At 41.8% G+C, this 144179-nt stretch overlaps 2 protein-coding genes and 1 pseudogene across 2 annotated transcripts; 1 reads left to right on the top strand and 2 right to left on the bottom strand.

The window, feature by feature from the left end:
• Positions 1-22954: 22954 nt before the first annotated feature.
• LOC103219136 (keratin, type II cytoskeletal 8 pseudogene) lies at positions 22955-102993 on the bottom strand (annotated as a pseudogene).
• Positions 102994-103112: 119 nt separating this feature from the next.
• SEC61B (SEC61 translocon subunit beta) lies at positions 103113-111339 on the bottom strand. The gene is made up of 4 exons (XM_007968599.3): positions 111219-111339; positions 110941-111038; positions 105591-105692; positions 103113-103390 (listed from the first exon to the last, which is right to left on the bottom strand). Exons 1-4 carry the CDS (start codon positions 111219-111221, stop codon positions 103303-103305), a joined length of 291 nt encoding a protein of 96 aa, XP_007966790.1. The 5' UTR covers positions 111222-111339; the 3' UTR covers positions 103113-103302.
• Positions 111340-111610: 271 nt separating this feature from the next.
• On the top strand, positions 111611-116561 carry ALG2 (ALG2 alpha-1,3/1,6-mannosyltransferase). Its single transcript, XM_007968600.3, has 2 exons — positions 111611-112035; positions 115070-116561. Exons 1-2 carry the CDS (start codon positions 111688-111690, stop codon positions 115970-115972), a joined length of 1251 nt encoding a protein of 416 aa, XP_007966791.2. The 5' UTR covers positions 111611-111687; the 3' UTR covers positions 115973-116561.
• The last annotated feature ends 27618 nt before the right edge of the window (positions 116562-144179 follow it).

The following is a 144179-nucleotide window of genomic DNA, read 5'->3' as shown; positions in this document are numbered from 1 at the left end:
TTCACTCTGTTAATAGTGTATGTGATGACAGAAATTTGGTTTTGGTTTTTTGGTTTTTTGTTTGGTTTTGTTTTGTTTTGAGACAGAGTTTTGCTCTTGTTGCCCAGGCTGGAGTGCAGTGGCATGATCTTGGCTCACCATAACCTCTGTCTCCCAGGTTCAAGCGATTCTCCCGCCTCAGCCTCCCGAGTAGCTGGGATTACAGGCCCCTGCCACCACACTCAGCTAATTTTGGATTTTTTAGTAGAGATGGGGTTTCTCCTTGTTGGTCACTCTGGTCTCGAACTCCCAACCTCAGATGACCCGCCTGCCTCGGCCTCCCAAAGTGCTGGGATTACAGGCGTGAGCCACCGTGCCCAGCCTCGACAGAAGTTTTTAGTTTTAATATAGTCCAACATCCTACTATTCTCCTTTCTGTTCAGTGCTACTTCCACCCTAATGTTGAAGAGCTCTCAGTCTACCCCAAAGTCATCACTCTATTCTCGTGTGTTATCCTCTAGAAGCTTTATAATTTTAACTGTCACATTTATAGCTATAATCCACTTGGAGTTGATTTTGCATAAGGTGTGAAGTAGATGACAAGTTTCATATTTTTTCCATATGGATACCCAGTTGACCCAGAATCATTTATTAAAAAGACCAATCTTTTCTCACTACATTGCAATGTCCCCTTTGTCATAAATAAGGTGACTGTACATGTATAAGAGTCTATCTCTGGCCTTTCTCTTCTATCCCACTGGGTTGTCTGTCTCTCTCTGTACCAATACGATGCTCTTATAATTACTGCAGCTTTATCTGGTAGTGTAAGTCTTCCAATTTTGTTCTTAAAGATTGCATTAGGAATCTGGGCCCTCTGTGTCTCCAAATAATTTTTGGAAGCAGCTTATTAATTTCCCTACACACAGACACAAATCTACTAAAATTTTGATTAGGCTTATAATAATCTATAAATTAATTTGAAAGAAGTGATAATATGGAGTCTTCTAATCCATGAAAGTGGAATAGGCCTCCATTTGTTTAGTTTATCTTATGAAGCAGTAAATGCTTCAAGAGGAAAATCTATGCAGAACGCTAGGCTCATCTCAGTGGATTTCCCTTCTTTCCATGATCTTGACCCTTCAATCAGTAGTTTATCAATGCCTTCAAATAGGTATTTTTTTCCCTAGTTTAGGGGTATTTCTTTTTGGAAGGAAATTGTTCTGACACAAGTGGAGGTGAGTATAAGATGAAAAGTAGGAGTAGAGTAAGTTAGGACTCTGGTACTCAACAGAGGTGAGCTCAGATCCAAGTTTTGCTATTTACTGTATCTGTGACCTTAGCAGGCCTCAATTTCCTTTAAAAACACCAGATTAAAGGCACAGAGGTGGCCGGGCATGGTGGCTTATGCCTGTAATCATGGCACTTTGGGAGGCTGAGGCGGGCGGATCACAAGGTCAGGAGTTTGAGACCTGCCTGGTAAACATAGTGAAACTCTGTCACTACTAAAAAAATACAAAAAATTAGCCGGGCGTGGTGACGGGCACCTATAATCCCAGCTACTCAGGAGGCTGAGGCAGGAGACTCACTTGAACCTGGGAGGCAGAGGTTGCAGTGAGCCGAGATCGCGCCACTGCACTCCAGCCCAGGCAACAGTGTGAGACTAAGACTCCATTTAAAAAAAAAAAAAAAAAAAAAAAAAAGCACAGAGGTGGCTAGGCACAGTGGCTTGTGCCTGTAATCCTAGCACTTTGGGAGGCCAAGGCAGGTGAACTTTTTGAGGCCAGGAGTTCGAGACCAGCCTGGGTAACGTAGCAAAACCCGGTCTCTACTAAAAATATAAAAATTAGCCAGGTTTGGTGGTGTTCTGTAGTCCCAGCTACTTGGGAGGCTGAGGCATGAGAACCACTTGAACCCGGGAGGCAGAGGCTGCAGTGAACCAAGATTGCAGCACTGCACTCCAGCCTGGACGACAGAGCAAGACTCTATTTTTTCAAAAAATTTAAAGAAAAGCACAGAGGTGGAAGATAATGGGGTGTATTCAGGAATAGCTGTTTGAGCAAAGAATAATGGGAGAGAAAATGAGAAATTCAAGAAGTCCACATAATAGTGACAATTGGTTGTATGTTCACTGGGCACCAGGCAGATTGCTATGAGACACTGGTGTCCTCACTCCACAGGTGAAGAATCTAAGATTTAAAGAGTAACATCCCAGGTTTCAGGTAATACCAAAAAGTGATGCAGGCAGGATTTCAATCCAGGCAGCCTGATTTAGGATATTTGCTTCTAGCCAGAGACTTCAGCAGTGGACTATGAAGTTTAAACTTTGTTTTACATTCACTAGAGACCTATCAGATTTCTTTAAGGTTGGAATAATATATGAATTAGGACGGTAACACTGACCATGCTTGAAAGGTGAATCAATCTCTCAACATAGTTTTTGTATTTAGGTTTCTATGTCCTCGTCCAGTATTGCTTAAACAAAATAGAATCTTTAAAACTTCTACAATAGTAAGTTATGTATCTAAAGAGACCCAAACGTTATCCATTTTCTTGGTTTTATTTTTCTGTCTTGAATTCTGGGTTCGTAATTTTTACCAAAAAAAAACCCTGCTGCTTCTTGAGAAATGGATATGTGTGACATATCTTCTATGTATATTTATGTTCCTTTCTGACCTATTTCCACGTTTGAGATTGCTAATTAGCTATCTTGATTTCATGTTTATTATTATTATTACTTTTTAATTGTTGAAAAAAAGTCTCTCAATAGCATGATCTTGTCAATACTTCTGTGTCTGTCTTCTGGCATGGGGGATTTTAGGTGCTACAGATTTTTTTTTTTTTTGAGATGGAGTCTTGCTCAGTTGCCAAGGTTGGAGTGCAATGGTGTGATCTCGGCTCACTGCATCTGCCTCCCAGGTTCAAGCAATTTTACTGTCTCAGCCTCCCAAATAGCTGGGATTACAGGCACCTGCCATTGTGCCGGGCTAATTATTGTATTTTCAGTAGAGACGGGAGTTCGCCATGTTGGCCAGGTTGGTCTTGAACTCCTGACCTCAGGTGATCTGACCACCTCGGCCTCCCAAAGTGCTGGGATTATAGGCATGAGCCACCGTGGCTGCCCCAGATATTTTTAATGAATTATTTTCATTTCTCTGGTTGTGAAAATAGTATGCATTTTTAGCTTATTTTATGTGAACATCATCTTTTGGTGATTAATTCTTAATCTATTATTAGCTTTTTCTTTTTCTTTGTTGTTGTCCCATTTGTTCTTTTCATTAAAACCTCATTGTTGTCTGCCTTTTGGCAGAGACATTTTAGCTTTGCATATTCTAAGTAGGTGATATTATCTAATGTTATTTCTTACATACTTATATACTGCATACATTTATTACCTCTAAACAATTGGACCAATATTGTTGTCTTTTTTATTTTTTTCTTTTCATTCCTATTGTCTTAGGCTTGATGTTGAAACCCTCTGTTAACTTATAATGCTAGTTTCACTGTTTGCTACTTAATTTGCTTGCTTCTCAGAATATTTGCCTGGCTTGTGAATTTAATGGATTAGTTGCCTCTTGGGTCTATTATTAAAGTGATTTTTTAATCGGTTGATGATGAGGATTTTCAACATGATTTTATACGCTTTACAATAATAATGATAACAATAATAGCAACAATAATAAATCTGAGTGTTTATTATGGTTCTGGCTCTGTGCTAAATGCCCTGCAGACATCACCTCAATTAATCTTCCTAAAATAAGTATTATTAGTCCATTTACCATATGACAATACTAAACCAGCCACTAACTGGCAGAGTGCGATTCAAACCCAGGTCTTTCCAACTCCAAAGCCTGTGTCTGCTATATTTCACATTAGCCTCATGTGATACAGTGGCTTTTCAATAACACTGAAAATTTGGCTGAGCCCATCCTCTCTGGTCTTTGATTTCATTTTTAGTGACTTCCTCTGTATTCAGTTTTGCCATGTAAAACCCAACATTTGCTGGGCATGGTGGTTCATGCCTGTAATCCCAGCACTTTGGGAGGCTGAGGCAGGAGGATCACTTGAGCCCAGGAGTTCAAGAGCACCGTGGGCAACATAGTGAGACCCCTTCTCTAAAAAAAGAAAAAATAAAAATAAAAAAAGAATAAAACCCAACATTTCCTTCAAACCAATAAAATAAAAAGCCTAGTAGAAATCTTATTGCAAGAATTAAAATGAAAATTCAGATTTTCCCGTTATACTTGGGCTATATTTTAAAATCCACACAATATATTGACTTCCTTGGTTTTAAAATTATTTCTGAAATTTCTTAGCATACATACTTGGCTTTCCTTTGAATGTTTCTCTGTGCTGTTTGGTATGTAGGTGCCTGTAGATTAAGTTAACCATGAAGAGAGTTGCTATTTGTTATTGTTTGGATGGAAGCTCTTATTCTGCCTTCTGGAAGCAAAGGAGAATGGGACAAGAACCTGATGTAACACGTGTCCCAACCCCTGGTCTTGCGCCACACACGCCCCCAAATAAAAAAGCGGTATTCTCAGAGGACCATCTGGAAAACGTGGCCCTGCTCACCTGGGGCCTCAGTCTCCTGGGAGAGGCCACCCACATCTGCATCCACATGTTGACTGCTCCTTTGCACCTGTGCAGTCTGCTGCTAGCCAGAGCCTGGATTTCTGTAGAGAAAGCCTCTTCCTTGTCTTCTTGGTCAACAGAGAGGTTCCTCATGGCTGAGCATTGGGCTGTTAGCATGGCTAAATTTCATCCTCTTGGTTTAGGTCAGTTGTCCCTGTCCAATGGTTTAGCCATGACTCTTTCTTTTGTCTCATCTTTGAAACTCTAAAACATACTTTTTTACCTCTTCACCTACACCTTATTTATAATGATTAACAGGTCCAAAGATGGAGTTTGGAGTCATAGAAAAATTTTCCCTACAGGTTTACCCTGAGTAATGAACAGGTTACGGATTCATTTGTGCTTTAGAAAAAGCATCCAGCTCTTAAAAAGAATTATCCAGATGACTTGCTGATGCCAACATATACAGATTTGGCAGCTCCTCTCTGCCAGTCCACAAAAACAAAAAGAAACAGTATTTTTTTGCTAAGGCTTAGTAGAACCAGCTGATCCAGGAATCACAAGTGTGGATTCGTATAGATCATCATGCCTGGTAACCTGTGGTAGAAGTTTTTCGGGATTGCTCGCTTGTCTTTTAGAGAGGTGACATGGTATAGTGGAGCCACCAGAGAGAGTTTTAATTGTATTTAACTATGTCTCCACATCAACATATGTGGGTTTAATTCCTAGATCCTCACCAACTGTCATAAAGTTTTTTATAAACCTAAGCTTCCGCTATTACAAAGTGTGGAAAATATGACTTACCTCCTAGGGTTCTTATGCACCAGATAGCTTAACCCATGGAAAGTTTGCAGTGCCAGTTTCCTGGAGCTGACCCTTCATCACTTTTCATTTTTTAATTTCTTACTTCCTTTTTTATACTGTCAAAACTTCATGTTCTTTCACTTTTCAGATGTACATGATCTTTTATAGTGTGTAGTCTTTCAGGGAGATTTGACTCTCCAATGACTCAGAATCACTGAGCCCACCTCCCCGCACTTTTCTAGTACACTAAGGTGAAATGTAATTAGGCTGGGAGACTTGGATCCACTCCTATCTCTTCTTTGGTCTCAGGTTTCCAATCCCTTCTAATTACATTTGCCCGATCCTTCCCAGTTGACATCTGCTTCTCAAAGGAGAGACTGGACACAGAATGGAAAGGAGTAGTTTTGTTTTGGTCTCTTTTACTTAGAGTTGTGGACCATCTGACCTTTATCCCAATTCCAGCAGCTAGGTGGACATCATGGTAGGATTTCCCACGCAGCCTGCTAATCTCCTTCCCCAAGAAAGGCAGCACATACCCTAGTCAACCTTAGTCTTGGCTGTTAGGCCCCTGGGTTTATGGGAATGGAGGCCTCTAAAGGAACAGGTACACTCAAACTCTCCACCCCTTTACAGCCCTCTCCTTGCTTTTCTCCAAGAGAAGTGGATTCTGAGCTGCAAGCTCAGATTCCAGGGCCCTGACTGGGCCATGTGTACCTGTGGGAAAGGCCCCTGAGTAATTCACCATCACGCCTATTGGAGTGTGGCTCACCCCTTCTATTTGTTCTTTTTCATGAACTTGGTGACGAGAGCACCAGAGTCTTCTTCATGGGAGGATATATGATCCTGCAGTTCACTCTCTCTTTCTGATGAGTGTTCTTTGACCTTTGCCATGGTCTGAATGTTTCTGTGATCTGAATTCATGTGTTGAAATCCTAACTCCCAAGGCGATGGTATTAGGAAGTGGGGTCTTTGAAAGGTGATTAGGTCGTGGGAGTAGAGTCCTCATGAATGAGATTAGTGTCTTATAAAAGAGGTCCTGGGAAGACCCTCACTCCTTCTAGCACATAAAGACACAGTAAGAAGGCACAATCTATGAACCAGGAAACAGGTCATCACTAGACATGAAATCTACTGGCACCTTGTGCCTCTTAGCCTCCAGAACGGCGAGATACAAATTTCTATTGTTGATAAACCACCCAGTTTATAGCATTTGGTTATAGCAGCCTGATGAGGCTAAGACAGCCTCTGATCTTCTGAGACTGGCACAGACTGGTCATATGACTTGAGTTTAGGCTTCATCACTGAGAGAAGCCCCCCTTAAACTTTGGGCCTCACTCACACTCTCAGCCAAGTTTACCAGAGCTTTTCTTTATAGTTTGGGCACAAGCTCAGTAAGAACATGCTGCTTTGGTATGCCATAGTCCCTCAGATACCTCTTTGGGGACCTCTTAAGATGGAGTGGTGAGCAATATTCAGGCATTTCTGGGTCTTCTAGACATGAGACACGCCAGCACCCATTCTGGCATTTAGCTGAAGACAGCCTTTGTGGTTTTTTTCTGTTCATTTTAGCAAATCTCAGATTCAGTAGAGTTGTATCCTCTATGGCATGACCTTCTAAATCTCTGCTGTTGTCTTATTTTTGGCTGTTTCAGTTTCTGCTTCCATCTGTGTTCAAAAGCCTTGTAAAATATGTGTCTGTCAGAAAGACCTCAGGGCCGCTATACTAATATTAGAGGCTACTAGTATTAGAAGAGTTCAAGCGGAAAGGATCACCATCCACTATTAACCTTTAACTTTCTTGGTATCTCTTCCCTCTGTATGTATCTCTCAGTATGTCTATGTATCCCTACATCTGTTACTCTCTCCCATCCAACAATTCTGCCTGGACCATTTTTACCACCATTGCTGCTAGTCCTCCTAGCTCTTCCATTTGAAAGGTAAACATTTTCTCTTTCCCTGTAATTCATATAAGACATCAGTCTTCTCATGACTCCTTCAACTCAACAAGCTCCTTCCTGCCTCAGGACCTTTGCACATGCTCCTCCTCATCTGGAACCTCTCTGCCCTCTGCCTCCATCAGCAACATCATTTCCCCAGGGCAGCCTGACTCTTCCTCCAGCTTCTCTCTCCTCCCATCCTTCAGGTCTCAGCTTGCATATCATTTTCTTAAAAGGGCTTTTCTGACCAGATCTCCCCACCCCTAGTCCAAGCTATATCCTCCATGACCTTCTCAATCAAATCACTTATTTTCCTCTGTACCGTCAATCACAATTCTAAGCATATATATGTCTGTTGCAATACGCATTTAATTTAATGGATAAATTAACGATCAAATGCTGAACACTTTAGGATCATTTTCCCTAGAAAAAAGAAAAATAATAATAAATTTTAAAATGCAGCACCTGAAGAGTTTCAAGGATTTGAAACATACATATTTACTAACAATTGAGCCCAATTAGCTTGACTGTGTTGTCACAAAAGGGAAACCAGCACTAGGGTGTCAACCATCTCAGTTTGGGAGTGTCACAGTTTTACCACTGAAAGTCCTGCATCCCTGGAAACCCGCAACCCCTGGCAAACCAGGATGGCTGGTCATCTTATATAACACAGCCCTGGTCTGGTCATCTCACATAACACAGCCCTGGTTATATATCGTATATAACACAGCCCACCTGGGATGAGAGGATAAGAAATGTTTCTGACCTCTGAAGGTGTTCTTGCAGCACCAAGACTGATTAATTTTTGTGGATCTTGTAGCTGTGTAAAATTCTTGTCTTCCCTTTCCAGGCAAAGGTGGAAACAAAACCTGGGGCTGGGCTCTTATTTTGGTTGATGTATTAGACTCAGGAACCATGAACTGCATTTTTTTCTTGGGGTGGCCGCCACTAAATATGGTACTATTTGTATTATATTGACACATACAGGATAGAATTTTTATTTTTCCATATGTTTAAGTCTTTTATTTACACAGGGACTTCAAGAATTTTTGGCCACTAATTATCCCGGTGCAACTTTATTTAGGTTTCTCTTTGCAGGTGTTCCTGGGCTGTTTCTATGATAGCTATTCAGGAAACTTATTGTAAGAATTTTCCTTTGTTTTCTTCCTCTTTTCCTCCTATTTTCCTTTTCGCTTCCTTCAGATTTACCTATAGCTTGGAGAACGTCTGTCCTCTGCCCATCCTCAAGGCTGTCTCTTGTTTCAAAGCCCAACTTATGGAATTTCTTGGCTTTGCTTGTCCTTACCCTCTCATCTGCAAGACTTTTCTCTTGCTTCCTGTTGGCTGGTAATGATTTCCAGTTTGCCAATTATTGTTTCTAACGTCCTTTTTATAATTCCTTGAAGCTTATGATTATAAGAAGGGGCTGAGTCAAAATCTCCCTGTTTCTGAATTTCTGAGAAATGCTTTGTGAACCATGTCTTTTCTCTATTTGTCTTGTCTGCTTTAATTTTATTCCATTTTATAATGGTAATTACTAATAATACCACTCAAGAGTGTCTTTTTTCATTTTGTCACCCTTTTTTTCCATTCTCAAATTAATGTATTAGCTGGTCTACTATCTTCTTTCTTTAGAGGTTTGCCTGCCTTGTAACCCTATTCTTACGGGGGAAAATCCCCACAAATTTAAATGCAAAGGCTCGCAGTTCATTCTAACCATATCTTTTCATTTTTGCCATTTAGAGTTGGGTATTGAGGCAGAGTCCACAGCAACACTATTCCCTGTGTGGCATCTTCTCTGAATTTTAGACAGAGGCATTTAGGAGCATCTTTATCCTGACCTGAACTCAGAGCAATAAAGTGATATGATGGGTTACAATGTCTGGTCAGGACTTGGGAGAAAAAAATCACTGGGTAGTTATCTGAAATAGGAGCTGTGTGAGATAAGGTACCGAGTACTTGGCTACCACAAGGACTGTTTCCAGCGCATGAATAATCAAATCAATATGAAAATCTTAATAATCAAAATAACCTGCAGACAGAAACTCAGAGGTTTGATGATATCTCATGATTTTTCTTTGAAACATGCCAAACACTATTTTTATTGATTTCAAGAAACAGATACACATCCAAAAAGCCTTCAGTAGTAGGAAATTTATTGAAAGTTGTGAACCAATACTTGCCTAGCTCTTCCTCTCTCTCACTCTCTCTCCCACCTCCACCCCACCCTCTCTCGGGGTTTCTGCTATGTCTTGATCTCTCCCGTTCAACTGCCCTAAGCAAAGTCTCATAGGGCCAGATGATTGGCACCAGGTAGGAGTCTATTAGTCAGCCTTTAGCTCCAGCTGGTCAAATCAAGACAGCAGAATTTGTCCTACTCAAAGCATAAGGCTTTATATGTCATTAAAAAAAATTGCTAAGAGGCTACTTTTCTTGGAAAAGAGCTGCATAACTGGTACCTTCAAGGCTGTGTAAGGAAAAAAAAATCAGAAAATGAACAGCTGATAAAGCAAACAAACTACAAGTTCAAGCTTAGAAAAGGGGGGAAAGTGACTTTCTGAATTTTTCCTGCAACATTTATTGCTGTCATATGCCTCCATGCATTTTGCTTTGATGTATGAGGTTGAATTAAAAAATAAATATTTGATCATTTTCCCTTATAAAAATGGCTATTTCACCAGTTTAGATCTACTATCTCTGACTTGAAATACTATTGGTTTCCTCTGCCTGCTTTTTGTATCCAATTCCTACCTATCCTTTCATGCCCAATTCAAATGCTAATCCACAATGAAACCTCCCTTGAGTTGCCCAGAAGGAACCATACTTCCCTCCCAAGTCTCTGCAAATCGTCTGTTAATTTATTGTGAGCCTAACCACTGTCTCCATGGTGTTGTAGGCATTCTCTTCCAGAGCTGATCTCAATATCTAACCATGAACTTCATCTTTGTACCCATCTCCCCACTTCCCCAGCATCTCCTAGCACTACATCTGGCACAGAGGAAGAGCTGGGAGTAGGCAGAATGATGATTAATATGTTACTTCACGTGGCAAAAGGGAATTAAAATATCAGATGCAATTAAGGTGGTTAATCAACTGACCTCAAAATAAGGAGATTAACCCAGTGAGCCCAATCTAATCATATGAGTCCTTAAAAGTGGAAGAAGAGGCAGAAGAGAGGGGCAAAGTGATGCAATGAGAGAAGGACTCAACCCACCATTGCTGGCTTTGAAGATGGAGGAAGGGGCCATGAGCCAAGAAATGCAGGTGACCACTAGAAATTGGAAAAGGGGGGAAAAATGGATTCTCTAAAGCCTCCAGAAAGAATACAGCCCTGTCAACACCTTGACCTTAGCCCAGTGAGACCTGTGTCTGACTTCTAACCTACAGAACCATCAGATAATACATTTGTGTTGTTTTAAGCCACCCTGTTTATGGAAATTATTACAGCAACAATGGAAAGAAACACAAAGATCAATAAATATTTGTTTAATTAATCTATTATAGTTATTTTTAACCATTTTATTTCTAAAACAGGTATTATATCAATACAAGTCTCACAGAGAGTCGTATTTAGAAACCTTTTGCTTATGGAGATAAGAATAAATATAAATTTTCTTTATTTTCATTCATATATACATTCAAACAATTTTTTTAAAGCTTAAGGAAGGAGAAAAGGTCATCTGCAACTTCACTGAGATCTAACTACTTTCATTTTTTCTTCTTTTCCATCCCTGATCATAGGTGCAAATAATTTTACTATTAAAGTCATAGCAGAAATATAGTTGAATATTCTTTTATATTTAATATTGCATCATACATATTTTCCATAATTTTGTTTTCATAATTGTCATTATAATTATTGCTTTATATTATTCCATTCGGTGGGGGCACCAGAATTTACCTGTTCCTATTCCATGGATCAGTTGAGTTGTTTCAAGCATTTTTCCTTATACTTTAAGAAAATATTAGGCCGGGCACTGTAGCTCACACCTGTAATCCCAGCACTTTGGGGATGCATTGCTTGAGGTCAGGAGTTCGAGACCAGCCCGGCTAATATGGTGAAATCCTGTCTCTACTAAAACTACAAAAATTAGCCAGGTGTGGAGGCACACACTGGTAATCCCAGCTACTCAGGAAGCTAAGGCATGAGAATCCCTTGAACCCAGGAGGCAGAGGTTGCAAACAGCTGAGATCGCACCACTGTACTCCAGCCTGGGTGACAGAGTGAGACTCCATCTCAAATTAATTTTTTCTTCATTTAACCTTTTATTTCTGCTGAATTATCTGCAAAGCAGATTTCCATAATTAGAATAACTAAAAGAAAGAATTAGAGGGGCAGCTCTGGCTCTTGAAGCTCACTAAGGTAATTCCAAGAAGACTGGAGAGGAGTTTTCTAGTTTCACAACTATTTTTGTCAGCATTTGGGGTCTAGAATAGTTGTTTATATTGTATTGCATTGATTATACTGTGAAATGTATAAACGCATTTATACATTTGTTATTTTATTAATTTTTTTTAAAATATGCTTATAGCTTTTGTTCATTTACCTATTAGAGACTTGATTATTTTCTTATAAATAACTTTTTAAATACTCTTTAAAAAATGTAAATCTCAACTTTCTGTTCAATTTATATACATGTTTTGTCATCTAGTTTGCTTTTTAATTTCAGCTACATAGGTTTGCATTTGTAGTTTGTTTGCTTGTGTCATTTTTTTAGGAAAAATAAATCAAACCAAAATATCAAAAACAAAATGAAAATTTATATGTTATCTGAACTCTATGTAGTGGATTAGGCAATTCAGAATAAATCTAAAAGTTTGACATTGAATATTATATGAATAACCTGTATGGCAGCTTTAAATTTTAGTCTGATAACACATTATATAATTTATAACTAAATATAAATTTATTATTTGTTACAGAACCTCTGTAGCTCATTTAATTTTTGTATGTCTTGACATAGCTATAATTCAAAAATGAGCAAAATCTATTTTTAAATTAAATTAATTCAGTAACCTCTACTTTTTTCTTAACATGTTTTTCTAATTCCAAAAGTAGTATGTGTTTATTGTACAAAAATTAAAAATGACAGAAAAGAATTTAAACGTAAATAAATTTCAACCCTGTGCTCATCATACAGAAATACCTCCTGTTAACACTGAGGTGTATTCTTGCAATCTTTTTGCCAACTGTGTGTGTATAAAAATATTAATTAAATTTTGATTCAGCTATTTTGTATCTTTTTTTTAACCTAATATTTTTGATGACAGTTTTTCCGTTTTATTAAATATGTTTGAACCAATTGGATAATGAACTTTTAAAGGAAGGCTTCTCATTTATTAGCAGAAGAGCAAGTCCATTTTTTTTGCCCTGGATTCTGAGACCAAGTTCATTGAGACTCCCAGCAATAACCAACCACAGAAAGAGATGCCTGTTGTGGAGAACCAAAGCTTTCCCTATGGCAGCTCTATGTCAAACACCCCACCAACTCTGTCCACCTCCCAGAAGTCCATGCACATTGTGTTCTGAGGTGCTACTTATTTTTAAGGTAATGTTTTGCTCCTGCTTCTGCAGCTGTTTTTAATCACAAGCTTTGGGCACTACATCCTAAAGAAACTCTGGCAGAGACAAAAGTGAAAAGAAGGAAGGAGAAGGACATATCCAAACATCTTGAACATGATATTGACAGAAAGGGAACTTATCCCCATAGAATTTCACATTTATTACTGTGCCGTGATAGAAGTAGTAGAGGTTGCAAGACCAGACAAGCCTTGGTTGGAGTCTGCATTCTCCCTGTTAATTGCCAGTTGAGTGACCTTGGAGAAGTCACTTAACTGAATTCCAATCTTCTCCATATAACAGTAAATACGCCAAGTTGTAAGGGTTCAATGACTATGTAAAACTGCCTTTTAAACTCTAATAACCATTCCTGTACCTTTAGTAGAGAGGAAGAGGGAGTTTCTGAGGCATCCTTCTTATGTTCCTGCTATTTATTAGTTATAGTTTTACTAGTTTACCAACAACAAAATGAACAAGGCAATGCTACAGCTATAAGGTAATGCTAGCAGCTATAACAAATTCCCAAACTCCAGTGGTTCAATACAATAAAAGATTTTTCATTCAGGTGAACTTCCAACACAGATATTGACGGTTGATGGGCCACCTTCTGGGGACCCAAACTCTTTCCATCTTGTGGCTCTGTTCTTGTCTCCTAGGGCTTCAGGGTCCTCTTCATTCTCTCAGCAGATGAGGAAAATGAAAGAAGACAGAAGACACACCCTTACTTCTTAACCACCACAGCTAGAAAGTGACATTCATCAATTCCACTCATATTCCCCTGGAAAGAATCCGTTTCATGGCACACCTTACTTTAAAAGAAGCTGGGAAACACAGCTCTAAGTTTGGTGAGCAGCTAGCCAGCCTGCCACATACACAAACATAATTAATAGAAGAAAACACAGCTAAGTCTTCTCTTAATGTCGTCTATAGGTTCTTGGAAACTGTGACTTTAAGCAAAATGACATACTGTGTGCTGTAGGAATTGAACTCTTGTTTATATCAATTAGCCTATGGTAAAATTGGTTCTATCACACTGAACATCATCTTGCTTAAAGCTGAAGTTTCCAAGAACCTATCAACGACATTAAGTGAGGATTTACTGCATATGCCAAGAATAGATGCTAAGATTGAGCATTACCCATGGTTTGGTCTAAAAGTGAATCCAGTGTTTGTCTTTGTGACCTTTCCAGCATATTCTGGTAGGCTTATTCACAGGGGTCTTCAGAAGAAGACTACATTTGTTGATGCACTTCTTCGTTGATTATTCATTCATTTGTAAAAGAATTTGTCAACCACATTCTCTGAGTAAATAACCTCTACCCAAGAAAAGTGACAGATTGGGGGCTGAGAGCTCTCCCTTTGCTGTGGGGAGGATGTCAAGACTCCTTGCTTCCTCTCTCAGACATGCTGCAAGTTGCCGAGAAGAAAGCCGCTGTACCCACATGCCTCTGCTCCATTCTAACACAGAACACAGATTCTGACGTCTAGCTGCTGGCTCAGCTCTAGCCTCTGCCTCTGATTAGCTGTGTGGCCTTGGGCAAGTTATCTATCCTCTCTGGGCCTCTGCTTTCTCATCTGTAAGACGAGAATGAATGAGGGCAAGTTTGTAAAGCTCTTGGCACAGTGAATGGCATACGGCGAGGATCCTATGCATTAACTCTACGACCACTGTCACTGCCTCCTGCAATCCACCCATACTGCACACAGATCTCTAACAACCCCCACTTGAATGTGCAGGTTGGAGAGTTGGGCAAAGAATTTGTTATTCAAATAAATAACTTTTCCTGAATCCACTAACTGTGAAATCTGCCAGTGAAGATGTGCGAAGTGTGATTATTTTGATGATGGAAAATTGGAAAGAGAATGCTCTAAATCATGGCTTGCCAATTCACTTCATAGACAAATATAATATTAATAGATATTTATTAAATGATCATTAAGCCCACTCTTGTGAAAAGTGCTAAACTGAGTTTTTTACATGTTCGCTTTCATTTAATTCCCACAGTAACCCTGTGAAATGGGCATGATTCCCTATTTTACAGAGGTGAGTAGCAATAACAACCAATATGAGGATCAAAGGGGCTTAAAATTTGCTCAGAGTCACACAGCTGGTCAATAGTCAAGTCAGGATTTGAGGCCAGGGCTGTCCAGCTCCGAGTTTTTCCCTGCTCACTGGGTGCGCTGCCTCACAGGTTCCTTTAGTGAGGCTCTGTCTTGGATACAGCAGAAAAGAGTCACAGTGTTCACATAACACTCTATCATTTTCAAATGCCATGGTTATGTTAAATCCTTACAGCACCATGTGGAATAAGGGAGCCAGGATTGCTGACCACATTTGAGAATGGGGAGAAACTGAGACACAGGGAGGCCCTTCAGGTGTTTCGTGAGGGAGTGGTCAATAACAGTAACAGCAACATTTACTGAATGCTAACTACATGCCTGGCATAGCAATAAGTGCTTTATATACATTTCACATTTAATGCCATTAAAATCTCCATGAGACAGGTGCCTTTATTATCTCCATTTTACATATGCAGAGGCTGCCACTTATATATTGGAATTATATGCCAATCAGCTAGCATACAATGAAGGAGACAAAAAAATAAAAACATTTTTCAAACCTAAAGCAACTGAGAAATTTTGTCTTCCATGCACCTTATCTGTGGTGGGGTGGGAAGCATTTATGAATACATATTTCCTGAGCATCTACTTTGTGATCTACATGCAGCAGTGCCCAGGCAGACAACTCCCCTGAGCATGGAGTGACAGCTTACTAGGAAAACACAGATAATAACAAGGAAACAAATTGGTCAGTAACATACTTTCTGTAGGAAACAGTACCACAGAGGACATAAAGCAGGCCAAAGGAGCAGAGAATGACAGCAGGTGGCTAGTTTAGATAAAGTGGCGATAAATTCAGGTGCCTGCGTATTAAAAAGCATCCAGTCACATAAACACCTAGGGAAGAAATTCCAGGCAAAGGATATAGTAAACGTATTGGCTTTGAAGTGTGACAAAGCTTGACACGTTTGGGGAAGAGTAAGATGCCTAAGGTGACCACAGATTATAGTTAACAATGAAATGACATTAGAGATGAGAACAAGGAAAATAAGAATCATCAGAGAGTAGTGGCCAATTGTCACTTGCAAACACAGAGGCAAACATCCTAAATTATAAATATTAGCAAATAAAATCCAAGAGTATATTAAAGAATACATTTTTTTCCAAAGAGAGCTTACCCCAGGGACAAAAGACATTTCAACATTAGAGAAATTCATCCTGCAATTCAGCATAGAGATTAAGGAACATTAATTACCTCAATAAATACAAAAAGCATTCAATAAAGTTCAACACTCAGAATTAATTTCTTAGAATATCAGTAAGTCAGAAATAGAATGCAAGTTCCTCAACATAAAAAATGGTTATCAGAAACCCTCAGCAGTTAAATACTTAATTGGGAATTCTTAGAAGCATTCCCACGAAAGATAAGTGCAGGACAGAATTGACTGCTGTCATAGGTACCAGTCATTAGTGTTCTGGGGGATCAAAAGATAAGAAAATTAGAGATATAAAGATTGGAAAGAAAAAAAAAAAAACTTTTACTCTGTGCAGATGATTGCCCACTTAAGAAAAATTCAAGCCGGGCACGGTGGCTCATGACTGTAATCCCAGCACTTTGGGAGGGTGAGGCTGGTGGATCACGAGGTCAGGAGATCGAGACCATCCCAGCTAACACGGTGAAACCCCGTCTCTACTAAAAATACAAAAAATTAGCTAGGCGTGGTGGCGGGCACCTGTAGTCCCAGCTACTCGGGAGGCTGAGGCAGGAGAATGGCGTGAACCCAGGAGGCGGAGCTTGCAGTGAACCGAGATCATGCCACTGCACTCCAGCCTGAGCAACAGAGTGAGATTCCGCCTCAAAAAAAAAAAAAATTTCAGGAGAAGCAACTGAAAGCTATTACAATAAAAAAATTCAAAAAACTGTGGGTAAATACATCAATACAATTCATTCAATAGGCTTCCTATATGCCGCTACTAATTAATCTAATAATAATTTTTAAAGGATTCCATTTACAACAAAAAAATCTAGAAAATAAATATAATTTTTAAAATGTACAAGACCTATTTAAAGATAACTTAAAAATGTACTTAATGATGTGAACCTAAATACATGAAGTAATAAACCATATTCCTGATTGGGTATTTCAAGGCTTAATATTGAAAATATACTGATTTTTCCCACATATATCCAGCAATGCAATTTTGATCTAAATTCAATAGCATTTTTAATTCGGGTCTTATCCTACCAGATCCTACAAGGTGTCAAAACACATTGTATGCTATAGTAATTAAAATGGTCTATTATTGGTACAGACATTGATAAACTGATCAATGGAACAGAATTAAAAACCTAGAAACCAACTCATGTATATATGAAAATTAAGTATACAACGAAGATGGTAGTTGAAATTAATGGAGAAACAAAGACAAATTCACAAGTGGAAGTAAACCGAATAGCTATTCATTTGGGAAGAAATTGTATTAGATTCCTAATTCACACCATCCATCCCCAGGAAACAACTTTTAGATGAATTAAAGAGCAAAAACATAAAAATATTAGAAGAAAACATCAGTGAAGAAAACTGGTAAATTTTTTTTAACTTAGGGTGGCAAGGTCTTCCTAAGCAAGGGACAAAATCCAGGAACTGTAAAATAAATGTTTCCCAGCCAGGCGCAGTGGTTCATGCCTGTAATCCCAGCACTTTGGGAGGCCAAGGTGGGAGGATCACTTGAGGTCAGGAGTTCGAGACGAGCTTGGCTAACATGGGGAAACCCTGACTCCATTAAAAATACAGAAATCAGCTGGGCATGGTGGTGTGTGTCTGTAGTCCTAGCTAATTGGGAGGCTGAGGCAGGAGAATTGCTTGCACCTGGGAGGTGGAAGTTGCAGTGAGTTGAGATCGTGCCACTGCACTCTAGCCTGGGTGACAGAGCAAGACTCTGTCAAAAACAAAGAAGAAACAAAGAGAGAGAGAGAGAAAGACAGAAAGAGAGAAAGAGAGAGAGAGAGGAGGGAGGGAGAGAGGGAGGGAGGGAGGGAGGGAGAGAGGGAGGGAGGGAGGGAGGGAGAAAGGAAGGAAGGAAGGAAGGAAGGAAGGAAGGAAGGAAGGAAGGAAGGAAGGAAGGAAGGAAGGAAGGAAGGAGGGAGGGAGGGAGGGAAAGAGGGAGGGAAGGAAGGAGAGGAGGGTGGGCAGGTGAGAAGGAGGGAGGGAGGGAAAAAGAAAGAAAGAGAAAGAAAGACAGAAAAAGAGAGAGAGAGGAAGGAAGGAAGGAAAGAAGGTTGGTTTCCCAAATTTAACCTCATAAAAATTGTAAAAATCTTTGAGTTAAAATACACCATAAGGCAGGTTTAAAAGTCTGGGAAACAATACTCGCAACATACTTAACAGGTAAATGATTAATATATGGAGCATATAAAGAGTTTCTAGGCTGGGCGCAGTGGCTCACACCTGTAATCCCAGCACTTTGGGAGGCCAATGCGGGTGGACCACGAAGTCAGGAGTTCAAGACCAGTCTGGCCAAGATGGTGAAACCCCGTCTCTACTAAAAAACTACAAAAATTAGCCAGGTGCGGTGGCAGGTGCCTGTAATCCCAGCTACTCTGGAGGCTGAGGTGGGAGAGTCGCTGGATCCTAGGCAGTGGAGGTTGCAGTAAGCCGAGATCATGTCACTGCACTCCAGCCTGGGGGACAGAGAGAGACTCCATCTCAAAAAAAAAAAAAAAAAGTTTCTAACAGAGGAAAAAGATAAATCCTCAGAAAAAAATGGAAAAGGAAATAAACAGGCAACACACAGAAAATATATACACAACAAGCATGTAAAGCTGCATATCACAATTAGTGAGAGAAAAGATAATTATTTGGTAAAAAGTAAAAAGATAGATGTCAAGTGTTGGTGAAAATGTGAAGAAAGAGACGTTCTCAAGGCCCATTTTATGTGTAAACTCGTGAAGTTAACCAGTGAAGGCCACTTGAAAATGCCCATCAAATTTTAAAATGCACATATCAATTGACATGACCCTTCTACTTCTAGGACTTTTTCCAAAAGAAATACTTGTTTGTGTGCCCCACACAACATCTTGTACATGTATACAAGAATTTCATCACAGTATTGTGTGTAGTAGTAAAAAAATTAAAATCTTCTCGCTTACTGTCAGTAAGGAAGGCAACAGTTAATTATGGTATATTGATTCTATCCCAGGCATCTCTGATTCATCATTCTTGCAAAAGACTTCAAGATTCTCTCCTATCTTTTAGGACATTGGCATGCACACTTCCTCTTTATAGACAAGTCAATGAAATAAAACAAACAAGGTCTGAGGTGTCTGGGCGGGCTTTCTGAAGGCATGTCTTCCTTACATACTTTGCCTGGCTTACCACCCCTCCACTGACCACCCCCCACCACTCAACCCTCCTGTAGCCTAGATGGAAAAAGAATTTAACTTGTAATACAACCTCAATACATGGCAGTCTATTCGTCATTCCTTAAATAATTACACGCCTATAGGAATCAACACTTAAGACCCTAAAATAAAATTCAGAATTGCAATATCACTATTTCCAGTATTATTAAAATAACTAGCATACACAATCTTTTGAAGTTATCAAATACTTCCAATCTAGTATTTAAAAAATTTTTACAACATCCCTGTGAGTTGTACAAGACAAATTGTTATCCCATTTCATAAGTAAGGAAACTAAGGTCCAGAAAAGGAATGTGATTGACCCAAATCCCATAGCTAATAATAGGCAGAGCCAAGATTGAGTGTGGGCTTTCTGACTGTGAAACATCTGTTCTTTATACATAAATCCAGCTCATGCCAAAATAATTAGTAATATTCCATTTATCCAGATTCTAACCTGGTAAATTTGATGCTCAGGAACATTTACCCTAACCCAGAAATGCCCCTAATGCCCCAGTAGCAGCCCCCAGACGAGCTCTCTCAAAGTCTCCCCCTGGAGCCAATTCCTTTTTTCAGGAGGCCCTGACTCAGAGGCTTTTGCGTCTAGTCCAGGAAATTGTTCCTAATCAGACTCCTGGGTTTCCCTGCCCCTGAAAGATCAGAAATAGAGAATTTGAGTGGGTGGGAGTGGGGGCAGGAGGAGCCTTTAAGAAGCAAGCTGTGCTATTCTCACTGTTTTTACTCAAACATGAATCTTTGTTCTCCGATGCAAATTTTGAGAAGTTGGTGCCAATCTGCTCTGAACAAAAGAATTCTGGTCTGAACAAACAAAATTTGGGATGGGAAGTCTGGCTTTCCTAGTTGCGCTTTTGACCATCTGCCTCTACCCACCACCCGCCACACTGGATCTCTCCCAAAGGTAGCGGTAAGCTTTGAGGAAAACTTCCCAGCTTACTTACCAGTAATGGATGTCAAAGAAGCCCAAGGGTATCAAATGTCAAGGTTGCTGAAATAACATCCTTACAACGCTCAGGAGGTTGAACCAGCTGACCCTAAGAGCCTTCCCTCCACACCTCAAAGACCTTAGTTAGGGTCCTGTGAAAGAGGGATGCCTTGATTTCAATGAATATTTATCAAAGGCCTAATCCTCTACTTCCTCTAAATAAAATTTTCTATTGGCTTTGTGTATATAATATTGTATTAATGGTATTATCTTAAATATATATTTTCATTAGGCAAATAATTGTTTAACAAAAGTGTACCTTTTCCTTGTTCTCATCTCTCAGCCATATACCAAAAAAACTGTAAATGGATTAATTTTTTTTTCCGCAACACTACATTGAATGTTATAAGCATTTTTTCCAATTGACAGAGATTTTTAAAATAATCTTAGTAGCTGCATATTTCATTCCATAGTTATACCTCAGTTTAACAGGCTATTATTGGATATCAAATTTTTTCATAATTTTAGCAAAGCTATAAATAATGCCTCTATGAGGATCTTTGTGAATAGGCCTTTATTTTCTATTGAATGATTTACTTACTCTAAAATTCTAGGAAGAAAAGTATTGGATTGAAGGATATATGAGTATCATTGTAGTTCTTCCTAGTTTGGGCAAACATTTAAAATGAAAGTCAGTCCACCAACCTCAGTATTGGACATTGACTTCAATTTTGCTGCTGTTAATCACAACTATATTTGTGAGGTTTTTTGTAGTTTAATATTTTCTTCCTCTATCCTTTGTTTAGTTGTAGCTACCTTAAAACAGCTTCACTTATCTTTCTCACAATCATAAGGACAGGGGCATTGTAAAACGTGTGTGTGTGTGTGTGTGTTTGTGTGTGTATCTCACATTTATGTTCAGTTGAAAAAAATACGACCTAGCAGCTCATATGGTAAATATGAAATAAAGAAGTCAGTCAGCCTGTATCTGCCACTTTCAATAATGGATTTTTCTCTGGAGTCAAAGGAATGAGCCTTTGTATCTAAATGCCTTCTTCACTGATTCCATATGCCCATATGCCTGAACGGAGTAAGCACGGCTATTAAAATAAAAATCCAACCCCATCTCAGTCCCATTGAATCAAAATATCCAGGAGGGACATGAGCATCTGTTTGTGTAAGTTGGAGTTGGGCTGGATTCTAAGTAAGCATCCTAGGTGATATTTGTCAGCAGGGACGTTTGGAAACACCTGGTCTAAACCTTGGGACATTGGGAGAAGATCACAGGGAGTCAGATTTCTAGTTACCTGAGAGAATTCCAAACAGTCAGACCTACCTAATGGTAGGGGAGGCAACTTATTCCAGGGAGGTGACTTATTCCTGGGAGGCAACTTATTCCTGTCAATGACGTTTTGTTTGGAGACCAGATTACCACAATCATCTCTCAGGAGGACTCCTTTGAGTTTGGGAGGCTTCTCTGACCACGGCACCAAAACTCTACAGAGCATCTCCTACAAGCAGGCAGAACTAGAGGCCTTTAAGTGTCTTTTCCACCCTAGCACTGCTTGATTCTGCGATTTCAAATAATAAAACAAATAGTTCACTCATGTAGCTTCAGTATTTTCCTATTTATCTCTCCAAGAAGACATAATATGATCTTTTGATTCGTAATAGAAGTGGAAAGCAAAACTATCTTTGACTCATAATACTGAGGATATTCTAGGTCTTTTAGCTACATTCCCCTTTGATGTTGAAATCCCTGTTATGATACCACAGTAAGTGACCCTCCAGCCTCCAGTGAAGACTTGGTGACTTAGCGCTCCCTAACTCCATAACAATCCTTTTGTAGGACCATGAAAATAATCATCTTTACCAACAATGTACACAAAATCCCATCAATTGCATAAGGGGAGGGAAAACTGAGTCACTGGCATAACTGAGGCCTCTTGATTTCTAAGTACCTTTCTGCGGGTTCAAATGGTTATATCTGTTTGGGGTGTAAAGGAGGTCAAATCTGGGAACCTGTTCTCTAAAGAAGTAACCACCACAGTGCTGTGTGTTGAGCCCAAACATGTATAGATTTCAACCTCCTTGAAACTCCTCTTACTTAATAATCATTGCACGAAATGTCCAGTGAACTGTGAAGATGTGTGAAACATGCGGGGAGGGGGGTTAATAGCAGGGAGGGGGTCACAGCCTGTACCCACCCTCTTCAAAGCACCGTCTGCACCAGCAGCAGCAGCAGCATCCCCTGGGATGTTTGAAATGCAGAACCCCAGGCCCCCAGCCATACAGAACCAGAGCCTGCATTTTGACAAGGCCCCCAGGTGACTTGCAGGCACAGCACACTAACATTATATGACTCATAGAGATAAAGAACGTTATTTAATATTTTTTTCTGACTATAACAGCGGTAAAAACTCATACTAGAAAATTTGGAAAGCATCCCCTCATCCCCATTCGGATCCTTGAGGGAAGAGGAAGGCAGCTTGCATGTGGGCATAAGCAATCAGGCTCTTACACTTCGTGATTACAAAGCCTCTCCCAGGTCTTTCTGTAATTAAGAGAGCAGTTACGTTAAGTCCAATATGACTGGCCTGGGGTAAGGGTCTCCTGTACCCTGTGCTCCCCTGGACAGCGGCTTCCCTCCCGGGCTCTGGGGCAGCCAGGAGAGGCAGGCTGGGAGGGGCTGCCGCAGCTGTTCACTTGGGCAGGATGTCAGAGGACTGGGACTCCGGCTTCCCATCACTGTTCTCAATCTTCCTCACAACCACGGCCCCGGTGGAGCTGGTGCGGCTGAAGCAGCTGGAACCCGCGCCAGAGCCAAAGCTGGAGCCCAGGCCGTAGCTGAGGCCGGAGCTTGTGAGGCCGCCATAGGCCGTGCTCAGCCCACCAGCATAGCCACTGGCGCTCTTCATATGGATACTCACGTTCTGTATCCCAGACTCCAGCCGTCTCTCCTCGCCCTCCAGCAGCTTCCTGTAGGTGGCGATCTCTACGTCCAGGGCCAGCTTGACATTCGTTAGCTCCTGGTACTCATGCACCTGCAGCGCCACATCCTGCTTAGCCCGCTGCAGGGCGGCCTCCAGCTCGGACAACTTGGCGTTGGCATCCTTAAGGGCGCTGCTCGGCATCTGCGATGGTGGCCTCCAGGAAAGCCCTCTGGCCTTTTTGAGGCCCTCAATCTCAGCCTGGAGCTGGCTGATGTTCCGGTTCATCTCGGAGATCTCAGTCTTCCTGCGCCGCAGGTCATCCCCGTGCTTCCCAGCCAGGGTCTGCAGCTCCTCATACTTGATCTGGTACATGCTCTCAGTCTCAGCCCAGCTGCGGTTGGCAATCTCCTCGTACTGCGCCTTGACCTCAGCGATGATGCTGTCCACGTCCAGAGAGCCGCTGTTGTCCATGGACAGCACCACAGACACGTTGGAGATCTGGGACTGCAGCTCCCGGATCTCCTCTTCATACAGCTGCCTGAGGAAGTTGATCTCGTCAGTCAGCCCTTCCAGGAGAGACTCACCTGTACCTTGTTCATGTAAGCTTCATCAACCTCCTTCTTGATGAGGACAAATTCATTCTCCATCTCTGTATGCTTACTGATACCATCCTCCTACTTGTTCTTGAAGTCCTCCACCAGCCCCTGCATGTTGCCAAGCTCTGCCTCCAGCTTCAACTCCTCCTGGCCCAGAGTCTCTAGCTGCTGCCTAAGGTTGTTGACATAGCTCTCGAACTTGTTGTCCATGTTGCTCTGAGTCATCTTCTGCTGCTGCAGGAGGCTCCACTTGGCCTCCAGCATCTTGTTCTGCTGCTCCAGGAACCTTACCCTCTAGATGAAGGAGGCAAACTTGTTGTTGAGGGTCTTGATCTGCTCCTTCTCCTCAGTGCACATGGCCTGAATGTTGGGGTCCACCTCCTGGTTAAGAAGGCTCAGCAGGCTCTGGCTGACTATGACAGCAGTGATGCCTCTCATGCCACTGGCCCCACCATAGCCTCCACCCAGGCCACCCCGAAGGTTGCTGCTGCCCACTCAGGAGAAACTCAAGGAGCTGAGATGGACACCACGCCCACTCATGTAAGAGTGGCTGCTGAAGGCCGGGGGGCCAGAGGTAGACACCTTGTAGGATTTCTGGGTCACTCTGATGGACGTGGTGGAGGCAGAAGTCGAGGCAGGTGGACTGAGCCAGGTGGAGATTCCAGAAGGAGTGGAGATGGGGCTTTTTTTATGAGGTGGGGTCTCACTATGTTACCCAGGCTGGTCTTGAACTCTGGGTCTCAAGCAATCCTCCACCTTGGCCTTCCAAAATGCTGGGTTTACAGGTGTGAGCCACCATGCCTGGCCTAGATTTTGCATCTGGTTCCTTTGCTCAACATTGTCTGTAAGATTCATCCGTGATGTTTTTCTTGTAGCAATAATTCATTTTCATTGCTGTATATTATTCCATTGTGTGAATACACACAACTTTCCTTTTGTGTTTTGTTCAGTGTTTCTAGCTCTTAGCAGGAGCATTAGGCTACTACAGCCTGCTCAACCACAGCCAGAAGCAGAAGTCCACTTATTTATTTTTGTTAAATTCTAAGAAGTAGAATTCCTGGGCATAAAGAAACAAATATTTTTTAGGCCATTGATGCACACCGTTCATTGTTTTCCATAAAAGCTGTGACAATTTACACTCAAGAAAAATCATGAAGTTCTTCTGAGGGATGAGCATCAAGAGTCATCCTAATAATAACAAAAAGTTTTAAATCTTACTAATAGTATTTAATATTGTCAATCTTGTATTAAAGCTGTTTCATATATAAATTATAAATATTAAAATGCTGGTATCATATTTAATAAAGGTTTTTGTGCCAATTTATTACTTAATTCTCACAAAACTCTGAGAGGTAAATGTTATTGCTGTCTCATTTTAAAGATGAAGGAACTATGGCTCAGAAAAACTGAAGTGTCCCATCTATGTTACCTGGCTAACAGCCAACATAGTCTTCCTTACCCATGCCAGGCTACACCTTGCCTAAATTGCTGAAGAAGCATCCCATATTCTTCAGGGTAAAATAGGTACCAGGGAGAAGGACATGTCACCCTTTTGTATGGAAATGAGCATCCTTCAAAGCCCAGTTCAAATGACAACCCCTTTCCCAAGGGACTCTTCCCTCCCTACCCACCCTATTGGAAGTAACACAACCACAGCTTTCTTCTGGAAGCCACACCCCTATACTAGAAAGGGGCCCTTGCTGATCCTGGAATGTCACCACTGAGATCATTTGTTCCAGGGATTACAAACAGGGAGCACACACCAGTGAGGCTCCCCGCTTCCTTGCCAATGGCAGACATAACAAATCAATCACCATCTAGCCGCAGTCTCCCACACTGAGTCCATCTGAGATCATCTCACCCTCAACTGCCACGCTGGCTTTGTCTCTGTTCCTTGTGCATGCCAAGTTCCATCCCACCTTGTGATGCACACATTGGCTGCAGCCAGATTTCCTCATGACTGAGTTGTTCTTGTCCTCTCAAGTCTCAGCTCAAATATCACCTCCTGCTGATCCCCACAAATCTAAGGTAGCATCACCTTCCCTGAGTTGTCTTCTGTTATGATCATTTTTAAATTTAATTTATTTAGCTGTCTGTTTTTATGGTTGTTGTATCCTGAGAACTGAGCCTCTTCTAAGTTGTTCACCTATTCCCCAGTGCCTGGAAGAGTCCCTGGTACTCAGCAGTTGCTCAATTAGTAGTTGCTGAATGAGTGAGTCAATCAAGATGCAATTTTCTGCTGAGTTCAGGTATGACCTGAAAAGCCTTCCCATCACAGTGTTACAGCCATTCGCTACCAGGAATCAGAAGTAAAATGTGGGATAAAATCTTTTTGCCATGCCTAACTTCCTTAATTCCACATTTTACAGATGGGAAAACGGAGGCCCAGAATAAGAGACATGCCTTTCCCAAAACTACAGAATGAGGGAGGGATGGAGCTAGGACTGACACCAGCTCTTCCCACACCCCCATCCTCCCTGCTCCTCCCCAGCACAGGGAAGCGCCTGAAGAGCTGTCGTAATGGCTCAGTCACAAAGCAGAGGATCCTGGCCTCCGAGCTCCGGAGCTTGCCTATGAATTACGCACCTAATTACCAGCTGCCTTTTTTTTTTCTATTCTGTGGGTAAAAGTCTGATCACATAGAAGATTCTCTCTGTGTTTCCGTGGATACCAAGCAATCTAATTTCAAACTCCCTTGCAAATGGCAAGTGAGTGAACTTAATTTTAATAAAAACAAGGAAAATCATACGTGTGAGCTTAATAAAATCTAATTTGGGCAATTTAGAGCTCAGAAAATAAAGCCTTTATATAAAAACTAGCAATTAGCTTTATGAAACAATACAGTGATCCTTGGCATAGGGGAGAGTTGGGAGCTGGAGGACTCTGAGGATAAGGAAATGTGGCAATAATACAAGAAAGCTAAAGGGGCAGGGAGCCTGGTTCCTGGGGTCAGAGGGTTCAAGGTCAAGTACACAATGACCACTTCTTAGATCTGTGACCTTGGGAGAGTCGCTTTTCCTCTCTAGACCCTATTGTCTAAACCCTAGTGTCCTTGTTTATAAAATGAGGTTAATAAAACCTCCTTGACCTAGTAGAATGGTTGTACAGACAATAAGAAAACAAATAGACAAGAGCTTTGTAAAAGTGTCCAGCAATTATTATCTCATCATTTGTCCCATTTAACATTCTTCCCAGCAAAGAGAGAAGAGAAGGCTAGTGGAGACTATCACCTGGATCGGGGATGTAGGAATGGAGTGGTGTTACTGGAGAGGGGTCCTGATCCAGACCCCAACAGAGGGTTCTTGGACCTCACACAAGAAAAAATTGGGGGCAAGTTTAAAAAGTAAAGTGAAAGCAAGTTTTAAAAAAGTAAAGGAATAAAAGAATGGCTACTCCATAGGCAGAGCAGCGGTGTGGGCTGTTCGATTGATTATACTTATCGTTATTTCTTGATTATATGCTAAATAAGGGGTGGGTTATTCATGAGTTTTCCAGGAAAGGTGTGGGCGATTCCCGGATCTGAGGGTTCTTCCCCTTTTAGACCATATAGGGTAACTTCCTGACATTTGTGAACTGTCATGGCACTGGTAGGAGTGTCTTTTAGCATGCTAATACATTGTAATTAGTGTATAATGAGGAGTGAGGATGACCAGAGGTCACTTTCATCGCCATCTTGGTTTTGGTGGGTTTTGGCCAGCTTCTTTACCTCAACCTATTTTATCAGCAAGGTCTTGTGACCTGTATCTTCTGCTGACCTTCTATCTCATCTTGTGACTAAGAATGCCTAACCTCCTGGGAATGCAGCCCAGCAGGTCTCAGCCTTATTTTACCCAGTCCCTGTTCAAGATGGAGTTGCTCTGGTTCAAGATGGAGTTGCTCTGGTTCAAGATGGAGTTGCTCTGGTTCAAATGTCTCTGACAGTGGGGGTAGAGGGCAGGTATGCAACCTTCCACGTTCACCTTGCATTTAGATGTCGCAGACCTATGGCACACTGCCAGAGGTGACTCCCAGCAGTGGTTTACAGGACCCAGAAGCAAATCTCCAAGTCAGAGTGAGCCTGGGGGAAGACCTGAGGCTCTTGACATGTAATCGCTACAGCCCAGCACATCTGCACCGCTGACAGGTCCCCTTTACATAGAGATCTCCACAGGCAGGTTGTATTATTCCCATTCTACAGAGGAGGAAAATGAACCACTGGGAGGTGCAGCAGCTAAACTCAGGTCACACAACTAGTTGACCCAGCCAAGACTCAAGCCAGGTTTCCTGACTCCATCCTCCAGCCCGCTTACCAGCACCTCCCGTGGTTACAAAAGCAAGTGACTGAGGCTGAGAACCTGCTATATCTGTTGTGTCGCTTCTTCCCTAAGGGCATGTGCAGGTTCTATCAGAGCTGCTAGGAGCCACATCCGCAAAGAGCATGGTCTTCATCACACATCATTCCAGAAGCAGTGGCTTTTCCACTCCAGGCAGAAAGCAATTTTTTCCTAGTGCCTTCCCAGAAGCAAAGTGGGTAATTAATTGCACTGAATAACGCATTAAATGTACTAATAATTGGGTAGTCACAGCAAAATGATTACTTTGAAGAAATATTACCAATTCCCTGTTGTACTTAACATTTCTCCTTATTTATCATTACCATTTTAATCAATAATAGTCACAATACTAATAAATCCATCTTAATTTTAATTGTTTTCAATTTGATGTACCAGTACTTGAGTATTCTGAGCATACTTCATTATTTATAATAATTTAAGATCACTTAAAGGCAAATTACGTAGTTTGTACTTTCAAGTAGGTAGGTAATTATGACAAAGTTTCTCTAGATTCAACATTTCCATGCACTGAGCAGTGTGAGGTGTCAGGTGTCTGCCCTTTTCTGTTAGGCTCAAGGGTCAGGGATGGAGAGGATAAAGGAAGATTCTCAAAGCCTCCACTTGAATTAGCATATTCTGGCCTTTTAAAAGAGGCTTGGGTCCCTGAAAATATGATTAATAGCTCAATGGCTTTGCCTTTACTTATGTTGTCTAGCCATAAATGCAGTATTCATCCATTCATTCACCAATGCCCAGGGCCAAATACTGCACTAACACCAGAGACAGGGAGACAGAGCGAGAAACTTAGAAAGTGTGAGAAAGGCTGACTGTAGTCAACAACCAGAAAAGGTAAATAACATGTAACTGAAGGAATCAAGGAGTACTTCTGGGAGGCAGAGGCATTTTCCTTGGTCTGGAAGGGTGGGTAACATTTGTTAGGGAAGTGAGGGAGGGAATGGACTCCAGCTTTGGCAGAAAGTCAGTTAGGAGGATCTGGCAGAATGGGGGCTTTTCAAGGCAACAGTGGAGATAACGAGAGAGAAAGTTCAGAAGGAAGAACCACAGCCTGTGTAAAATTGACCCTCGGATGTGGCTTAGAGTGGATGATTGCGAGTTAGTGATGCCAGAATGGAGAAAGAGGGAAGCCAGGAGGAAGAAGCCAGGTGGAAGAGAAAAGATGGGTTTCTTAGCAAATCACTAAGCTCTGAGGGCCATAGAGTAGCCAGGGGAGAAATCTAGCAGGTAAAGTGGGGAAGCTGGCTAAAGCCCAGAGGAGTAGACAGCACTGGAGAGAGGGTCTGGAAACCCTCTGGTAGAGAGTCCCATGGGAGAGAAGGGTGACAGTCACAGCTCCAACCTCTGTGGCCTTCACTTCACAGGTACGTACTAAACTGGCCACAGCCTCACAGTCTTCAAGCCCCCTTGGAAGGCCCAGCCAAGAAAATTTCTTCTCCCCTTCTCTGTCCAGGGCCAGCATAAAGGGCATATCTTTTTGAATCAAATTGTACTGAATTGAAATTGCACAACTGTGTTGTCAATGGCCCTGTTTTGTGAGGACATACTGCTGCCTGAAGGGGAGGGTGCAGGAGTTAACAAGACTCAGAGAAGTCATGCTGATAATGTGGAGATTAACAGCAATGGGTGGGTCTATGTCTCCACTCTGCATGGCTGGGGTATCAAGGTCCTGGCACCAGCAATTATTTGCTAGGGTGTTGCAACTGGTGCTAATGATTTCTAGAAACCTAGAAGTTATAGGAGAGGAATTTAATGGGAAAGAGGCTCCACCTCCTGGTAATACTCAAAACCAACATTTCTTCAGCGCTTTACAGTTTATAAGCTTCTGTCAGCTTTTAAAATCTCATTTAACTGTCTATCTAGATCTGGGTGGTGGTTAGCAGCTGCACATGTATGTAAAAAATAATCATTGAGCTTATAGTTAAGATTCATGCCCTTGAGTCTATGTTAGTTATACTGCCATTTAAATTGTGTAAATAAATATATGGATAAATAAATAACCTCTCATTTAATTCTTCTAACCATCCTATGAAGTTAGCAACTTTGTTATCCACAAGTGAAGAAACCTGAAGCTGAATGATTAACCCTGGATCCTGGGCTGATGAGTGAAATGACTAAGAAGCCAGAATGGGCTGGCATGGATTCCTCTGGTGCAATTTGAATAACAGGGATTATAACATCAACAGGGCTTGGAAGGACTGAAGAGGGAGCAATCATGGAGCCAAAGGGCCCTTTGAGGTCTTTGGGGATGAGATCTGCCGTCTCCATCTGGCCCTTCCTTTCGCTGGGACACAGGTTTGACTTGGGAAGATATCTTTCTAAGTGCACATTTTCAATTGAACCACAACTCAGGGACAGGGAAAGTTCCAGGAGTCTGCATCTCAGGAGTCCTCCAAGTTATTCCCCATCAGTCCCTCAAAGTCCCCTTGGAAATTTGCCCAAAATAAATAATACAAAGTAAAACCATCCTGGCATTGTCAACAGGTTAGACATCATACCTTCTTGTTCTTTCAAAAAGGAGCTGCTAACAAGCACCAGAAGCTACCTGGCCCTTGGACCTCTGGAAGGGAATAGGAAGCCTGTCCTCCTTTCCGCCTGTGGGAAACAGACTTCTAAAACAAACTAACAAAACGAAGACAATAGCACGTGACAAGCAGAAGAATGTGCAAAGTGGGAATCCCAAGCAGAATGTAACCAGCTCAGCTGGGAGTGTCCAAGGAAGGCTTCACACACACATAAAAGGGGTGTGACTCGATGTATGCTTCTAAGCATAAACAAAAGTTTGGTGAGCAGAAAAGAGGAATATGTATTCCAGGCACCAGAAACAGCATAAGCAAATACCCAGAGGCAAAAGCATTTCAGATGAGGTTGGGGAGAAATCATGGGTAGTCAGAAGGGCCCAGGTATCTGGTTCCTTTCTTTACATACGAGAACTCCATTAAGGATACCCTTGTACCTCACCGATTAGACAAGAGTTGCAGTAGAAGTACCTCTGGTCTCAGTGGACCTTTACAAAGCTTTGCGATTCAAATGTGGCAGGCTTCTGTTCTTGTCCTTATGTCCATGAACTCTAAAGGACTCAGAAATTCTTAAGTTCAACACCACAAAATGTTAACGATTTAGCTTTCTCTTGGTTAATCCAGTCTGCATCCTCCCCATATGCCTCTGCTTAGCAAAGCCCATCCTTAGGAACCTGACCTCCTCCAGGTTTCCAGCCCATTCTCAACTTAAAAGGAGGCAGAGTTTGGATATAGTATTTTCCCTGTGCCAAATAGCATAGTAAATTCATGCTTGACAAATTTGTGTGCAACACGCATTTGAAGAATCTTCCAGAATCATGTTCTGGAAATAAGAGACTGCCAATAGCCAGGCCCTGATTTGCCACGCCCTGAAGTGGAGCTTTCTAGTAGAGTCATTCATGCAGTTTCTGGTCCTACCTTTGATATTCGGGAAGTTTTTTCTCTGGTACCTGAGAAAATTAAACCACTCCATTTCTCTCCAAGTTTCCAGCATCAAGATGGGATTGAATCTCTGTCAGGTATCAGCTTTCAATGTGATGAATGGGCTCTTCACTTCTGCCTTCACGTCTGGAAGGTCCAGATCCCCAACTGGGATCACTGATCCACCTGGGGAAACGGCATTTGACAGACCCGCAGCTTCCTGGGGCCACTGGGGATCAGGTTGTAGACAGGGCTCGGGACAGGAAAAAAAAATTAACATCTTTTTGCTCAATCTAGATGTCATTTGAAACAATACTCTTCAAGCTCTCTACCCTGGGGATTTATTAAGTTATCCGCAAGCAACTCTGAAATAAACCACACTCGTGGTTTTATGTTCTTTCCCTGTCCCACCCCAACCCAGACTTCTCCCCCACTCAACCTGATACATTCCAGGTAGGAAAGAGGGAGGACAGGACCTGTGGTCTGAAGATCAGAGTTCAAATCTCCTCTCAACCAAGTTTATTATTATGTGGTTTCAGGCAAAACTCTCTGAAGAGCCTGTTTTCTCACCTGCAAAATGAATGTGAAAGCACTTCCCAGGGTTGATTGATTGATTGATTCATGTATTATTCCTCTAATTCACTGTATGCTTCTGTGCCAGACCCAGTTCTAGAGGCTGGGAGTACAGAGATGACTCTCACCTGTCCCTGCTCTCTGGAGGTCAGATAAGAGAATGAATGCAGCCATTGCTTTGTAAATCACACGACACCACGCATCTTAATTATCCGCCCTACTACAGTGGTCTGACACTCAAAATGCTTGTAATAGGAAATCACAGTGATTAAGAGTGAAGGCTTTGGCACAAGACTTGGGTCACTTACTAGCCCTGTGACTAGCATAAAATCCTTAAGCTCTCTAGCCTTGGTTTTTTCATCTACAAAATGGGAATAATAACAGTTCTTTCTTCAGAGGGCGGTTTGAAGGAGCACATGGAACAACGCACCTGAAATCATTTAGAGAACTGGCTGGCACAACTGTTAGCTATCATTGTCATACTCATTCTCATTAGGATGATAATGATGTTCATTATTTTAAGAGCAGACAATCGAGCACAGCAGTCCAAAACCACTTTCCTCGCCCCCGGAAGGAGATGAGAGTGAACGAGCTGCTGCATTGAGGCGCGCCTGGGGTGCCACGTGGTGACATGGGTTTCTCCTGTTTATCCCTCGAGGCTTCCTTTCAGCGTCTTCTTCCCCAGCAGCTGCTCTGTCAACAGTCCATATGCTGCCTCGGCTACGGAGCAGCTTTCAAGAGGGGGCTGCCAACCCCGTAGGAGAACTTTGAAGACAAGTTCAGGGGCACGCGTGCTGGGGCGGCAGTCACCCAGCCCCCGTGAGCCTTGGGCCCTCCCCTCCAGCCCGGCCTCCCCGCGCCCCTTCTGGTGGCGGAAGTGGAAGGGAGGGGGGCGCAGGCAGCCGGGCCTGGTTCCGGAGAGGGTGTGCGCGTGGCAAGGAGGCCAGCTGGAGGAACAGGAGGGGACAGATGCCATGGGGGCCCGGATTTGTTCCTGCAGGAAGAGTGCAAGGAGCTAATTGTTTAATTACCCAGAAGCGGCTTCTCCGTGGCCCTGCCACGCCGTGTGGAAAGAACTCCAGTTTGTGCCTGTCAAACAGTCGGTGGGCGGCTCTGGGAAGGAAAGGGAAAGCGGTCCTGAGTCTGGATTTCTTCCAGCCTTGTGCTGCAGAGTCACTTCTAGCTCTGGACCCTGAAGCCTTACAAATACTGCTTTGAAAAATTCAAGCATAGGCGCTACATCCCTTCAGCTTAGCTGGCTGTTGGAGAAAATTATACCCGGTGCTTTTCTCTCCCCCCACATCACCCTCAACATAAACACACACACACACCCCTTATACCCTGCCATTGGTCATTTCCTAGTTTCCAATCCATTATTTAAAATATGGAAGTCCTTGGGTCCTGGCTTGGTTCTTTCCTACGCGGGTTCCCAGCATTTTCCTACTGTCAGGACTTTGCTGTGCTGGGCACGCCATCTATGTGCCCTTTTTACGTAGCCCTTTGTAACCAGGGCCTTCTGCATCATCCTTCAGGAGGCAGTTTTGCACCCTGTAGTCCCAGCTATTTGGGAGGCTGAGGAGGGAGGATCACTTGAGCCCAGGAGTTTAAGGCTGCAGTGAGCTGTGATTGTGCCTCTGCGCTCCAGCCTGGGCGACAGAGTGAGGCCCCATCTCTAAATTAAAAGGAAAACATCCACCTTTCCTTAGGCTGTCATTATATATGATATGATATGTACATACATATTATGTTTCCTGTCTGTCTTTAATTTCAGACTATTTCGTATGAAAAGAAAAGTAATTGGCCCCTGTGCAGCACCTTCCTTTGTACAAGAGACTTCTACTCACACTCTTCCATCTCTACCTCCTAAGTGACAACCTTGTGAAGTAGGCAGTGTCCACTTCACAATGCAATCCGGTGGTAGATAAGAGTATTTACAAATCACCCCAACATGCTGTGTACCTTGGGGTAGCCCTTGAAACATGGGAGACTAGACCTTATTTAGCCCTTGCAGACACATTTCTCAAGTCGTAGCAGTTGGCCACTGCTGGAATCACCCTTTCCAGGCTCCTACCACCACTTCAGAGAATTCTGGCCTCATAATCTTACACCCAATACATGTGAGGGTAACAGTAGGAACTGCATGGGTTGTATGTAAAAAAGGTACAGTTACCATGTGTTTAACCACATCTGTAGGTGCTTATTTTTTCTCCCATAACAATTCTAGATTGCCACCTCATAGTTGCAAGATAACCGCTCACTTCTAGCTGCATACTCATATTCTCTAAGGAAAGGGAGAAAAAAGGAAGCAACAAGATGGAAGAGGCAGCCACCCTATCAGGAAAGCAAAGTCCCCAAAATAACCAGCAGGTTTCCAGTTACATCTCTCTGACCAGAACGTGTCATATGGCTACCCTCAACTGCAAGGGAATCTGGGAAATGTAGTTGTTTAGTTGGGCATCTTGTCAACCCAAACAATATCAGTGTTCTATAAATAAAAATAAAAGGGAGAAGGACACAAATGTGTGGTGATCTTAAGGTGTGCCTTCCTCACAAGAGAATAGGCTCTAGGAGGTCAAGGAACATATCTGTTTATGCTCATGATTTGTGTCCCAGAGCCAAGCCCAGTGCCTGGCACACAGTGGGTGCTCTATAATATGTTTGAAATGGGGGAATGAGCCTGGGCAACATGGGGAAACCCCATCTCTACTAAAAATACAAAAATCAGCCAGGCGTGATGGTGCATGCCTGTAGCCTTAGCTACTCAGGAGACTGTGGCAGGAGGATCACTTAAGCCCTGGAGGTCGAAGCTGCAGTAAGCTGTGATTGAGCATTCCAGCCTTGGTGACAAAGCAAGGCCCTGTCTCAAAAAGAAAATAAAAATAATAAATGGGGGAATGAATGAATCAATGAAATGACTGCTAAAGTCGTCATTATTAAGGTATTTTAATCTCTAAATGGGCTTAAATCTCAGGCCCCTAAAACCCTTTCACACATCTGGTATTTGCCAAAGTTAAAACGCATCCGACACTCGAGCTTCTTCCTGTGTCCTCTGTGTTCTCTGTGTGTCACTTGGATAACCCCTAACACCCATTATCAGGTCACAATAAATCAAATCTGCAGCATTTCATTCTGGGTTACCTGGAATATAGCTCTCATATTCATAAATTAATAGCCAATTATGGAGCGTGAGATAAATAATCCCCAGCATCAATACATATCATCCATAATTACAAAGACAGGATCAGGTGTATCCATGCATAACACTTGGCTGGAATTCCCATTTTTAATGCAGGTATTTATTGCCACATACATATCATTTTGAGGAAAGGATAATTTTATACCTTTTGATAGAAAAGACACCTACATAGATAAAGCCCTTTCATAAAATGCTGTAAATTTGATAAATGAATAAAAGCATAAAATTTAGCCAGAAGTTTTCTCTTGGATGAATGGGTTTTAAAATACTTACAGTGTGTTTTTAAATAACAGAAAAAAATAGGACACCCCAATCAGATCTGGAAAGCCTCAAAAAGAGATCGCATTTTAGGTGAACTGTTTAGAGAAAAAGCTGGCTTTCATTAACTTAAACCTCCAGGAATTGGTTCTGTGGGCTCTGGGAGGCAAAGATAGTCCCAGGCCATTCCAGAAGAGGTCAGGGGTTTGATGACCTCTTCTTTCTCTAATAGACAGCAGTGTCTCAGCGTGAGAGCTGGGGGTACAGGGTCAGAGCTGGGCGTTTTCTGTGTTCTTAATGGTGCCCAGCAATGGTGTTGACTAATCCATTAACTTAATCCACTAACCGTACTTCATTACAATACATTCAGAATTTCACTGAAAGACACATGGATTCTTCAGGAAATTCTTACTCCTTGAACCTCAGTTTCTTCATCTTTTCTATAAAAAGAATAAAAGTAGCCATTCTGTGTGCCTTTCCAGTATGGTTGTGAGGATCACATAAAGAGAACATGAAGCAAACTATCATACCCATCATCTCACATCATTACCCATTTGTGTGTGTGTGTGTGTGTGTGTGTGTGTGTGTCAAGAGCAGCTAAAATCTACCCATTTAGCAAGAATCCCATACGTGAAAACATGGTGTAGATGGTAACACGCTATACCAGTGAGAGAGGTTTTTAGGATGGGTAATGATTTTCACAGGAAGTATCTTAGTGGGATTGTCTGGGTTGGGGATCGTACATCCCCAGCACTAAACAGCACTAAACATGGCATATCTGTTGGATAGCAATGGGATGCAGGGTTGTACTCACTCACACTCGAATAAGGAAGGACCATTGTCCCATAAATAGGGGCTGTGCGATGCCCAGGAGTCTGGATGTGTGAGCTCTCCTTCTGCACCTGCCACTCTCTTATCCTGTATGTTTGAGCTAGTTATTTTCATGCTGTGAATCTGTCTTCTCATCTGAAAAAATGGAGGTGTCAAACTAACAAATCTCTGGGGAGCTGTTCTGGCTGTAACATAGTAATTCTGATGCTACGGAATCCAGGATCCCAGTGTGTGGTGGGATCAGGGACCTGTTCAGATGGAAATCCACCCTGAGGCCATCTGAGACCCTTTATGGCTGCCCCTGCCCTGCTCATTCAATGTCTCTCAGAAGATCTTCTCTAGCCTCTTGAGGGTCCTCCCCGACCAGCTCAGGAACCTCGACAGCCTCTGAGACCAGCCAAGTTAAGGGTCTTAGGACAGGGCTGAAACACCACCTCTGTCTCAAGCTTGGTGTTGTCTACCAAGAGCCTGACTGGGGGACATCAAGGCAACCTTCCCTGAATTCATCAAACAGTTCCAAAAGCCTGCAAACAGGTGCTGGCTTTTTAAGAGAAATAATTTCTGTGGCTCTCCACTCTAGCCACATTAGTCATTCAAGTGTTAAGGGACAATATAAATTCCTGTCATCCTAGTTTATGTGACCACTAAGATTTATTCCAAACGACAGGTCATTAATGTTTCTTCTCTTATTTTTTTTCTCAGATTCACTGAAAATTCATATTTCTGCTTCGTTATAGACTGCTAACAGCTATGTTTTTGGTCAGAAAGTCAGCAATAAATCTGAATTTAATAAACTGACAAAAGATCACTATCCCAGAGACGGTCTGAGCCCACATTCCTCCTTTCCTTCCATACAAATGCTTTTATACTGATGTATCTTCCACATAAAAGCTACATTCACCATCTTAATAGTCACCTTCCCGCCACCCGCTTCGATGTTTTGCCGTTTCAAGGCTGACTATATAATTATGGATTGTCAGAGCCTGAAGGCCCCACAACAGTCGCAGTGGGTGGGGAAAAACCTGAACTCCAGGCTCAGCCATTCCCCTGCCATGCGACCTTGGACACGTGCTGAGCCTCAGTTTCTTTATCCATAGAATGGAAATCATAGTCCTCATCCCATCTGCCTCTCAGGGGACCATGAGGATTAGATTCAAATGACAGCAGGGTGGAAACCATGAAGCTCTATGCAACTGGGGGTCAGGGATTGTGACTGCTTTTTAGTTGCAAATGTTCAGCATGTTAGAGCCAACACACATGTTAGAGATTCTTCACTTTACAAAAGAACACTGAGGTAGCAGCAAGTGGACCTCTCCGCTCAGGGAACCAGATTCTCCTTTCAGGTGTTTTTTCTATTACACATTAGTCTCCCCCAAATCCCACCTACTTGCTGTTGAAAAAGGGTTTAGAGGAGGAGTTCTCTGAAGTTTCCTGGAACGCCTCACCCCACTACAGATTGCTTGGATAAGGAGGCTCTAAGAACTTTCTGGCTGGGACCAGAGTCATGATCATATCTTTGTTCACCTCCAATCAGTTGTGAGTACCTTGAGGGAAATTCTTGTATAGAGTAGGCATTAGGAAATGACTATTTGAACGAATTCTGAATTAATCCAAGGGGGCTAATGTTCTGGCTAAACTCCCGATAGCATTATGGGTTATTGGGAGGCACCTATCCTAAGATCTGATCATCCCTTCCAGAAGGCAGCAAAACTATCTCTTGGAAAATGGAAAGCCTAACCCCTTCCTTTCGAGGACTTTCAGATGCACGCTAAGAATTCCAACTACTGCACTCCCCAAAACTGTGGACCAGAATGAGGACTTTTAGGAGACTGGCATGCAGACAAATACATCAAGCCTTCTATAAACTTCTACCTTCAAACTCTCTATAAACTTCTGTCTAGCTTTGTAAATAACAACCATATAAGAATGTTCCCAACAAACACTGGAAGCAGAAATGAATAGACATTTCCGAGGACCTGTTTCTGACTAGTTGAGCAAAGCTTAAAAAAGTTATGCTGTGTGCTCCGTCACCCTTTTTACTATTTCATAACGTCATCCATAAACCCAGAATAATTCTTATTTACCAACTCTCTCTCTGCATGATTTTGCAGTCTCCAGCCAAAACTTGATGCAAATGGTGAAAAAATTAATCCTGTTGACTAAAATTAGAAAGCTCTAAAATTAGGGTGGTTTAAAAAAAAAGAGAATGGGCTGCCCTGAGTAATAGTGAGTCTCCCATAACTGGAAGTATGTAAGCAGAGACTAGAAGACTATCTGCAAAATGGTCTAAAAGAGGAATTCCTAAAATTGAGTGGGCAATTGGCTTAGACTACCTCCAAGTCTTTGCAAATCAGAAGTTCTGGGAATTGAAGATGTTGGTTCCCCCCAAAGCTTTTCTGCAGGCCTAGTGTCTGCCAGGCTCTGTGCTGGGAACGGATGAAGTAGACCCAGCTCCTAGTGATGCTAAGTGAAACCCCAGTGTGATGGTTAACACTGAGTGTCAACATGATTGGCTTGAAGGATGCAAAGTATTAAGCTTGGGTATGTCTGTGAGGGTGTTGCCAAAGGAGATTAACATCTGAGTCAGTGGGCTGGGAAAGGCAGACCCACTCTTAATCTGGGTGGGCATCATCTAATCAGCTGCCAGCACAGCTAGAATATAAAGCAGGTAGAAAAACGTGAAAAAGCTAGACTGGCCTAGCCTCCCAGCCTACATCTTTCTCCCATGCTGGATACTTCCTGCCTTTAAACATGGGACTCCAAGTTCTACAGTTTTGGGACTTGGATTGGATCTCTCCTTGCTCCTCAACTTGCACACGGCCTGTTTTGGGACCTTGTGATCACGTGATCGCCCATATATATAGGGGAGTTTATTAAGTATTAATAGGATTATATATATCCTATTAGTTCTGTCCCTCTAGAGAACCCTAATACAGCCAGCTTAGTGAGAAGGCAGATAAGCCAGCAGCTAACTCCAGTGCAAGGCAGAATGGTGTCCATGTTGGAAAGAGGTGACCAACAGCCAGCTATGAGTTTGAGGGATAGTTGTGATGAAGAACCACCCAGAACTGGAGGAAGTCCCCATGGCCTGCTTCCTTGAGTTAGAGGGCTCTGGTTATGGGGAAACTGTCTATATATAATAATACATTTTATTGAGCATTTATTAGGTGCCAGACACTTAGTCTACTTGTCAGTTAATAGACATAACAGTCCAAGGTAGGTACTACTGCTTTCCCCTATTTTACATGTGAAGAAATCAAGGATAGAGAGGGCAAGTAATGTGCCCAAGGTCACATACCCTAGTACAAGGTCAGGCCCTGATGTAAAGGTAGGCAGTCTACTTCCAGCCATTGCTCCTAATGAGGCTGCTTTCTCAATGCCTCTGGAAGAAAAATGAAAGGTTTGGACCAGGCTGTCTATAATGTCTGGCCTCCCAAAACACCAGGAATGTCCAGTACTACACCTCCAGGATGGGGCTGAGAGGAAAGCAGGATTTCCTGAACCAGGTGAATGCAGCATCCATATTAACTTCATTCTCCCAAGTATGGATTCCTGAGCCTTGAACTCCACAGTATCTCTGAGAAGCCTTCTCACACACAGCTGCAGCTTCCTAAAGCTCCCCATGAATTCAGAACAGAAGAGGAAAGCCTCGTTCTAGGATGCCCACATCCACATAGATTATTCCATAAACTCCTTCGACCTTCAGCTGGAGTTAGATCTGGTTTCTGAAATCCATACCATGAAGGGGTGGGGCGAAGTTCTGGGAGGGCCAAGCTGGAAATGTCTGGTACACACAGAGAAGGTGCTTCCTTTGACCTGGACAGGCACTGGGACAAAGTAAGAAGACAGGTGAGCTACAAGGCCATCAGGTAGCCCACAGTCTAGAGTAAATGACAAGACTGCAGCCTCACAGGATGTGGGGACGTTACAATGTCAATTTAGTGAAGCCGGAGTTGTGTTTCTTAGAATTCCCTTCTCTGGGTCATGCCAGGTCAACTTGGGCCACAAGTACATTTTGCAAGAGATTCAGAACAAAGAAAGGCAGCAGCAGCTGCATTCTTGTTATGCTCAGAGGCCAGGACAGGGCACAAGCCCTCACAGACATTGTCACATATCTTCTGGGTGGTATGGGCCAGCATTGGGACCTGCGGCTTCCCCCAAGCCCACCAGCTCCTGCAAATGCTCTCATTTTAGCTCCCCCGGGAGCTAAATCCCCAGGGATTTAGATCCCTGGGCCAGTTTAGCATTTTGCTTTTGCTCCATGAGAAAATGCACAATTTCTGTAAATCATCCCCCTCATCAAAGTTGGGGTCTTGGGCGAAGTGAGACACCAGTGTGGATTCCACCACATTCCCTGAGTTCCAGCCCATCCAGTTTATCCTCAGTTACCCACTTCCTGTCCATCGTTTCTTCCCCACTTCTGTATCTGATGCTGATTTCAGGCCTCAGCACTAGACACAGAAATAACAGCCTTGCATAGACCAGTCCCTGCAATTATATAAGGTGAAATGTCTATAGCCAACCCCTTACTATGTCTATCTCACCAAGTGGTTCTGCTTCTCGGACTGAACCCCAAGTGATATGAAGAGGAAAACAAGGCCAATCCTGGCAGAATAGAAGGAGGGATAGGCTCGATGCCAATTCACAGCAGAAGTCAGTTTGTCTGGTGCAGGACCTGATGAAGCTCTTGAGCTTCTGAATGTGGGCTAATTAGCTGTCTTGTGAAAGTATTGATCTCAGAACCTAAAGACCCAACCAGTCAAGGAGCAAATGGTTTCAGTTAATGGAAGGCTGGAATTAGCTGGAGTCACATCAGAACTGTTGTATGACTTAGATACACCACTATAGCTGCTACAGACACCACACACACACACACACACACACACACACAGAGAGAGAGAGAGAGAGAGAGACAGAGAGACAGACATAGCATCTATAGTCTTCCCTAGTCAAGCAGTACTTTGGGTGGCTTTCTTTTAATCCTTTCTCCCTCCTTCCGTTTTCCTTTGAGTTGATGCTTGAAGTTTCAATGACTTTCTTAAATCCTAAAAAATAATATCTGTTCAAGTAGTGGACAGCTTGTGCCCCTGGAGGAGGCCACTCATGTGTGGTTCTGGGAGGGCCAGCCAGACTCTTCTGGCCTCAGAGAACCTACAGAGGAACAGGAGTAAGGTAACTACTCTTAGTCCCTGATGTGACACGAAGCTGCTCCTTGGACCTGTGGGCAGAAGCTTGCTCCCTCTGCTCAGAAGCAGAGTGACCATGGCCGTTTTGTTCACCACTGTCCCTTAAGGCTAGAATTGCCTAGGCCCCATAGGCACTGGAAAGATCCCAGTGATTTTACCGAACAGTTGACCTGACAAAATCATGAGCAGGTTAAGGAAAAGAACATCTCTTTCAGCCAACACTCAATAACCAGAACAAAGGAGACACAGCAGAGTTCAACAAGCAGGGGACCCACTGGAGCACGATGTCAGAAGACTCAGGTGAGAATATTAAACAGCAATCTAAGAGAAGCTCTCGAGGAGATCCAACTGAAGAATAAAAATCACTTTCTAGGCTGGGTGCAGTGGCCTGTAATCCCAGTGCTTTGGGAGGCCGAGGAGGCTGGATCACTTGAGGCCAGGAGTTCAAGACTAGCCTGGCCAACATGGTAAAACCCCGTCTCTACTAAAAATACAAAATTTAACTGGCATAGTGGCTCATGCCTGTAGTCACAGTTATTGGGGAGGCTGAGGTGGGAGGGTCACTTGAGCCTGGGAGGTGGAGGTTACAGTGAGCCATGCCACTGCACTCCAGCCTGGCCAACAGAGCAAGACTCTGTCTCAAAAATCAGTAAGTAAATAAATAAATAAAATAAAGAGCATTTTTTAGGTACAAATGATACAACATTCTCATCGAAACTTTTAATACGTAAGCTGAAATAGAAGATAGTCATTTCTGAAAAAGGACTTAGTAGCCTGTACAACACAGCGACAAATGTAAAAAGACGAAAATCGTGAAGGGAGAAGATGCAAAACACTTAAAGACCTAAGTTGCAAGTAACAAGCATTTCAGAAGAAGAGAAGGAAACAGATGAAATGATCACAAAAACTAAACAAATAATAAAGGATTTTTTATCTGAAGAAAGATTAATTTCAATATTAAGAGAGCTTTTTTAGTCCCAGAATGGACTAACTAAAGAGAGAACTAGAAACCTTGACATAGCCTAATTTTTCGAAAAGTCCCAAATTCCAATTTCACCACTGTTTAATCACTGTTTTTTCCCTGACAATCAACAGGAAGAAGAAATTAGTTAAAAAGAAAACAGAAACAGAAACAGATGAGCGCCCAACTTTCCAATTGCAATACAGCAAGCTAGAATAATTTGCAGATATACAAGGATTCTTAGTGTGTGTCACCCATCTACCCTTGCTGAGGAACATACTTGAGAAAGTACACTAACCAAAAAAGCCATTCAAGAAGGAAGATTAAGTAAATTAAGCAAAACACTGGGAAGCGGCACTGACAAGAATGCTTAGTCACAGCGGGCGTTTATTCTGATCTGATAGATGAGTTCCTGTACATGCTGGCTGTTAAATGTTCCTAATATTATATATATATAAAACATATATATTATGTTATATATATGCATACATTTATGCATATATGAATAATATAAATGGGGATTTTTATTTAAAGTTTTAAATAAGAGGTTTTAGAATAGGGAAAAAGTAAAAGCTAACCCTAGTAATAGCTGTGATGGTTAATTTTTAGGTATCAATGTGATTGGATTAAAGGATGCCTGGATGGCTGCTGGTAGGGCGTTGTTTCTGGGGGTGTCTGTGGGGGTGTTTTGGGCATGTGAGTCACTGAAAGGAAGACCCGCCCTGTGGGCCCAGTTGTAACAAGAAGATGGAAGAAGGAGGACTCTCTTTCTCTCTCTCTCTCTGTCCCCCACTCCCCCCACCCCCACAACCTCCCTTCTGGAGCTGGAGCAAACATCTTTCTCCTCTTGCCCTTGGGCATTAGACTCCAGGTTCTTTGGCTTTGGGACTCCGGGACTTGAACCAGTAGCCTCCTTGGTTCCTCATACTGGGTGCTTCCCTGGTTCTAAGGCTTCTGGAATTGGACTGAGTCAGGCTATGTGCCTCTCTGGTTCTCCAACTTGTAGACAGCCTATTGGGAGACTTCTCTACTTCTGTGATCATGTGAGCCAATTCCGCTAATAAATTCCATTTCATAGATTCTCTTGGTTCTGTATCTCTGGACAACCCTGACTAATACAATAGCCTAAACTAAATGTTTTAAACTATTTGAGCAAGACCTGGAAAAGAAAATTAAAAGAAAGTTTAAGAGTAAAGAAATAAAGCATTTCTAATGGTTTCCTTTCATTTTGCTCTTAGTAGAGAGGGATAGGTAAATAAACAATTTGTTGGGAGCAAGTTGATAATTGCTGTCATAATCAGACATAAGAGATAATATATGTTCAATGATGATTCTTGGGGAAAAAAGTAACCACTTGTAGAATTGAAAAGCAGAGAAATACTTCAAAATTAGTAAGAGGAAAAAAGAAAGGATTAAATGACAATTTACTCAAGCTAGCAAATTAATTAATTAAGGGAAAAAAGGAAGTAATAACAAAGTAAAATACAGAGAAACATAAAATTACATGGAAGGATATTTACTATCCTAAATGCAAATGGTCTGAATTCCTTTATTGAAGTACAATATATTGAATTAAAAAATAAGAAATACACTCTAAAAGATTAGAAAAGAGTTAAAATAAAGGGATTCCAAGCAAATTCAAACAAAATGAAAGAAAAGTTGCAATAATATATCACATAAAATGCATTTAAGATCAGAACATTACAAAGGATAAAGAAAATGAAAAGTCATGAAACTTTCTTCCCCCTAAAAAGTCACAGCTACATATAAGACAAAAACTCATAGAAATACAAGGAGAATTTGATTTTAAAATACAACTCCCATGGGAGATTTTAATGTGCTCTTTTCAGAAGGTGATAGACCTAAGAGTAAACAAAATATAACAAGAAAGGCAAGGACCCATACGACATAACCACAATTAACAATATACATCAGGCCAGGCACGGTGGCTCACGCCTTTAATCCCAGCACTTTGAGAGGCAAAGGAGGGTGATCATGAGGTCAGGAGTTCGAGACCAGCCTGACCAACAAGGTGAAGCCCCGACTCTACTAAAAATACAAAAATTTGCTGGGTGCAGTTTGTGCACCTGTAATCCTAGCTACTCAGGAGGCTGAGGCGGGAGAATTGCTTGAACCTGGGAGGCAGAGGTTGCAGTGAGCCGAGATCACGCCACTGCACTCCAGTCTGGGTGACAGAGCAAGACTCTGTCTCAAAATATATATATACACACATAAATATGTGTGTGTGTATATATATATACATACATCAACAACTCACATTAATACATAGAAAATTTACAGTTCTACAGATATAAAAAAACACATTTGCCTTTTGAGCACTGAAGTATTTATAAAAATCAGTCAGAAGTTGGAGTCTGTCTAACGGTCCCTCAAGATTAGGTTTCACATTCTCAGTCCGAGTACTACATAAAAGATACTTCTGAGTGTATTCTATCTGGAGGCACATGTTGTTTTTCTGTCCTTCGTTGGTGGCATTAATTTTGATCACTGATGAAAGTGCTGTCTACACATACTTCTCACTACATTTAATATCCGTTGATGATTCTTGCCTGAACCAGTATTACTATGATTTTTGCAAAACGATGATTTAACTCCAGTACTCTCTCCACATTATTAGTTAATATTAGAAAATGTCTTCATTTTTTCAGAGCTTGTTTGGAGGTTCTATCAGGGAGTGCAGCTACTCATACGCCCTTGATTGAAGACCAGCCCTCCTCTATTGGGGATGGTCATCCTCTTCGACCAAGGATGCGGCTTCCAGAGGAAGGCACATGGAACAGTGAGGGAGGAAGGGGACACCTGCGTAGCCAGCCAGATCAGTCGAACAATCCTGGCCATTAATGGGGCAACAGATGTCACAGCCAGGTCACCCTCACATCTGGAAAATGGCTTCTTTTAAAAAAAAGAAAAAAGAAGACTTAAAATGAGTAAGTATTTATCTTAAGAAACTAAAAAAAGGGAAAACAAAATAGTAAAAAAGTTTGAGGAATGAATTGATAAAGATAAAAATGAAAAATAATGAATAGAATAAAAGAGTATAAAGCATAAATAAATTCAAAATCTGGGTTTTTTTAACTACTATATGAGGCATTTTTCTTTTTAAAAAGTATATTTTGTATTTTTCAGTTCAGGAATTTCCATTTGGCTCTTTCTTAAAATAATTTCAACTTCTGTTTTAGATTCAAAGGGTGCATGTGCATGTTTGCTACCTGGGTATAATGCATAATGCTGAGGTTTGGGGTATGATTGATCCTGTCACCCAGGTACTGAGCACGGTACCCAATAGTTGGTTTTTCAACCCTTGACCCCTTCCTCCTGTAGTTCTATTGTTGCCATCTTTATGTCCATGAGTAAAAATCTGTATTTTTAAAAGACACCAACAGATCAACTACTCACTAGCTTGATTCAGAAAAATAAAAACAGGGCGGTTCCAAGATGGCTGAATAGGAACAGCTCCAGTCTACAGCTCCCAGCATGAGCGACGCAGAAGACAGGTGACTTCTGCCTTTCCAACTGAGGTACCAGGTTCATCTCACTGCGGCATGCCTGACAGTGGGTGCAGGACAGTGGGTGCAGCCCACCGAGCGAGAGCCGAAGCAGGGCAAGGCATTGCCTCACCCGGGAAGTGCAAGGGGTCACGGAATTCCCTTTCCTAGCCAAGGGAAGCTGTGACAGATAGCACCAGGAAAATCGGGTCACTCCCACTCTAATACTGCGCTTTTCCAACGGTCTTAGCAAACGGCACACCAGGAGATTATATCCTACACCTGGCTCAGAAGGTCCCTTGCCCATGGAGCCTCGCTCATTGCTGGCACAGCAGTCTGAGATTGAACTGCAAGGTGGCAGCGAGGCTGGAGGAAGGGCACCCACCATTACGGAGACTTGAGTAGGTAAATGAAGCAGCCGGGAAGCTCAAACTGGGTGAAGCCCACAGCAGCTCAAGGAGGCCTGCCTGCCTCTGTAGATGCCACCTCTGGGGGCAGGTCATAGCAGCAAAAACTGCAGATTTAAATGTCCCTGTCTGACAGCTTTGAAGAGAGTAGTGGTTCTTCCAGTATGGAGTTTGAGATCTGAGAACAGACAGACTGCCTCCTCAAGTGGGTCCCTGACCTCCAAGTAGCCTAACTGGGAGGCACCCCCTAGTAGGGGAAGACCGACACCTCACACGGCTGGGTCCTCTGAGACGAAGCTTCCAGAGAGGCAGCAACATTTGCTGTTCAGCAATATTCGCTGTTCTGCAGCCTCCGCTGCTGATACCCAGGCAAACAGGGTCTGGAATGGACCTCCAGCAAACTCCAACAAACCTGCAGCTGAGGGTCCTGACTGTTAGAAGAAAAACTAACAAACAGAAAGGACATCCACACCAAAACCCCATCTGTATGTTGCCATCATCAAAGACCAAAGGTAGATAAAGCCACAAAGATGGGGGAAAAACAGAGCAGAAAAGCTGAAAATTCTAAAAATCAGAGCACCTCTCCCCCTCCAAAGGAATGCAGCTCCTCACCAGCGATGGAACAAAGCTGGACGGAGAATGACTTTGACGAGTTGAGAGAAGAAGGCTTCAGATGATCAAACTTCTCTGAGCTAAAGGAGGAAGTTCGAATCCATCTCAAAGAAGCTAAAAACCTTGAAAAAGATTAGACCAATGGCTAATTTGAATAACCAGTGTAGAGAAGTCCTTAAATGACCTGATGGAGCTGAAAACCATAGCAAGAGAAATACGTGATGAATGCACAAGCTTCAGTAACCGATTTGATCAACTGGAAGAAAGGGTATCAGTGATTGAGGATCAAATGAATGAAATGAAGTGAGAAGAGAAGTTTAGAGAAAAAAGAGTAAAAAGAAACAAACAAAGCCTCCAAGAAATATAGGACTATGTGAAAAGACCAAATCTACGTCTGATTGGTATACCCGAAAGTGATGGGGAGAATGGAACCAAGTTGGAAAACACTCTTCAGGATATTATCCAGGAGAACTTCCCCAACCTAGCAAGGCAGGCCAACATTCAAATTCAGGAAATACAGAGAACGCCACAAACATACTCCTCGAGAAGGGCAACTCCAAGACACATAATTGTCAGATTCACCAAAGTTGAAATGAAGGAAAAAATGTTAAGGGCAGCCAGAGAGAAAAGTCGGGTTACACACAAAGGGAAGCCCATCAGATTAACACGGATCTCTCAGCAGAAACTCTCCAAGCCAGAAGAGAGTGGGGGCCAATATTCAACATTCTTAAAGAAAAGAATTTTCAACCCAGAATTTCATATCCAGCCAAACTAAGCTTCATAAGTGAAGGAGAAATAAAATCCTTTACAGATAAGCAAATGCTTAGAGATTTTGTCACCACCAGGCCTGCCCTAGAAGAGCTCCTGAAGGAAGCACTAAACATGGAAAGGAACAACCAGTACCAGCCACTGCAAAAACATGCCAAATTGTAAAGACCATCAATGCTAGGAAGAAACTGCATCAACTAACAAGCAAAATAACCAGCTAACATCACAATGACAGGATCAAATTCACACATAACAATATTAACCTTAAATGTAAAGGGGCTAAATGCTCCAATTAAAAGACACAGACTGACAAATTGGATAAAGAGTCAAGACTCATCTGTGTGCTGTATTCAGGAGACCCATCTCATGTGCAGAAACACACATAGGCTCAAAATAAAGGGATGGAGGAAGATCTACCAAGCAAATGGAAAACAAAAAAAGGCAGGGTTTGCAATTCTAGTCTCTGATAAAACAGACTTTAAACCATCAAAGATCAAAAGAGACAAAGAAGGCCATTACATAATGGTAAAGGGACCAATTCAACAAGAAGAGCTAACTATCCTAAATATATATGCACCCAATACAGGAGCACCCAGATTCATAAAGCAAGTCCTTAGAGACCTACAAAGAGACTTAGACTCCCACACAATTATAATGGGAGACTTTAACACCCCACTGTCAACATTAGACAGATCAACGAGACAGAAAGTTAACAAGGATATCCAGGAATTGAACTCAGTTCTGCACCAAGCGGACCTAATAGACATCTACAGAACTCTCCACCCCAAATCAACAAAATATACATTCTTCTCAGCACCACATCACACTTATTCCAAAATTCACCACATAGTTGGAAGTAAAGCACTCATCAGCAAATGTAAAAAAACACAAATTATAACAAACTGTCTCTCAGACCACAGTGCAATCAAACTACAACTCAGGATTAAGAAACTCACTCAAAATCACTCAACTACATGGAAACTGAACAACCTGCTGCTGAATGACTACTGGGTACATAACGAAATGAAAGCAGAAATAAAGATATTCTTTGAAACCAATGAGAACAAAGACACAACATACTAGAATCTCTGGGACACATTTAAAGCAGTGTGTAGAGGGAAATTTATAGCACTAAATGCCCACAAGAGAAAGCAGGAAAGACCTAAAATTGATACCCTAACATCATAATTAAAAGACCTACAGAAGCAAGAGCAAACATATTCAAAAACTAGCAGAAGGCAAGAAATAACTAAGATCAGAGCAGAACTGAAGGAGATAGAGACACAAAAAAACCTTCAAAAAATCAATGAATCCAGGAGCTGGTTTTTTTAAGAGATCAACAAAATTGATAGACTGCTAGCAAGACTAATAAAAAAGAAAAGAGAGAAGAATCAAATAGTCATGCTACCTGACTTCAAACTGTACTACAAGGCTACAGTAATGCAATAAAAAATGATAAAGGAGATATCACCACCAATCCCACAGAAATACAAACTACCATCAGAGAATACTATAAACACCTCTACACAAATAAACTAGAAAATCTAGAAGAAATGGATAAATTCATGGACACATACACTCTCCCAAGACTAAACCAGGAAGAAGTAGAATGCCTGAATAGACCAATGACAGGCTCTGAAATTGAGGCAATAATTAATAGCCTACCAACCAAAAAAAGTCCAGGACCACACAGATTCACAGCCGAATTCTACCAGAGGTACAAAGAGGAGCTGGTATCATTCCTTCTGAAACTACTCCAATCAATAGAAAAAGAGGGAATCCTCCCTAACTCATTTTATGAGGCCAGCATCATCCTGGTACCAAAGCCTGGCAGAGACACAACAAAAAAAGAGAATTTTAGAGCAATATCCCTGATGAACATTGATGCAAAAATCCTCAGTAAAATACTGGCAAACCAAATCCAGCAGCACATCAAAAAACTTATCCACAATGATCAAGTGGGCTTCATCCCTGGGATGCAAGGCTGGCTCAACATATGCAAATCAATCAATGTAATCCAGCATATAAACAGAACCAAAGACAAAAACCACATGATTATCTCAATAGATGCAGAAAAGGCCTTTGACAAAATTCAACAGCTCTTCATGCTAAAAACTCTCAATAAATTCGGTATTGATGGGACATATCTCAAAATAATAAGACCTATTTATGACAAACTCACAGCCAATATCATACTGAATGGGCAAAAACTGAAAGCATTCCCTTTGAAAACTGACACAATACAGGGATGCCCTCTCTCACCACTCCTATTCAACATAGTGTTGGAAGTTCTGGCCAGGGCAATCAGGCAGGAGAAAGAAATAAAGGGTATTCAGTTAGGAAAAGAGGAAGTCAAAATGTCCCTGTTTGCAGATGACATGATTGTATATTTAGAAAAACTCTATCATCTCAGCCCAAAATCTCCTGAAGCTGATAAGCAACTTCAGCAAAGTCTCAGGATACAAAATCCATGTGCAAAAATCACAAGCATTCCTATACACCAATAACAGACAAACAGAGAGCCAAATCATGAGTGAATTCCCATTCACAATTGCTTCAAAGAGAATAAAACACCTAGGAATCCAACTTACAAGGGATGTGAAGGACCTCTTCAAGGAGAACTACAAACCACTGCTCAACAAAATAAAAGAGGACACAAACAAACAGAAGAACATTCCATGCTCATGGATAGGAAGAATCAATATAGTGAAAATGGCCATACTGCCCAAGGTAATTTATAGATTCAGTGCTATCCCCATCGAGCTACCAATGAACCAAAAAAAGAGCCCACATTGCCAAGACAATGCTAAGCCGAAAGAACAAAGCTGAGGGCATCATGCTACCTGACTTCAAACTATACTACAAGGCTACAGTAACCAAAACAGCATGGTACTGGTACTAAAATAGAGATATAGACCAATGGAACACAACAGAGCCCTCAGAAATAATACCACACATCTACAACCATCTGATCTTTGACAAACCTGACAAAAACAAGAAATGGGGAAAGGATTCCCTATTTTAAAAATGGTGCTGGGAAAACTGGCTAGCCATATGTAGAAAGCTGAAACTGGTTCCCTTCCTTACATCTTATACAAAAATGAATTCAAGATGGATTAAAGACTTAAATGTTAGACCTAAAACCATAAAAACCCTAGAAGAAAACCTAGGCAATACCATTCAGGACATAGGTATGGGCAAGGACTTCATGACTAAAACACCAAAAGCAATGTCAACAAAAGCCAAAATTGACAAATGGGACCTAATTAAACTAAGGAGCTTCTGCACAGCAAAAGAAACTACCATCAGAGTGAACAGGCAACCTACAAAATGGGAGAAAAGCTTGCAATCTACTCATCTGACAAAGGGCTAATATCCAGAATCTACAAAGAACTCAAACAAATTTACAAGAAAAAAACAAACAACCCCATCAAAAAGTGGGCGAAGGATATGAAGAGACACTTCTCAAAAGAAGACATTTATGCAGCCAACAGACACATGAAAAAATGCTCATCATCACTGGCCATCAGAGAAACGCAAATCAAAACCACAATGAGATACCATCTCACATCAGTTAGGATGGCAATCATTAAAAAGTCAGGAAACAACAGGTGCTGGAAAGGATGTGGAGAAATAGGAATACTTTTACACTGTTGGTGGGACTGTAAACTAGTTCAACCATTGTGGAAGACAATGTGGTGATTCCTCAAGGATCTAGAACTAGAAATACTATTTGACCCAGCCATCCCATTACTGAGTATATACCCAAAGGATTATAAATCATGCTGCTATAAAGACACATGCACACGTATGTTTATTGTGGCACTATTCACAATAGCAAAGACTTGGAACCAACCCAAATATCCATGATAGACTGGATTAAGAAAATGTGGCACATATACACACCAATACTATGCAGCCATAAAAAAGGATGAGTTCATGTCCTTTGTAGGGACACGGATGAAGCTGGAAACCATCATTCTGAGCGAACTACAGCAAAGACAAAAAACCAAACATCTCATGTTGTCACTCATAGGTGGGAACTGAACAATGAGAACACTTGGACACAGGAAGGGGAGCATCAGGGCCTGTCGTGGGGTGGGGGGTAGCGGGGAGGGACAGCATTAGAAGATATACCTAATGTAAATGACAAGTTAATGGGTGCAGCACACCAACATGGCACATGCATACATATGTAACAAACCTGCACGTTGTGCACATGTACCCTACAACTTAAAGTATAATAATAAATAAATAAATAAATAAATAAATAAATAAATAAAGCAGCAAAAAATAGATGTAGGAAGAATGAGAAAGGAGATAAAGACAGAGATATCAAATTGTAAGATAATAGTATATGCAATTGTACGAAAATAAATTTGAAAATCTAAGGGGATGGATAAGTTTTTGCCAAATGAAAATGATAAAAGTAGACCCAAGAACAAGTTTTTTTTAAAAAAGCCAACTTCTAAGGACCAAGACTTTAGATTACATTAGAATGGTTATTAAAATTTCTATTTTTAAAAGGCATCAGAACCAGAGGGCATAGCTGAGCTCTCTCCAACCTTTAAATAATAGATAACTCTAACATTATTTAAACTATTCCACTCTGTAAAAAAGAAAAGCTCCCTAATTCATTTTATAGTGGTAACACAACTTAAATTTTTAAAAATATAATATTTAAAATAGAATTATCAAACACTTTTATAAATATATATAAATATTTATACAAAATTTTAGCAAATCTAATTCGCAATCAAATATCTACAAATTTAAAAAGAAAAATATGTGATTAAGCTAGATGCTAGGAAGATATTTAGCAAAAAATAATACTATTTTACAGTCTCCCAATTGAAAATAAAGATCTAAGTAGAAAACAAATAGTAGGAAGCTATTTACCCAAAATCTACACAGTACATCCATCCAAATCAGGAACAATACACGGGTGCCTTCTGTCACCTTTTTGTTCTCCTTCTTTGAAGAAAAAAAAAATTAAATCATCAGAGTGAATATTGAAAAAAAAATTAAATCTATTTATAAATCATACAATTATAACCATTTAAACCCAAGAGACTCTTATCAATAACTTCTATAATTAATTAGAGAATTTGGTAAAGTGGCTTGATTGAAGATAAATATATGAAAATTAACATATTTTCCATCTGCTAGTAGTAACCAGTTAGAAATGAAATTGTGGGAAACATCAAATCCTTAGTAACAATAACTACAAATGTAAAATATTTTGTCAGAACAGAACTAGATCTATGTGAAGAAAACCATAGAATCCTATTTAAGAACACATCACAAGATTGAGCAAATAAAAGGATACAATATTAGTGGACAGAAAACTTAGGATTGAGGCTGAGGTGGAAAGATTACTTGGACCCAGAATTTCGAGGCTGCAGTGAGCTGTGACTGTGCCACTACGCTCACTACAGCCTGGGCAACAGCAAGATCCCATAAAAAAAGAAAGAAGGAAGGAAGGAAGGAAGGAAGGAAGGAAGGAAGGAAGGAAGGAAGGAAGGAAGGAAGGAAGGAAGGAAGGAAGGAAGGAAGGAAGGAAGGAAGGAAGGAGGGAGGGAGGGAGGGAGGGAGGGAGGGAGGGAAGGAAGAAAAGAAAAGAGGCTTGGAAAATGAAATTTCTCCGTAAGTAAATATATAAATACGATGTCATTTCCATTTTAGAACTGGATACAAGCTATTTACAAATTTATAGAGGGCCAAGCACGGTGGCTCATGACTGTAATCCCAGCACTTTGGGAGGCCAGAATAAGAGGATCACTTGTTGCCAGGAGTTTAAAACCAGCCTAGGGAACATAGCAAGACCCTGTCACTAAAAAATAAAAATTTTTTTTTAATTAGCCAGGCATGGTAGTGTACACCTGTAGTCTCAGCTACTTGGGAGGTTGAGGCAGGAGGATAGTCTGAGTTTAGGAGTTTGAGGTTACAATAACCATGATTGCACCACTGCACTCCAGCCTGGGTGACAGAGCTAGACCCCATTTCTTAAAAAAAAAAAAAAAAAAATAGAGAAAACCAAATATTAGAAAATTATGAAAAGCAAACTATATGAGAGGTAACATGGCTTATCAGATATTTCTCACAGAAAAATAAAACGTATCAGAGAAGCAGAGTATAGGAATCCAGCAACTGAAACAAGCATCTATGGGAAGTTGGTATATAACTAAGATATTTCAATTCTGTTGTGGATAAGAATCAGTTATTTAATAAAATGATGGCAGAATTGATTAACCATCTAAAATAAAGTATAATTCAACTGTATCTCAAACCATATAAAAATAAGTTCCATTTATATTAAAGACTTAGTGGTAAAAAATTTAAACAACGAATAGAAAAGCTAGTAAAATAACCATGGAACTTTTAGGGGAGGGGATATCCTGTGAGTCAAGACAGGGTATTCGGATTATATGAAGGGAAATATGGACATATTTTACCACATAAAAACTAAAAATTTGTGTGAACCTAAAGGAAACGAGAGACTAGGGAAATAACAAAATACATGATAGATAACGAGTAAATGTTTATAGTAGTCAATGAGCTGCTCCTTGGTAATAAAATCATAAAAAGGAGAAAAGTGGCATATGGGTAAGGATATGATATACAATTCATGGAAGAAGGAATTCAAATGACCAATAAACACAAGAAACGATGCTCAACCTAAAAAATAGTAAAGAAAATGCAAAATAAAGCAATAATAAGACAGCAGTTTTTCACTGATAAAATTGGAAAATTTTTAAATAAGAATGGCAGCTGCTGGTGAAGACGTGGGGAAATAGTCACGTTTATACAGTGCCGGTGGGAATGTGAATTACCACAACTCTCTTGGAAAGCCATCTGCCGATATCTGTTCAAATTTAAAATATAGATGTACTTCAACCCAGCAATGCTAATTCTAGAAATATTTTTGATAGACACATAATATAATACAAGGAAGTTTTGTGCAGCAATATTTGTAGTGGGGGAAACTAAAAGTGGGTAAACATTAAAAAGAATGATTTTTGTGCCCATTGACCTAAAGGATTAACCAAGATGTATTGTGAAGTGACATAGAAAAAATGAATTTGTAGAAAAATATCTTTAATAAGAATCCAGCTTTAGGCCAGGTGCAGTGGCTCATGCCTGGAATCCCAGCACTTTGGGAGGCCAAGGTTGGTGGATCACTTGAGGTCAGGAGCTCAAGACCAGCCTGCCCAACATGGTGAAACCCTGTGTCTACTAAAAATACAAAAAATTAGCCAGGCGTGGTGGTATGCACCTGTAATCTCAGCTACTTGGAAGGCTGAGGAAGGAAAATCGCTTGAACCCAGGAAGTGAAGGTTGCAGTGAGCTGAGATCATGTCACTGCACTCTAGCCTGGGCAACAGTGCAAGACTCCCTCTCAGAAAAAAATAAATACATACATACATAGGAATCCAGCTTTGGAAAAAGGAAACCAAAAAATTCCTTTTGATATATATATGAGTAGATCTTTGTATAGGGTTACAGGTGCATAGAGAAATGTATGCAAAGATAGGTACACATCAGGTTATTTCTGTTGATCCTTTTGGGGAAGAAGGGTAGTCAGAAGATGGAATGGAAGAAGAAAGGAGATGGGGGAAGAAAGAAAAAAGTCTATAGCAAAATAAAAACTGTCAATGCAATGATGTTGAATATACTTGTATGATGGTATTTGTGTATTTTTATGTTTACAGTTTTTCTCTTTTAACGGATTAAACTTACCAGAGATTTGTCTATTTTAAAGAAATCAGCTCTTAGATTTTCTGTTTCCTAATTTACAAATTGCTACTTTTAACTTTAGTTATTTACTCTCTACCAATGAATTTAATTTAATACTTTCAGCATTATTTTAAGAAGGTATAATATTGCATTTTATGTGTGACTAAATTATTTATTTTTATATCTACAATTATTTAGAATTATAAATTTATTATTGTTCCAAATATAAGGAGCACTAAAAGGAATATCTCTGAGTAATTATTTCAGAGGAGGAAGTATGTGTAAGGCAGTCTTAGTCTATTTGAGCTGCTATAACAAAATATCTTAAGACTGGGTAGTTTATAGATAACATACATGTATTTCTCACAGTTCTAGAGGCTGGAAGTTCAAGATCAAGACACCAGCAGATTTGCTGTCTGGTGAGGACCTGTTCCTCATAGATGATGCCTTCTTGTTGTGTCTTCATATGGTGGAAGTGGTAGACAAGATTCCCTCAAGCCCTTTCATAAAGACATTAATCCCTTTAATGAAAGTGGACCCCTCATGATCTAATCACCTCCCAAAGGCCCCACCTCTAAAGCCATCATTTGCAGGGTTAAATTTCAACACATGCCTTTTGGAGGGACAACAACATTCAGATCCTAGCAATGGTATACTTTCCAAGACCTTTTATTTCCGTTTTTTTTATTATTTTATTTTTTGATTGCTTCACATGTGGATATCTCAACTAAGTTTAATTCTTGGGTCACACTATTTTTATTTTAAGCTCTATATGTATTAGCTTATAGGATCTAGAAAAGCATCTCTTAAAGTATGTTTGAAGAACACAATGGTCTTACACTATATTTCTGAGAAAAAGAATCTGACAATCAAAATGTCTGGGGAGTGCTTCGTGTGTTGTGCATAAATTTCTAATATTCAAATATTTAGCATGAACACAAAAAGTCTGAAAACCACTGACCTGGGACTTTATATCTGGTAAATCCTCACCTTTTGGGGTGCATCATACCTCCACTACCAATCTCTTCCCACCTATAAATTCATCATTTCCAGACTGTAATTAGATTAAGGAGAAGGAGATTCCAGAGAATGCCTAAGGTCTATGCTAAATGCCTTGTTTTGGAAGTTCCATTTCTCAGACCAGGGAGGTTCTTCCCTGGGGAGTAATGAATACCCTGGGGAGGAAATGATGGTATAAATGCCTGGAGTATAACACAAGGAAACTAATGTGGCTTATACACTTCAAATTTCAGTTTCAACGTATTAAAAGTTTCAAATACATCTCATAAATAAATATGCCAAACTCCACTAGAAGTCTGATCACTTATTAAATTGACAGTTGGTCTTTTCTCTGGTATTTCAAAAATCGGGCAACAGGACCTTCCAAGCAAATTTCCCTTTGACAATCAATGAACCTCACATAGAACAGAAGACCTTTGTTATCTATATTTAATTGTTCACAGAGCAAAGCATATAATCATGCTTTTATCCAGTTTTTTTAAAATAAAAATTACTCTCTTGATAGCAAGGTTGAAATCCTCTCATAAATTGTTTGTCAGTAAAGTCAACATATATCCTAAAAATTAGATGAAATTTTAAAACTTTTCCCTCTAAAAAGTCTTAATTTCAGACCCAGCATTGCTGGATCACCACCAGGACACACTATAAATACATTTTTCCCATTCAGTTCATTGACTTTAAATAATTTTGGCACAGCATCAAAGACATCATCAACTTCAATGATGGTATCCAAGGCTCTGAAAAGCAGCACTTTTCTATTCCAATATATCTCTAACCATATATCATGCATAAATAAATGGCTGTGCTCAATCTCTGTCCTCTGTGGATTTGTTACAACTAAAAGTAAAATGAGCAATGATTGGCTCTTTTGCAAAACTTGAAGCCTGATATCTTCAACTAACACATCAATTTGACACTTGACTATAGAACTAAACAGAAAAAAAAAAATGTTTCCTGGTATTTTATCTCAATTTTATCTCCAAGTAATTTTTGGCAGTATTGCAAATGCAGTATTTGATGAGAGTGTCTCCATTGGTGTGACATTTTAAAAAATTATTCTTTATGCTTAAAGGGGCTATTTCATATAACATTTTTACTTTTATGAAAACGATCCCATACTATGTGTCACAGGAAGACACAATTTGCACAAAAATTCACTGTCTTTTTAATGAGATCGGTAAAATTGCACTTTAATATTACTCAGAGATTATCAATGCATACTTGCCCTTTATTTTTAAACCACTGATTCTAAGAAGTTGGACTTCCTACTTTGCAAAGTGTATGTACCCATATGTATTAGTTATCTATTGCTGCATAACAACTTCAGTTATGATTATATTGCCCTTAAACACAAGTGCTTTGATCTTGTGTTTGGTGGTCTAAAGGATTTCCATTTATCTTTAAAGTCTCATAGTTAATAGAATATGTTATGAAGTTGACCTTATGGGTAAATTTTCCCATGTACCTAATGGACCCTCTCAATATGTAGATTCTGGTTTTCTTTTATTTCCAGAAAGTTTTATTGAATTACAGTTTTAAGTATTCATTCTGTGCCATCATTTTGTTGGCTTCAGGGACTCCAATTATATGTACACTGATTCTTCTTTGCCTGTCTACCATTTCAAACACTTTCTCTCTGACCCTTTTTGCTCCTCACTTTATCTTGTTTTTATTCTCTTGGTTCTGCTCCTACCTTTCTTCAGTTTTCCCATCCAAATTTTAATTTAGTCTGTTGTCTCTTGGGTACTTTGTAGTCTTGATTTCTGATATGATTTTGTCTTTTACTTAACATACTTGTCTAAATTTAATAAATGCTCTTTGATTTCTAATTCAGGGATACCTTTTCATGTCCATGTATCAATGTGTAGTTTCTTTTTTTAAAAAAAAAGTTCACTATTATATTTATTGTATAATGAAGAAAAACAACACATTCAGGGAAAAATTGAGATTAGCTTATTTTTCTTAAAAGGTTCATCTCAAGGATGGCAACAAAGTCCAGCTTGTGCTGCCAAATGGTTTTACATGATCAAACTGTGTACAGCAGTGTCTTCTTGCACAGCAAAGTGAAGAAAGTTTCTACAGAGAAATAGAAGTTTTACATTTGTAAAATCTTTTTCACATTCTAATCATCTAGCTTCTTAAGATCCAATGCCAGGAGTTTTCAGGTTCCTTATTTTCAATGTGTAGTTTCTTTACAGAATGGCTTTTTATTTGTGTGTGTTTTGTTTTGCTTTGTTTTGTTTTAGGTTGAGGAAGGAATTGTCTGTCTTCCGATTTCTTGATTATCTCTTATATTGCAAGACTACAGAATTTCCCCTTTTCCTTCTTTTCCCCTTCACCACTAAATCTCCAAAAAGCACCCTTCCCTACCGTTTAAGATTCTCTTCCCTCAGAAGCAATGCCTTTTGAAGACTGCCACCTCAAATAGCACGAATTTTTAAAATTCCTTCCTTAGAGCCATGCTCTGATCTACTAGGACTCTTTGGTGGTTTCCAACTCAGGGTAGATTTTTTCTTTCTGGCAGTGGTTTTAGATCAATCATAAGACTGCCACCTCTTCTCTTTTCTCTTCTGCATTGCATTTCCCCTACTGTTCTTGTTCTTCCCGGGGCTACTGGGCAAAGCACAAAAGACAACTTGTTGGAATTTGGTATTTCTTTATCTACTTGTGGATCAATTTAAAATTGGGGCATTCTCTTTCTCCTGATTCTGCTAAAGTCATGTGTTTTGATTGGTTTTATTTATCATTCTGTTGTCCTGAATTGTTTTGAGAGATTCAGATATTTATGGCCATCATCTCAGGTAGGCCTAGGGTGAATTGAGAATGTTTTTTACTGTAGTTTTGTGTGACCCTCATCAATCGTAGAGATTTAACTACCTTAGGTTTCTTTAGTTTTTACTAAGAATCTATTAGCTAGTTTGTGTTTGCCAGATATAAAATTATGTTATCCTTTTTAGTATGCTTTTTCAAGCTACATACCCTGCAACCTGTAGATTCTAATATTGCCCCCCCTTGTCACCCCAAGAGGCAATCTCCACTTTCCTCATTCCTTATTTCCTGACCACTATTCTAGCTACAGTGCAAATCAATGTAATGTATATAATGCAGAATCTGGAGGTGGTAGGGTACAGAAGCCCTGACATGACCAGGGGGAAAACTCAAGAGTGGCAGGCCCTAGAGTCAAAGGATTTCCTAAACCTCCATGATTTTAGGAAAGAAAATATGAAACTCTATAGATATGAAAAAATGAATCAGATTAAATTAATGCCCACTCTGCCCAACATCTGAGGTATTAGCCTCAGAACATAACTATTTGCATATTGTTATGAGGGAAATAAAATCAGGAATCATTTTAAAATGGAAAGTTATGAGAAAATGATGACACATGTGTAAGTCCAAAAATACCATTTATGACTTTAGATCTCATAATCTATAACTTTGCAGTACTGTGTATGCCCATTAATAACTAGTAGAGTGTCATTTTAGACTTAGCAACAAATAAGTTGAACAATTTTTTAAAATCCAATCTCTTTATTGATGGAGGAACCTCTAGATCCAGTTCAGTCTCGAAAAATTATCTCCATTTCTAAACCACCTTGTTTTCTATCTCTATACTTTTTCTGAAGATCTTTTATTATGAAATATTTTTATAAATGCTGCAGAGAAAATTAAAGGGGTATTGCAACCCTGGGACCACAGAGTTAGAGGCTTGGCCTGTAAACTATCAGGAAAAGTGTTATTATATAACTATTTCATACCCATTTCATTTGGTTTATACTTGTTTTCTTTATCTATCATGGAACTGAATATTATGAATAACAATTTTGGCCCCCTTTCAACCAACTCTAGGCATTAGCTGGTAGAATGGACAGTTATTCAGGTCAAAAAATTCCCAACTGACAAACACTGAGGTTCTTGTTGTTTTTGGCTTGGTTTGGGTTTGGTTTCACCTCTGACATAGGTCTAAAAGCATAGTTGTGGACCTAGACTTTAGGTCCTCAGGTATGTGGCTGGACAAGCAAAGCACCCACCAGGACCTTGTTCTAGATTGTTACTCAGCCCCTGGTCTCCTTGTTTGTGTTCCTAACAAATAACTCTTTGTCTTCAATACCTTAGCCAGAGCAACACTGAAACATTCTTCCCACTTGGGCAATGTAATTTGCCATCTGATGGAATCTGGTGCGAATTATTAGTCACCAGTCGTAAATGAGACAGGTGTACTAATGAAGGGCAGAGGGAATGATGGGAAGATAAAAGCATTAGAAGGAGGCAGGAGGCTGGGCTCTAGTCCCCATTCTGCCATCGGTTCACTGTTTAACCCGGGGAAATCTCTGTCCTACTCCCTGGGCCTCAGCTTTTCCATCTGAACTAGATGATCTTTGGGGATCCTCGTAGCTCAGGGGAACTCAGGCCTCTTCTAAAAGGCACTTTCATTATAAATTGGCCTCTAAGAGCTTTGTAGGCCTCATGGAGCAGTGCCTGCATAGGCAGGAGAAAGGGGTGATCTCAGAGAAAGGAAGGATGAACTCTTGCCCCACAGCTCAGGCAGGCAACAGAGAATGAGTGAGCACTCAAAGCCATCTTGGCATCTAGTCCTTGCTGTGTCACACATACCGAGAGGTCAACCAGTCTCTGCTTGGACACCACCAGTGGTGACCTCATTCCCTTTCAAATCAGCCCCTTTTGTTTTACATGTTTAGATGCAGTGGAGATGAAGAGAAGTGGGTGTGTTCAAGAGCTATTCACAGGTTAAAGTGACAAGAGGGAGGTGTCAAGGATGAAGGCTAGTTTTCTTTTTTTCTTCTTCTGCCTGCAATGTTTTCACCCCTAATTCTTTTTCCTTTATTTTTTTATTATACTTTAAGTTCTAGGGTACATGTGCACAACGTGCAGGTTTGTTACATAGGTATACATGTGCCATGTTGGTTTGCTGCACCCATCAACTCATCATTTACATTAGGTATTTCTCCTAATGCTATCCCTCCCCCAGCCCCCCAGCCCTGACAGGCCCCAATGTATGATGTTCCCCTCCCTGTGTCCAAGTGATCTCATTGTTCAATTCCCACCTATGAGTGAGAACATGCGGTGTTTGGTTTCCTGTCCTTGTGATAGTTTGCTGAGAATGATGATTTCCAGCTGATGGAGCCTAGTTTTCTGACTCTTCAAAGTATATGGATAGTGATACATTCAATGAGGAACATGCTGGTGGTGGGTGGGGGAATGTCATGAGTTCAGTCTTCTTGGACAGATAACTTTGAGGAGCCGCTGAAACATCCAAGTAAAGGCAAATGGCCAGTTGGATATTCAGATCCAGAGCTCAGAAGAGACAGCAGGCTGGGAACACAAAATTTAAAGCATTGTTCCAAAAATTGATAGCTGTAATCATTGAGGAAGACTGTGAAATAAAAAGGAAAAAAGGGGCCTCAGATGAAAACTTGAAGAATACCAACAATGAAAGCGTAAGTAGATGAGGAACTGCTTGGCAACCAGAGAGGCAGGGGAAGAACCAGGAGAATGGCACATCAGAAACAGCCCAAGGAGGGTCTCAGGAAAGACGGAGTGCTCAATAGTGTCAGGGGCTGTTGAGGAGTCAAGGAAGATAAGCAGAGGAATGTCTATGGAATGCAATGATGAGGTGGAGATGATTGGTGACTTATTAAGAATTCTTTTGGTAGAGCAGTGGGGCCAGAAGTTGGAGTGGAAGGGGTTGAGGACTGAGTGGGAGTGAGAAAATGGGGCAGCAGGTGTAGACAGCTCTGTAAAGGCATTTAGCTGTGAAAGGAGAGAGATGGGCAGTACTGGTGTGAATGGAATCCATTGATGCCTTTTTAAATGGGAAGGGATTTGCCATGGTTATATGTCAATGTGATTATACAGTTGAGACAGAAAAGTTTCACATACAGGAGTTTTAAAGGGTTACCGATAGTTCCTTAGAAGGCATAAGGGAATGGGTCCAAAGAACAGAGGAAGAGATAAATTCCTAAGTGTTTCAAAATTCTCTGGGCCTAAGTTTCAGCCAGAGCACTTCATACAAGTACCTGGCTGGTTTTTGTGTTTTGTTTGTAACACTGGGTCAATTTTATAGAATTACAATTTTACAGGCCAGGCGTGAGTGGCTCACGCCTGTAAGCCCAGCACTTTGGGAAGCCAAGGGGGTGGATCACCTGAGGTCAGGAGTTCGAGACCAGCCTGGCCAACATGATGAAACCCTGTCTCTATTAAAAAACAAAATACAAAAAATTAGCCAGGCGTGGTGGCACATGCTTGTAGTCCCAGCTACTCAGGAGGCTGAGGCAGAACAATCGCTTGAACCCCAGGGGCAGAGGTTGCAGTGAGCCGAGATCACACCACTGCACTCCAGCCTATGCAACAGCCTGGGTGACAGACTCTGTCTCAAAAAAAAAGAATTTCAATTTTTATCATTTCCTTTTCCATGTGTATTATCTCCTCCTCCCATATCAAAATTATTCAATTCTATGAAAATATAACCAACATCTATAAAAGTTATGATACCTGAAGAAATGTTATATTTTTTCAGAGAAATGAAATTCAGATATTTTAAAGAAAGAAAACCCAGAAACCTGTGTTTTGGTACACTTCACCAGAATATTCTCCAGCCTCATCTTCTGAGTGGCTGAAGGAAATCCAAATGGAAGATAAGACATCAAGAATTTGTGTTAATCATCAATCAATCAGCTTTCTTTGTTCTCAAAGTACAGCCAATGGGCAGGAAACCAGGGTGCTCTGGTTCTCAGTCCTTCCCCACGTGGCCACCCAGCCATCTGATTCCTAACAAAACCCCTGACTGTTGGTTGTTACCCTCTTCCACATTGCCCACCCCGCCCCCATATTCGCTCATGTACATTCAGAGCCATTTTCATCACCACACGGAAGAGTGAAAGCTATCTCCATGGGGACCTTCACTCACAAGAATGACCTCCCTTCATGGTCGAGCACCATGAAGCCATTGAAGCTCTCTCTCTTTCCTACTTGGGGATTATGACCCATTTTTCTACAGCCTGTTTATTTGGAGATACCCACTCTATTCACATTAGCTGAGACCTTTCATGAAACACACAGAAAAAGATCACAAGAACAAGTGGATAATGAAGACACAGCCCTTCACCAGTAAACCTTAGGCTCATAGACTCTAAGGGGATTCTAAGAGACCATGGGTTAGTGGGGTCACCCAGTTGAGTCTCTCATCCATGGGGAGATCTCCACATCAGCTTCAGTAAACAACGGCACTGCAGCCTCTATTTGAATCCCTGAAGTGACAAGGAGCTCCTAACTTATGAGGCTGACACAGGAGAGGGCAGGACACTATATTTGAATTTCTAAAGTGTTATCTTTAGGAAGAGGGGCCTGACCTTAAGGGCAGAAATAGGAAGCTAAGATAGAAGTTCAAAGAAGCAGATTTCAAGTTCACATGAGGGAGAAGACCTGAGAGACAGGCCCACCAAACAGATCTCACGGTCTCATCTTCAGTTGTTCTTCCCCCTTCCTTCTGATCCAGAGGACCCTCCTGCCTAGCCTACTTATGATCCACTGTAATTGTTGAAAAAGAATTCCTACTACTGAGCCAAGATAAGTCTGGGAACTTCTACTGGTTTGTCCCGTTTAATGCTCACAGAGACTGTGGCCATCCCATCATTTTCTAAGAAGAAGCCTTCAGAATTTGATAATTGGGTAGTGTCCTACCTGAAATCATCTTAACAAGTCTAAGAAGTCCCAAATCCACCCAGCAGACAAAAGAGAGAAAGAATGTTTACTTATACAAGAGCTGTCCTGATTGTGACTTTTTTAAAAGCAGAGGATGCTGTCAAGGGACAGCGCCACCAGCAGGGCTTCTGCCCACCCTAGCCAACCCTAGCAGAGGCACACAGTTTGACTGCAGGAGTTGTATTTTTGTTCACGCAAATGGGTTTGGACCTTACCAAAGTCCTGCAAGTTGCTTTTTAAAGTAATGATTATGACCATCATTAATTTTTATTGTTATGAACACCTTTCCCTTCTGTACATGCAAATCTACCTCATTCACTTTACAAGCTGCCTGGTATTTCACTAAGTGGGTGCACATAATTCATTTAAGTAATCTGCTCTTATTGGACATCTGAGATAGTTTCAAGTCTTTCCAAAACCACAGTGAAAATTCTTAGGCACACATTTGTGCACACTTCTGTCAGGGTTCTCTAGCAAATGCGAATACCTTTTCCATCAGTTTTTCACGACAAGCACCTAGTGCATACATCTCTGTGCATGTGTATGAGTATTTCTGAGACTATATTTTTGAAGCAGAGTTGTAGAGCCAAAGGGGATGAATATTTTAAAAATGTACTGGCAAATTGCCTTCCAAAAGACCTTACCAATTTATATGTTCTCACCAACAAGAAAAAGACGACTCCTGCTTCCTTCATATCCACCAATACTCTGGTTATTTTGACATTTTAATTTTTGCCAATTTGTTAGGTGGAAAGTAGATTTAAAAAAAGAATTGTATTTCCCTGGCCATTGATGAAGTTAAGCATATTTTATACATTTGTTGGCCATTTTTATTTCTTTTTCAGTGACTTGCCTGTTCACAACCTCTATTGATTTTTCTTTTGGGTTATTTGTCTCTTCATATTGATTTGGAGGAAACTTTTATATCAGTGGTGCTTTATTCATGCTTAATCTGTTTTCTGTGCTATAAAAATTTTCTCCTGCTCCATCACTTATCTTTTAACTTTGCTTATCTTTTCTCATTTTTTAATGACTTACTCAAATTTTCTTATTGATTTGTAAAGCCTTTTTCTATCTTAAGGATGTCTATCTTTGTCATAAGTCTGGCAAATATTTTTGTTTTCTCTTTTCTTGAACTTTACTTGTGGAGATTTTATGTTTATTTAGACACATGTACCATTGTATATCATAAGTCCTTAGAAAGATTTTCCCTACCCTGAGATGAGATACTCTCCAATATTTTCTTCATGTTTTCCTAGATATGATTTTTAAATGCATCTGGAATTTATTTTGTTGCATAGTATGCCATAGGAATCTCACTTTTTTTTCTCCCCAAAATAGTTGGTCAAATTTCCCAATATCTTTCATCAGATTAGTCATCCTTTCCTCTCTGATTTGTAATCCCAACTTACTCATACACTTAATTTTTATTTGGACTTAAAAGAGGTAAAAATGATGTTTATCAACAATCTTGACTTCATTTGCAGGGGAGAGATGAATTGTTATTTGTTTTGGATGGGAAAGGAGAGTGTGGTATGGGATAAAATCAGGCGAAGGCAGTTAAGATAGTCATGGAATTTGTTGTGAAAAAGGAAAGTCTGAGGAAGAAAGGCCAACAGAGAAAACTACTGAGTCATAAAAGCAATGTGTTATTTTTAAAAATGACTTAGGATTCGCCATAGGGAAGGAATATTTGGGGGAGTCTTAAAAAGAAGATGAGCAAACAGAACTGAATTGGTTATATTGGGCTCCCAGCTGAAGGGGAACGGCCCACAGTCAGTCTACCTTGCCAGATAACCCTTGAATGGTTGCCACAAAGCCTGGCATAGACTGCATGTTATGTTGGGGAGTTTTAATTAATTAAAAAATTCAAAGAACTAACATTATTGCTATATTAAATAACTTTAAAATATATGTGTGTTCATTACTAAAAATTAAAGAGAGGAGCCAGGTATGGTGGCTCACATCTGTAATGCCAGCACTTTGGGAGGCCGAGGCAGGAGGATCACTTCAGCCCAGGAGTTTGAGACCAGCCTGGAAAACATAGAGATACCCTGTCTCTACAGAAGATAAAAATTAAAAATTAGCCAGGCAAGGTGGCACCTGCCTACCATACCAACTATTCAGGAGGCTGAGGAAAAAAGATCATTTGAGCCCGGGAGGTTAAGGCTGCAGTGAGCCATGACTGCACTACTGCACTCCAACCTGGGTGATAAAGCAAGACCTTGTGTCAAAAAAAAAAAAAAAAAAAAAAAAGAGAAACAGAGGAAAAATAGAGAAAAATAGAATCATGCTAGCTAGCATTTATTGAGCACCCACTATGTCTAGCACTATATTAGCTGTTTTACACATACTTTGCTTTACAAAAAGAAAATTAAAACCCCTGTAATCCCACCGTCTGAGATTAACCACCATTAACACTCTGCTGTATTTCCTTCCTGTCTTATTTTCCTGATACATATTTTATGACAGTAGCTAATAAGTGTTGAGATCTTATTCACATGCCCAGAACTAATAACATTATTTAAACCTTTTAAAATACTTTTTAAACCTTGTAACAATCCCATGAGAGAGGCAGTATTATTACCTTAATTTTACAGATAAGGAAATTGAGACTAGAGAAGTTAAACAATGTATCCATTCTGCATACCTAGTTTTGTCACTTAAGCTTGTATCAGGAATGTTTTCCCACATCAATTATTCCACAGAAGAGATCATTTAATGGCTGCATAATATTCCATCGCATGGGCATGTCATCATTTATTAAAGTGTTTCAGTGTTTCTCTTCAATTCTTAGTGATTTTTAATAGAATAAATACTTCTGTGATGAACACCCTTGTACTTAAAACTTTATGCATGTCTGAGCACTCAGATAAAAACAAATTGCTGGACACAGTGGCTCACACCTGCAATCCCAGCACTTTGGGAGGCCGAAGCAGGCAGATCACCTGATGTCAAGAGTTTGAGACCAGCCTGGCCAACATGGTGAAACCCTGTCTGTACTACAAATACAAAAATTAGCTGGGCATGATGGTGGGTGCCTGTAATCCAGCTACTCGGGAGGCTGAGGTGAGAGAATCACTTGAACCTGGGAGGCGGAGGTTGCAGTGAGCCAAGATTGGGCCATTGCCCTCCAGCCTGGGCTACAGAGCAAGACCCTGTCTCAAAAAAAAAAAAGAAAAAATAAAGAAAGAAGAAAGAAAAATTAACAGCTGATTTACTGAGTCACTTTTTTCAGGCTCTTTCCACATATTGTCGAATTGCCTTCCAAAAAAAATTCTACCATTTTATAATAGACCAGCAATAAATGAAAGCATCCATTTTATGCCCCAGGCAACACTAGGTATTATTAATTTTAAATCCTAGCCCATTTAAATGGGTAAACAATGTATATCATAATTTTGTTTCATTTTTATTATACAGGAGAAACAGAAGATACTTTGGTTCTTCCAAAAATTTTAATGAAGCCTCTATCATACTCCTGGCACTCTTGTGGGGACTAAGGGGACAACAACGAACAAGACAGACCCAACGTGAACCTCTTAGGGCTCACAACTTAACATAAGGGGTACATTAAACACAAAATTAATGAATTCCAATTGTATGTTCTATAATAAGCATTTGTAGTACTAAGTGTTTATTGGCCCTTTTTAAGGTAAAGTGCCAAGAACTTATTGAATCTTCACGACAACCCTTTTAGGTAGGGACTATTATTATTTCCCTTTTACAAATGAAGAAACAGAGTCACCAAGAGGTTAAGAAATTTGCCCAAAATCATAGAAACAATAAGTAGCAAAGACAAGATTCAAATCCAGACAGAACAGCTCCAGTGCCCTTAACCACTATACCATAATGCTGTCCTTCTGCTAGAGGGAAGACGTGCTGGCTGCTGTGAGATGCTGAAAAGAGTGAAAGAAGATGTAGAAAAATGAAACAAAGCAGATGTTAAGCCAACAGTAAAAGGGAATAGATATGGCAGGAGTTCATTTGGTCAGCAATATTGCTGTGAAGTGCTGAACTGTATCTTTCCTCTTTTTTTCAGAGGAGTAGGTGAGGGTGACACGTGACAAAAATCAGATCAAACACTGGACAATAAATAAACCTGGAACAGTCCAAACAGGAAAGGAGTAATCTAAATTTTCCTGCTAGGAGGCAGCAGAGGAAAGAAGGGAGAGGCCTCCACTTCCCTAGGCCTCAAAGAATGGGAAAGATACATTGTTCAATAGCAGCAGTCAAAATTGAGACGATAAGGAGAAAACGAAAACTTCTACTTTTCCAGGGCTCCTGGCCAAATACCTCCCAGTATGGTCTGAAGCCCCCACTGGAGGCACCTGTGGTTTTACAGACCGGCGGGCTCCATTCTGGTGGGCTGCAGCGCCATCTAGCAGGCATGAGGCTGAACGGCGTCATAACCACTCCAGCAGTCCTAGAGTCCTTGAAAAGACAAGGACCCACGTGGCTAGCACGGTGCTAAGTGTTGAGGTCACTGTGGTGAACAAACAAGTCTCTGCCCTTGAGAAGTTCACAGTTCATCTCGGGAGACAATCACAGGCTCTAGAGCAGAAACCCGTGCAAGTGTTCAGGAAATACAGAGGGGCGAGCCTGACCTTCCCTGGAGTTCAGGGAAGGTTACACAGAGAATGTGCTGCTCAAATCAGCTCTTCAAAGATGAGTTATTATTAAAGATGAGTCCAGCAGTAGAAGATGGAAGAAACTTCCAGGCAATAAGACTGGAAGTTCAAAGGCCTAGAGGTGTGAAAGAGTGTAGTGCATTCAGGGAAGACTGGAATGTCCAAATCACAGCCGAGAGCAACTTAATTTAGCCTAGTCATTTTATGAATTACGTTACTGAGATTTGAGCAAGAAGGGGGCTTTGTGCAGATTCACATCCTAGGCTAGGAGTGTCCACACTGGAACCCATGACTCCTGACTCTCGGTCCCATGTGCCTTCCACTGGACCATGGAAATGCAAGGCCAGCCACCTCCATCCAGCTCCCTGGGAAGGGCCACATTCACATGGCAGGGACCATTAGTGAGGCTGTGTGCACAGAAGTTAGACTTTGAACTCAAGAAGAAGACACGCCTGCACTCAAAACCCACTTCCACCAGTAGCTATGTAAGTTTCATCAAGGTACTTATTCTTTCTGAGTGTCCATTTCCTTATCAGTCAAATGGGCAAGATGACAGCCCTCACCTCGTACAGTTATTGTGAGAGTGGAAAGAGCAAATTCACATTAAGGGCTTGGCACAATGCCCAGCGCATGCTAAATGCTTGATAATTATATATTAAAGACCATAATTTTAATATCGTCATTTTTTTATTGTACTATTATGGGGTTTTCTTTACTCAGAAGTATGATTATTGATTGTTATTTATAATTTTTACTATTTCGTATTAAGTGTTGAGAACTGGGGCCTTTCTGGCTGCATAAGAACAAACATAGAAGGCCCAGTCTTATTTTCGAAACTTGAAGGGCTGTGCTGGAACAAGAGAGTAGAGGTGGACTGAAGCATCCCAAGGGCTAAGGTGGGCACAATGGCTGAGAGCTGCAGGATGGAAGATTTCAGTCCAATGTAAAGAAAACCTTGCCCACTCATCAAGGGGCCTTGGGAGGAAGGTATTTGTTATTGGAAATGTTCAGTCGAAGACCAGATGACCATTTGTCAAGGCCACCTCCTACCTTGCATAGGGCAGGAAGTCGTCTAGTCCATGGCACTATCTGATGCTTTAAACATCTAATTGAGCTCTTAAGCATCTCATTGAGCTCATATTCTAGGGGAATATGATTTGGTAGGTCACCTGGGAAGACGGCTGTCTGTTTATAAATTTCAAAGTCATAAGCAATGCTCGAAGACGTCAGGATCCACAACACACAACCTTGTTTTTCAGAGTAATTTGTTAGATTTTAGCTGGAAGCGTGAGGAAGAGGCTGAGATGTTGTGTCAGACTGGAGATCAGGGAAATGGGCTAGAGGAACAGAAGGCAGCTCAGCTTATCCTCAAAGGCTGCCCAGATAATGTGCTTTCATTCTGAGAAGACGTGCATGGCTGTCACAACCCTGACAGCCATTGTAGCATAGAGGTACCTACTGTCTTAAAATAATTCCATAACAAAGCACATCAAATGCTCACTATTCTGCTGAGACCAGCTCAGTCCGGGAGACCCTAACCTAGCGGCGCTAGAGAAATTAAAGACACACACACAGAAATAGAGAGGTGTGAAGTGGGAAATCAGGGGTCTCACAGCCTTCAGAGCTGAGAGCCATGAACAGAGATTTATCCACATATTTATTAACAGCAAGCCTGTCATTAGCATTGTTTGTACAGATATTAAATTAGCTAAAAGTATCCCTCATGGGAAAATAAGGGATGGGCCGAATTAAAGGAATAGGTTGGGCTAGGTAACTGCAGCAGGAGCATGTCCTTAAGGCACAGATCACTCATGCTATTGTTTGTGGCTTAAGAACACCTTTAAGCAGTTTTCGGCCCTGGGCGGGCCAGGTGTTCCTTGCCCTCATTCCTGTAAACCCACAACCTTCCAGCATGGGCATTATGGGCATCATGAACATGTCATAGAGCTGCAGAGATTTTGTTTGTGGCCAGTTTTGGGGCCAGTTTATGGCCAGATTTTGGGGGGCTTGTTCCCAACACTATTCGAACATTTATACAGGGTCCACTATGTGCAAAGCACTTGGAATATAAAAGTAAATCTAGGGCCAGGTGCAGTGGCTCACGCCTGTAATCCCAGCACTTTGAGAGGCTGAGGCAGGCAAATCACCTGAGGTCAGGAGTTCAAGACCAGCCTGGCCAACATGGTGAAACCCCGTCTCTACTAAAAATACAAAAAATTAGTCAACTGTGGTGGCGGGCGCCTGTAATCGCAGCTACTCTGGAGGGTGAAGCAGGAGAATCACTTGAACCCGGGAGGTGGAGGTTGCAGTTAGCCAAGATCACGCCACTGCACTCTGGCCTGGGTGACAAGAGTGAAACTCTCCAAAAAAAAAAAAAAAAAAAAAAAAAAGTAAATCTAAAAAGCAAATAAAGCTAAGAAGGCTATAGTCTAGAAGCGGCAATAAGACCTGAGCAGAAAATGACTGCAATCCAAGGTAGAAAATGCCTAGTCTTGTGAAAGAGGCACATGGGGTTGTATAGCTTTCACAAGAGGAAGCACTGGAGGAAGGTTTTGCAGAGGAAATGACATCTAAGCTGGGCCTTTAGTAACACAAAAGACTTGCACCCCAAATGATGGAAGGGAAGAACATCTCAGTGGAAAATGTAGCATGGGCAAAATTGCAGAGTTCCGAAAGCATGGGCTGAAGAACTGGAAGTACAAGTAGGTGGTGCCCCCTGTGACTAGAGCACAGGGAGTGTGGAGGGGGTGGGGCAGGATGTAAGATCAGAGAAGTAATTAATCATCCAGCAGTTGCACTTCTAGGTATATTCCCAAGAGAACTGAAAACATACCTCCACATAAAAGACTGACACACCAATGCTTATAGCAGTTTTGCTCATAATAGCCAAAATGTAGAAATAACCTACTGTCCATCAACTGACAAATGGATAAATAAAATGTGTTATATCTATACAATATTACTCAGCATTCAGCAGTAGGAGGGAGTGAAGTATCAATACATGCTACAACATGGATGAATCTTGGAAGTGTTCCAAATGAAAGAAGACAATTACCTAAAATGCATACTGTATGATTCCATTTATATGAAAAGTCCAGAATAGGGAAATCTATAGAGACAGAAAGTATCCTAGGGCCAGCAAGGAGACAAGGGGATTAGGTGTTGATGGAAAAGGGTTTCTTTTGGGGATGATGAAAATTGTATAATTGATCATGGTGATGGTTGTACAATTCTATGAATATACTAAAAACCATTTAATTGTACATTTTAAGTGGGTGAATTGTATGGTATGTGAATTATATCACAATAAAGATATAACCCCAAAAATTTTTGGTCCTTCCCCAGAGGCAGCAATGAGAAGCACTGGAATAGACCACAGAGAACACTCAGTCTCACTCCCACGGTGCAGAAGGAAACATAAAGGCCCAGAGAGGGGAAAGATTTGTCCAGGGTCTCACCACAGGTCAACAGCAGAGCTACAACTAGAACACAAGACTCTGCCTATGCCCTCAGTGTCCTTCCCACTGCACGGAACTATCCCTAATATTCTTCCACTCCTAGGACCACACCCTTCAAGCAGAATTCATGATCGTGGCTCTCAGAGTCTACCTAGAGAAAGAGAAGTGGAAACAGAATATTTGTGGTTCAGTCTCAGGATTGGAAAAAAGGTCATAACTGAGGCTTATATCCCCTTTTTAATATTTCCATCACATGGTCATGTAGCAACCCTTGAACAATCTTGATGATGGGAAACTTGGCACCTCCAAAATATCTCTGAACAACTTTGCTTTGCACAGAACTGTATCTCCCTCCAGCTTCCTCCTGATGACAGAAGAGCAAAGGGGCACACTGTAGTCAGACCGTTGTGAGAGGCCTTACAATGAACCGCAGCTGCATTTGCATTGCTTTTTCTCACTTGATTAAGTGCTTCTAAGGCAGAGGCTGTGTTTTTGTGTTTTGTTTTGTTTTGTTTTGTTTGGAGATGGAGTCTCACTCTGTCGCCCAGGCTGGAGTGCAGTGGTGCAATCCCAGCTCCCTGCAACCTCTGCCTCCTGGGTTCAAGCAATTCTTCTGCCTCAGCCTCCCGAGTAGCTGGGACTACAGGCACGCGGCACCATGCCCAGCTAATTTTTGTATTTTTAGTAGAGATGGGGTTTCACCATATTGGCCAGGCTGATCTCGAACTTCTAACCTCATGATCCACCCACCTCAGCCTCCCAAAGTGCTGGGATTATAGGCGTGAGCCACTGCGCCTGACCTTTTCTTTTTTTTTGAGATGGAGTCTTGCTCTGTCACCCAGACTGGAGTACAGTGGCATGATGATTTTGGCTCACTGCAACCTCCACCTCCCGGGTTCAAGTGATTCTCCTGCCTCAGCCTCCCAAGTAGCTGGGATTACAGGCATGCGCCAACACGCCCAGCTAATTTTTCTATTTTTAGTGGAGATGAGATTTCACCATGTTGGCCAGGCTGGTCTCGAACTCCCGACTTCAGGTGATCCACCTGCCTTGGCCTCTCAAAGTGCTGGGATTATAGGTGTGAGCCACTGTGCCCAGCCTGTGTTTGATTTTATATCTCTACCTTCTGAAATATGGCCAGACTCAGAGAAGGAAGTTCTAAACATTTGCTGAAGGAATTAGTATTAGTGAACAAAAGAAAGAAACCACAGGACTTGATGCTTCTAACCAAGCCCCTCCACTGGAGAATGTCTCTTTCCTTGGTATCAGTTGCATAACCCAATCTTGATGTACTGCCCATTTCTGTGGCTGCTCCACTGCCTTGACTTCTGTCTTCTGCCCATAAGCACTGGCATTTCTCAAAGGTTAAACATCAGTTTTTCTGGCTCTTCTCACTGTTAGAAAGTTCCTCTCTCTCCAAGCTCACTCCAGAGGCTCCCCTGCCAGACTCATTGCTCACGTGAACTTGGGTGGCAATTCTGAGTGCTACTGGACATCCCAATTGAACATCCTCCCATCACTACAGACGTCCAAAACCAACTCATCATGCCTTTGTCAAGAGCAGCAGCCTTTCTAAGCCTTCATGCCTCTTATTAGAACTAAATATGACAGGAAATTATTTATTTATTTATTTATTTATTATTTTTTATTTTTTATTTTTTATTTTTTATTTTTTTTTGAGATGGAGTCTCATACTGCCACCCGGGCTGGAATGCAGTGGTGCGATCTCGGCTCACTGCAACCTCTGCATACTGGATTCAAGCGATTCTCCTGCCTCAGCCTCCAGAGTAGCTGGGACTACAGGCGCCCACTACCACGCCTGGCTAATTTTTGTTTCTTTTTTTTTTTTTTTTTTAGTAGAGATGGGGTTTCACTATATTGGCCAGGCTGGTTTTGAACTCCTGACCTTGTGATCTGCCTGCTGTGGCCTCCCAAAGTGCTGGGATTATAGGCATCAGCCACCGCACCCAGCCAGGAATATATTTTTATAAGTATGAAGTATACTTTCATTCTTATATTTTTTTAAACACACAGTCCTTGTCCTACTAAAACAAAATCAGGAGGCTAAGACATTCAGGACTTGCCTCGGTGCAAAGCTGGCACAGCTGAAATGTAAGTAGGAAGCAAATAATCAACTTGTGAGTTATTGAAATCCACAGCAAAAACAGTCTTGAAAGCCAGAATTCTGGTTTGGAAGAGCCCATCTTTTTAAGACAGAATAGGGCTCTGAGTTCTTCAAGCATGGTTTGGGCATGGAAAACAAAGCCTGGGGAATGGGGCTTCAATTCTAGCCAGGTGTGGCTTCTCCTTCTTCCTTTAAATGTATCCCCATCACATAGGCTCAGCCCCTTCCACACCTTCACTCCTTCTCTCCTGCCCTGCTCCAGGCTGATCCCTCACCACCCAGGCCTAGACTACTGTAACAACCGCTTACCCAGCACCCTGGCTCTGTTTCATGCCTCCCCCATCCATCTTACAAAGTCTACCACAGCGATCTTTCTAAAATCCTATCTCACATGCCTCCAATGTCCCCTCTTTGCCTGCTAGAAACAATTCATATCAATTCAATAAATGCTTACTGAACACCTACTAGATGCTAGATGTTGTGCTAGACTGGTGTCAGCCAACAACAATCCCAAGGCCCAATCAGGCCCACCACCTGTTTTTATAAATAAAGTTTTATTGCCAGCCTGCTGGCTCATGCCTGTAATCCCAGCATTTCAGGAGGCTGAGGTGGGAGGATCACTTGAGCCCAGGAGTTCAAGACCAGCCTGGGCAACATAGGGAGACCTCATCTCTAAAAATTAAACAAATTAAAAAATGAGGCAGGAGGAGCACTTGAGCCCAGGAGGCTGAGGCTGCAGTGAGCAGTGATAGCAGCACTGCACTCCTGCCTGGGTGACAGTGCGAGACCCTGCCTCAAAAATAAATAAATACATAAATAAACTTTAACTGGAATCCAGTTATACTTGTTCATTTATATATTTATTTACATGTCATTGTCTATGAAGTTTTTCATGCCAAGAGGGCATAAATAGTTGTGACAAAGGGAGTGCAATCCAAAAGCCTCAAATATTTACTACCAGGCTCTTTGTAGAAAAAGTTTACCAACCCATATGCTAGAACCCAGGGCTCCCATAGTGTGGTTCCCTGCTATCTCAGAGCTTCTAGAGCAAGGCTTTCCACCATCTAACCTTGCCCTTCTGCCCTTTCTCCTGTCACTCTCCATGAGTCCTCTGAGAGTCCAGTGTTTCCTGGATTTTTGGAATTTATGAATCAGTAAAATTTTTTTTCAATTACAGAGGATGTACATAGGGTTGTCAGGTGGGTACATTTCAAAAACCAACTACCATCTAACATCACCATTGTTTTCTAGGGAAAAAGAATCAACATTAAAAAGTTGCAAAAATATTCTTTATCTAAAAATAAAGAATATTTCCTCAAGTGACATTAGGTTTATGAGATTGATTCTCCTGGCTGTGTTTTTCCATTTTTGCTGTGGAATGATAACATTCTTCAGTCACCACAGGTCTGCAGTCAGGCACACAGGAATCTTTGATCTAGTCTAGGCTGACTGGTTTACTTCGTACTCCTCAAATTTTCTATGGATCTTCCCATGAGATTCGACATCCAGAAAGCTCTTCCTCCTTCTTTCCTGCTCACTGTGCAGAGCCCAGCTCGTCAGCAGCAGGAATGCAGGGTTCCTCCAGCAGCACCCTAAATGCAGGCTGTTCAAAGGCACATCCTGGCTTTCAGCAGCACGGCTGAGTGATGAGACCGTGGGTGTCTCTGTCAGCTGCAGAGCAGGGTGACAGGATGGCCCAGAAGGCTGCCTGGCGTGTGGCCCTTCCTCTGGCACAGGCAGGTGAACCCACTGACACGGTCACGCTGACAGCTCCGTGACACAGATTCCACCCAAATACCGGATTCAGTGAGCACCGGCTCCTGCCAAGTCTCTCACATGACCCAGAGGCCAGGAGGGCCTGGGCGGCCGCAGCCAGCTCCCAATCAGCAGACAGTGTCAACAGGCACTGAGTGAGGTCGCCTTACTGGCAGGCAGCCCCAGGATACTGGGTACTCACTGCTCACATGAAGCTTCTGGAATCCCCTCTTACAGTCCCGAGACCTGTGGGAAATAAATCATGGCTCTACCGAGAAAGTAACCCCAGCAAGGCCTGGCCCCGATTTCTGGCTTTCATTTGGGGACACGCATTTTCCAAAAGCTCCTGCTTACCCAACACCTCCTCCTCCCCTGCTGCGTGTTGGGGGAGGGGAATGTCCTTATGGCCACTTGTAAAACTCACCACTGTAGGTGAGAGATGACATCAGACACCATTTTTCTTTTTTGTTTTTCACAAGTGTAGCAGGAGCCGCATTTTTCTAACAGTTTTCCGTATCAGAAGTTGAGAATTTCATTGCCCTTCCGAGCTCATCCATAGCAAAGTTGTTTCACTTCTCAATTGTTCCCATGTAACCCATTTGTGAGACATAGGCTGGGGGGCGGGGGTGGGGGCGGGGGCAGAGTTAAATTTCCAAGGGAAAACTAGAGACCCTGAGTCAAAACTGGAAGGAAGCTTCAAGATCACCTGGCTCAAACAGCTCCTACTTCTGAGGGAAACTGAGTCAAGGAGGGGCAAGAGCTCAAGGCTCCACTGGTAGAACTGAAACAAGAAATAAGATCTCCTTGGTTAATCCAAACCTCTTTCAACTATAGCCTGAAAAGTCCAGCATATCATTTCCTAAAATCCCGAATGAAGGTAATTTTCCTTGTAGAAAACGAGGGTGTAGGTACTAACTCGGCTTAGGATGCGGTGAGGAGGGGGCACTGTGGTGAAGAGGGAAGACATGGAATCCAGCAGATAGTTACATGAAATACACGTACGCCTCACAGTAACCCTTCCATTAAAGGCTGAAGGAATAGAGCCCCCACATTTTAAGTAATGACACCATAAAATTTGTTCCCTAAACACCATCACATTCAGCCCAGATAGGGAAGCCAAGGCTCAGAGAAGGGGCAGGAGCTGAGTGAAGGTCACACACAGTCTGTTGAAGGGTGGGATTAGGGGCTAGGCCTCAGAAGTCTGAGCCAGCTCTCTCCCTGGCACTGGGTCAGACCATCAGCAATCCCTGTCCTGAGGCTGACGGCCAGTCTTCAACTTGGGACCTCGTCTCATCTTTCCCCACTGAGAGTCAGCTGTTCTTTCAGGCCATTTGGTGCCAGGCTGATATTGCTTTCCTCTCCTTGGCCCCAGAACCAGGGACATGCTCACTGCTTGGACTGGTAAGGGGACCCTTCCCGCCACCTGAGCCATCCTTCGCGGAATGATTTCTGTGTAGTAACTCAGAGGACAGCTGGTTTGGGGGCTGGCAGGCGAGGCTTCGAGTCAGGCCTGGCTAGTTGGTGAGGATCACCTGCCTTCCAGGAGGGCTTGGGTTTTACTGCCGTCTTGCTGTGTGCCATAGAAGGACATGCTAAACTCTCCCCATGACTTGATGGCAGGGCTCGGGCTGCCTGGGGAAGGCAGGGAGAGAACCTGAGAGCTATTCAGGCAGTGTCCCTTTCCTGGGGGTGTCATCAGGGCATGTAGAATGGAGGCAGCAGTGCCAGTTCCTGTCCTCAGGCAAAGGGGAACAGGCAGTCTTGGCCTCAGAACTCCCAGTCCCAGACCCACTTCCAGCAGGCGCTGGCCAGTGAGACCTGTCTAGAAAAGCAGCAGACCAACTTGGCACCAAGCGAAGTTGTGGGAGATGCTCTTCCCCACAGAGAGTCAAAGCATCTGAAAGTAACACCCTGCCATGGCCCAGATTCCCCAGCTTCAGGGACTGAAGGACCCCGAAGATCTTCTCACCCGCACTCCTCATGGCACAGGAGAGAAAATGGAATGGAGGCACAGAGAGAGGAAAGTGCTTGCCCAAGGTCACATAGCAACTTAGAGCAGGGCTGAAATCCAGTCCCGCTGTCTGATCCAGTTCTTATCCCACAAAATGCTTTCAAAGCGTAGAGTGACACACCTCACTTAAAAGCCCAAAGTCCCATGAGGAGAACACCTCTAGGGGTCACCAGGTGCACCTAGCAGGATGAATAATAAGAGCAACTGCCATTTTTTTTTTTTTTTTTTTTGAGACAGAGTCTTGTTCTGTCACCCAGGCTGGACGGCAGTGATGCAATCTCAGCTCACAGCAACCTCCATCTCCCTGGTTCAAGCTATTCTCATGCCTCAGCCGCCCAAGTAGCTGAGATTATAGGCATGCACCACCACACCCAGCTAATTTTGTGTGTGTGTGTGTGTATTTTTACAATACAAACCTGGGTTTTCACCATGTGGCCAGGTTGGTCTCGAACTCTTGACCTTAAGTGATCTGCCCGGCTTGGCCTCCCAAAGTGCTGGGATTACAGGCATGAGCCACCGCACCTGGCCAAAGGCAGCTGCCCTTTACAGAGCCACATTACACAAAGTACTTATGTATCACCTTTTTAAATACTTTCAAAAATCCTATAAGGTAGTACAATTACTATCATCAGCTTACATGAAAATAAACCAGAAGACCCTACTGGAGCCTCGCTAGCCATTCCTTGTTCTTGTTTTCCCCTTGCTCTGTCAAAACCAACCAAGGGGCTGGCAAAGCTGGCCATTTCAAGAAGACCCTTGGAGCAGGAGGTAAAAGGGCTATAAATAGAATTCCACGTAACCAAAGTCTAGAGAACCAGAATATGGACTCTGCAAAGCACCATGTCCAAAAACATAAGGGGAACGGTCTGCAAATGTCCAACACTCTCCCTGCAAGTGGCTCACTCTGTGACCAGCACAGGGCCAGGTGGGCTGATCTGAACTGCAGCCTCCCAGAGAAGCAGGCCCACGGTAACCCTGCCCCTCAATTTCTGTTCCATCTCATGATGACTGCTCCTCCTCCTCCTCGTCCTGCCCCTCCACTATCCTGACAGCCAGTTGCGCATCTATTCAAAGAAGCCACAATCAGAGTCCTCTGCAGTCTTTCTGCCTGCCAGCCCAGCAATGCCCTGTGAGGCGTGTGCCTCCCTGTCACTCAGCCCCAGCTGATGGACAAATGGGAGCACATCTGGAAGAGGTGGCCCCATAGGGAAGGTCCTGGACTTCAAGTCCCTGGAAAAGCAGCTGAGAAGCTTGAAGGCACTGGGATCATTCAGCCTGAGAAGAAACTCAGGGAAATGCTGTCAATATTACCACATCCTGGAGGGTTGTCAGGAGCAGAGAGGGCAGATTCACCCTGTGGGGCTCTAGAGGACAGAGGTAGGAGGGGGCAGGGTGGACATGACAGGCAGATTTTCATTCAAAATAAGGAAAGCTCCTTCTTGGGCACAAGTATCCCAAGACAGCCCTGGATACGTCAGACCAAATGATGAGTACATTACACTCAGGGCCAGGAAGCTCAGACTGGAGCCCCAACTCCTACCTGTGCCATATTGAGCAAGTTACTCAGTGTTCGTCATCCTACAATGGACAGAGTGATGTGTTTCTCACATATTCACTTGGAACTCGTTATAGCACCTCCAAAGGCAAACCTAAAATTCTCTAAAAGAAAAGAGTGCAAAGACCTCAGCTCCCACTTGTCCCAGTTTCAACCTTACCCATGTACAGAGATCATGATCCCAGCCAGGGTAGTCACAAACAGCTTACGAGGGCAGTGGGTACAGAGAAAAGAGTCCTGGTCAGGAGCCAGACTAGCCTTGGTTCAAGTCCCAGCTCTGCCTCTTACCATCTTCATCTTTAGCAAGATACCCTGCCTCTCTGAGCCTCAGTTTTCTTATCTGGAAAATGAAGATGTAAGCCCCTGCCCAATATCCTCATAGGGTTGTGACAAGGATCAAATGAGGGAGAAGAATAAGCACCTTGGAGGCGATAAGCACTTTTACCTTATCTTTTTTTTTGATACAGAGTCTCGCTCCATCGCCCAGACTGGAGGGCAGTGGCGCGATCTCAGCTCACTGCAAGCTCCGCCTACCAGGTTCCCGCCATTCTCCTACCTCAGCCTCCCGAGTAGCTGGGACTACAGGCGCCCGCCACCACATCTGGCTAATTTTTTTGTATTTTTAATAGAGACAGGGTTTCACTGTGTTAGCCAAGATGGTCTTGATCTCCTGACCTCGTGATCCGTCCGTCTCGGCCTCCCAAAGTGCTGGGATTACAGACGTGAGCCACCGCGCCCGGCCACTTTTACCTTATCCTTATGGCAAGGATATGCTGAGGATTTCCAACTAGAATTATTTTTACTCCAGGAAGAAGATGAGTAACACAAGTGCATTCCATAACAAAGGTCTGTTCGACAAATGCTCACTGGACACTTACTGTGAGCCAAAAACTGTGCCCGATTCCAGAGGTGCAAGCACACGTAAGACAAAATTCTCTGTCCTCTGAGACTAACTGGAAAGACAACCAATAAATTATTCACTCAAGCAGAATGTGGTACACAGAGGTGTGTACAAGTTACAGTGAAAGCACAGAGGAGAGTGACTAGGGCTGGAGGAGGCAAGGATGGGGGCATCAAAGGAGGCAGCATTTGAAGAGAGTCTGTAAGAATGAAGAGGAATATTTACAAACCTAATAATAGACCATTGAAATACATGAGCCAAAATGGACACAATGAAAGGGAGAAATGATACAATAACAGTCGGAGACTTCAATATCCTACTCTTGGTAATGGATAGAACAACCAGACAGAAAACAGGTAAGGAACTAAAGGGCTTGAACAACCCGAGAAAACAACTAGATCTAACAGACATATGCAGAACACTCCACTCAACAACAGAATACACATTCCTCTTATGCGCACATGGGACATTCTCCAGGATAGACCATATGTTAGGCCACAAATTAAGTCACAATAGCCAACAGAGATGGAATCAACCAGAGTGTCCATCAAGGGATAGATGGATAAACAAAATGTGGTATTTACATACAATGGAACGTTATTCAGCTTTAGAAAAAGAAGGAAGTTCTGACATGCAACGGCATGGATGAACCTCTAAGACTTGCTAAGTGAAAAAGTCACAAAAAGATAAATACTGTAAGATTCCACTCATACAAGTGACTTAAGGTAGTCAAATTTGTAGAGACAGAAAGTGGAATGGTACTTGCCGTGGGGTGCGGAGGGATGGAGGACCGGGGGGTATTGCTTAATGGGTGCGGAGCTGTAGTTTTGAAAGGTAAGTTCTGTGGATGGATAGTGGATAGTGGTGAAGGTTGCACAATGATGTGAATGTACTTAACGCCACTGAACTGAACACTCAAAAATGATTCAAATGTTAAATTTGATGTTATGCTAATTTTACCACAATTTTTTAAAATAAATACTTTTTTAAAGAAAAGAATGAGGAGAGAGTGTTCCAAGCAGTCCAGATTGGGGAGAAAAATCTAGACAAGAGAAACAGCTTGTGCAAAAGCACAGAGGTACAAAAGTGACTGGTGTTCTCTGGAAACAACAAAGGCATCCCCATTGTGTAAGACACACAGGGTGGCCACAGTGGGCTGGAAAAGTTCCCTGAATACCCTGTTAGGAAGTTTGGATGCCACTCTATGGGCTCTGGGGGAATGGCATGGCCACAGCTGTGACTTAGAACAATCAAATTAGGAGGAGAATGGGGAGGGTGGGTGGCACAAGGAGACACACAGAGCACGATACCACCTCTAGACAGACGAGAAAAGGGAAACCGCCTTCCAGACAGCCCAGCCAACCAGCCCTGTGGTCACCCCTTGTGGCCACCATCCCAGTGCTGCGGTGAGTGACTCAAGCTACTTGCTTCAAGGGGCGATCCACTGAAGGCAAGAGGGATTCCCCTGAAAACTTTGATTCTGCTGAGAGAGAGAAAGACTGAAACCAAAAGCAGGAGTGTTAGTGGGGCCTTGGGCGTGAAGTGCCTTTCTGCCGTGTCATTCTCCCGACACGGGGCCATCTGTTTGGGTAAGCCCCAAAGTCAATGGGGCCTCATCTCCCCTGCAGGCCCACCCTGTGGTTTTCACCAACTGCAGGGAGGCAAGGTGGCTGCTCAAATGTGCATCCAGGTGGGGCGGGGGGGGTGAGGGCCTCTGGGAAGTCTCTGAATCAAGTGAATGTGGGAAATCCCAACTCTGTGACTTAGAAACAGGTGACCTTGGGCATTCCTGGGTCCCTACATGGGCCTCAGTTTGCTTTTCTTAATGTGAGGAGCATACGAATAGAGTTATACGCTTAACTCCTAACAAGGAGTTAGACCTATACTCCTGTTGCTTTGCCCCTCCTGTAAAAGAAGGAGTTAGACCTGTAACTCCATTGGTACACCCCTCCTCTGTAAAATGAAGGAGTTAGACCTGTAACTCTCTTAGTATGCCCCTGACATTAAGAAAGGCAAGAGGATATAGACGTTACTAGACTCATTTAAGTAATAAGACAAGCAAGAATACACACACAGACACATACAGAGACACAGACACACAAGCACACACACACAAACACACACAGACACACAAGCACACACACAGAGACACACACAGAGTCCAGAGGACAAGTGATATGGTTCGGATCTGTGTTGCCACCCAAATCTCATGTCAAATTATAATCCCCAGTGTTGGAGGTGGAGCCTGGTGGGAGGTAATTGGATCATGGAGAAGGATCCTACATGAATGGTTTATTTCGCACCATGCCCTTGGTGCTGTTTTCATGATAGAGTTCTCATAAGATCCGGTTGTTTGAAAGTGTGTAGCACCTCCCTCCTCTCTCTCTCGGTCCTGCTCCTGCCATGTAAGATGTTTACTCCCACTTTGCCTTCCTCCATGAGTAAAAGCTCCCTGGGGCGCCCCCAGAAGCAGATGGTGCCATGCTTCCTGTACAGCCTACAGAATCATGAGCCCATTAAACCTTTTTTCTTATAAATTACCCAGTCTCAGGTATTTCTTTATGGCAGTACAAGAACAGACTAATACAACAGGCAAAGCATTCTCTTTTTTAAAATTGTTATTTTAGGTTCGGGGTATATGTGCGAGTTTGGTATATACGTAAATTGCGTGTCATGGGAGTTTGTGCACAAATTATTTCATCATCCAGGTAATAAGCATAGTTTTCTGATCCTCATCCTCCTCCCACTCTCCCTCGCCTTGACTCTTAATAGTGGTTTACATTTCATCTCACTTTGGCAACCTTAAGTGAGTATCTCCTCTGTGGGCTCCCTTCTCTCTCTCCCTCTCTCTGGCTCCCTTGATTCTTAGCCCTTCTGCCTGCTTTCCAGGGCCCAAGTTTTCTTCCTCTTAGGAGTAGAGGACGCACTCCAAGGGGCTTTGCAAACTGTGGATGGAAGGAGGAAAATGAAGACAAATCCTTCCCCATATAACCTCAGGGTAAAAAAAAAAAAAAAAAAAAAAAAAACCTACCAAATAAATACACATCTTTGAGTAAAATTAGCTGCCTCTTAGCTAAAACTGGTGTGCTATTCTACTCAAAGCACCACTTGGTTTTTCCAAAGGAAGTGAGCCAAGTACAAAAATATGTATCCTCAAAGAAGAATTTGTTGAAAATTAGATTGTCAAAAGTCAATTTGCCAGAAATGTCAATTTGCCAAATGATTCACTGCATCACTGAGAATGTTTTTAACTTGACGTTGTAGTTTCACCACCATGAAAGCAAAATCACTCGTGTCCTAGGTAGGCAGGCTAGCCACAAGATAATGCAGCCCTGCCATCATCACCCATTGCATTAAAGAACTGCCCTGGGGGTTGTCTTCATTACAGCCAATATCTATAATCCAGGTTTGAGATTGACAAACTTTTTTTTTTTTTGGCTGAGGGGATGGAGTCTTGCTCTGTTGCCCAGGCTGGAGTACAGTGGCATAATCTCGGCTCACTGCAACCTCTGCCTCCCAGGTTCAAGTGATTCTCCTGACTCAGCCTCCTAAGTAGTTGAGATTACAGGTACCTGCCACCATGCCCATGCTAATTTTTGTATTTTTAGTAGCGACTGAGTTACACCACGTTGGTCAGGCTGATCTTGAATTCCTGACCTCGTGATCTGCCCACCTCGGCCTCCCTAAGTGCTGGGATGATAGGCATGAGCCACCATGCCCGGCCAACAAACTTTTTTTTATAAAGGATCAGATAGTAAATGTCTTAAGTTTTTCAGATCATACTGCCTCTGCCACAATGGCTGAACTCTCAACTCTGGCACTGCAGCAGGAAAGCAGTCCTACACCGTATGAGCATGAATGAACATGGCTCGGTTCCAATAAAACTTTACTTACATAAACAGAGTGGCTGCCATTTGGTTCATAGGCCATAGTTTATCGACCCCTGATTTAGACTAACACGTTTGCCAATACTAATTTGAAAAGAAACAGAAGACCTGATTAGTGTTATACCTGAAGAAGAACTTGAATTAATAGTTTTAAATTTTTCCCACAGAGAAATTATAGGCCCCAGATGGTTTTTAACAGGTGGATCCTCTAAACTTTCATAAAACAGATAATGCTAGTTATATATAAATTCTTCCATGCAAGAAATAAAAATGGAATTCTTAACTCATTTTGTAAAGCTAATATAGTGTAGATAACACACCAGACAAGGATGATATGAGGGGAAAATATACAAAGCCCCCACCTCAAAAACATACACAAACACAAGAATTTAAAAATAGATACATAGGAAAAAAAAAACAGCCAGAAAATTGACATAATTAAGCAGTGTATGAAAAGAAATACACCATGATTAAGGAAAAGAGACCAGATAATCCTCTATCTTTTCTTTTCCATAAAAAATGGGATGCTTTAACATTAGGAATCTATTGATGTAACTAAGAAATTAAAGGGAGAAAATTACATAGTCAATCAATAGATGCAGAAAAAGAAACTTAATGAAGTCAGTCATGAATGGATATTGGTAAATAGTTTTTGCAATATATTTGGCAAACTGGTAATAGCAGGCAACCTTCTTAACCTGATAAGAAGGTATCTACCAAAAAACCTACCACAAGTATCATATTTAAAAATGTAAACTTTATGATCTCTTTATAAGAAAATAACCCTGAATTCAACTCCTATTCAACATTATACTAGAAATAGAAATAAGAAGTTTAGGGATAGAAAGTGAAAAACAAAACTCATTATTTCTAAACAATGTTATCTTCAAAGAAAATCCAAGAGAATATATGCAGCATTTAGAACTAGTAAGTGTAATATCATATCATGTCATTATAGTAATATTATACAACAAAACAGTATATAGCAGGAAAAATGAATGAACTATATCTGCATTATTAATATGGTTAATAGTAATGTAGTTAAATCTCAGGGTTAGGTAGAAAAAAAGCAAACTGAAAAAGGATACAAGCAGTATAATACTGCTTATGAAATTTCTTTAAGACACAATACGATACCATATGTTTGTGTTTACTCTTGTAAAAACACAAAAATAATTGGGACCAAGAAGTTGTTTTCTAACTTGAGAATTACTTCTGGAAAGAGAGAGAGGGGAATGGAGACACATTTTGGCTTCACCTTTATCTGTAGTTTTACTTTCTTTCTAAAAGGATGTAAGGCAACTGTTAACATTTCTTCAATCTAGTGGTGGGTGTATTTGTCCATATGACACTATTCTTCTTAATTTTCTGTAACCTTGAAATCTTTCCTAATTAAAATCATTTTTAATAGAAAAGAAAAGGAGCCATGATGAAAACTGTCAGGTCTTTGAATAGGTTCTGGCTGCTCCTGTGAGTACAGGAAAACACACTGAAGTCATCCTGCCCACACTAGGGCGACACAAGCCTCTAGACCCTGAATTCTTGAGATCACTGTGGCTTCCTGCTCTGCCACCCCACTGAGAGCTACCCTACTCTGCAGGTTCCTTGGAAGGATAAGCTTCTCTTGGGGCAGTGGACACTGTTAGAAATGAAGGCAGCCCATTCCATAGACCCCTTTCCATGGAGAGGGGTCACTGTTGGAAATGAAGGCAGCCCATTCCATAGACCCCTTTCCATGGACAGGGGTCACTGTTGGAAATGAAGGCATTCCATTCCATAGACCCCTTTCCATGGGCAGGGGTCACTGTTAGAAATGAAGGCATTCCATTCCATAGACCCCTTTCCATGGGTGGGGATCACTGTTAGAAATGAAGGCATTCCATTCCATAGACCCCTTTTCATGGGCAGGGGTCACTCTTAGAAATGAAGGCATTCCATCCCATAGACCCCTTCTGTGGGCAGGGGTCACTCTTAGAAATGAAGTCAGTTCATTCCATGTATGACCCCAACCTACGAACACGATCTTCCATTTCCCTTCTGGTATCATCTGAAGCTCAGTTTAAAATTATCTTCCATAAAACTGTCATCATAAGAAATTTAAGACAAACAGATTTGTTTATCCTTGGGCTGAACTGCAGGCACATGTAATCAACGTGGGCATTGTCCTCTTAATCCCTTCATTTAAAGACCAAGAAGAGTCGTATCTTTAGGAGAAAATTAAGTTCCCCTCTGACTTCTACTATGGCTCAAGTCTTCCTTTTCTAAAATACTATGAATTTGAGGCTGAGGCAGTGAAAGCACACAATGAGCTCAGCACTTGTTTTTGTACCCCAAAGTAAGAATATGCTCAAAGAATCATGGGAACATGCCAAAAAGTCACAGGAGCCAGCATAAAGGGGTTTCCAGTGATCATCAAAACCCATGGAATAAATCAGGCTCCATGAGACTCTAGTTACATAAATTAATAAACGAAAACATAAATAAGTGGAGGAAAGAGAAAGTCCTCCTTTGTAATAGAATGATGACTACTGAATGCCAAAAGAATGAAAAAAACAAATACCACAGAATTGGAATATGAAGGAAAAGAGCTGTCAAAGCGTGGAAGGCAGAGAGTAATGGGACCCAGCGTGTATGCTGATTGAAAAACAAATATATATCCCTGCTCACAGAAAAAGAGCCTACTTTCCCAACTCCGCCTCTTCTTCCCACCTCCTGAAAAGCCCATTTTCTTATTGACTCTTCTGAGATTCAAAAGGCTCTTCTCTCTTAATGATGTTTTCACTTGCACCCAAATACCTAAAGAGTAGTACCAGTGTACCCCAATGTAAACAAAAAATTGATGGCTGGACCTCCCCTTTAGGGAGAAGAAGCAACATGGAAATGTGGGCTTCATATTTACCTAGACCGAAAAATGGAAACAGGCTTCGTGACTTTCTTGATGTGTGACCTTGAAAAGCCCACATTCTTTGTGCTCCAATTATCTCGTACAACTGGGATTAAAATTATTTCTCTAGTTCACTGAATGGCGGTCCAATTAATCACCATGTGAGAAGGTGTCTATAAACCACAATGCCAGCAGACACTGAAGGTGCTATAGAATTCACAGAGATTCTTAAGAAAGGGCTGGGGAGAGACAGCATGGTCCACCTGCCCGACAGGCCAAGGTCAAAATCACTTTTCTTGACATTTGAATAATACACTGAACCCTTTTGAAAAATAAAAGTCAGACAACAAGCACTGACTTAAATTACTTTTATTATAATGTTTCTTCTATATGAAGAAACAGAGCTAGGTTTTGACTTCTTATGCTGTGAGAGCATCTTTTAAAGAAGAATGTGAGTAATGGTGTCTAGGAACCTCTGGATTGAGGACCTGAGAACAGTGGAAGTGGAAGAGCAGCCTCTTGAAAGGGAATGTTCAACCTCTTCCTCTTTTTCCTCTTTCCCACAGAGAATTTAACTAGCTGTGTTCAGATCAACATGATGTAAAAAAAAAGTTTCCATCCTGGCTTACATGTTGAAACCTCGTCTCTACTAAAAATATAAAAAAATTAGCTGGGCGTGGTGGCGGGTGCCTATAGTTCCAGCTACTCAGGAGGCTGAGGCAGGAGAATGGCGTGAACCCAGGAGGCAGAGCTTGCAATGAGCGGAGATCGTGCCACTGCACTCCAGCCTGGGTGACAGAGCTAGACTCCGTCTCAAAGAAAAAAAAATAAAAATTCTGATTTTTGAAAAAAAATCAACTGTGTGCTTGCTTCTTCAAAAACAATACTATACGAGGGCAGACGATATTCCGATAAATATTTATGATTGACATCTGTGAATATTTATAGTATTAACTTTTTGTGGACACACAGTAGGGTGGGGCGGGAGTACTGGCATCCAGGGGAAGGGTAGATGTTTTGGCTGTTTCTATCCTGTAAGGACTGTCTGATGGCTACAAGTGTTAACGAAAAGCCAAACTGTATTGATCACATTTAAAAGCTCTTTCTCCAGAGTGTGACATGCCACATTGCAGTATATTTATACAAGGGAATACTGTGTAGCTATTAAAATGAACAAAACATAGCTACATGATACAAAAGGGGTGAATCTCACAAACAGCAAAAAATGCAAGTCACGAAGAAGACATACAGTGTGATTTCATTCATATAAAATCCACAAACAGTTAAGTCCATTCTGTCATACTGGGATGCATACAGAAGTCGTAAAACCAAAAAGAAAAGCAAGAAAATGATTCTCACAAAAGGGAGGCTGGTGATGACCTGGGGAGGGGACACTGGGAGGTTAGGGGTGCTTGCAAAGCTCCCTTTTCTGGCCTGAGTGGTGGTTACACAGGGGTTTCCTTAGTTATAATGTAATTTGTGTAATTACAATGCATTAAGATGTATTTTTAAAAAACTTTTTGTGTAGATCACATTACTCAAAACGAGGAAAACTGAAGCAAATATGACAACATTAACTATCTCAATACCTGAATTAATATCTGAATTAATTCAATTAATAAATTAATTGAATACTGAATATCTCAAACTCTGTTGGGTCTATATCATTAATTATTATACTGCTATATGAGAAAGGTCAGGCCAAAAAAAAATTATATACATTATATATGGAATTTGATATTCCATTTGTATAAAATTCCAGAAAATGCAAACTAACCTAGAGTGGCAGAAAGCAGATCAGTGGGTGCCCAGGGGCAGGGGCTTTCAAATGAGCCCAGGGAAACTGTTGGGGATGATAGATATGTTGATTATAATGATGGTTTTACAATGTATACTTTCATTAAAATGTATCAAGTTATACTCTTTAAATATGTGCAGTTTATTGTATGTCAGCTATACATCAATAAAGCACTTTAAAAAAAACTCCCCTGTGCCTTTTCATGTGTTTCTCAGTCTTCAGTATGCATATGCTGCTTTGGAAATGAGGAAGATACTTTTAAACGGTCAGAGAAACCTAAGTACCTTGAAGCTGTCTACCAGAGTTGTATGTATGCTTGTGGTCAGTCATGGGTTTCAATTATGTCAATATATTTCTGTTCTGCTTTTGATCGAAAAAAGACCTCCACAGTCTTCCCTTCTCTCTTTCTCCTGTCTCCCTTCTTTCTTTTCCCCTCTTCTCTCTGTCCCTCTTTCTCTCCCTCCCTTCCTTCTTCCCTGTCTCCCTTCCCCTTCTCTCTCCCTTCTCCTCTCTCCTTCTTCCCTTCTCCTCACTCTATTTCCTTTCTCTCTCTCCCTCTCTCTCCTCCCACCCTTTCTTATCAGTCTATTTCCTTTCTCTGTCTTTCTCTCTTTCTCTTTTTCTGTCTCTCTTCTTTCCCCTCCTCTCTCCCTCTCCCTCTCTCCTTTTCTTTCATTCTCACTCTTGCTCTCTATCAGAAAACACTTTTCTTCAACTGAGCAGGCAGCTTTGGGAGACATGACAACACTCATAATAATGACAAACGATCATTTCTGTCATTTAATAGCATTTTATAGTTCACAACATGATTTCTCATATCTGTCTTCTGATTCTCACAACAATCCTTAGGCATAGTAACAAGAAAATAAAAAGCAACTGTAACCGCTTCTGCCTTCTAAGGAGGGTGGTAAATTTCACAACAGTGGGAAAGTAAATTTCTTTACTGCCCCTTCCACTTTCAGAGACTGTTAGTGAAGACAGCAAATGAAGGACAGAGACATTTCTTCTGCTCCAGTTCCCCACCCTTCAGCAATGGCACAGCCTCTTAGTTTTAATTAAAAAATGCATCATTGGCTATGCAAAGATATATCCAGAGCTGAATTGGGGGTTGTGGCAAACACTGCGGTTGGCCTATCCAAAATTTATTCTTCAGGGCCCTGATTTTTGGTGAGCAGAAATGTGTTCCCACTGAAACATTAGATTTCTTATCCTCCCTTATAGATAAGAGCAGTCATGTGACTACCTTCAGCCTAACGGAATGAAGAAACTATTGTGTAGGATTGGAAATGCTCCCTAAAAAAGTGACTGACTCTGTTGGCAGGTCTCTTGTTGACCTTCCTTCTTCCTCTACCCAAAATATGGACGTAATAACTGGTGCTGCAGCAGCCACTCTGCAGGCATGAGGTAGCCTTGATTGAGGACAGTGAGCTTGTGCTAAGTACACCAAAACAGAAACACAAGAGGAGATAAGGACATTAATGAGATGGTAGCATTACCACATCAGCCCTAGAATGCTTCTGTGGTTCGGATGTGTCCCCTCACCTCAAATTCAGGTATGGCCAATGTAATATATTTAGTGTGGCTTTTTAGAGGTGGTCAGGTTATGAGGGCTTCTTCTTTGTTAGTGGAATTAAGGTCCTTTTAAAAAAGCCTTCACACAGCAGGATTTGGCTAGCTTCCTCTTCACCTCTTCTGCCATGTAAGCATGCAGCGTCCTGCCCTTATAGTGGATGCAGTCTTACCAGACAATGAAACCGAAATCCTAGTGCCTTGATATTGGACTTCAACACCTCCAGAACTATGAGGAATACATTTCCATTGTTTATACATTACCAGTCTGTGGTATTCTATCACAGCAACCCAAAATGGACAAGTCAAATGCCTACTTCAAGACTTCTTTTACCTGAGAGAAAAACCTTAGACCTCATTTAAGGCATATTTTATGGGTCTCTGTTGGGGAAAAATATAGTTTCTAAATGATAGAGAATTGACGAGCTTAGTGATTCTGTGTTTTGAAGTGAAGGATGGGGAATTTCTGGGATGAACCCTTCAGGGTTCTCTTTTAGAGAATCCTGTTCTCTAAAAAGCAGCAAGAAGCAACACGGCAATGCAAACTTCTCTTTCCTCAAGTCTTCTATAATGGCAGCTACATGTGTGTAGATGCCTTGTGTGCTTATGAGGGGAAATCAAGGAAAAGGGGTTGCACTTCCTCAACAATGTGGTATGAGACTAGAACAGCACATGTGAGAAAGTAAATTGATCCATTCATGAAATTAATTCAAAATAAACAGGACCTCAGAGGTAGAGAGGACAAGGAAACATTAACATCTATACCCTCCCCATTTCCTACCCAGAAAGTCTAGAGAAGCTTGTCTCACTACACTGGGGTGGCTTTTGAACCAATACCATTTGCATCCCACAGGACAGGTGCTGAAGTCAGCAACAGGATAAGAGAAAGTCGGCTCATTTTATAATGAGGGCCAGAGAGGTGAAGGGACAGCTGGATTGAAAGTCAGCTCTTCCAATGTCAAAGTTTGTCTGTTTTTTATAATGCCTTAGTTACACCTGGACTCAAGAGGAAGAGAACCACCACCTAAGAGAGGAAAGAGAACAGCCACCTAAGCAACCAGATGGGCCATGTGGGTCCTAGTGGCCAGTGACAACAGGTATCACCACCAATTCCCTTGTCACAAGCATGTTTACGTATACATGTTGCCTCCCTCTCACGCAGGTGTGTATATGAAAGCCAGGTACGTATAGGTATTTTCAGGGCTTCTTCTTATGGTAGCAAAAGCATGAAGTGTAAAAATCTAGGCTTGAATCCCAGTTCTGCCTTTACTACCTGCATGACCCTGGGCAAATTCCTCCCCCTCTCTGGGCCTCAATTTTGTCACTACTGTCAGGAAAGAATTGGCCAAATTAAGTTGTAAGGTCCAATCCTGCTCTAACCTTCTAGAAGCTTATATAAAATATATCATTAAAGTAAGATAAAATCCATCAAGCACTGAGGCCTGGTGTAGTGGCTCACGCCTATAATCCCAGTTATTCAGGAGCCTAAGACATGAGAATTGCTTGAACCACAGAGGTGGAAGTTGCAGTGAACCGAGATCGTGCCACTGTGCTCCAGCCTGGGCAACAGAGCGAGACTCTGTCTCAAAAAAAAAAAAAATCTACTGAGCACTGAGAATAAACTCAGCTTATTATAAATAGATATGGCATAACAATGAGAAGCCATTATTTCACAAATTGCAGTTCTTAGGGGAACGGTACAGATCTATAAGTGGACGAGCCATGAATGCACAGTTGCTTATTCCTATACTATCCTTAAATCGCTCCATTACTATTTTGATAAATATTACAGCACATTTCTAGATCTTCACACCTAGGTACCTCAGTACCTGCTTTAAACCTTGAAAATAATTTCCTTTAAATAAAAATTAAATAGACATAATAAGAATTTAAAATATGTTCTGGTACTGGCCCAATAGCACAAGAGCCTGTGACATGAAGCTATTATAGTAACATCAGCAGGACCATGGGAGGAGTTTGTTAGATATATCAGATACTTTATTAAAACACCCCAGAGTCTTCTCATCATAAATGCAGCCAAGCAGCCCCAGAGTAATGGAGAAGAATCCCCTCGTGAGCTGTAATCTCTTTATTCTGGTATTTAATAAGTATGAATAAGCAGGGATGGATGGTATCGTTTACAAGTCCTCGTGAACCCAGGAAAAGGGTGATTTCAAAGGTTCCTTTGGGGTCGTTGAGGCCTTGTCTATAAAATGTGCCTGGATTATCTGGGTTCCTCTTCATCCGCAGTACCTCATCTTCAGCTGCACTAGACTCCCAAGAACTGGGTAAAGGGAGACTCTGGAGTCTGGAACCCTCACCTCCAAGTACGTCACTGAGTTAGCTACAAATGCCTTCTCCAAATGATTGTTCGATCTTGTTCCCTAGCAGCCTACATTATTATACCTGAATAGGGAATAGGGAAAGGCTTCCTGTTCCCTGCAACTGGAAAGCAGTTTAAATACACACACATGTGCACAGAGCTCTTCCTTGACATTTACAGAGTGGCCCAAAGAAGGCAGGGATTCCCCATGAGCTGTGAGCTCCCCCATCACAAAAGGTCTCCTAGCAAAATCAAAGGCTGAAGAGAGGATTTCATAATCAAATTGGGAGTGGGAAGGGAAGGTTGGCCTAACGGACTTCAGTTTCCTTTTCAGTCCTAAAAGTTGAAGATTCTATGACTGATGTAGGACCAAATGCTACTCAATGTTGACAATATTTGTTATTTAAGGCCTATGTGCCAGGAAACTGTGCTGAATACTTTACTTCAATTATTTCATTTAACCCTCACATGAAACAAAAGTCAGCCCTGCTACCCTTTTATATGGTTCTATATCTGATTATCCACAGACCAGGGAACTGAGGTTCAGAGGCAGCTGAGCCATGAGATCACATGGCTCATTAAGTGCCAGGCAGGGTCTGAGGCACCCCTCAGAGCCTATCTGAGGCTCCCCCAGAGCCTGTGCTTTCTACTTCTCAGGGGTGCTTCACCCACACAGGGGCAGGGTTACACAACTGGATCGTAAAGGGAGCTTGCCAGAGCTCCAGCCTGAAATTGTTCCTCCACCTCTGGCCACTGTTTGTCAAGGCTCTGTACAGGAAAAAGAAGATCCAGGGGGTGATAGAGGTGGGAAAATCAAGAGTTTGTGGGCTGCGGCGAGAAGACTCAAAGGTCAAAGCCTTTTAGCTACTGTACTGTGAACATGAGAAAGCTGCTCAGGTGTAGGTTTATCCCCAAGAGGGACATTCCAGGGAAGGGAAATTCTAACCAAAAGTATTCCTTTTTCCTTTGAGTCACAGGCTTAGTTCCTCTGGGGCACCTTGGCCAGGCAGGATGCTTGAGGCTAGAGCCAGCCCTTGTTCCCCCTCTTCACTGTGCAAATCCCTCCTGGCAGAAAGCCACCCTCTCCCAAGCCTGGGCTGCTGTTTTTAGAGCACCCCCTACAACCCATTCATGGCCTGAGCCCATGTGAGGAGCCTGAGGTCTTCCGACTCTTCGCAGATGCTGAGATTAGAGTCAGTGGAAGGTGGAAGACAAATTTAAGAGACCTGGCTTTCTCTCTCTCTCTCAAAAGGCAGCCCCCAGCAGTGTTTGTTCTCAGAGCAGCCCTGGGAAGAAGGATGGTCACTTTCCTTTCTCCCAAAGATAATTGAAGAGAAGTAAGAAAGTAACTGTGCTTGAAAGCAAAATGACAACAATTAATCTCTAAGCACAGGGCCTAGCCATTAAATTCTTTGGAGAAACAACTTTAGGAGTTTAACGACAATCAGGAGCATAAAATTGAATTAAGAGAAATAGTAATTAAATCAGGAAAGAAGTTTTTGCAAAGGGGATGGTAAAGGAAATTAAAACCAGTAATGCTGAAAAATGTGGTGGGCAGAGCTGGGGGAGGGGAGGGCTTGGTGGAGAAGAGCAAAGAGCCAAGCACATAGCAAACTGGGTTGGGAGATGCAGAATGTATGGCACTCAAAAAAGGAATTTGGAAATTGTTCTTGAAAGACCAGGTATCTGGCACTTCCAATTTGTGTCTAAATACGCCCAAATCCTAATGGGGACAAGTTTTCTTTTATGAAAATAGAAGCATCCACTTGGATAAAGTATTTTTTAAAAAAGCTCTAGACTTAAGCAGGGTGACCAACAGTCCTAATTTGTCCAGGACTATCTCAGTTTTAGTACTCAAAGTCCCATGTCCCAGGAAACCCCTCAGTCTGGAGAAAACCCCTCAATCCAGGGCAAACCAGAATGGTCACCCTAACTGGGAGGCAGACAGCTCTGGCTCCCCTCTCTGTCATTCAGTCAGTAGCTACAGAACTTTGTGTGAGTCACTCCACCTCTGTGGGCAACAGTTTTCTCATCTGTAAAAGAGGTTGTCATGAGTTCCTCAAAAGAGTACAAAAGTTGCTATATGTCAAGATATCTAGAACAATGTGAATGTTGGAAAAGCTTTCAGTAAAAGTTTGGTAAGTTTGAAGTTAAGAATATTGATAAAACAAAATATTAGCAAACACAATCCAGTAGCACATTAAAAATAATATATCATAACTGTTTTGGAGGTCCCCAAGACCACCACATATTCAATAATTTTCTAGGATGACTCAGGTTTCAATATATAATCGTCCTCACAGTTAAGCATCATTACAGGGAAATGACGTGTATTAGTCTGTTTTCATGCTGCTGATAAAGACATACCTGAGACTGGGAAGAAAAAGAGGTTTAATGAACTTACAGTTCTGCAGGGCTGGGGAGGCCTCACAATTATGGCAGAAGGCAAGGAGGAGCAAGTCACATCTTACATGGATGGCAGCAGGCAAAGAGAGCTTGTTCAGGGAAACTCCTGTTTTTAAAACCATCAGATTTCATGAGACTCATTCACTATCATGAGAACAGCACAGGAAATATTTGCCCCCATAATTCAATCACCTCCCACAGGGTTCCTCCCATGACACATAGGAATTGTGGGAGTTACAATTCAAGATAAAAATTTGGATGAGGACACAGCCAAACCGTATCAGGACACAACAGACTCACCAGAGGAAAAAGACATGGGTGGAATGGAGAAATCCATGCACAGTCTTCCTATATTCTCTCCCTTCTGTAAGGGACACTGCAAGAAAATTCCTTTCTCCAGCAACAATCAATGCAATAATGTTTCTGCCCAGGAAGCCTGTTAGAGACATAGCACCCAAGGTTTTTGTTGGTGGCTGGCCACATGGGCCTCTTCTGCCTAGCAACTACCAAAATTCCAGACTCTCAGAGGAATTCTCTTCCTCAGAAGGAAATCTGGTGTACACGATAAACCACATTGTCAATCAGCCTTATCAGTTAGGGAATGATTCAAATGCCAAGTTTTCAGACACCAGCCAAGGGCCAACTTTGCAAACAGACAATTCTAGAAATAGCAGGGTGTGGCTGGTTATGATAACTCTTTTCAGCACAATGACCAAGTGGAGTTCATTCAAGTAATGAAGGAATACACATAAGTGATCACTAGAATCTGGCTCCCTAAGCTGCTATGCTGGCTCCCTAAGCCAGCAAATCCCAGCTGGTTGTGCTTTCACTGGTCCAAGCTCTATAGATGGTGATGTGAATGCCATCAGCTCTGCTAAGCAAAGTGGTCACTACCAGATTCCCTGCTAAAAATTTACCATCAGCCAAGGTCTTCTTGGCTTCTCAAATCAGAACACTGGATTTTTCTCAGTTCACCTAGAGATGAACAACTCGAGATGAATAGATCCAGACTAATCTAAATAGAAACAACGCTTGCCTCATGCATAAAGAGGCCAACTTTTTATTTACAATGGAGGATATATGCTTCTAGTGAGCCAAAATGCTTGTGTTTCAAATGTGGGGTACCAACTTTCTCAAGAGTAAGATATCTGGAAAGCATAATCAGTCATCAGAAAATTGCTTTAAGCCAGGCATGGTGGTTCACACCTGTAATCCCAGCACTTTGGAAGGCCAAAGAAGGGGGGTCACTTAAGGCCAGGAATTTGAGCTCCTACCTCTACAAAAAAACAAACAAGTTAGCCAGGCATGCTGTTCACGCCTGTAGTCCCACCTACTCAGCAGGCTGAGGCAGGAGGATTGCTTGAGCTCAGGAAGGATGTTTTCTGACATAGCTTGGATATCTATATAGTGTCCCCACCCAAATCTCATATTGAAATGCAATCCCCAGTGGTGGAGGTGGAACCTGGTGAGAGGTGATTGGATCATGGGGGTGGTTGCTCGCACTGCTATAAAGAAATACTTGAGACTGGCTACTTTGTAAAAAAAAAAAAGAAAAGTTTAATTCACTCACAGTTCCAGAGGCTGTACAGGAAGCATGGCAGGAGAGGTCTCAGGAAACTTAAAATCATGGTAAAGGCAAAGGGGAAGCAAGTACTTCTTACATGGCCCAAGCAGAAGGGAGAGAGAGAGGGGGAGGTGCTACACACTTTTAAACAACCAGATCTCACGATAATCTACTATCACAAGAACACCAAAGGGGAAATCTGCCCCCAAGATTTAATCACCTCCCACCAGGCCCCACTTCCAACACTGGGGGTTACAATTTGACATGAGATTTGAGCGGGGACGCAGACCCAAACCATATCACAGTCTCAGGTATTTCTTTACAGTAGTGGGAGAACAGCCTAATACATCCACTATAAAGAGAGGCACTGCTATGCAAAAAAGAACAGAATGAAAGGCTCTGTGGTCTCTCAGGGCCTTCCAGCTCTACAGCTATGACTGTGCATCCCAGCAGGTTACTAGTACACACACGAAAAGGTATACTTCCCCAGACAGTGCAGAGAACGCAAAACAAATAGTACCATGGTTACAACTTCAAAGAAGAGAAAGGGGGACGAATTTAACACACCTGTTTGGGTGATGGGCCTAGAATAAAGTACAAGCCCAGTGACCCTAGCCCCACATTGTGATTTCTGCTTTGGGCTCCTGCTTAGGGAGTGCAGACACCCAGATGAGTGTTCTCAAAATCTGCTATGTAGCAGCTGCAGATTCCTTCCAGGTGCCCCTGATGCATGCTAAAGTTTGGGAACCACTCATCTAAGCAGCAAGTTGCTCTATATTCTACAATCCAGACCAATTTAGATAGATCCCTAGAATAATGAGTTTGTTTTCTTACTGGCAACTGCGTTATTGAGTAGAATAGGAAAGACAATAGCGGCATGCAACTACATGATTCATTATCTACGATGTGTGTGACCAGAGTCAATGGGAAAAAAAAATGAGTATGCATGTTTGCAGGACGAATTTAATCTTTATATATGTAATTCAGATTCTTCCCCTCATGTCTTCATTTGCTTTCTGAGGCATAAACTTCTAGACATTTCCTTAAAATGGAGCAATCCAGCCTTTGTATGACTACACCTTTGATTCCGATTTAGTGAATTTGCATGTTTTATCTTATTTTAATGCCTTCAGCATGGGAAAGAGACCCAGTTGCCAGAGTGACCAGGAATAGCATTTCAACAGTTTAGCCCTTACTCAAACCTTAACCCTACTTGCTCAGTTTAACTGTGTTCCCAGCTCACCTAACATTTGTGGTCACAAAAATGCAAAACACTGCAGTTCTGCTAGCTGCTTCTCCCTATTTTGTCTCTATAAAGTCTCATGAACTTGACTTTCTCCTAAAGTTGCTAACAGTTCATTTTATTTTTACTAGCTAGCCTTGCTGTCTTCACTCCTTACACTTTGATTAACACTGCCCACTATTCAAAGCCTACCACTTCCTACTTTTTCTGGACGTTTACCTACTTCCAGAGTCTACCCTCTAGAGAGGTCAACAGGCTTATGCACAGGTTCAAAATTGGTTTCATAGTGCAGTACTGGGAAGAAGCCCTGGTCTGGAAACAGGAAAGACTGGTTCTGGCCTCTGTTCTGCTACAAACCTGCTGTACAATCTCAGGCAAGTCCCTTCCCCTCTCTGGGCCTGTCTACTCTGTCGTGCAATGGAGAGAACCCAGTGAACTCGCAGCCCTTCCAGCTAAGGCATCTCAGGATTCTTTGCTTTTCCTCTGTTGGACAAGCGATCATACAGTATGGATTTCCTGGGGACAGTGCCAGTTTTGCAATCCCTGGCACCACAGCCCATGCACCATGAGCATACTAGTTCTTAAACTGTGGTCCTATTTGATATCACCAATGGCAATGGGGTTTGAGAGGGCTTCCTATTGGTTTTTCCATAATCACATAGCCATTTCTAATTTGTAGCCCCAGATAGGAATAGGATCCTAGTAAACAAATGCCCAGTCCATTTAAGCTAACGACCTTGCCAGGTCATTTCTAAAACCCCAATAAAAGGGCATAGCACACAGTGCTCACTAAATGTCTGCTGAATGCCTAAACACTATGCTTTCTCTATAACTGCAAGAGCTCCATAGAATGAATAAAGCTCAGAAAGACAGAAATACAAACACCAATTCCTTCTGCAGAATCTAAAACCTCAAACTAAAGCTACTTAAGGCTTGAAGAACATCAAACAATAGTGGAGCACATTCTTGGGACTGTTATTTTTAAAGGCACTACCTTTCAAGCTCTATTGTTGTGATGCCCTTCCCTTACCCCAAATACTTAAGAATTCCATCTATGTGACTCTAGTAGGTCAGTCAAAGATCTGCAGTGAAATCCCAGCTCTTCCACTTATCAGTTGAGTGGCTTAAGCTTCAGTTTCCTCCTGTGTAAAACGGGGCAAAGAGCAAACTCCTCATTAGATTGCTTATTACATAAAAAACCGTCTAAAATTGTTGCAAATAAGCACTTGTTAACTGTTAGTCAAGGAGTTAAGGATGATCTACCCTAAAATAGGCCGATTTGATATATTATTTAAGGAACTGTAAGCATTTAAATAACTGTAGTTGCAGAAAGGGTTATCTGACCTGTACTTTCCTACATGTAGCAAACCATAAAAGATCCTTTGAGGAGGATGCCTTTCCCACACCAAGGTGAGAAAATATCAGGCCCTGAGCATTGCTGCCGCAATTAACCTGTACAAATAAGCTTATTGAAGAAACCCTTATCTTCCACTATCTCTACAACCCTCCACCCCATATATCTCCTGGTGACTTCCCTAGAATTTACTGCCCCCATCCCAGATTCCTTTGTCCTGTCATTGCTTCACAAATTTATTGTTCTTTGTCTAAAACCTGTAAGAGCTTTCTCCTTTGGCTATTTCCTAGGGTCTTTACTCTCTTGTGAGGGTCCCCATGTACAATGTAAAAATTAATACAATGTACATGCTTTCCTCCTGTTAATTTGTCTTGTACCAATTTGATTCCAGACCCAGCTGAAGATCCCACTGAAGAACTAAGATGGTAGAGGTGATCTTTAGCTTCCCCTATGTTAGCTAGTTAACGCAGCATTCTTACAGCTTTCTCTCGTCAAATCTCTTATCTGGTGGGAATTATCACACCTATACTCATTTATGTATAAGAAAAATGAGATCCAGAGAAGTGAGTTGCCCAAGATCACACAACTGCTTATGTTTTAGGGCCAGCAGTTGAACCCACGTCAAAAATACTTATAATTGCAGATGAGAGTATAAAGTAGGTAACGCTAAGTTTAGAAGGTGCACCCAAAGAATAAAACAAACTTGATCTGGCCCTCCTCCTCCAGCACTCAAAGAAAGGAACAATGGCTCTGGAGCTACCAAGGGGCAGCTTTATGGGAATCAGGAGCATGGCTCTCTGCACATAGGAGCTCCACATGCTTGACAGTATTTTCTGTTGAATGAATCCAGCTTTGTAGGCATTTTCATCTATTTTAACTTGATGCCAACATTTGCATGATTTCAGAACATCCTTTTCAATTCTTCCTATGGAGACACTAGCACCTGGAAAAAAAGACTGATGAGGACAGGTGTGAAAACAGAAGCTATAACATATTTAGCTTCTCCCAGGCACAGATGCTATCTTTATCCAGTGTCTCACTGGAACATGTCTAGGGTAATAGGGCCCAGAGACCCTACTCTTTCTAATCCCTACTAGTTTCAGGGACTCATTGGGCCTTTTCTCTAACATATTTTTCCCCCAATGGCTTAACAGGCTCGACTCAAACTGCAGTTATAATGTAACTCGTTTTTCCAGTTTTCTTTAATTACTCAGAGCTTCTGCTCAGCAAGTGCTGGCTTATGCATCCATCAGAAATGGTTAGAATTATAGTCCATGCTCAAGGGAGACTGAGGATTTGTTGGGCCAAGGTAAAGATTTAATTAGTTAGGCTTTCAGACTTACTATAAATAGCTCATGATCCCCATCCCCTAGGGCTTAGGAAACAACAATCTAGGAATACCTGTTAAAGAGAATATCTTAAAGAGAAAGGAACACAAAATGTAGCATAGTCACATAATATTATCGTTCGGTCTTTAAAAAGGAAATTCTAACATATACTACAGCATGGATCAATCTTGAGGACATTATGCTAAGTGAAACAAGCCAGTCACAAAAAGACAAATACTACATGATCCCACTTACATGAGGTCTATATGGGCAGGGGCAGGGAGAAGTAGTTATTGTTTAATTTGCGGAGTTTCAGTTTGGTGATGGTTGCACAACATGAATGTACTTAATATCACTGAATTATATACTTAAAACCGGTTCAGATGGTAAATTCTGTGATGTGTATTTTACAATTAAACAAAAAAAAAGGAACAGCTTGGACACTACGATTCTCAGCTACGTATGAGCATTGTATCATCAGAGCCCAAAGCAGCTACATAATAGATGTTGTACATCTTTATGCCCAACCCCCCGTTTTCCTTCTGCTGAATGAAGCATCTCCCTGTTCTGCCACTGAAACTAGCATCTTATAAATCACTAGCTCAGAAAATGCAGTGACTTTCAGCTAGTAGTCCACTGAAGACCATGGCTAGGCAGATGGGTGCAGCAAAGAGAATGCACCCCTCACAACCAAACAGCTCCCCCATGTGGCTGCAGCATCTCCCCCAGAGAAAAAGGCCCCTCTGGACAGAGGGACAGATTTCTTTTTCAAATTAAAGGCATAATTTTTAGCTATAATTGGTACCATCAAATTCGATATCAGGGAAAAAATCCATTATGGATACCATCATCTTTAATTTCTTCCGAATGAAATTGAGACATTTTTCCCTGCATTTCAAAAATGAAGACACCTGTTTCATGTAATAAGCAACTCACAGGATCCAAGAAAACCAGTTTCTCATCAATTTTTTCCCAATAAAATGCCATTTGTTAGAATTTACAAGAGCTCACTTACCAATATATTTCCCTAGGAAATCTTTTTTAAAGATACATATTCTCATCATTTAAATTTGACACTTTGAATCTAAAAGTACTTTACAGCTAGGATTTTAAAGAACACTTAAGAAACTTTCTAACTGTTCAGACTTTTTCTCAAAAATAGGCTTAGTGTATGAAAAAGATGTTTCTAAAATTATCTGTTTTTTCTTAACTATTAATAATATACCTCTTTATCATTTTGTGACTCTGTTGGACAACTAGGACACTTCCCAGGGAATGCCCTCTCTTGTCAGAAATTCTGGCTTGGAGTTCTGGCTGCAGTATGCTACCTTTGAGCAATTCTTAGTATTTCCTAGGGCCTACCAGAAACTGAATCTTTATACCCAGTATGGCAACATAAGCTAAGTGAAACTTAAGTTTTATTTCTGGTTAGAATTATATCGACTCAGTGCAGAAATGCTAGTATCTCACTCTGATTGGATCTTACCAAATTTTGAGAAATCCAATTTATCAAATGAATTCTCTCAAAAAGGGTTTAACAATAAGAGGTAGATGAATGGAAATCCCTGGTCTACACTCATAAAATTAAGAACTGAGAAAGAAGAGGCAAAATATAATCTATGGCCTTAAAGACAAAAGAACAGACTGTGACAACATTTCATCCAAGATCTCTGGTTTCTTGTTTGATTGTTCTCCTGAGTACTAGCTGCCTTTGGACACAGAACTGTCTGATGGAGTCAGAGACACACTCCTTGATAACCACAGAATACCCAAAAGGACAATCACCAGGGCAGAAATACCTAGAAGAAAACAAGCCAAGGGCAATTACAGAATCTTGGACTTGAATAACCACATGGTCATGTGAGGAACTGTCAATCCAACAAAAAACTCAATATTCACAAGACATATTTTCTACATATTTACTTACAAATCTAAAGGCAGAAAGACTAAGGGCCCTAGCAGTGAGGCATCAATGATCAGACTTGGTATAGGTGAATTAAAAAGTTTATTAGCCATAGAAAAAAACTGATTCCTCGAAATCAATTATTAATAAATCCCCCATAAAATCGCGAGCTTACAGAAAATTTCTCTCATGAACAGATAGTCACTATACTTTTGGTCCAAGAAATGTTGGGTTTTTTTCCTCCTTCTTCAGATGACAGATGGATGTAACTGAATCTACGAACGAGTGTACTTGCCCCAAATGTGCAACATAAATACAGAAGCGATGAACAGAAGACTCATAACCAATACTGGAACAGGGCCACTAGAAATAAGAAGAGAAAGCATGCTTACTTTTAGTAATAATATATTATTAGGTCTGCAATACTAAAGATTACCTAGGGGAAAAGTAGAGGTAAGGTGGGCAGCACTCAAGGTTCATCCAGAAACATTATTTATATCATTTAAAAAATTCCTAAAATTATTATTGTGGATATTTTGAGCATGTGATGATGGCATTACAATTGTGTTTAGAAAGGACGAGCCATTATCTTTTAGTAAAACATATCAAAATATATACAAACGAAATGATCTGATGTCTTGGAGACATTAATCTAATTTCAAGTATTTGTTATATTCTCAAATAAAAAGAAAAGTCTTTCAGTGCAAATGAACCAATTACCAAACTTTTCTTTTTCAAATTAAGATTTATTTAAAGACAACCTTCTGAATAAGACCTAGTATTTGCTAGCACACCAAAATGACTATAGTAAAAAATAATTTAATTGTATATTATAAAATAACTAACAGTATAATTGGATTGTTTATAACACAAAGGATAAATGCTTAAGGTAATGGATACCCCATGCACCCTGATGTGATTATTACACATTGTATGTCTGTATCAAAATACCTCACATAACCCATAAATACATACACCTGTATACCCATAAAAATTAAAAGACAACCTTCTTGAGAAGGGTTTAAAATGAGTCCCCTGAAGAGCAACGGGCTTCAAATGTTCTCTCTGAGGCTGGGTACAGTGTCTCATGCCTATAATCACAGCACCCTGAGAGGCTGGGGCCAGGAGTTAGAAACCAGCCTGGGCAACACAGCGAGATTCTGCTTGTACAAAAAAACTAGCCAGGCATGGTAGTGCGCACCTGTAGTCCCAACTACTCAGGACTAATTAACTAATCCAAATTTATCCAATTTTGTCTCCTGGAGTAAAGATCACTTGAGCCCAGGAATTCAAGACTACAATGAGCTATGATCACGCCATTGCACTCCAGCCTGGGTGACAGAGCAAAACCCTATCCCTAAAGGAGAAAAAAAAAATTCTCTCTGAAATACTCAAACTACCTCCACCAAAGACCAAAAGGTTGGCAGTCAGGACATCTCCACCTCACATATCCCCAACCCCAAGAATTACTTCCTAGATATATTCTTATGTTATCATATAAGTCTCCAATATAAGAGGAAACAAGAATTCTAGGGAAGGTTTTGTAAACTAAATTTGTGATCCAAGTCAAGATGCTGGTTAAATTAATTAAAACTACTCCAAATTAATTCAATTTTGTCTTTTTTTTTTTTTTTACCCAGATGGACAATATGCAAAGAGCATAGGACTTAATCAGAATATCCAGTTCCTCCTCTTGCTATGTGTCTTTGAGTATGTCACTTTGCCTCTCTGAACCTGAGGTCCTCATCTACAAAATGGTAACATCTCTCACCTCCCTGGATTGCTGGGCAGATCAAATTAGACAACAGACATTGAAAAGTACCAAGTGCTATGTAAATGAGAGTTGCTGTTATTATTTCTAAACCTCATCCACCAAGTTTAGTCAGGAAACAGTTGCAAGCAGTGGTGTTCTGGAACCTAACAGAAATCTGTGGGATCACATCTATCACACAGTACCAGAAACCCTGAGCAAGACATGGGGATAGGGGTCCCTGGATACCCATTTCCTATCACCTAACGACCACTCCAAAGCCTAACAACTTGGAAAGTGGTATTATATGTTCACCCTCCTGAGTCTACTCACCACCCACCAAAGGCAAGGAGGCCAAGGAACTCCTGGTAACACAGCCTAATGGGAAAACCTCCATCAGGTTGTAATAATATCAGCTTATGCCTTCAGGAGAACTTTGAAAAATCACCCAATTCCTATTCAAACGATTACTCCTATTTCTCAGTATGGGGCAAGAACACTAAATGAAGAGCAATTTCATCTAATTAAGCAGTTTTCCCTCCAGTTCTCTCTGTTCTCATCATTTATTTCGACATAGCTCCATGAAGAACTTCCCTTCCTTTCCCTCACTCCGTGAAGAGATGTCATTCCTGGCCCTGCGCTGCCTAATCGGTTGATAAACAGGCAAACCAAGCCCAGCTGCCTGGCACGAACGAGGCTGTTGTGTACAGTAAATCTCATCAAGGCAAGCACCACTGGTGACAGAGACAGAGCGCTGCCACTGCTGCCCTGCTGCCACTGGACAGAAACATAAGGACCGTTTCTAAGACTTACACTTTGAGCCCAGGTGAATCTTCTGTGTAGAATCGCCACATCCCCCCGGTGCCTGCTGAGGTCGTGCGGCCTGCACTCCTTGTCCCACAGCTGGCATTTTTCCTGAAAGAGGAAAATGTTACAAATGGCCTTTTCTGGAAATTCTTAGAATAGCATTAAAACATATGCTACCACTATTATACTGTTAAGGAACAAAAAACAAAAAACTTTCTTTGCTAGACTCCACCCAAATTCCTGCTTTTACTCCTTTGATCATGAAAACCACAATGAACTAAGTGCCTACCTGATGCCAATGCATACAATAACCCTGAAAGGCAGTCACAATTTTTCCATTTTATAAATGAGGCAAACTGGTCTCAGAAAAAGGTAAGCAAAGTACCTAAGACCCTGCAGCCAACAGGTGGCTGAGCTGGGACGTGAACCTAGCTCTGACCCTGGAGCCCATCTGCATGCCCAAAACATCCAGCTGCCTCATATGGACAAAGCATTTCACTTTCTCCTCACACGCATTTTTCACGAAGCCACATAATAAATCCCTGTTTTAAAATGCCCTGAATTCATACAAGCTGATCTTAAAATGGCTACTTTAAAAGAGGTATTTTAAAATTAGTATATTTACTGCAAAGAGACAAAAACTTTAAGCTTTCATTATATCCAGGTCCCAAGATAGAGTATGGGGAACTTTATAAAAATTACTTCGTTATGTGTTGTCACTAGTTTTTTGTTTTTTTGTTTTGTGTTGTTTTTTTGAGATGGAGTTTCACTCTGTCGCCCAGGCTGGAGTGCAGTAGTGCAATCTTGGCTCACTACAACCTCCGCCTCCTGGGTTCAAGCAATTCTTCTGCCTCAGCCTCCTGAGGAGCTGGGATTACAGGCACGTACCACCATGCCCAGCTAATTTTTGTATTTTTAGTAAAGACAGCTTTTTCACCATATTGGCCAGGCTGGTCTTGAACTCCTGACCTCATGATCCGCCCGCTACGGCCTCCCAAAGTGCTGGGATTACAGGTGCGAGCCATCACACCTCGCCGTGTTTTCACTACTTTAATATAGTGACCACATATATTGCAGAGAGAGGTAGAATGTAAAAAAATGCAGAGAACACCCAACCAAAACGTGTCTCTCACAAGGGGATCAAGGCTTGTAAAATACACTATGTGACACACGCAGCCCCAGCAAACAGAAGCAGTCTAGCAGCACTTAGGACTCCACTGACAGGAATAGGCCCAAGGAATTCTTTCTCTCCTCTTTGGGAGAAGCCCTCAGTCACCGGAGAATCCGACGCAGCAACTACCCTTCCATGCAGTACTTCCCCAACCCTGGCTGCTCATTGCTTCCCATGTTGGAGTGATACAATATAGGGTAAGCGGCAAGTGGCAAGAAGTCACAAGCAATCTTCTTCAGCTCATGTATCACCAACTCAGAAGTCCTAGTACGGAGGAGAGAGGGGAAGCCTGTCTCATCGCTGCCTGCACCATTCAGCATCAAATCCCGGTATACCCTCCCTCAAAATCTCCTTCCACTATCTGTGGGCTGATGCTTCTCAATTTTTGAAAATAGGAAGGGCACATAGGGAAGAGAACAGAAGTGAAAACCCTACGCCTACCATCTCTTCTTGCTTTCCTCCCCATTCTGGTCCTCATGCCCACTTTACCCAACCACGGTCTTTACTCCACACTCTGAATGCAGGAAGCACCATCTACAGCTCAGGGAGCCTGCCCTGCTACATGACGGAGTGGGAGAGTGCAGTCCTGGTTCTAACAGGAAGAGCTGTGATCATGCCCGAACTCTGAAAGCAATCAGTGTCAAACCATGAGTTGCGTCTATCACACTACAAGGATTGTATTTCAGATACATTAATTATGGACTACGTGGTATCCTGGGAACGTAAAACTTCACTACGTGACCATTTCTATGGGAAAACTGATTGTAAATGGCAAAACATAACTGTACAGGGATTTACAGAAAAATTCATGCCCTTAGAAAAGGTTTCACACACAGATACATGTCATTTCATCTGTGGGGTATGCAGCTGAAATCTTCCTCCTTGTTCACTGAAAAGGATTTTAAGCTAGAAGACAAACTCAGTGTGAACATATTATAGTAAGTCATGGACTGAGCCAGGACTTGGACTCATGTACTTCCTACTATTCCCACAATCTCCCACCTCCAGTTCCTGACTTCAAAGTTTCCTGGAATTACAGGAGCCCCAGAGGAATCAGTCTGGCTTCTCTTAAGGTTTCTTATTTCTGCTGGCACATGGAACACAGAAGAGTATTTGAAAACCAGGGCCCCTAGAAATACTAAAGTGTACTCAAAAATACCTCCCATTCCCTAGGGGAAGCTAGGTAAAGGTTAACAAAGCACACCTGAATCTCTCCAATTTGTATCTGGGGGCTAATTTACCCTTTCTTTCTGGTCACTGTATAACTGCCTCTCCCTTCTATACCTCAACACAATGGTTTTCATAACTAACCAGTTACACACTTTGTTCTAACATGGTGCTTCTGTCTGCTCCTCAGCGCCAAGCTTATTGACCTCAGAATCTTCATACTTACCCATTCCTTTTGCCTAGGAAGCCTATTCATCCACAAACCATTGTGTGATTTGCTCTCTTGCTTCTTTCAGGTATCTACTCAGGTATTACCTACTGTGAACATCCTACCTAAAACAACTACCTACCTTCACCCTATCCCCACGGCTCTCTATCCCCCACCCAGCTTTATCTTCATAGCCCTTATTGCCTGAAATTACATTGTCTTATTTTCCTTGCTTTTGATCTCCCACAGTGGAATACAAGGTTCATGAGTCCAAACCTTGCCTATCTTGTTCACAGACCCATCTTCGGAGATGAAACAGCATTTGGCATGTAGTAGACCTCAACACCTTGATGTCTATACATTGGTGGCTATTCCGCCATCTTAATATCCCTGATTCCCATTAATCCTGCTAGAACAATATGTGGCACTTCACACCTTTACATTTTATAAAGCATTATTGCTCCTCACAGCAAATTCCTTTTCATTGTATTTAGGAGAGCAAGAACACCAACTCCGGCCTGAGCTTAAATTTAATAACATTTCTCTTCCAAGGTAGTATCTATTATCTCATCAAGCATGGAGAATGCAACTCAGCAGACAACATAATCCAAAGCACTATTATGAATTATTAACTTCCAATGTTTTCTCGAAGACTTATAAAGCAAGGATATTCTTACACAACCAGTACTTACTACATTATACTTATGAAATGATACTTAATCACTACCAAAATTCTGGAAGCAAACACTGTCAGGTCTCTCAATCCACACAACCACGGTCTTTCTAATTACACTCGCTCTATCACACTGAATCCTAAAAGATGACACACCAACACCCACAACTTGAAAAACTGCATCTGTCTTCAAATGTTTAAGTTCTCCATTTCACTTGTGCATCAGTTATTTCATTTTTACTATTAAATAAACAATTCCATTATCGTATGTACATTTGATAAATATGTGCTTTTTCTTTTATTTCTTTACAAATTCTCGGATGGCCAAACTTCCCTGCCACAGTATTACCAATTCTCATTAAGCAGAACCATTCTCAAGGTACCGCACCCACAGGGCATGTTTTCCATTCCTGCACAATCTCTGAAACCCAGGGTGGGAAGGGGACAGCACTCAAAGCCCATATAAGTTAAACTACAGCCTGATACACTCCTCTTGAACATCCCAGTGACAGGGAACTCACAATCATTCAGGATAATTTTACATTTCTGACAGTTCTATTAGAATTTCTTTGTTCTGATGTGAAATATTTCATGTAAGTTCAAATCATCAGTTTTAGATTTACCTATTGCAGTCAACAAATGTCACATCCCTCTTCACATCCTTAAGAAGTTTCCATGCATGCGGTCAAGATCTTTTCCTCCCTAGATAAAACCCCACTAGCTCCTTCAAAAATTCCAAAACAACATGGTTGCTTGATTCCTTCCTGCAGTCATTATTTATTGTGTCATGCCTTATGGTGGGTGCTGGGGACAGAAATGACTTGAACAGGTTCTCTGTTAAAAGTCTAATGAAGGAGATAGACATGGAAACATCACTGGTCTTACAATGATACGAACAAAACGTTACGTGAGCAAAAGGGAAAACTAGTAGCTACTGCTGCTTACAGTCAGAGAAGGCCTCAAGAGGAAATAACCCCTGAGCTTAGTCTTGGAATATAAATAGAAATTTGCCTTGAGGTGAGGGAGAAAGTTTGTGAATTCAGAAAACAGTAATGAGTTCATGAGTGCTGGATCATAGGACAGCAAAGAAAGATTAGGCTGAAGGCCGGGTGCAGTGGCTCATGCCTGTAATTCCAGCACTTTGGGAGGCCGAGGTGGGAGGATCACGAGGTCAGGAGATCGAGACCATCCTGGCTAACACGGTGAAACCCCATCTCTACTAAAAATACAAAAAATTAGCCGGGCGTGGTGGCATGTGCCTGTAGTCCCAGCTACTCAGGAGGCTGAGGCAGGAGAATCGCTTGAACTCTGGAGGTGGAGGTTGCAGTGAGCCGAGATCATGCCTCTGATCTCCAGCCTGGGCGAGAGAGTGAGAGTCCATCTCAAAAAAAAAAAAGAAAAGAAAAGAAAAAAAAAAATGACCACTAAGAGCTTTGGTATCCCCCGGTTTTTTTTTTTTTAGTTCAGCAACAAGAAAGTAACAGAAACTACGCAGAAGAGTGAGTAACAGCAGAGTGAACGATGGATTGGAAAGGAAACAGCCTGAAGAGAAAGGTTAAGTAGCAAATGGAGGGCAGTAGGAAGGGAGAAGGAAAGAGCTTATGAGAAGGCTTTCAAATACAGTTTAAAGTCTGGCATATGACTGGATAGAGAGAGAGCATAAGAAAAATCCAAGATGACGCTGACGTTTCTGGCTCCGAGTAAATGAGTGTACAACAGTGCCATATGGAAGTAAGGAGATATAATTGAGAGTGAGAGAGCTGAGCTGAAAAGAGACTAAGTTTTGTGTAGGACGAGTTATCTGTAGGACAGATTGCTTATGGGGCCTCCAGATGGAAATATGACTGCAAACCTCAGGTCCAGAGACACCAGTTTAATGACATCGGTTTTCTCAAAGTTATCTCTGACTCTATTCCAGTTTGTTAACTTTCCTTTTTTAAGAGTGGTGCCCTAAACTGAACAACGAGAAGAAAATGTCGCCTTCCTCCCAAAAGGCCTTTACTCCCATGACCACGTCACTAGAAGCTCATTTTGCCCCTGTCAATCTTCATATATTAGGGTCTCCACCCCAGAACCAGCGAGTTCCTGGGTCCTATCTCCGACTCTGCAATCGAACGAACTGTGTAGGGTTCCTTACCTCTGCCGGACAGTGGATCCCGCCGCCCGGGCGGCCACGGCTTTGCTGGGAGAGCGCCCTGAGGATCCCACGTTAGTACCACTGGGGGTCGGACCAGGCTGTAACGGGAGACAAGTAGACAGACAGGTGAGCGCTGCAGGCCTGCCCCCAAAACCCCGGCCTAGACACCCGCACCCGAAGCTGGGGGAAGCAAGGGAGCTGCAGAGGAAAGGCACGGCGCAAAGCAGGAGGAGTCAGGGCTCCTGGAAGAGGCGGAGATCATGGAAGGGCCGCCATACCATGCTGGAGATGCGGATGGCAAGGAGCTGACGCGGACGGAAGGAAAGTTGCGGAGACGCCGAAGGACCGACAGCTGGCGAGACTGGCTCAGGCCCCGCCCCCAGACTTGCAGGCAAGGTCCTCGCTGACTCCAGGGACGCCTGGGTCGTCTCAAGATATGCCTGTAGACAGTCTGCTACAGATAACTTAGTTACCTGCTGTGTGGGAAGTAGATACCTCCGGCCTCCTTTCTGTGGATCACAACGTCCTTCGTAGAGTCCAATCCCTACAGAAGGAAAAATATAACCAGGGTCAGACAAGCTATTTTCTCAGGCAGTTACTAGGCTCTCACAGATTTGCGCTGATGTGGCCTAACTGACGCACGTACGGCAGGGCGGGGTCGGCCCGCAGTGGCCAGCTGGTAGCTAGGGGGCGGAGCTTGCGCAGAAAACCCCTCAGGGTGCGGGGAGCAGTTGCGGTTCCAGGGCAATGGCGGAGGAGCAGGCCTGGCAACGGGACCTGGTTCCCAAGCCGTCGGTGCTGTTCCTGCACCCAGACCTCGGCGTGGGAGGCGCTGAGCGTCTGGTGTTGGACGCGGCGTTGGCGCTGCAGGCGCGTGGGTGTAACGTGAAGATCTGGACAGCGCACTACGACCCGGGCCACTGCTTCGCCGAGAGCCGCGAGCTACCGGTGCACTGTGCCGGAGACTGGCTGCCGCGCGGCCTGGGCTGGGGCGGCCGCGGTGCCGCCGTCTGCGCCTACGTGCGCATGGTCTTCCTGGCGCTTTACGTGCTGTTCCTCGCCGACGAGGAGTTCGACGTGGTAGTGTGCGACCAGGTGAGGCGGCCGCGGGGCCGGCTGCGCGAGTGCGGACCTTGCAGTGGAGGGCGGCCGCGGGCATGACTCCCGAGAGAGGACCTTCCCTGTCTGCGATTCGGAAAGATCGGAACTGACCTGGAGAAGTCAGGGCTGGGAGCGAGCCTGTGGTTCCCTAACTTTAGTGTTAGAGATTTTTAAAGTTGCAGATTGCTAGGGTTCCACCCTCCAGGAAGTTTTCATCCAGGAGCCATGAGGTGGGGCCCAGAAATCTGCATTTTAACTCGGTCATAGGGTGATTTGGATGCAGATAGTCCTTGGGGCTCGGTGTGAGAAACGCTGTTATTCGAAGTCAGCTTCAGTCACCTTTTACTAATGAGTAACTCGGCGTGTTGTCTTACCTCTTATCTGTTATTTTTGTTGACTCTCCTTTCAGGCCATTTGCATCCCGCTGTCCTTGTGTTCGGAGCCAGGCCACACCGTCCTCAGCAGTGTCATGTGTTAAAAACGCCAAGCTGAATATATCATACTCCTATTAAAACTTGTACATGGCTCCCCATTGGTTTTTGGAAAAAAGTTCAAGCTTTTTACCTTAGTCAATAATGTCCACCTGGATCTGCCCTGTAGCTATTCTCGACTCTTTCCTTTATGCATTTTTCCCATCCTAAAAAAGATGACTTTAAAAAGTAACATTTACTCGACTAAAAATTCAGTAGTATAAAAGGATGTAACCTAAAAGCCACATCCTATTCTACTCCCTGAAGATAGCCACCGTTAAGTTTCTCTTGTATTTTTTCAGAAGTTGTGGTGACACCAGCCTGTGTCTTTTCATAGGCATATCTTCTTATTGGTATTATGACATACCTACTCTTAGGCATCTTCTTTTTCAACAAAAATATATTTATTTATTTATTTACTTATTTAAGAGTCGCTCTGTCGCCCAGGCTGGAGTGCAATGGCGCAATCTTGGCTTACTGCAACCTCCTCCTCTGGAGTAGCTGGGATTACAGCCGCGCGCCCCATGCCCGGCTAATTTTTTTTTTTTTTTTTTTTTTTTTTTTTTTTTTTTTTTTTTTTGAGACGGAGTCTTGCTCTGTGCCCCAGGCTGGAGTGCAGTGGCGCGATCTCGGCTCACTGCAAACTCCGCCCCCCCGGGTTCCCGCCATTCTCCTGCCTCAGCCTCCCGAGTCGCTGGGACTACAGGCGCCCGCCACCTCGCCCGGCTAATTTTTCTTGTATTTTTAGTAGAGACGGGGTTTCACCATGTTAGCCAGGATGGTCTCGATCTCCTGACCTCGTGATCCGCCCGTCTCGGCCTCCCAAAGTGCTGGGATTACAGGCTTGAGCCACCGCGCCCCGCCGCCCGGCTAATTTTTTTCTATTTTTAGTAGAGACGTGGGGTTTCACCCTGTTGGCCAGGCTGGTCTCGAACTCCGTACCTCGTGATCCATCCACTTCGGCCTTCCAAAGTGCTGGGATTACAGGCATGAGCCACCGTGCCCAGCCGGGACATTCTTATGTATCGGTATTAGAGATTGACTTCATTCTTCATAGTGGCCAGAAAATCCACTTTTGTTTAAGTGTATCATAATTAAACATTCTTCTTAAAGGACACTAATACTGTGACTAGTTTTTTTTGTGAATAGATCAGTGTTGTAATGAACATCCTTTTACTTCTTTTTTTTTTATTTTTTTGTACTTCTGCAAATACGTCCTTTGAGGAAATTCGTAAAGTTGGTGTGTCTAAAAGTTGTTAATTTTAAATATCAACAGCTACTGCCAAGTTTATCTACCAAAGAGGCCGTGTCACTTTACTGCCCAACAATGTATGATCCATGCTTTTGTCTGCCTTGATATTAAAATTAACCGTTTTAATCTTTGCCAAACTGATAGGTGCAAATGGCATCACATTTGTATTTGTTTTTCTTTAATTATGACTCCTGAGTTACTTTTCATCATCCTTGCTTGCATGGAAGCTTTCTTTTTAAGTAATACGGACATTTACCAAATATCCTGCATGTGTCAGTAGGCGTGGGGCAGCTGAGACTACAGTGGGTAGAGGAAAAATATTGACTTGGAAATAGGCATCCTGGGTTCAAGTTCTGTTATCTACTGCTTTAATTAAGTGGCTTTGAATAAATTGCACGTTATGCCTAAAGTTACCTTCTTCAGGTGTTAAGTTAGCTGAGACTAAAATGACTTGTAAAGATTACCCAACGAGAAAGTCTGTAGTAATGCCAGCATGTAGTACATGCTCAATGATGACTAGCTTTAATATTTATTGAGCACATACTGTGTGCTAAATTTCATGTGTTTTGCATATATCAGTGCATTTAGTCATCACAAAAATTATATGGGTTTTTTGAACTATAATTGTCACCGTGTTACAGAAGAGGAAACTAAGGCCCAGAGTGGGATAAATTACTTGATCGTGGCCACACAATTAGTAGAGCTGAGATTCAAACCCTGGCAATCTTGAATTTAGAGCTTATCCTCTCAACTACTGTAGTTCATTCATTCATTTCCTTAGGAGGAGAAAGATCCTAGAGCGGCACTGTACAATATGGTAGCCACTAGCCACATGTGGCTGTTGAGCACTTGAAATGTGGCTAGTCTAAACTGAGATGCGCTAAAGTTAAAATACAAACTGATTTTGAAGATTTAACGTGAAATATATGTATATATAAAGTATCTCATTAATACTATTTAGTATTGATTACATTTTGAAATGATAATGTTTTGGGTAAATAATATGTTAAAATTAATTTCACCCTTGAAAACATTTTTAATATTACTAGATTTCTATTAGACAGCACTATTCAAGAGGAAACCACTGGACTTGAATCTTTAAATATTTAGCACACATCGAGCAAACGTCTCTAGCCTTCTGTACACCAGGCATATGGTACTGGCTAAGAGTCTTGGGGAACAAAACAGAAGTAGACATTGCCTATGAGGAGCCCTCAAACTAGCATGTAGGATGGGTGTCTGTGTTTTTGGTTTGGTTGAAGTTGAGTTGACCACTTTATCTGCTGTTGATTTTTGCTTTGGCTAGGTGTCCGCCTGTATTCCAGTGTTCAGGCTGGCTAGACGGCGGAAGAAGATCCTGTTTTACTGTCACTTCCCAGATCTGCTTCTCACCAAGAGAGATTCTTTCCTTAAACGGCTATACAGGGCCCCGATTGACTGGATAGAGGAATACACCACAGGCATGGCAGACTGCATCTTAGTCAACAGCCAGTTCACAGCTGCTGTTTTTAAGAAAACATTCAAGTCCCTGGCTCACATAGACCCTGATGTCCTCTATCCATCTCTAAATGTCACCAGCTTTGACTCAGTTGTTCCTGAAAAGCTTGATGACCTAGTCCCCAAGGGGAAAAAATTCCTGCTGCTCTCTATCAACAGATACGAAAGAAAGAAAAATCTGACTTTGGCATTGGAAGCCCTAGTACAGCTGCGTGGAAGATTGACATCCCAAGATTGGGAGAGGGTTCATCTGATCGTGGCAGGTGGTTATGACGAGAGAGTCCTGGAGAATGTGGAACATTACCAAGAATTGAAGAAAATGGTCCAACAGTCTGACCTTGGCCAGTATGTGACCTTTCTGAGGTCTTTCTCAGACAAACAGAAAATCTCCCTCCTCCACAGCTGCACGTGTGTGCTTTACACACCAAGGAATGAGCACTTTGGCATTGTCCCTCTGGAAGCCATGTACATGCAGTGCCCAGTCATTGCTGTTAATTCAGGGGGACCCTTGGAGTCCATTGACCACAGTGTCACAGGGTTTCTGTGTGAGCCTGACCCGGTGCACTTCTCAGAAGCAATAGAAAAGTTCATCCATGAACCTTCCTTAAAAGCCACCATGGGCCTGGCTGGAAGAGCCAGGGTAAAGGAAAAATTTTCTCCTGAAGCATTTACGGAACAGCTCTACCAATATGTTACCAAACTGCTGGTATAATCAGATTCTTTTTCAGATCTTTATGCTATGTTCATTAATGTCATTTTTATGGATTGTGGACCCAGTTTTGAAACCAAAAAAGAAACCTAGAATCTAATGCAGAAGAGATCTTTTAAAAAATAAACTTGAGTCTTGAATCTGAGCCACTTTCCTATATACCACACCTCCTTGTCCACTTTTCAGAAAAACAATGTCTCTTATGCTATAATCATTCCAAATTTTGCCAGTGTTAAGTTACAAATGTATAATTCCATGTTCAGCAGAGTATTTTAATTATATTTTCTTGGGATTATTGCTCTTCTGTCTATAAATTTTGAATGATACTGTGCCTTAATTGATTTTGATAGTTTAAGTGTGTATCATTATCAAAGTTGATTAATTTGACTTCATAGTATAATGAGAGCAGGGCTACTGTAGTTCCCAGAATCAATCCACTGAAGTGTTCAGTGTCATCTGTTAGGGAATTTTTGTTCGTCATGTCTTTGCCCAGATCCGTAGCGAGAGTGCTCTGTATTTTTTTAAGATAATTTGTATTTTTGCACACTGAGATATAATAAAAGATGTTTATCATGAAAAAGAAACAATATTAGATTTTGGTCTCCATAATCTATTTTGGTATTGTTATGAACATGGATATGACAACCAAACTGGAAATCAGCACACTAGGGTAAAGTGGATACTGAAGAAAGAATATTGTCACACATGTGTTGTGCACCTTGTTTAGGGCTTGCTTATTAATACCATCTAGGTCATTAGTTTTGTTAATATTTGTGTTGTCTTGACCAAGCTCCTACTAAGTACAAGACACAGATTTTTTTTATCTTCCAAGGCCTGGCTCAAATGCCACTGCTGCAAAGCTTTCTTTGACTCTCTGGCCACCTCCCAAACCAGAAGTGATCTTCCCCCTCCATATACTCTAGCCTTTTCATGACACTGATCTTTTCATGACACTAACTTATAGATCACTGTTTACCTGTTGGTGTAACAGCAAATTATAAATAGTAGTTTTCAACATACTTCTAAGGCTAAATTCATTTCCAAGAGTAGCAAACTTACTAGCCAAAGGCTCCACATTTATCAACTCTTAAAAGCTAGACTTGAGAGCCTCATAGCCTATATGATTTTGAGTAAATTAATCTCTGTACCTCAGCTTCTTCATCTGCAAAGTGAGATAATTGTACTATTCTACTTTCCTCATAGTGCGGTTATAACAGATTGTGATAATAATTACAAAGTACTTAATACTTCGCATGTAGTATATATATTAGCTATTAGTATTTTGCAATTTGGGGATATTGAAAATTAGAAGTTGCATGTTGGTTCATGCTGTACTACCATATTGTTCTTTTGGGGCTCTTCAATGGGTGAAATTCCATTTTACAGTTTATCATGTGCATCTGTGTCACAGGAGTATTTTGGCAAAATGATTCTGTACCAAAAAGGAGTACTATAAAATGAGGGTGCCAAATATATTGAGTCTTTTATGGGATTAAAAGTTCTGTCGCATTCCATTTTCTTTGGCATCAAGAAAGCTTACCATGTAGTACAGAAGGTATGATTTGGTTCATGTGTTTCTGAGAAATGGAGCCTTTCCAGGAAGCCTGGTGGCTCTTATCATGGAGTTTAGCACAGATAGACTTGGCCACACTGTGATCTGTAACATGGTGCTTACCCTACTAAGCAGTACTAAACATTTGCATATTTGACCTTTTTTTTTTTTTTTTTTCCCCAGACGGAGTCTCGCTCTGTCGCCCAGGCTGGAGTGGAGTGCAGTGGCCGGATCTCAGCTCACTGCAAGCTCCGCCTCCCGGGCTTAGGCCATTCTCCTTTCTCAGCTTCCGGAGTAGCTGGGACTACAGGCACCCGCCACCTCGCCCGGCTAGTTTTTTGTATTTTTTAGTAGAGACGGGGTTTCACCGTGTTAGCCAGGATGATCTCAATCTCCTGACCTTGTGATCTGCCCGGCTGCCTCCCAAAGTGCTGGGATTACAGGCTTGAGCCACCGCGCCCGGCTATTTGACCATTTTTATGCAGATCCTTCCAAATGGACTACATGGATCCATGGACCCTGATTTTAGCTTCACTTCATTGTCCTAAGCCCGAGTGAGTAACAATAAGATTTCACAGGTCTGGGAGGGATAGTCCTGCCTGCCATGAGCTTCCAGCTTCTGACCATTAGTTCCTGGTTCCTGGACCCTAGAATGGAACTTTCCCCTTAAGAGGTGTTCACAGCTTCCAAAACTAAGCTGAAGTTAGGGAAAATAGAAGCATGGGACATTAAAGGTGAATTGTGGCCTTATCCATAGTAATTCTGGTAATTACTTTGTGCAGGGCGTGATAGGAGATACATACATAGCGGATGCTTACTCCGCAACAATTCACTGAGGTGTAGGTGTTCTTCCCTTTTAGATGAATGTAGTTAAGCAACTTGCCTGTGTTCCACGGCCTTGAAGCATGGACAGAATCTCAAGACCCTCTGACTCCAAAGTCCAACCCCTTTATCATTCCTCAGTCTGCCCTCACCCTAACCAAATTCTTTGTGTAATGTTTTTTCAGTACAACTCCTTCTGCAGCACTGCAGTTGTAGTTGTACAGGTCTTTGGGTTTGGAAAGACTTTGCTATTTACTGTCCATTTGCCTCTTCCCATCAGTCTTCTGAGGTGAGTATGATTATCGCCTGTCTTATGCACAAGCTCAGAGAGGTGAAAGACTTGCCTGAAGGCACACAATTGAAAAGTAACTGAACCAGCATTCCACCCTTAATTACCTAAGCCATCCAGGACTTTGCACATAATGGAATTTCTCAGTCTCCTCCCCTTTGATATGCATAAATATTTGTCGTTTATACACACACACACACACACACACACACACACACACACACAAAAACACCAATGGAAGAGGGAGTGTTATGTCCATAAAGAGATCCACTCAGCTGACGGGGGGCAGTATTGCAGTTCTTTGATCCAGTGACAAATGTCTACCGAACCCCTATTTGGACAGCCTTTAAAGCTTTTGCAGAGCTCGTTAGAGATTGTCTTATTTGCTCTTCACAGCAGCCTTCCAGGTAATTATTATAGGCATTTTTAGAGATTGAAAGTCTGAGGCTTACAGCTAGGAAACAGTGGAGCTACAATTCAAACCCACGTATGTCCAACTTGAGGTTAACAGTTATTTCAATTGTACTACAGTTGCCTCTTCAGCAAATGCTTCATAACCAGCCTGACCAACATGGAGAAACCCAGTCTCTACTAAAAATACAAAAAAAACAAAAAAAAAATAGTGGAGTGTGGTGGTGCATGCCTGTAATCCCAGCTGCTTGGGAGGCTGAGGCAGGAGAATCGCTTGAACCTGGGAGGCAGAGGTTGCAGTGAGCTGAGATTGCGCCATTGCACTCTAGCCTGGGCAACAAGAGCAAAACTCTGTCTCAAAAAAAATAATGAGTAAAAATGAAGCACCAGAGCACTTCACTGCCCCACTCTACTCACTCCATCTCTAATCATAACAATCAGCCCTTCTCTGTCCACCTTTGCCAGGGTCACTAATTGTCCTGTGATCTCCTTCCTTTGCCTTTCCACCTCCCAGAACCAAAGCCAGTCAAAGCTGACGGGGACCCCAGAGGCCACCTAACCTAATTTGGTATTGCACAGATGGGAAAAGCCCAGAAAGAGGAAGGGACCTGTCTGAATTCACATAGAGGAACAGTTGCAGCCCTCCTCTACTTCCACTTTTATCAAAAAGCCCTTATCTTCTATCACTTCATTTGAACCCCTTACTCCATTCCTAACCTTAACCCTCTCAAACTCTGTCCCCAATAGCCTGAGAAGATGCCACCATCCAGACAACAGTGCTCTCATGCCTGCCAGCTGAGGGGAGGGGAGTCTTCCCAATGACCCACTTTCTAAACTGTCCTTGATAAAGCAGCAACTCTTGAGAGGTAGGGGAAGAGAGAATTTTACCATCCTGACCCCTGAGCCAAGGGGCTGCTGGAGCCAGCAGCTCTGTTTATGCCAAGAGGACTGGGGTTTTGGCATTGGTGTCACAGTGAGAGTGACCGGGCCAGAAATTTTTTGTTTATGGTTTCTGATATTTCCTAAGTTAGATTTTTTCCTCAGAAAAGAGAAATTTGAGCAATAAACTATAAAATAATCCTGTTGGTCACTTATGTCTACTAAGTTTACAACATAGTAGACGTTTGTATTTCCAACTAATGCCCTGTTTGAGATATATAATTTGTTCTTTATAATAATCCCTTATTATTATATATTGAGATTACTCCAGCTTTTTTCTACTATAAGCAGTCCAGAGGAAAAACAACTGACTTTAAATTCTATTAGCAAATATTTAAAGTTTTAAGAGGCAAATTTGAAAAGCAGAAATGAAGAAAAATCTCAAGAAAAAAAAGACATGAAAAGATTGCAAAACTGCTTAGGGTATACCAAAAAAAAAAAAAAAAACAATTATCAAAAAAAATCATTGGTGATGTTTGTTTTCAAACCAAATTACATTAACCAGCTTGCTTTCAGCCAAATTTTATGCTTCCTTTGCATTAGAGAACCTGGAAACCTAACTTAATTAACACTTCAATTCAATAGAGTAATACACTACCATATGTTAGGATATATGGGCAAATATTTAAAATGTTTAACCCAACCCTAGCTTAGGCAGAAAAGGAAGATTTTTAGAAAGCTACTGAGATAGATTGTGTAATTCAAGGAAAGTTACAGATTGAATCAAGAGAAGTACAGGGATGTAGCTAGGCTAGATGTTCAAATGAAGCCAGGAATTCAAATACCACGAGAACACCATTTCTTTACATGATACTTCATTATCTTTCATGATAGACTAACTTCTCTTTTGTAGCAGGAAACATGCTACCAGTGAAGCCAAGCCCTCCATCTTAATACTTCTACCACCAAAGAGGAACTGGCTGTCTTTTACAGAGTCTGAAAAAATAACAGAGAAGGATTATGATGGACCTTTCCTGGTTCAGGTGCCTTCCCTTAAATTAGTGAAGCAAGGTTCAGAGGCAAGGTATTATGGGTTGCCAGACTCAGATCAGCAATCTAATCTTGAACCCATCAATTGTGGCCAAGATCTAGGATCATACAGCAGCAGGAATCATATAGCTGGGAGAAGGGAATAGGGAGTATATTGAGTAAGAAATTGGAAGCTATTCCTAGAAAAAAAGCAAGTTGGGCAGATAAAGTAAGAGATCCCTTAAAACCTTATACCTAGTTTGTGATATGAGTCTCTAGAGTATACATCAGAGAAAGGCAAAAGCCAACTAGAACAGTTCCTAAATTCAGTTTTAATCTTCTTCACAATTATTTTGAAGGGGTGAGACCATCTAGATGAGTCCTAGTCATCCAAGAGAAAATATATTATTATGTAATAGAAAATTGGTGAGCTGAGGCAGCTTAAGGATGTAAGCCTGGGAAAAAAAGACCTAGGGGAAGGCTTCAAAATGGCTGACTAGAGGCATTTGAATAGAGCATCCAAGAGAACACTAGAATTCAACAGAGAAGTGACAGGAAACAGTTGAAGCATGGAAGGAGAGAGAAATTAGGCAACTAGTTCAACCAGGATTGGCAAGGAGCCCAGAGAGGCTAGTGTGGGGAAAGGCAGAGATCCCCAGTGGTCCACATTCCCACCACAGATTCTTGCAACCCTAGCCATGGGACAGCCCCTGGATCTTCATGGGCCCAGAGACTAGCATAGGGAGCTGCCTAGAGACCATGCAACAGCATTGCTCAAGGGGGGAAACTCCTGCTGGGTCCCATACACTCCCTGAATCCTAAGCAGCTACAGCATGGCACCATTTTGCAAGCCCAGCCCACACCAGACTGCATCCTACCCTAGGGCACGATGGCCCCTGCATCTCCACATGCCTGGAGCCCCACTGATATAGCCCCATGTACACCGAGAGGTCTACAGGAGCACAATACCGATTGGACCCAGCAGAACACTAGGGTTCCCAGCATTCTAACACACATAGTGTGTCCCCACACTCTGAGGAATCAGTGGTGTCATGCACCAGTGAAGCTACCCCTGGGACAAAGGGAATCAAAAATGCATGTTCCCTGGGGCATGAAACTGCCTACCTGGGAGGGCTGCCACAAGCAGCAACTCAGCTCCCCCAAGCAGAGGAGCTGCTGTGCACATGCCCTGAGGACACTCTGCCACTGTCCACTGCAGCCACTGCTACTGCCACTGGGAAACCAAAGCATATGCCACTAGCAGTGACTCCACCTGCCAAGAGCGGGTCCACTGCTACATAGTTGCATGTGCCCTAAGGACAGGGTCCTCCAACCATTGCTGCTGCTGCTGCACCACCAGAACATTCCACCAGGGATCTGGGGAGCACCCTGCCCTGCCCTGCCCAACACAGCCAGCACCTGAGCACACCACCAGGAGGCCTGAAGACAGGCCTGCCTGGCCTGGTACAACCTGCCACCACCCCCAACCCCCGGCTGCCATGCTCAAGCACTACCTGGGGGTATGGGTATTGCCCTGCCTCATTCACCACCACTGGCATCTCTGCAATCCTCCCAGGGGCCTATGGATGGGTCTATCCAGCCTGCTCCTACTGCCCCAGCGCCCCCCCCAACCCCCACATACACCACCTCCCAAGCCTGTTGCAGCCACCACTAACACCAACATACACTGTTTCAGAGTCCAAGTGTTGTGCCAGCACTGCTACTGCCATTGCCCATGCCATATACCTTATCCAGGGAATGACAGACTCAGCTACACACCCAGCCTACCACTGTCACTGCCAGCACTATAGCAAGGGCCTCCTGGAGGTCCAAGAATTGGCATGTTTGGACCTCCTAATGCTGGTGCTCAGATACACCTGCTGGAGGCCCAAGACATACTTGGCTCACCACTGCCACAAATGGGGCCTAAGGACTGATGACCAGCATCCTTACCCCCAGTAAAACCTCACCACAGCCTCTACTAAAAACTGCAGTCTAAGTCACTGAGGAATATCACAGACACCACCAATGCTTTTTACGGTAGAAAAAATCATACGCATGCACCCAGAATCAAAGCTAAAGTGCCCTACCCAACACCATAGATACATCTTTAGGAAACAGTCTCCCCCTATCAAAGCCAATCCAAAAAAATGGAAGAAGTGACTTAAAACAGATGCACAGATATCAATGTAAGGACACAAGAAACAAGAAAAAGCAAGGAAGTATGACACCTCCAAAAGAAAAACAATAATTTTGCAGTAACAGATTCCAATGAAAAACAAATTTATAAAATCCTGAAAAAAGAATTCAAAATAATGATATTAATGAAGCTCAGTGAGATACAAGAGAACACACTAACAATTATTTAATTGTATTGAGATTAACAATACAATGAAATTTTAAAAATTCAGGATATGAATAAGAAATTCACCAGAGAGACAGATATCTTAAAAAAGGAACCAAACAAATCCGGGAACTAAAGAATTTAAGGAATGAAATTTAAAAGAATACACTTGAGAGCTTCAACAGTAGACTAGATCAAGCCGAAGAAAGAATTTCAGAACTTGAAGACAGGTCTTTTGAAACAAGCCAGAAAAAAAAAAAGAGAAAGAAAGGGGAAGGGGAAGGAGAGAGAGAAAAGCAACAGAAAAGGAGAAGTATAAAAAAAAAGAACAAAATAGTGACCAAATATCTGAATTGTGGGTGTTCCAGAAGACGAAGAAAAGACTAAAGTTATAGAAAACCTATTTAATGAAATAATAGTTGAAAACTTCCCAAGTGTACCAAGTGTACATCCTGATACAGGATATAGAAAGCTCAGAGATCCTCAAACAGATATAACTCCACAAGTTTTCTCCACAGCACATTCTAGTCAAGCTGTCAAAAGTCAATGACAAAGAGAGAATTCTAAAAGCAGCCAGAGAAAAGTCACATATAAAGGAAACCCCATCAGACAGCCGATTTCTCAACAGAAACCCTATAATCTAGGAAAAAATGGGATGATACATTCAAAGTGCTGAAAGAAAGAAAAAAAAAAGAAATTGGCAGCCAAGACTACTATACCCAGTAAAGCTATCCTTCATAAATGAAGGAGAAACAAAGTCTTTCCCAGACAAGCAAAAACTGAGGGAATTCAACACCACTAGACCAGCCCCACAAGAAGTGCCTAAGGGAGTTCTACACCTGGAAGCAAAAGGATGATATCTACTATCATGAAAACACAAAAAACTATCAAACTCACTGGTAAAGCAAACAAATGAGGAAGAGAAAGGACTCAAATGTTACCACTATGTAAAATCACCAAACTGCAACGATAAGAAAGAAAGAAACAAACAAAAATTATATAGAACAACAAGAAAACAGTTAACAAAATGACAGGAGTAAGTCCTCACATATCAGTAACACTCTTGAATGTAAATAGATTAAATTTTTCACTTAAGAGTGGAAAAAACTGATGGAACAGATTTTTTTTTAATGACCCAACTATATGCTGCCTATAAGAAATTCACTTCACCTGTAAAAGACATACAGACTAAAAGTAAAGGGATGGAAAAAGATATTCCATTCTAATGGAAAGCACAACAAGCAGAAGTAGCTACATTTATATCATATAAAATAATTTCAAGTCAAAAACAGGGTGGTATATCCAGGTAGTTGTGGTGATGCTGGCCAAATAGTGCTCGGCAGGTGAGAATGTAAACCCAGGTTCAAGTGAAGTAATAAGAGCTTGAATGTTTTCTTTTTCTTTTTCTTTTTCTTTTTCTTTTTTTTTTTTTTTGAAACGGAGTCTCGCTCTATTATCCAGGCTGGAGCGCAGTGGCATGATCTTGGCTCACTGCAAGCTCTGCCTCCCGGGTTCACGTCATTCTCCTGCCTCAGCCTCCCAAGTAACTGGGACTACAGGTGCCTGCCACCACACCCAGCTAATTTTTTTTTTTTTTTTTTTTTTTTTTGTATTTTTAGTAGAGACGGGATTTCACCATGTTAGCCAGGATGGTTGTGATCTCCTGACCTCGTGATCTGCCTGCCTCAGCCTCCCAAAGTGCTGGGATTAAAGGCATGAGCCACCATGCCTGGCCAAGACCTTGAATATTTTCATGTGCTAATGTTGCACACTTGTAAAAAAAAAATTGGAAATGGAAACTATATATTAGTGCACATTGACATGCATTTTGAGGCAAAGACATATTGTTTGGTTCCACGATTTGTCCTTAAAGTGAAAGAACATTTGAAGTTGAGAATTACCTAGCTGTAGCAATGCTGTTCTATTAACAGATAACTAGAACTTACATACACATTTAATTTATGTAAACTATGTAAAACCTAGTAGTGAGCATAATAATCAGTCAGTAAATGTTTGGATTCCTCTTACCCCTCAATAAGTTTATTTTTATCATATTCCTCTTGCCTTTCTGACCCTGTTGAATTAGCCTGTGGACTAGAGTGTTAATGAAATGTTATTGCCAAAGAGATTGTGAGAAAATTGGTATGTCATGTAGATATCATACAAAATCTTCTTGTAAAATAAAAAATGCAGTTTTATTATTGTTTGTGCCTCAACTGTTTAAGTGAATATTAAAGGGCTTAGGGGAAAAAAGTCAAAACAGGAAAAAGAGACAAAGAATGTATTACATAATGATAAAAGGATCAATTAAGCAAGAGAATACAACAATTATAAATGTACATGCACTGGAGCACACAGGTACATTCAGCAAATTCGTTAGATCTAAAGGGAGAGATAGATGCCAATGAAATAATAGTGAGGGACTTAAACACCCCACTCTCAACATTACACAGATCATTTAAATGGAAAATTAACAAATAAATAATGTATTTAGACTGTGCTTTTGACAAAATTGACCTAACACTCATTTATAGAACATTTTCTCCAGCAGCTGCACAATACACATTATTCTCATCAGCACACAGAACATTTTCCAGGATATATAATATATTAGACAAAACAAGTCTCAACAAATTTCTACAAATTGAAATTATATCCAGTTCTTCTCAGACCACAATGGGATAAAACTAGAAATCAATTACAAGAGGTACTTTGAAAACGGTACAAATACATGGAAATTAAACAACATGCTTCCGAACAGCCACTGGGTCAATGAAAAACTTAAGAAGGAAATTTTTTGAAATTCTTGAAACAAATGAAAAGGAAAGCACAACTTACCAAACCCTATGGGATACAGCAAAAGTAGTACTAAGAGGGAAGTTTATAGCAATAAATACCTACATCAAAAAAGTAGTAAGATTTCAGATAAATGATCTAATAATGCACCTCAAAAAACTAGAAAAGCAAGAACAAACCAAACCCAAAAATTAGTAGAAGAAATAATAAATATCAGAAAAAAATTAAATGAAATAGACACCAAAAATACAATACAAAGGATTAACAAAAAGTTGGGGGGTTTTAAAAAGATACAATTGATATTGATAAGCCACTAGCTAGACTAACCAAGAAAAAAAAAAAAGAGCCAAATAAACAAAATCAGAAATGAAAAAGGAGACATTACAACTGATAACACAGAAATATAAAAGTACATTAGAGACTATTATGAACAGCTATACACTGACAAACTGGAAAACCTAGAGGAAATGGATAAATTCCTAGACACGTAAACCTATCAAGATTGAATCTGGAAGAAAGAAAAACCCTGAACAGACCAAGTAACAAGATTGAATCAGTAATGAAAAGTTTTCCAACAAAGAAAAGTCCAGGACCAAGTGGCTTCACTGTTGGATTCTACCAAACTTATAAAGAAGAACTAACATCAATTCCCCTGAAGTTACTCCAAAAAAACTGAAGAGGAGGTAATTCTCCCTAACTCATTCTATGAAGCCAGTGTTATGCTGATACCATAACTAGACAAGGACACAACAAAAGAAGAAAACTACAGGCCAATATCCCTGATGAACATAGACACATAGTAGTTTTTATGTTTACAAAATACTAGTAAACCATATTCAGAAGCACTTCAAAAAGATAATCCACCATGATCAAGTGAATTTATCCCAGGGATACAAGAATGGTTCAATATACACAAATCAGTAAACATCATATATCATATAAACCAGCGGTTCCCAACCGTTTTGGTACCAGGGATTGGTTTCGTTGAAGATGTTTTTTGCATGGATCGTGGGGTGGGGGGAGCGGGGGTAGTTTCAGGATGAAACTGTTCCACCTCAGATCAACAGGCATTAGATTCTCATAAGGAGCACATAACCTAGATCCCACACATGCACAGTTCACAATGGGGTTCTGACTCCTGTGAGAATCGAATGCTGCCTCTGATCTGACAGGAGGTAGAGGTCAGGTGATAATGCTCACTCACTGACTCATCTCTTGCTGTTCCAGGAGGGTACCAGTCCATGACCCAAGGTCTGGGGACCCCTGACATAAACAGAATGAAGGACAAAAGCCATAAAGTCATCTCAATAGCTGCAGAAAAAGCATTTAGTAAAATTCATCACCCTTCATTAAAAAAAAAAAAGCAAACTAGGTACAGAAGGAACATACCTCAACATAAGAAAGCCCATATATGACAGACTCACAGCTGACATCATACCAAATGAGGAAAAGCTAAAAGCCTTGCCTCTAAGAACTGGATCAGACAACGATGCTCATTTTCACCACTTCTGTTCAACATGGTACTGGAAGTCCTAATGAGAGCAATCTAGGCAAGAGAAAGAAATACAAGACATCCAAATTGGAAAAGAGGTAGTCAAATTATCCCTCTTTGTATGTTTTAATTTAAAAAAAAATTGTAGAGATGGGGTCTCCCAATGTTGCCCAGGCTGGTCTTGAACTCCTGGACCCAAGCACTCCTCCTTCCTCAGTCTCCCAAAGTGCTGAGATTACAGATGTGAGCCACTGTGCTTGGCCTGTTTTTCTTTGCAGATGATGTGATTTTATATGTAGAAAAACCTAGACTCCATCAAAAAAAAAAAAACCCTCAGATCTGATAAACAAAATCAGTAAATTTGCAGGATGTAAAATCGACATACAAAAATCAGTAGTTTTTCTATACACCAATAGTGAACTAGCAGAAAAATAAATGAAGAATCCAATCCCATTTACAATAGCTACCAAAAAATATGTAAAATACCTAAGAATAAATGTATCCAGGAAACACTGATGAAATAAATTGAAGAGGACACAAACAAATGGAAAGATGTTCCATGCTCATAGATTGGAAGAATTAATATTGCTAAAATGACCACACTACCCAAAGCAATCTATACATGTAATGCAGTTCCTTACAGTACAATCCCCAATACAATACATTACAGGGCTATAGTAACCAAAACAGCTGAGTATTGGTATTAAAAACAGACACATAGATTAGTGGAAGAGAATAGAAAACCAAGAAATAAATCCACATACTTACAGCCAATTGATTTTTCACGAAGGCACAAAGAACATACATTGGGGAAAGGATGCCCTCTTCAATAAATGGTGCTGTGAAATCTTGATATTCCTATTCAGAAGGATGAAACTAGACTCCTTTGTCTCACCATATACAAAACCCACTGAAAATTGATTAAAGACTTAAATCTAAAACTTGAAACTGTGAAACTACTGGAAGAAGACACAGGGGAAACACTTGAGGACACTGATCTAAGCAAAGATTTTATAGCTAAGATATCAGAAGAGTAGGTAACAACAACAACAACAAAACAGACAAATGGAACTATATTAAACTAAAAAGCTTCTGCACGGCAACGAAAACAACAGAATGAAGAGACAACCTGTTAAATAGGAGAACATATTTGGAAATTACTCATCTGACAAGGGACTAATATCCAGAATATACAAGAAACTCAAACAACTCAACAGTTAAAAAAAAAAAATCTGACATTTCCCAAAGAAGACATACAAATAACCAATAGGTGTGTAAAAATATGCTCAACATCACTAATCATAGCTCATTAGTGATGCTGGGCACTTCAACATCTTACCTCAGTTAGAATGACTGTTAATAAAAAGACAAAGAGAAAAAAAAAATTAGGCCAGGCATGGTGGCTCACGCCTGTAATCCCAGCACTTTGGGAGGCCAAGGCGGGTGGATCACAAAGTCAGGAGTTCGAGACCAGCCTGGCCAACATGGCGAAACCCCATCTCTACCAAAAATACAAAAATTATCCAGGCATGGTGGCAGGCGCCCGTAATCCCAGCTACTCATTAGGCTGAGGCAGGAGAATCGCTTGAACAGGGGAGGTGGAGGTTGCAGTGAGCCGAGATCCTATCATTGCACTCCAGCTGGGGCAACAAGAGCAAGACTCCGTCTCAAAAAAAAAAAAAGAAGAAAGAAAGAAAAAAAAGTAGATGCCGGCGAGGATGCAGAGTAAGGGAACTCATACACTATCGGTGGGAATATAAATTAGTACAAGTATTATGGAAAAGAGTATGGAGATTTTTAAAAATAATAATAAAAATGAAAATAGAGATACTATACAATCCAGCAATCCCACTACTGGCTATTTATCCAAAGGAAAGGAAATCTGGGCCAGGCTCAGTGGCTCATGCCTGTAATCCCAGCACTTTGGGAGGCTGAGGCAGGTGGGTCACCTGAGGTCAGGAGTTCAAGACCAACCTGACCAACATGGTGAAACCCCATCTCAACTAAAAATAAAAAAACTAGCTGGGCTTGATGGTGTGCGCCTGTAGTCCCGGCTACTCTGGAGGCTGAGACAGGAGAATCGCTTGAACCCAGGAGGTGGAGATTGCAGTGAGCCAAGATGGCTCCCCCGCGCTTCAGCCTGGGCAACAGATCAAGACTCTGTCCAAAAAAAAAGGAAAGGAACTCAGTATATCAAAGGAATACATTCACCCCTTATTTATTGCAGAACTATCCATAATAGTAAAGATACGAAATCTTTTAAATGTGTCCATTAACAGATGAATGGATGAAGAAAATGTAGTGTATATATTCAAAATGGCATACTATTCAGCCATAAAATAGGATGAAGTCCTGTCATTTGCAGCAACATGGATGGAACTGGAAGTCATTATGTTAGGTGAAATAAGCCAGGCATAGACAGACAGATATCTTCTCACTTATATGTGGGCACTAAAAAAAATGATCTCTGCCGGGCGGGGTGGCTCACGCCTGTAATCACAGCACTTTGGGTGGTTGAGGTGGGTGGATCATCTGAGGTCACGAGTTTGAGACCAGCCTGGCCAACATGGTGAAACCCTGTCTCTACTAAAAATACAAAATTAGCCAGGCATGGTGACACATGCCTGTAGTCCCAGCTACTCGGGAGGCTGAGGCAGGAGAATCGCTTGAACCCGGGAGGCGGAGATTGCGGGATTGCGCCATTGCACTCTAGCCTGGGCAAAAAGAGCAAAACTCCGTCTCAAAAAAAATAAAATTACTGAGGTTGCTCTTATTACACCTGTATATATATATATACACACACATACACACACACACACACAGACCTGTACATATGTACAGACACATATACACACCTGTATATGTGTACACTGTATGTGTGCATATATATGTATATATACACGTAATACATATAAACATAATATATATGTGTATATATTCGTTTTACCATCCTTTTTTTCTTAAAAAGGACACTTGCTTTTCCTTCTGATTTTCTTCATTCTTCTGCTATTCATTGATGTATTTCATTATCCCATTATTTCAATATAAATAATTTCTTTCAAACATTTTCATTTTTTATTTCAATTTCGATAATATATTTGCTGCAGTTGTTTGGACTTACTTCAATGCAATCAACTGGTCTCACTCGTTTCTACCTTAGATTCATTGTTCCCTTTCTATGGAACACATCTTTGAATAACATTTTTTCAGAGAGAATATATGAATTCGTATAATTCCCATTGTCTTGCATAGAAATAGCTTGATTGTATATAAAATTCTTGAGTCACATGTTTTTCTTGCAAAGCTTTGTAAATGTTTACCTTCTAGAGCTGCTTTTCCTATAGTATGTTCCAGGAAAAATAAACTGTAAAAAATGCTTCAGGAAAAAGGGTTCCCTGGTTATACAACTATAGGAAAAGTTCCATTCCTATAGGAAAGGTACATTTTCTATCGGAAATGTACCAGGCAAAGTAGCATAATATAGGCCATGAGCTCTTCTGAGATAATGAAAATGGATTTTTTATTTCCAGTGTATCCAAGCTACTTGACCACAGTAATACTGAGAGAAAGCAAATGATCAACAATACAGTAATAGGTAACATCTTGTCAGCATTTACTATGCACTAGGCACTGTTCTAGCACTTAGTCTGTGTACGTTATCCAATTTAATCCTCACAATAGTTCTAGATGGGTGGTAGAATTTTTCAATCTGTTTTAACAAATGAGGAAACAGAGGCACAAAGAACTTCAGAAAATCAGCTAGAAAATGCTGAAGCTAAATTGAAACCTAAGTAGTTAGCTCCTAAACCATTATTCATATCCTTAAGAGTTGGCAGGGAAGGGCGATAAAGGCAACTTCTATATCTTTCGTAAGCCTGAAAAACACAGCAAAACATCTAATTGTACCAGAAAAGAAAGGGAACTTTCCACCAACCAGAAGTACACTCTGCTAGACTGTCCTAGAATTTGCTGCTGAATTATGGCACGAGCACTTTGGGGGGTAATCTGACGATCGTCCGTGCAAGTGCTCAAACTCTTTTGTTGGCCAACATCCAAGACCCATCACTGAATACTCATCACCTCATCAATTCATCCTCCTCAACTGACGGGCAAAACAACATCCAAATATTCATTGCACATCTGTGCCGGGCAGATTATACATTAGCAATTCAAATCTGGCCAGTGCACTGGCCGTTCCTGCAAATGCGTCTGTTTGGGTGAGATGCCTTGTTGTCTGGGATGGATAATAAGGCAACTCAGTCTAATCTTGAAGAACAATCAACCCATCTTGCGAAGGTGACTGGCTGTGTGTGTTCTTGCCCTGGCAGCATTGGAACAATGGCCCCATAATGCACTCGACTCAGCTGGCAATGAAGTCCCATCCTGATTAGTAGCAGTGGCTGATGTCAATCACCACAGGATGCATCATTGTCCCCTGGTCCCCAACACAGTTTATTTACAGGAAAACAAAGGCTTTGGGGGTCCATGGCTGCTTCCCAGAGATTGCAAAATAGATTGAGCTGTCAAGCACACAAAGTAGATGAAGATTAATGAGTTGTGTGGACAATAAATATGAAGAGATGACCATGAATATGCTAATGGGCATTATCCATATACACCGTAATTGCTACCAAAATTAAAAGGTGGCACGAAGAAGATGGGTCACAGGGTGACAGGGGGATCATCTTGGATGCTTGAGACACTCACCCGAGATAAGGCTCTCTACAGGTTTCCTTTTTCCCCATTAAACCATCCTGAGGTATCATTATTCACAAGCTATCTGAATAAGCTCCTTTTAAACAGGGATATAAGGGGCAGGGTGAGGGTGGGAAGCTGGAAAAGTTACTTTAAGGAAAGGTGTAATTAGAGTAAGAAAGGTGCTTATCAAAGGCAAGAAGTGATCAGCTGTCAGGCTTCCACTTTATCCCCAGGGGCAGAATTGATGAGAGATGTCACTTCAAACTTCAGATTCCCCATGATAGAGCCACAGGGATTATTGAGAATGGTATTTAGAATACCTTTCAGGGAGGAGTGGGTGATTTTTCAAAGTATTCTAATATTCTGACTTAAAAAATAATAATAATAATAGAGAAAGTAAAAGTACTTAATGTTTCAAGGCAAATGAAATCTTGTGATCATGAATGATTTGATCTTGGAAAAGCTATGCTCTGTAGTACTGTGGCATGGCCGTGGCATGGCCGTGGCATGGCTGAGTCTCGCCCTGCCTTGCAGTCAGTCCTCCCAATCCTCCATGTGGCAGGATGGTGGTCTCTGTCTCCATTCAACGCCTTTCTTCCTTTCCACGCATATGTCCGCGGATGGGGGTTAAATTATCGTAATAACACACCTAAGTAATGCTATGAGAGGCCGCAAATAACAGAAAGAGAAAGAAAGGTTTTCTTGTTTCATGGGTTCTCTGTTCTGGACAATCTACTCCCCCAGAGGTCTATGTGATGCTTCCCCAGGTTGTGGGAACACACCTTTGCTCCTTCAGGATAGAGACCAAACATGTTCCTTGGCCTACCCCAGGTGAAGGACTAGCAGCATGAAGCCACAGTTTCAGGATGAAGAGCAAAGAGTGAAAAAGAGGAAGAGAAGTCAGGAAAAGGAAGGGGTTCCAGTCTGAGGCCGGACTGAAAATCTGCCTAACAGGGAAAAAAGGAAAGTTTGTACAAATGTTTGAAACAAGCTTACTGAAATGGGTGAGAGAAAAAGGTACTGAACTAAGTATAACTTTAGAAATGAGTGAGGCCTGGCCAAGAGAAAGGCCAAGGGAACGGCACCTAAGCTCTGTAGTCTAGTGACAAAGTCGTTTCCCACAGGGGTACGAGCTAACAATTCTGAAATCAGCACTTAAGTATACTGGAATTAAACAATGAAGTAAATAGGTAGCAGATGGTAGAAGCCAGGTTTCTCACTGTTGGAGCCAGAGGTTACAGGTAAGCAAGGGGAAAAGGCTACACTGATCAATGTAGTAATAGAGCAGAGTTGAAGACATCAGCAAGCACTCATGTTAAACTTAATATAGATCCAGATGGCTATACAAGGAAATATTTATGGATATATGGATATGCACAGGTTAGTGTACACACATATATTTCCTTGCTCTGTCAGCTGAGAGGGCCTAGAAGCAATGACACTCCAGGGGCAATGACACCCTAGTAGCAACATGCATGCCTAGCACCTAGATCTTGGTTTGTTTGTTTGTTTGTTTGTTTTTTGAGATGGAGTTTTGCTCTTGTCACCTAGGCTGGAGTGCAATGGCAGGATCTCAGCTCACTGCATCCTCCGTCTCCCAGGTTCAAGCGATTCTCCTGTCTCAGCCTCCTGAGTAGCTGGGATCACAGGTGCCCACCACCATGCCCAGCTAATTTTTTGTATTTTTAGTAGAGACAGGATTTCACCATGTTGGCCAGGCTGGTCTCAAACTCCTGACTCAGGTGACCCGCCTGCCTTGGCCTCCCAAAGTGCTGGGATTACAGGAGTGAGCCACTGCACCCAGCCGATCTTGGTTTCTAATCCCATTCTCCAATAAAGGGAACCAAGACGCCTTAGAGTAATGGCTGATGCTAGGATGGTGCAGGAAATATACAAGATAAGCCTGGAACATCTTGTAATGCCAGATGGTAAGGAAGTGCTTTTGTTTGGTTGTTTTTTATAAGACATATTGATGGAGAATATACCAGTGGGGCACAAGAGCACCAAAATGAAGTAGTACTAGAGTGTAACCCAAAGTGTAAAATAAATATCCATGGCGTCACACTGACGTAAATAAACGAGTGAACAAATAAGCAGGAGAGAATAGATCTCTCATTTATTCACTCGTTTATTTATATTGGTGTGGAATAAATCTCCCCTGCAGAATTCCAAGTACTTTATGTAGGCACCCCACTCTCAAGGATGTAGAGCGTAATTCCCTACTCTAATTTTGGGATGTGTATAGTTCCTTCCTCCCAAAGAGTACAGTATGAAAAAGGGGAAAAAGAATAACTTTACAGCCAAGAAACCTGGCAACCGCTACCTCAATCAGATGATTGAGGTCAGTGTCATATGTCATGTTGATAGGATGTGCCCTTGATCTGATGTAGCGAGAACGGCACTTTACCTCCGTGGTCTTCTTCCTCAAAACCCATAACCCCAATCTAATCATGAGGAAAACACTAGACACATGCCAGTAGAGGGGCATGCTACAAAATAACTGACCAGTCCTCCTCAAAACTGTCAAAATCACCAAAAACAAAGCCTGAGAAATTGTCACCGCCAAGAGGAGGCTAAGGAGAACTGACAACTGCATGTAATTTGGTATTCTGTATAGGATCCTGGAACAGAAAAATGACATTAGATAAAATGGGTAAAAACTAAGGAAATCTGAATAATGTTTGGACTTTAGTTAGTATTAATGTATCAGTAATGGCTTATGAATTGTGACCATTGTACCTTACTAACATAAGATGCTAAGAATATGGGAAACTGGCTATGGAATATATGAGAACCCTTTGAACTACTCTGCACTTCTTCTGTATGTCTAAAACTATTCCGAAATCAAAAGTCCAGTTCAAAAAAAAAATTTTTTTTTTGCAGCATCTTTTGTGCCCAGTAGAAAGCTTTCAAAAAGACTAGTCGTTTCAGTAATGGATTGTGCCTGCATGCCCTTCCAGAAGTTGTGCTTGTCACAGCCAGGGTGCTTAGTTTGCAAGCAACAAACTAATTTTTCCTGATTTACACAAGAAAGGAATTTATTGTAGGATATTGGATAGCACACAGAGTATATGAGAGGGCCTAAAACCAGCCTTGGAGGCCATACAGCTGGGACGATGTTGGAAAGCAGGCTCAGAACCGGCCCTGTGGAGACTCGGCTGTTGCTGTTAGGGACCTGCAGCTCAGTTTACAATGCCAGTCCTCTGCTGTTCCATTCAGATGCAGCCACCAGATCTGCCGCCTCGGGAAACTGTTGTGGCTGCTCTGGCTGCCAACGCCCTTGCTAGAATGGATCCTGCAGGGTCCCTCCTTCTCCACTTCATTGTTTGTAATTCAGCTCAGGAGTGATGCATCTGATTGGCTGAGTCCAGGCCATGGCTCTGCTTGGTGCAAGGGAGATTGGGATGTGAGTGTCTGGCATTTTCAGCTTCTACAGTGGGAGGAAAAGCCATGACTGGGCTGGGTTTTTCTCCAAGTTGTGAGAAGTTGGCATTTCCTTTCACTTACAGCCTACAACCAACCATAGGTAAAGCCAAATGGGGAACTGAGTGACCTAGTTAAGGGACAGAATGACACCACTGAAGAAAAACAAATAGCTAGGACATGAAGATCTAGATGGCTAGCTTCACTCTGCTGAGCCCAGCTTAGATGTGACCAAAACAGTTCTTATTTTATTTATTTATTTATTTATTTATTTATTTATTTATTTATAGAAGAAAACACTGAACAGGCTTGCAGGGGGATTATTCCGGAGTTGGCACTGCTTTTGTTTTCTTTAAGCTCATGCCATCACTTCTGGGGAATGCTGTGAAGAGAACCACCATTATTCAGAAGCCACCTACATAGAGCTGGGGTCCATGCCTGCTTGGGTGTCAGAGTTGCTCCCTCCACTGGCTGCTGTGCACGGCAGAAGGTCCAAGGGAAGAGGGGCAGGGTTCCAGCTTTGTAATTAGACAACTCAGACTCTGAGTCTCTGCTCTGCCACTCTCTAGCAGGCGGCATGGGGCAAGGTATGTTTTGGAAGCTTAGTCATTCACACCCTTCTTCATCTGTGCTCACACACCAGCTCTCCTGGCACACTTACCACTCTGAACTTGAACCATCTGTTAATGCATCAACGAGCCCACTGGAATGTGCCCTGCTCATCCATCTCTGGACCCCTGGTGTTCAGCCCAGGGTTGGCACACAATAAGCACTCAGAGATGTTTGAATAAATAAATGCACATATGAGGGTGGCAAGAGAGCTGTGTGCCTTATAGAATGCCCTGAGTGGGTAAGAATTGCCTATTGAAAATTTTGTGAACTTGAAGTCAAAGAAATGTGGATTCAAATTCTTCTTAGCAGCTTGATCCTTGGGGCGAATAAGAACTCTTCTGAGTCTCAGTTTTTCTTTTTTAAAAGGAAAGCCAATTATGAAGCAGACAGTGTTAAGTGGCCATCCAAAGGAAATTCCCAAATCCCTTCTCTCTTCTCACCACTACAGAGGCTAAAAAAGCTCAACACTCAGTTTCCCAGTCTCCCTTGTGGCTAGCGGTGACCATGTAACACATGTTAGGCCAATGAGTTGAGAAGAAAAAGATTAAAGAGAGAGAAGCACAGAGTAGACCCGGAAAATCCAGTTAATTTAGGAAGTTTATTTTGCCAAGGTTGAGGATGTGCACCTGTGATGCAGCCTCAGGAAGTCCTGACAACATGTGCCCAAGGCGTTCGGGTCACAGCTTGGTTTTATACATTTTAGGGGGACATGAGACATCAATCGATATATGTAAGATAAACATTGGTTCAGTCTGGAAAGGCAGGACAACCCAAGCAAAGGCAGGAAGACTCGAAGGGGAAAGGGGGCTTCCAGGTCACAGATAGGTGAGAGACAAACAGTTGAATTCTTTTGAGTTTCTCATTCACTTTTCCAAAGGAGGCAATCAGATGTGCACTTATCTCAGTGAGCAGAGGAATAACTTTGATAAGAATGGGAGGCAGGTTTGCCCCAAGCAGTTCCCAGCTTGAATTTTCCCTTTAGCTTAGTGGTTTTGGGGGCCTGAGATATTTTCCTTTCACAACAGGTAAAGAAAGTTTCTCATAACCATAGGCTCTACTCTGCCTTCTGCCTTTGAGTGCAGATGTGGGGCTCAGTTACCATACTGCAGACATGCAGGAATAAGCCCAATGGAGAAGAGGAGAGCACAAGGCTGGAGGCCTTGATGCCGCCACTGGGCAGCTGAACTAAGGCCAGCATCCTCTTCCTCCATCGTGTTAAATAAAGAATAGATGCCTTATGATTCAGGCCACTGTTAGTTGGGTTTTGTTACTTGCAGCCTAAAGCATCATAACCAATCAACTTGTCTCATAGGGTTGCTGTGAGGACTAATTAGACTCATCCATGCACCTGGCATGCAGTGAGCACTCAATAAATGGGAATTTACTGTTATTAGTATGGACCACAGCCCTACCCACAGGGAGCTCTGTATGGTTAAGAAGGCAGAGGGAAGAGGAAGGTGTGAGGAGGAAGAGCAGAGAGAAGAAGGAGTCAGAAGAGACTTATGAAGAGGTGGGGAAGAGCAGAATGGAAGGGGAATGAAAGAAGGTAGAGGGGATTAAGGGAAGTGGGAGGAGAAAAGAAAAGGAAGGAGGAAGGTAGATAGGAAGGGGGACCCCAATAACAAGTGAAGCAGAATGGTAAACAAACAAAAAAAATCATGGTAAAACAAGAACTCAAAGAGTCCAAAGTTTACTTAAAGGAAATAAAGAATAATAACATTTCTTATATACCCAGGGCTCTAAAATGAGATATGGTCCCACTATATTCTGCAGAGTTTCTGTGAGTATTTAACAAGATAATTCATGCGAAAGGCCCCTGCACATGGTAGACATTTAATATTTTCCAAATCAAATGGTATCAATTCAAAATTGGCAGCTGCAGAAGGGGCTAAAGAACCTAATTTCTTGTACCCCATTTCACCCTACCTGAGTGAACATCAGTTGGTCCATGAGAAGAGAGCCTAAGCTCCTCCCAGGTGCAGTTAGAAAGGGGAGATGAAAGGGTTCAGCTTTTTCAAGACATAGTATTTGATGTCATTTAATAGGAAGGTAGAGGACAAGCTTGGCAGAGCCTGGTGATTTTCTTTTAAACAGGACTCTGCAATGCAAGCAAATGCTATATGGTGAACAGACATGCCATTGGCAACACTGATCAAAGGTCAGTTTTATTCTAGGTAAATAAAACAACAACAGTAATATCAGAGTAGATTAAAATAGCTATAAAACTCATTTTGGGGACATTTGAATATAGATGATATTATATGATATTATAGAATTATGTTTAACTTTCTTAGCAATAATAGCAGATGGTAACAAAGGAATATGTTCTTACTCTTAGGCAATCATCTTGCTCTACTCAGACTGTGATAACAAAATACCACAGATTGAGTGGCTTAAACAACATACATTTATTTCTCACAGTTCTAGGAACTGGAGGTCCTACGTCAGGGTGCCAGCATAGTTGAACTTGGGTGAGGGCCCTCTTCCTGAAAGTTGTAGTCTCAGCTTGCAGACAGCTGCCTTCTCACTGTGTCCTCACACAACAGAGAGCAAGAGAGCACAGAAGCTCTCTGGTATCTCTTCTTACAAGGGCACTAATCCTATTGTGAGGGCTCCACCCTTGTGACCTCATCTAAACCTAATTACCCCTAAATGTCCCATCTCCAAATATCACATTTGGGGTTAGGGCTTCAATGTGTGAATTTGAGGGGGACACAATTCAGTCCATAGCAGAGATTTATGTTGAAATATATAGGGATGAAGAATCATGATGTCTTAAAATTACTTTCAAATTATTTTGAAAATAAAAAGAGAAATAGAGATATAAGGTAAATATGGAAAAATGTGAAAGTAGATAATAGGCTTATGGAAACTCATTAGCTTGATTTACTCACTTTTGTGTTTCTCTTCATCCACTCACTGCTTCCCTCCCAAATCCATTCTTTCGTCTGCCTGGCCGATGGTGGATGCTCAATATATCTGTTGAATTAATATTAAAAATAAAGTTCTCCTTACCTGCTAATATCTGCATAACTAAATAGAGACACGGTTTTAAACCATTTGCAAAAAAATACCCACAATGAATTACTTACTTAAGTAAACATGATTTGCTTAAAATCACAGTTTAACCTTGATTTTTTCCTCCCAGAGTGAAGTATCAAACAAAAGGGTGCTTGCTCTCTGTCCCCAGATGCCCCAGGCTGTCCCTCCAGACTCCAGAAGGCCCAGCTCCCTTTTTCTTTCCCTGTTTGCCTTCTGCCCTCACTCAGAGTCCCTACCACCTCAAAACCTTGGGAGCAAAACCACGTGGACAAAAGCAATTTAATGGAAGACAGTACAAATGTTGTACACTTTGAAAAGTTATTTAAAAGAACTGGCAAGGTAAAACATTTAATTGCAAGTAACTTGTAAAAATAAAAGTAGTAAAAACATTACCCAAGAGGCAGAGCAATGGACTATAGTTCATTGTTTGAGAATGAATTAGAGCTTTATAAAACTCTGAACATTTCCAGAGTCTTTAATTGTTATAATGCACCTTTTATTACTTTTTTCTTATTCCTGTTGCTTTAGGTCCTTTCAGATTTTTTTCTATGATAATGATAATAGACATTACTATTGAGTGCCTACTGTGTACCAGGCACAGTTCAGCCCTCACAAGACTATGAAGTGGGTATCCCCATTTTACAGATGAAGAAATCGAGACTTAAAGAGGATAAGTCGCTTGCTCATGATCACACCACTAGAAAGGATAGTACTAGACTCAGACCTCCACATCTGCTCACCTCAAAAGCTCAAACTCTACACTAGTTCCCGTAAGTGTGTTCCCTCTACAAAAGCGAGCTTCTGTCACACAGTCCCCTATTGTTGGTTCATTATATTGCTTCCAACTTGTATTTGTTTTTCATTGCTGCTGTAACAAATTAACAATTAACACAATTAACTTTAGTGGCTTAAAACAACAGGTATTTATTCTCATACAGTTCTGGGAGTCAGATGCCTACAATGAGTCTTCTGAGGCTCAAATCAAGGTATCGGCAGGGATAGTTCCTTCTGAGAGAGGATTTGGAAGGGATCTGTTCCTTGCCTCTTGTAACCCCTAGAGGCCGCCTGTATTCCTTGGCCTATGGCTACGTGACTCAGTTCTCTGCTTCCATTGTCTCCCCTCCCTGCAATTCCTATCTCCCTCTTATAAAGACTCCTGTGATTATATTGCGCCCACCCAGATATTAATAATTCAGGATAATCTCCCCATGTCAAAATCCTTAATTTAGTTGCATCTGCAAAGTCACTTTTACCACGGAATGAAACATTCATAGGTTCCAGGGAATAGGACGTGGGCATCCTTGGGGGACCATTATTCAGTTCACCATACAGCTGTTTGACCCAAAGTGTGGAGCAGGAGTCACTGACTCTCCCCTGAGTCATTCCCACCCCATATTTCAGGCTTCCATCAGGGATGGGCTCCTGCCTGCTCTGACACTTAACAATGATCTTGCCTGCTAGTTTCCTCCAAACACAGTGGAGGCTTGTTTTTAAGCCACTAAAGTCAATTGTGTTAATCATGGCTAATTTGTTACAGCAACAATGATGATCAATTCAGTATCAGGCTGACCTATTTCAGATTCTCCTGAATCACCACCCCCCACCCTCCCGCCAACACACACACACCCACACACATTGTATTTCGTCCTTCTCTAGAAGAGATGTATTGAAAATAATCCCCCCTACATTCTCAAGGTTGTGAAACTCAAAAGTCAGCAGCAGCTTGGAGGTCTCCAGGTCCTGAGGGCCTCTCTGTTGCCATAATATCTAAGTGGAATGACTTTAACCCTAAATCTATACGTGATGGGAAAGAGAGAATCTTCTTAATATCACTGAAGATCTTCAGGGGTAAGGGATTTCCATTTTTCTTAGTCACATAAATGTTCGCTTTTCTACTTTTCAACTCCAGTAACATGCAACAACTGCCCTTTTCCCATAACTCTTCAGCCCACATTGAGCACCCAATTCCTTCAACCTCCAAAGCACCATCAGTGCAAGCAGAGTGTGTATAGTGGTATCTAAGTTCATTCCTGTTGCTATAACAAAATATTTTAGACCGGGTAATTTATGAACAAGAGAAATTCATTGCTGACAATTCTGGAGGCTGGGAAGTCCAAGATCAAGGTGCCAGCAGATCTAGTGTCTGATGAGGTCCTGTTCCTCACAGATGGTACCTTCTCTGCATCTTTACGTGATGGAAGGGCAGAAGAGAGTAAACTCACTCCTTAAAACCCTTTTATAACGGCACTAATCCCACCCATTAGGGCAGAGTCCTTATGATCTAATCACTTCCCAAAAACTCCATCTCTTAATACCATCACCTTAGAAATTAAGTTCCAATATATGAATTTTAGAGGGACAGCAACATTGAGGTTATAGCAAGTATAGTCAACAATTACCCACTACAACTTAGATGTTATAATAATAACTGTCTTCTCTGCAACATGTCTTATCTTGTACCCAAGCCTCTACCCTTTCTCTGATGAAGGAACTCAACCTAGGGCAGGGCCACCTTAAGCTTCTTAATTAAAGGTAACTCAGTCTCTTCCCATTTAGAATAGTCTCTTGGGTAGAGTTTCAGTTGTTTCAAAGTTAACATCCATAAAGTCACAAAGTGTTCTCCATTCATAGGTTCTCCACTCCCCACCTCCTATTTTCTGATATAGTATCAGCAGAGTGATGGGAAGAGTGACCTCGGGTGCTTATGCTCCCCTCTGGGTCCTCATTGGCCTCTACTACTGCATCCTTATCCTGTGAGGTCCTGGGCATCCTGTGATGGGGTCTTCTGGGGCTGAGGGTGGTTGGTCTGGTCTGAGGGTATTAAGCAGATAACTAAAGTCCTTCCATAGCCTGAGGTCCCGAGACCCTGTGCTTTGTAGCTCCCTTGTGCTGTTCCCGAATTAATATAAGTCAAGTAGTTCTCCCAGAGGTTCCTCATCCCCTACCAGGTCATGTGGGAATTCCTGGATCTCTATCCAGGAATTGGATATCCATCCAGGAGCACTGTCTCTGCCCCTCTATCCAGATCTCTCCTCTCTCTAGTGCTACCACTTCCATGTTAGACACAGCCTCACACCAGAGGTTGGCTTCTCTGAGAGGCTTAGAGTAGCAGCCCTGATATCTTTTAACTCCTCCACACTCAGCTGATACTTTCTTCTGCTTACACTTCTCTCTGAGGTTCAGCCCCAAGGTGATAATGTATTGGTCAGCTATTGCCATATGAATGCTGCGTAACAAGCCACCTCAAAACTCAGTGGTTTCCAACAACAAGCATTTTTTTTCACTTCCAGTTGTGTGGTTTGCCCAGGGCAGCTCTGCCTTAGGATGCAAGTCAGCTGGAGTTGGCTCCAGGTTTGGATTGGGATCAGATTTGCTCTACATGTCCTTACATTCCCCTTGGAAAATCAAAGAAGCACAAAAGAACACAGGCAGTGCATTGCCTCTTAAGGCCTTGGACTATGAAAAGTCACCTAGCCAGATTCAACACCAATGAGACAGGGAACCATATTCTACTCATTCTGTGTACCAAAAGGCCACAACACTACAAGATATTCAGGGTTTACTAGAAAGTCAGAAGGTTGTTAAGCTGCCTCTTTCAAGAGGACTCTGAGAAGGCTTCAGAGAGGAGATCACTTCTGAGCTGTTTTAAAAAAAGAGCAGGTTTTTTTTTAACCAAATGGCTCTAAGAAGAAAGGCAGAGGGCAGAGGCTGCAGGTTATGGAAAGGGAGCAAGAAGTGAGAGAGCCTCTGCTGATGCTCAGAAGCCCACTGTGCGGGGAAGCGAGCCTGGAGGGTGGCAGAGGCACATTGCAGAGGATGCTAGGAGCCAGGCTAAGGATCTGGAGGCTTGGACTTTGTTCTAGAAACCATGGACAGTCTGTGATGGGTTCTGGACCAAGGAGGAGGCCTGAGCAGGGTTGGATATGTGACAGCCACATGACTCACAGGCAGGGAGGAGGCAAACAGGGGTCTTCCCACTCCCAAAGCAGTGCTCCTTCCGTGAGGACCCCTGCCTACTTCCAGTCATGCCAGGCTCCAAATGCCAGTGCTTCCTCCTCTGGCCTCCTCCTGTTGAAAATTACCATAGCTTCCTTGCCTCAATGGGGAAGGAAGAAGGGCAAGCAGGCCCCTTTCAATGACCCCGGAAAAGGAACTTCATTTCACACGACCTACTTACAGAACTTGGACAGCTGTAGACCATCAATATAAATTCCTAGTCTCTATCCTATTTATTTTAGTTGATGACTCAGAATGTTTGAATAGCATATTCATTTATGGCCAGAAAATATTAGCTTCTAAACACTGAAACCCTGCCCCCAAATCACTTCTTTAAATTCAGATTGTTTTCCCATTCCATCATTTGCGATCAGAGTTTTCCTCACAGGCAGATTTTTATAAGTTAGCCCTAGACCTGGGATTTATTTATGCCTATAAACAAAACCCCAATATTAATCGCAAACTATTTCTGATTCTCAGTTAACGTCCTTAAACATCTTGTGTCCCTGGGGACTCTGCCCTGTCATATGAAGATGATGTTTTAAGATTTGTATTTCCCCAAAGAAGCACGTAGATCATAAAACCTAATGTATTCCGTGGTTCAGAATGATAATTTCACCAAGAGGTGAGGGAATATTTCACTGCGGATCGTTACAACACCCACGTAAGTTGTTAATATACTACTCCCCGTTAAATATTCATCCAGCTTCTGTTTATGGAATGGCTCCTATGTCCCCAGTAGGGACTGTGGGTGGGTCTTGTAAGTCGGAGCGTAGGTAGTGCAGGACAAAGCTATGGACAGCTCCCTGACTTGGGGTAAGAAGG

Source organism: Chlorocebus sabaeus, chromosome 12 (assembly GCF_047675955.1).
Source record: "Chlorocebus sabaeus isolate Y175 chromosome 12, mChlSab1.0.hap1, whole genome shotgun sequence".
In the NCBI taxonomy this organism is placed as follows: Eukaryota; Metazoa; Chordata; class Mammalia; order Primates; family Cercopithecidae; genus Chlorocebus; species Chlorocebus sabaeus.
The sequence above is the reverse complement of the archived record's forward strand: the minus strand, read 5'-3'. Positions and strand labels throughout refer to the sequence as shown.

Coding starts and splice junctions, on each gene's coding strand:
- SEC61B (XM_007968599.3), bottom strand. Junction 105,693..110,940: donor GGATCCACTGTCCGGCAGAG/GTAAGGAACCCT, acceptor TTCCTCTTTCAG/GAAAAATGCCAGCTGTGGGA. Junction 103,391..105,590: donor GATTCACCTGGGCTCAAAGT/GTAAGTCTTAGA, acceptor TCTTATTTCTAG/TGGCCCTGTTCCAGTATTGG.
- ALG2 (XM_007968600.3), top strand. CDS start 111,688: ATGGCGGAGGAGCAGGCCTGGCAACGGGACCTGGTTCCCAAGCCGTCG. Junction 112,036..115,069: donor ACGTGGTAGTGTGCGACCAG/GTGAGGCGGCCG, acceptor TGCTTTGGCTAG/GTGTCCGCCTGTATTCCAGT.